This window comes from Vulpes lagopus, chromosome 7, assembly GCF_018345385.1.
Source record: "Vulpes lagopus strain Blue_001 chromosome 7, ASM1834538v1, whole genome shotgun sequence".
In the NCBI taxonomy this organism is placed as follows: domain Eukaryota; kingdom Metazoa; phylum Chordata; class Mammalia; order Carnivora; family Canidae; genus Vulpes; species Vulpes lagopus.
In genome coordinates, this window is record NC_054830.1 from 54,307,697 (window position 1) to 54,449,757 (window position 142,061).

The following is a 142,061-nucleotide window of genomic DNA, read 5'->3' on the forward strand; positions in this document are numbered from 1 at the left end:
TGTGAATGCCTAGGCATGCTCACAGGCCAATCAAAAGCATGCAAAACCAGGCGTCACCCAACCTACTCAAGCCTTGGCTCCCCGGGGGCTGTGAAATGTGGGGGTAGCTCCTCAAGGGTGAGACCCCTGCCCCCACCAGTGTCTGCAGTAGAAAGAGGGCAGAGAAGAGCCTCGATAAACCCTACTGTGTTTGTACCCTTGGGTCAGGTTGAGTTCAGCTTGTCTCCTTTGTTATGGGATCACAGGGACAGCAGAGAGGTGGCCAGTGCTGTCCCACCTCTTTATTTTTCCTCCTGAGACCTTGGATGGAACGAGGCAAGTGGACTGGGACTGATCAGCACCCTCGTCCCTACCAGGTACCAGGATGTACCAGCTCCCGGGCCAGAACAGGGGGCACCACTTCTCTCCACCAGTCAGCCAGCTCCACGTTTAGGGTTTTCCCTTTCTAACGCCACTCCCGGTCCCAGTCCATACAGGCCGTTGGATGGCAAGTGAGAGAAACCCCAACCTAAGCCTGCTTACACAGACAGGGGGTTTGCAGAGTCACATAACCCCAAAACCCCAGCATAAGTCTAGTCTTCTCTCTCCTGGTTTCCTGAATCTTTTTTGCTTGAATCAGTTTGTAGCGAGGTGAGGTCACAGAGTAAATATCACCTCTGCAGCATTATCCATCTCTCTGTGCGTGTGTGTGTGTGTGTGTGTGTGTATTAATCAGGCCTTTCAAAACAAAACAAAACACACATGTACACAAAGATACCGAGACGGGATTAAACATGCCAAGACTTTGTTAGGGAAAATGTCTGGGAAAGAAAACGGGAAGAGGTCTAGGCAAGAGCCCGAGGGAAGGAGAGCGGGAGGGCACGCTGAGTGGAAGAAGCATCCCTGCTGCCACCGGTCTAAGGAGCTCAGCAGGACTGTTGGAAGTCCTCTGTCCCCTGTCGCCAGCCATCATGGGAGTACTGTGTCTGCCAAGAAGGAGCCTGCCTCAGTATCCCTGTCAAGCCCATCCCTAGCTGGGAGCGTCCCATGGGAAGCATGTGCTCTCATAACATGGCGACCTGGTGATTGGGGCTCGTCTGATGGTTTGGCCCAAGCCTTCATCCTCAGGGATCTTTGGTAGCTTGATACTTGACACCTTGATCGTCATGCCTGTCACAGTCTGGGGTTGCCGCCTGTGGCTGTGTGCAGGCACAGTGCCACAAGAACTCCTGAGGTTGTCAGGCTTCCTCACATACTCCTCCCTGTCCCACTGTGTCAGAGCAGCCCTGCCCCCTCTGCTGACCAGGGTCAATGACCCCCTCAATATGGGGGCTCTGCTCCTTACCTACTAGTCCTAGGCAGGCGGAGACCAAAGAGCCTAGGCAGCGGCTGCCATGCACAGGTCAATGGGACCTTTGCTATAGCCCCTGGGAGAAGTGTGCCTCCTCCCCTGAGGAGTCCAGCGTTGCAAGGACAGGAAGACAAAGTCACTCAGTGGCCACTGGAGGGATAGCAAGGCCACTTCTGCTGCCACCCCTGGGATCCAAAGGCCTTTACCAGAACCCTCGTCTCTAGGCATTCATTCTTTTCTTTCCAGGCCTCTGGCCAGATGGCCCATCAATGGCCACTACCCACGTGGTCCCACCTCAAGCCACTTCTCCACAAAGTGGATGATGGGGTCACTGCCCATAATACCACCCACCGGGAAGATGTTCCCTCCCCACTGTCTTGCAAGGTCACTTCTGGATGTGGCTGTTATGCGGTGCCATCCATTTCTAACATGCACCTATACTGGCCTGACCACTCATTAACCAAGCTTTGGCATCTTCTTCCTCTTCCAGATGGTGTGGAGAAACCTCCACCTGGCAAAAGGGCATAGGCTTGGTACAACAGCTCTGGGTGCCATGGGAATGTCTACCACCTGCTCATGAAGCCCACTCATGCCTCTGGCCCTGCTTAGGCTTGATCCTGGACATGTTTCCATCTTAGGATAGACTGTGATGGGCTCACCCGACTTTATGACTTGTTGGGTCTGACAGACGCAGCTTGTAGCAGGTGGTTCCAGACGCACAACCACCTGGTGCCCGTGGTCAAGTGTGTGGTCTCCACTAGGGCCCGGTAACATGCCACACGCTGTTTCTCAAATGGTGGATGGCATGGCCTTGCTCTAGAATCCCAGGGACCTGTACTGTGAATACCCCCTCCTCGGGGTTTGCCATGAGCTCCCCTTCAGGTGTGCGTCTGACTCAAGGCTGCTCGCCGCTACCCGGACCTGCTGCCGATCCCTTTCCGGCTCCAGCCCCACTCAAAGCTGGCAGCTTCTGTGGCAGCTCAGAATCAGCCATCATTTGTGTCCAGGGCACTAAGTAGGTCCTGTCCCCTGAGTTCATTGCCTAGGTGTTAAACCCTGTGTCCCTAAAAAGTGCCCCCAAGTCGGTGAAGTCACATTGATCCAGCCTTTCATTCTGGCTCTGCTGGTCCAGCACCCTCAGAATCCATCTCAGGGGAGCTCCCTTGGCTCTCGTCAACACTTGCCAGATCGCTTCCGCAGCTCTTGGATGTAAGTGTCTTTCCTTCTTTATCAAGCCCAGAACACCTCTTGCCAGGATACACCAGGATTCAAGCCCAGTTACAGGACTGGCAGCCAGGAGAGGGGGTGTGGGCAGTTCCCGCAGGGGTGCCTGGAGCCTTGCAGGGTAATGGCAAGCTTCCTCTGCATCTCCGGACGGTCAAACGCCCAGACATCCCTACATTTTCATGGTGTTAGCTTTCTCACCCCAGGGCCCTTAACTTCCCATGACTGATTCTGGCTGAGCAGCAAATGTCCCTGGAGCTCCGTGACGCCCACAATTGGGCAGGTCTTTGCTGCAGCTCAGGTGTGTCCGCCCTTCCCCTGCAGGAGACAGGTGCCTCTGTGCGCTGCCGCTGAAGGGCCTGCCTCAGCCTCAGCTACTACCTGTTACCAGCCCGATTTCTCCTTGTTCCTCTGCAAGCTGGCACAATTTAGCAGTAACCATGGAATTCTGTTGCCTTGCTCTCTCGTATTTTTCAAATGCGTGCATCACTGCACCTGCCGTAGCATCCCGTCCATTGGGACAACCTGCCCCTGGTGAAGTCGTTAGCAGCTGTGTTGCTCCCTTGTGCCAGGGAACGAGGGCGCCCCAACCACCAACCAGCTCCAATACAAACCCTGGACCCCAAAGGCTCAGGAGCGCCTCCCCGCTGGGAGATCCTCTGTGGGGATTCTCACAGGTCAAGCCTGGAAGGAGGCAACACCATCCGGGACTCCATAGCAAGAGTATAAGCGGAAACTCCACATTTGCACCCTCCTGGGTTCTGCCCTACGTGTCTCTCTTCCCTTGGCTGATTGTCATTCTTGGCTGTAGAGTCTCTCTTATTGTAATAAAACTGTAAAAATAAGTAAGACACTTTCTCCAGTTCTGCGAGTCATTCTAGAGCATTACTGAGCCTGAGGGGGGTCAGGGGAACTCTGAGTTTGCAGCCAGCTGATCTGAAGTGTGCCTGCAGTGTAGACTGCCACAGCGGCCAAATGGAACTTGAGTGCAAGACAGAAAGGGAGTTTGTAGCTAAGGGTAAAGAAATGAATGGGTTATGCAGTGAGAGAAACCCAATATTCTACTTGTCCAGCATTACATTAATATCTCGCGAGAGGCCCGGAGGAAGAAATGATATGGTGTCTTAGCTGGATGATACCAGATGGGTCAAGATAGGCCCTCCCCAGGTTGGATGGAAGCTGCAAACCCACTCAGGTGGGCTGCCCTGGGACACATTCAGTCATACGACAGACAATGGGCTGGATGAGGTGCTAATGATGGCGTGGGACCTAGTCTTAATCTCCAGGTGACGCCCACCTGCTGTGACATGCTGTAGCACGCACCGCATAGCTGGCAGGTTCCACTGCTGACACCAATGGCCCAGTAAGTGGCCGCTCAGGATACGGTATTTCCCAGATACTGCGGGGAGACAGCCAGCCCAAGAAAGCACCAGAGCTGGCTAACCTCCGGCACGTTTCTATGCCAAATGGTTCTGCACACGGTTATTGTAAGCTGCTCACAGCAGATCAGGAGCTGCAGCAAGTAATGCTAAACCTAGATGCTCAACTATGATCCTTCCACTGTCAGAAAGCCGAGGCCAGGGGCCGGGGGCCAGAATTCACCGTCCCTAAAAGCAGAGCTGCTGCCTCTGCCCTCAGCTCCTGGGAGGTGAGCTCTAGGGCCCCAGAATGTCCTGATAGGACTGGCTCTGCCTGGGGACGTGGAGCACTGGGCGGTCTAATAACGTGACTGGTGGCGGGGCGTTGGGACATGGCGCATCAACTCTGACCTCCGGGAGGGACTGGACAAGCAGAGGTCAGCCGTGCTGGCGGTTATGACCAAGCTCTACTATAAGTGCTGGATACCAAAGGATTCCCGGCTGGCCACACTCTGTGTCAACTGTCACCCACCAGGCCAGGAAAGGGACACGTTCTGGGGACACTAACCCCTCCTAAATTCTGCCCTATGCACCATTCCCCTTGGATGGTTTTAGTTTGTATGTCTTTGTCATCACAAAACGGTCATCCTAAACGTGGTGCTCCCTGAAGGGTTCAGGTGAACTAACCTGAGGGTAGTCGCGGGGACCCCCAACTTTGTGTCCGGTGTCCGAAGTGAGGGTGGTCTTGTGGGGACTGTTCCCTCAAACTGTGGCATGTCAAACTCCTTGTAGACATGGAACTGAAGAATCACCGAACCTGAGACCCTCAGATGCCAGAGGGAACACTGGTTTTCCAAGAGCCTCCATGTGAGCCAGGCACCCAGCTGGATGCTGTGTGTGTGTCGCTCATCCTAGTGGTATAGCAGCCCCGTGATGGAAAAATTGTGGGTACCCCCATCCACTGACAAGGTGAATGAAACCCAGGAAGGTGATGTCCCTCACTCGAGGTCCCACAGGGAGCAGCCCTCGAGTGGGAGGAAGGACCTGTGTGACTGTGTAGGGCCAGGGCCAGCTGCCACCAGCCAGGTACCACCCCGTCCCCTGCTGGGGTCCCTAACCTGCCTTGAATGGAAGCCCAGTCCCCACTGGCCCCTGCTGAGTAAGTGCCCATGCCTGACACAGTAGCTCTGGTTTTCCTGACAACCAGAGAAACAGGAGGGACAGAGATAGTCAAGCCAGCAAGAAGGAAATCCTGGCTCCAGTTATACGTCCTTGGGAACGGAGCCAGTGAGGGGCAGGCAGGGAGGGGAGAAGAGGCTGCGAGGCAGTGAGGCCTCCACGGCAGGCTTACAGCCGCAAGCTCCGAGGCTGGCTCCTTCCTGCTGTTAGAGTTTTAAATAGGGGCACCCAGGTGGCTCAGCAGTTGAGCATCTGCCTTCAGCCCAGGATGTGATCCTGGGGTCCCAGGGTCGAGTCCTACATCCGGCTCCCCGCATGGAGCCTGCTTCTCCCTCTGCCTGTGTCTCTGCCTCTCTCTCTGTATCTCTCATGAATAAATAAAATCTATTTTTAAAGGAAGTTTTAAATAATTGCCACATCTTAAATTGGGAAGTTTCACATCAGAACATCGTCTGGGAGTTTGTCTTGAAAAATGAGAACATCCTTCCACACAGGCACGGGCTCCCAGCAACCCACTGTCCCCAGCGGGCCTGCTGCTCCCCATTTCCGACCACCATACACAGTACACCACACGCCCCAGCTGGTGGCATATGCATCCTATGTGCACACACACGCAGAGACACGCAGACATGCGCGCACTGCTGTGTCGGGACTGGGTCCTCTCTCCCTCCCAGGTGTGGAGCGCTGTGAGACTGTTCTAGTTTGGCTTTGAAATGGGAGGTGCCACCCACCACGCTGAGGTCAAAACCCCCTGGAGTCACACCCTGCCTGCATCTGAAACCCACCGGCTTAGAGAAAGAGCCAAGAGGAGTGGCCTACGTGCATGGGTGGGGACTCAGATTGGGTCCAAGACACCCGTGTGACCAGGGGCCCGTCCCTTCCCTTCTCAGCCCTCCACCGCCAACCCCAGCCTCAAAACCCCGGAAACCCGCCCTGGAGAAGACAAGATAAATTCTCTTATTCTCTGGGTTCCTATCTGATCCTCTATCTGACCCAATGCTTTCAGGCCCCTTGTGCCAGGACCAGTATTGGAGTCTCTGGACGACTTCCAGAGGCTCAAGCCAGTGGAGGTCCCCATTTGGGGAAGGAAGAGGAGGAAAAGCAGTAGTAGTAAAATCGAAAATTATACTGCGATGGATCCTTTCGCCCCCAAGGGAAAACCCCAGGTTCAGGGCTGATTCCTTCAACAAGATTAACAAACAGAGGCATTGGTCAGGCCGGGGGACCCTGCCAGGACCCTGCCCACGGCACGCAGATAACCATCACCAAACACAAACACTTTACAAAGTAAGAGGTTTTTTTTCTTTTTTTCTTTTTCTTTTTTTTTTTTTTTTACTTTATAATCCTTTGGTACTATTTGAATATATTTTTTTGCGATGTGTGCATACTACTTTTATAATTAAACAAAAACACTTAAAATGATTTTTTTTAAAGTAAAGAACTAATAATCACAGTGGAATATGAAATGTTGAGTATCAGCCTTGGGGACAGGTCACTTGGTTAAGTCCAAACACCCCAGCGCCGTAGCTGTGTTTCAGTCTTCGGCCTTCTGACTCCACCCACCGAGCACCTGCCTTGGTGACCTTGAGCTGCCCTCAAAGTTTTGCCCAGTTCCCTCCCGCAGGGCAGGGCACAGGAGAGGCCCAGGAATCCAGGAGGAATCGAGTCAGCAAAATTAAGTTAATTTACAGAGTTAGAGTAAAAGCTACCACCATAACCCGGCCCCACGCACACATGCAGTGTTCAACAACCTCAGAAAGGTGTGCACTGGCAGGTGGTGCAGAGGCTGGTGTGGGGACACAGCGGGAGGATCGGGGTTCCATGGCCCCCGCGGGGTGCTGGGCAGGCGGCTGCCTCACAGGGCGAAGGTCGTAAAGAAGATGTGCATCTTGGCCAGGAAGGTGGTGACGGAGCCCTGTCGCCAGAGCTTCATCTCCACGTCCAGGGCGAAGTCCCGGGGCTCGCGCACCAACCGTTGCAGGTAGACGACGCCCGTGTAGGCATTGAGTGGACGCGTGCCGAAGTAGCCCTCCTCGTTGCCCTTGGTGATGGCCAGGGAGATGGTGTCGCCTGCGAAGACGGGCACCGGGCTGATGCGGAAGATGTGCGCGGGCACCAGGAGGCCCGTCTGGAAGTTGAGCTGGTAGTAGGTGATGCGCGCTGGCGAGTTCTGGCACTCCATGAAGTCGTGGCACGTCGTGCGCTCACATTTCCTGTGGGTGCAGGGGGCAGGGCTCAGTCAGCAGGCCCAGGGGCTCCCGCCCCTGACGCCCACCCGAGCCGGGCAAGGCACAGGCCTCAGTGCAGGCTCGGGGACCACCTGGGCCTGGCTCGGTGGCCAGCTCGACCCTTCACAGCTTCTGCTGAGGCACCTTACCTCTCTGGGTCTTGGTCTCCTCATCTAAGCTGGGACAATAGCCCGTGGTCTCGCTGCTTGCACGGGGCAAGTGAATAAACATGCGGGGCTGCGCACGGGGCCTGGCATGGCATCCACGCGTGCCTCCCCGCCTCCTTCCTTCCTCCCTTCGTTCTCACCCACCTTCCTCCAGTTTGTTTTTACTTGCACACTTTCTGTTGGCACAGATGCCCCGGGCATGATGTTTTGATTGTTTTAATCATTTTCCAAATTCCTTTTCTTCTGTGAATGACCCTCCTTGGCAGCCATCTCCTCTTCTGACTCAGGACGGCCCGCCCATTCCCAGGAGAAGCCTCTCCGACCACCAGGGCCATTGGCCCACCTGGAGCTCCAAGTCACTCACTCCTTAGGGGCCTCGCGACCCCATGCTACATGACAATGACGATGACTACGAGGACAGAAGCTCCAGCAAACCCCACAGGGGGCCTCAGGGCTTGATTTCTGAGCATAGTACCAATCTGTCCCTTCCTGGCTCTGGGAGCCACTGCCACCCCTCCAGCATTAAATCACTCTCTATGGGGCACCTGGGCGGCTCAGATGGTTAAGCGTCTGCCTTCAGCTCAGGTCATGATCCCAGGGTCCTGGGATGGAGCCACATTGGGCTCCCTGCTCAGCAGGAAGTCTGCTCCTCCCTCTACCTCTGCCCCTCGCCCAGCTTGTGCTTTCTCTCACTGTCTTTCTCAAATAACTAAATAAAATCTTTTAAAAAATAAATAAATAAATAAACCAATCACTCTACAAGCTCATTGCTTCCAAAATGGATGCTGCTCAGGCACGAGGGCTCAGCAGCTCTAGGGGGTCCTCTGAGCAGGGCTCCCCATGTGGTGTACCACAGCACACAGCCACAATGACAACCTTGTCACCAGCAACAGGTGGCACTGATGCAGCACTATGGCCATGCCATGCACCGTGCCAAACCCATGGCACCCCTGTACCCATCTCATGCTCGCACCCACCTCAGGCTGGCACTGCTCTTGCCCCATGTTCCAGGGGGGGGCAGCTAAGACCCAGAGAATGGAGATGATCTGGAAAGTCACCCAGACACACTCCCCTAAATGTCACGCATGCACACAGATGTTAGCGTGTATGTGATGGTGAAAAATGGCCAGGTGCCACGGGGCAGTGGTTGATGAGGGACACATCCACACTAGGAAATATGGTTGGTGGGAGGCTGCACACACAGACATGGAAGACAGCTGTGAGGTAGAGCAGCAAGGGGGCCCAGCCGAGCTCATGTGACAGCACAGTCACAGGCACTTTGTGCCACTCATGTCACTGGGTGACAGGGTCCCACAGCCCCACTCAGGGGGATTTTATGTGAGCTGTCTTCGCTCTGGTCTCTATACTCTGAGCTTTTTGCAAGGTGCTTGTGTGGGGGCCAGACCACACCTAGCAGTCAGGACCTGTGAAGAGCAGGAGCGGTGGAGGATGGGGCCACCTCTCCCCTAGGCAGCATGGGTGGGGTACAGGGGTCTTGGGGCCCAAGGCCAGGTAGGGGCACTCACGTTTCAGAGACCCGGACATAGTTTGGAGGACACTCAAAGCGCAGGCAGCGGAAGCCGCCCCGGATGTTATGGCAGGTCTCAGCCTCGGAGCAGTTGTGGGTGCCCAGCGCACACTCGTCTAGGTCTGGGGAGAGAAGAGGAGGGTGAGGACAGAGCACCCCCCTCCCCAGCTGGGGGCATTGGTCTAGCCCAGCCCAGCCCACATTGTCTCAGGGCAGCTTGTCCTGGCTGCAAGCACACCGTACAGCCGCACACCACACACCCCCACCTTGTCCCCACCACACCCAGCGGCTGAGCACCTTGCTTTACAACAAACTATCTGTGTCCCCTGAGGGCTTTCCATGCTCCCAGAATAAAAACCCAGCTTTCTCATGGGCACCATAGGGCCCCTCTGGCCTTCTCTGAGCCTCTCCTTCCACGTGGGCTGCAGCCCTACTGGACATCTCTGGGCTGCTCCAACACCCTGACCCCACCCCAGCTCAGGGGCTTTGCACATGCTGTTTCTGCCCCTGGAACACATCTTCACATGCCTGGCTCCTTCCCATCTTTTAGGTCTCAGCTCAGGGTCACCTCTGCAGGACGCCCTCCCTGACTGCCCCATAGTAGTCCCCCTCCCATTTTATTCTCCTTCTACTGCCTGTCCTGCTCTGAAACACACGCTACTTCACATGCTTGTTCTGTGTCCCCCCCGCCCAGGAGCTCCAGAATGGCATGGGTGTGTGTCTTCCTTGGTCCCACGTGTCCCCAGCACCTAGGAGAGCATCTGGCACGAAGCAGGTGCTCCACACATATTGCTAGATGGAAGTGTCAGACCCATCACTTGTAAATACAGACTCTAAGATGCCCCCCACAAACCGCACAGACATGCTCATGCTTCCTGTGCACACTCACACCAACACACACCCATCTGCTCAAGCACACTCACAATGATACACAGGATCACAGACGCAAACATACAAGGGGGACCCTCTCAGGATGCTCACACACACAAAGAGACATAGATAAATATCTGACCAAAGCTCAGAGAAGCAAACGTGTGCATGTGTGTGTGTGTGTGTGTGCACAGGCAACCTGTAAGACAAGTAAGATCAGATAAATGGGTTCCAAAGACCTGTTCTGTGAAGATCAGCTGCTCAGCTCAGAGATGATGGAGTCCAGAGGCCCCAGGGGGCTGTCGCTGGGGCAAGGGGGGCAGAGGGCCTGCAGGACCTTCCCTGGAAGGCTCCTGGTTTCTTTCTCCAGTCCTCCTCACTGATCCAGTTTAGGGGTTCTCCTCACTCAGTCCTCATGCCAGGCCTGTAAGGTTAGGGTCACGGGCCTCCCCAGACACAGGAGGAAATGAGGCTCAGAGAGGGGTAGGGACTCGCTCAAGGTCACACAGCAGTAAGCAGGCAGCTGGGGCTGGAAGCCAGGGATCCAATCATGATGCCACACAGACTCCTCACGATAGCAGCATGACAGTAATGACAGGACAGTTATAACAGCAGCCAACTGCATTCTATGTCTACACCTGGTGTCCATCCCATCCTCAGGGCTCTCTGCACTCATTAACTCATTTGTCCTCACAACCCCCCGAGGCAGGAACATCCTCACATGCTGACTCCTGGCCGGCCGTTGGCCACCACCCTCTGTGGCGACAGGCCAGCTGACATTCATTCACCTCTTCAAGCCTCCCTCCCTTTCCTCCTCTGCAAACTGGGTCATGATCCCAATTTCCCAGGGTGGCGCAAAGGCGAGTGGGAGAAAGTAGGGCAGGAGCCGGAGGGGCCAGGATGGGCGGTGGTTGTCCTGATGGCTCATTAACTGAATCCACATGAAGGGAGGGCCTCCTGCTCTTCCCCCCACCCCCACGGCCCCAGCTTCCCTCTGGCTGCCCACAGTGGGGAGCAGGAAGTCCTGCCTCTGCAGGGGTGCGCAAGGGTGCAGCACGGGAAGGGGGAAGGAGCTGCTTCTTGCTGTCTGTGGGCCCAGTGCTGATGGGGGAGATGCCCAGAAGTGGGAGGGAGGAGCGCCGGGGTTAGCACCCCTGTAGCCTGGCCTCACCAGGCTCGCAGGAAGCCATTACAGGCCTTCCTTATGACCTTGGGGTCCTTGCCCTGCAGGGCAGCCAGACCCCTCATGTCTGCGTGGCCCTCAACCCTGGAGCCTCTCTTGGAGAGGTCAGGCTGGAGGGAGGATGGGACAAGGCCATATGCTCAGGAGTGTCATTGCAGCCTCACCGTAGCTGAGCACCAGCCACGACTCAGAGGGGCTGGAGTGGGGAACAAAGTCAGTGCTAATACTAACAGCACTGCTAAAAGCTAGCCCATAGTGGGGGGGACTGCTGATAAGGGCTTTACGTGCATCCCAAACCAAACAAACGCTGGATTCACGCTTATTTTCAGCATGATCGTAACCAACATTATATTGTATCCATACACACATGTGTCTATATTGGCATAACCAGAGACTGGGAAAAAAACGCATCCAGGTATTAGCAGGACTTGCTGTTCAGTTTAGTCGAGTGGCTGAATGTTTAATAAGCACCTACTATGTGCTGGGCGCTGCCTCGCAGGTTGGTGCACGGGGGTCCTGGCCCTTCCTTCACAGAGTGTGTATTCTAGGAGACACTGCCCAGTCTTAATTCCCTCACATTTTTCTGTCTTGTTTTTTTTTTTTTTCACCATTGAGAGGGTCAGGATTTACTAGGAGATATTAACCAGCACATTCAGTTCTCCCACGGCTGGCCTCCCATCTTTCCGTTGGAGCCGTGAGACCTCAGGGGTTGGCCTGGGTCAGAACAGAATCAGGGAGCACAAGAGAGTCACCACTTAGCTCTGAAGGGCCATGGGCATGGCCCCCACTGACTCAGGAAGTGGACACGACCAGGCAAAACCATCATCATGCACTCTGCCCTTGTTCACCCAGTGGCAGTACAGAGACCTTTCCAGCAAAAAAGTGTGGAGGGGAAGCAAAGGTATCACATGGGCACTGGGGCCTCCCTCACGCCTGACCTCCTGGTGGGTCTGCAGCAGGGACTGCAAATAGGGGGACCTGTGCCTCAACGGGGGTGGGGGCAGGGTGTTGTCAGGGGGCAGAAGGGTAGCCAGCCCTGGGAGGACAACGCAGTGGCCAGGGATGGGGGTGAGTGTGAGCAGCTGCAGAGTCCCGGAACTAGAGATGGGTGCCGGGGGTCAGATGTGCCAATGGCCAGTGCAGGCCAGGTGTGCATCTAGGCCCCGGAAGCCCTTTCTGGCAGCAGTAGAGGCATTCCCACCTGGTGGGGCACCCAGAGACCCCAGCAGACATGGGCCAGAGAGGAGGAGTCAGGGAGAGACTACCCTGGACTCGAATAGGTTTTCAACCTGAAGCATCTGCAAGAGCAAAGTCATTGCAGTGTCTCACTGGACATCAGAGAAGGGACCACACCTGTTCTGCTATTAAAACAGAGCCTTGTTGTCTAAGATGAAATCCTAGTCCAGGAACATAAAGCCATGTGTCCCGCACAGCACAGTTTATGGCGAGTGAAATGCTCACCTTTAATGGAGCCCAATACTTCTTGTTTTTTAAACTAAAAAGCAGCCAGCTTTGCTGCCAGGGAAGCCTGGGTCAGCTTCTGTGAGCCTACCAGGCCTCCAAAGCCGTGATTTACCCACGCTCACTTGGAGTCTTTCCATTTATTTTTTTCTTTACGCCTACCTATGGTAGGGAGTCCTTTTGCTCTGGACTAAGTATGCACATATGGACTGGAACAATCTGTGTAGGCGTGGTGCACACTGATCTAGTCCACGTTCACTGTGCCCACCTGATCCTGTATTTTGCTTTTCATTACTTAAAACAAAAACAAACCCCAAAATAGCCAGCTGAGATCTACCAAAATGATTTCAGGACCCATTTACAGGTAGGAACGCCCAGGCTGAACAACACTGATCTAACACTACCCTGCCCAGCACCAGCTCTGAACCTCTGGGCCTACAGGAGCACCAGGGCCTGCCTTGGACTAAAGCTGAAACCCAGGGGACTCTGGGCTCTCAGCCCCACCAACCTGGGAATAGCCAGCCATGCAGGCCAGGAGGAGGGTAGGTGAGCTGGGCTGTGAAGCCCTCAGGGGTCACTTCTTGGCGGGGGGAGGAGGTAAAGGGGGAAGGGATGCTCCTGTGTCCCCCCCAAGTGGATTCCAGGCCTCTCCACTTTGCCCAGGCAGCTTGCCAGGCCTAGAATTTGGTGGCCTCAGTAAGTCCCAATGAAACTGAACTTCAGCATTGTGACTCCCAAACTTAGAAGGAACATCAGATGTCACAGAACCTGGCCCCTATCCAGGGAAGTAGCTGCAAACTGCAAAAACAGGTGACTGCCCAGCCCTGCCCAGCTCTGCACAGCTCTGGCTGGGACAATGTCTTTCTGCATGCAAGGTTAGCAGATGCAGATGCTTGAGGGCAGACATGGGGACCCCAGAGTTGCTCTTTGGGTTCCCCACTGGACAAGTCACTTGTCTTTTAGGACCTCCCCTCAGAATCCCTGTGTCTCTCCCAGGAGAGGGCCTACAGCTGAGCCTAAGCCTAAAAGATTAGCCTAAGCTGAGTCCAACTGCAGAAAGACTGTCTCCCCCCTCAATCCCACATAGACCTTGGTAATATGGCCACCAGTGGCACTGGCCATTCCGTGTTGATGTACTAAGTGTCAGAGCTCCAATCACACAGCAAGCTGTATAAGGTTTTCTGTGCCTACTTAGAGCTTGCCTGAGACTCTGGTAGGGCAGGGACCCCTTACTTACCCTTGCAGGACCTCCCATTGGCCGTCATGGTGTAACCCCGCTCCGGGCATGCACACTGGTAGCTCCCTGGCACGTTGACACAGCGGAAGGTACAGAGGATGCCAGCGCCCTGAGCACACTCGTCAATGTCTGTCGGAGAGAGTTTCAGTCCCTCGTGAACCCCTTGCACCTGCAGAGCCCAGACACTGACCATCATCCTGGCTCCACCACAGCTCTGGGCTCTAGGGGCCCATTTTACCAATGAGAACATGCTCAGAGAGGGGAAGAGAGTTGCTAAAGGCCACACAGCAAAACAGGACTCCCATTCCAGTTCTCACTCCTTGGGGTTGCTCCATAATTACTACTATCAGTGCAGGGCCAATAAGGTACCAGACATGGGTGTAGACAAGGTGTGTAACCTCGTCCTTCATCCTGGTGAGGCCAGGACCATCATCTCCACTTTATAGAGGACCCAGAGGTCACGTAGCCAGGGAGATGGCAGGGCTGGGAATCCAGCTCTAATGTGATGCTGAAGCCTGTGTGTGTCCTGTGTGTCCCCAGCCCAGCAGGAAGTCTCTGGGGGCCTAGCACATGGGGAAAGGGTGCCTCTCAGGAAGGGGGCCCCTGGGCAGAGAAGAGGTACCTGTGCAGGTGTGCCCGTCCTCGGCCAGCTGGTAGCCTTGGCGACAGTAGCACTGGTAGGAGCCATAGATGTTGGTGCACTCTTGGCTGCAGCGCTGGGTCTCACATTCGTTCACATCTGCGGGGAAACTGGCCTGTGGTCACGCAGAGTCCTCCAGGCCCAGTGGTGAGGGCCGAGGTCCCCGCTTGTCTAGAGCCTTACCTTGGGAAACCATTAGTTCAGCCTCTCTTAAAGATCAGTGGGGAATTAGAGGCCTGGGAAAAGGCAAGGAGCCCAGCTGGGGCAGGGGAAGGGGCAGGGCTGGCACTTTCTGGTGGGGTTTCGGCCCACCGCCTGGAGGAGGGAGCCACAGATCAGGCTCCGGTCTCCCCAATGGGGGGCTAGGAGCTGCCTTACTGAGAGTCCATATGATCTGGTAGAGATGGCTCTGGGAGGCACCATCTAGGGGCTAACAAGGACCCTCTTGAGGGCTGGGGCCTCCCCTGCCCCTGCTTCACAGGCCTGGCACTGCATGGGGCCGGGGGAGGGGTAAGAGCTGCATGCATGGGCATGTGGGCCAAACGTGTGGGAGAGAACGAGTGAAAGGTCAGCTCATGGCTCAGGTGGAACATCCACTGGACTCTGGGCTCTTTGAGGGCAGGGACTTGGCTTTCACTCATCTAACCAAGAAGTGCCCAGCTGTTATGGTATGCCGGGCCTGTGCTCAATTTGGGGACTTAGCCCTCAACAAGACAGACAGAATTTCCACCTCCTGAAGCTGATGTACCTGTGTGCTGGGAAACAAGGAGGAGGGGTTAATTACATGGTTCAAATAACCATATGTCAGAAGGTGCAAGTGCTGTTGGGGAAGGAGCAGAACAAGGGCAAAGGTCCTGTGGTGAGAGTGCGCCTGGTGCCTGGGGGCGGGGGTGGGGGGTGCAGCAAGGAGGCCAGTGTGGTCAGAGCAGAGTGGGCCTGGCCAGAGGAGCAGGGGAAGTCAGTCACGCAGGGCCTGGTGGGCCGCCATCTGGCCCACGTCCAGATCCTCAGAATCTCCCAACACACACGGCATTCACACGAAACAAGCCATTATGTCCTCTACGAGGCTCTGAGCTTCTGGGGCCCTGGGGCCATACTGGTTCCATCTCTGGGTCTCTGACATCTAGCCACAGGTGGGAAAGGAGAAGCCTCCTGAAGCAGGGAGGTGGCAGTGAAGGCAGTAGAGCCTGGGATGCAAGGGCCCTGCCCACAGCCTGATGCACCCAGCCTGGCCTGGAGGAGGGGCTCCCAGGGGATCAGAACACAGACGAGCAAGTGAACGTAACGTGGTCTGTTCCGGGAGGCCACCAAACGCCCTCTGATGCAGCTGGACCCGGTCACACTGCCCTGCCCCTGGGCTGGTACTGTCCCCCGGAGGGCCGGCTCAGGGGTCTTAGAGGACTCCCCTCCCCAGGAGGGATGTAAGGAGAGTGCCTCCAGGCTGGGCAGGGCTAGAGACCCACATCCCCTTCCCTCACCTACCCCCTGACCTGTAGGCAGGGTCCAGCCCTTTCACAGGTTTGGTTTAACTCACAGTGTGTTTTTCTAAGAGTTTAAATCTATGGTAACATGCAAACCCAGCAGATTTTACAGATATCTAAGTTTCTAGGACCTGGAAGACCAAGAACATTGGGTCACCCTAGACTGGCAGCACCGGGCACGAAGCTAGGGGCTGGGCAAGGCTCTGGACTTTACATGGTGCGTCGGTCTGTGCGGGGTCAGAAGTCGGGGTGCGCAGTACCTTCACAGTGCTTGCCATCCGCAGCCAGGAGGAAGCCTGAGGCACAGGAGCAGCGGTAGGAGCCCAGTGTGTTTTCACACGTGTGCTGGCACAGTCGGCCTGGTGAGGTCCAGCACTCGTTCACGTCTGTGGGTGGGCGGCAGGCAGAGGGTGGGTGGCCCGCATGGAGGGCACAAGTGGCCTGAGAGCCAGCTCCCCCACCCCACCCCGGGGAGAAGAGGGGGCTGGGCGAGGACAGGGACACAGAAACCCAGAAGGAACAGCAGGGAGGAGCCTGGACAGGGAACGGGAGAAGCCAAGACACCAGAGGCAGAGGGGAATGGTGGCCAGAGTGTCAGAAGGAGGCCAGAGGCAGAGACAGATGCTTGGGCAGACACGGCAAGAGGAAAGAAAGAAGGGTGATGGGATGGTGGCCGAGAGAAGCAAGGGGAGAGCAGAGCAAAGAGGCACGGCTAGACGGGACACTGGCGGGCAGTCAGGCTGAACGCCGGCAGGGCAAGCGGAGGACAGGGCCAGCAGGAAAGAGGAGGAGGCCTGAGGGCTGGCCGGGGACAGGTGGACCCCAAGAGGAGTCCCGGCCACCAGCGCCCACCTACCAATACAGGCCCGGCCGAAGGCGTCCCTCTGGAAGCCAGCTTTGCAGTCACAGCGGTAGGAGCCAGGGAGGTTGTGGCACACCTGCCCCTCGCCACACTGGTGCACACCCGTCTCACACTCGTTCACGTCTGCCAGGGGAGGCGAGCAGGGCACCCTGAGGCCTAGGCTCTCCCTCCGCAAGGGCCTCCCACAGGCAGAGGAACCCGTGAAGCCCAAGGCTGGATAAAAGGCAGGCAAGGAGGTGGCTGGCCTCACCCACACACTTGGTCCCGTCCTGGTTGGCGTGATAGCCGCGCCCACAGAGCAGGGGGTTCCTCTGGCACGTGTAGGAGCCCACAGTGTTGATGCAGCTGAAGCCTGACCGACACGGCTCGGACAGCGACGTGCACTCGTTGACGTCTGCAGAAGCAATGTAGGTGAAGGGGAGCCCGGCACGGTCCCTCCCCAGCTCCTGGCTTTGGAGCTCCACACCAGGGGGGTGGGTGGTGGGTGGGGGTGGCCGGTTTGGGCATCCAGACCAGCCTTGGGCAGGCCCGCATGATCAGGCTGTCCCACTCCTGTGTTCTATGGCCCCAGCACCATCTCCTCCAAGAACCTAAGCACCTGCCAAGCTCTTCCTACAATTCTCACAGCTGCTCTGATGAAGTGGCTGAAGGCAGTGGCTCCTCTAGAACTTAGAGCGAGTTCTAGGTTAATTACTGTAAATCATGCCCCTGCTCTGGCTCCTCCCACCAATCTGTCAAGCTCATCCTCCATCTCTCCCTCACACTTTGCCACAGCCTCACTGGCCCCCTCATCATCCCATAATGCCCCAGCCCACCCCAGGGCCTTGGCACATGCTGTCGCCCTTTCTCCCGCACACCCTGCCCTCTGATATGTTCATGGCTGGCTCCCTCTCTTCCTCAGGTCCCTGCCCCAATGTCACCTCCTCAGGGAGGCCCCAACCATTCCAGGTAGATGAGTGCCCCCCACTTAAGACTTTATCCCCTACTTGTTTATTATTTATCAAAGTACATTTGAATAACTGCTACTTCTATAAATGTATTTTCTTAGTCCCCCCTCCTCCAAAATGTGTCATTAAAGTACTATAACTGGGGTCCCTGGGTGGCTCAGTGGTTGAGCGTCTGCCTTTGGCTCACGTCGTGACCCCGGGGTCCTGGGATCGAATCCTGCATCAGGTTCCCCAAGGGGAGCCTGCTTCTCCCTCTGCCTATGTCTCTGCCTCTCTCTCTCTCTCTCTCTCTCTCTCTCTCTCTCTGTCGCTCAAGGATAAATAAATAAAATCTAAGTAAAATAAAATAAATAAAATAAAAAAATAAAATAAAATAAATAATAAAATAAAATAAAATAAAAATAATAAAATAAAATAAAATAAAATAAAATAAATAAAATAAAATAAAATAAAATAAAAAAGTGCTATGACTCCCTGACCTCTGGAACCATGCATACAGTAGGTGCTCTGAAAAGCTGTCAATAAATGAATCACAGAGGAACTGCTGGCAGTCAGGCAGGCCCCTCCTCACATTTCCCTGACCCTGGCCGGGTATCCCGGGGCCGATCGAGGGCCCTTCTTGTGCCCGCAGCCCTGAGGTGTCCCTGTGACACTGCCAAGATCACACAGTGAGGAGCTGTTAAAGGGGACGCCCTGGAAACAGCTCCAGCTCCCAGAATGGCTAGAGGGACCCCCAGAGAGTCTTGCGAAGGGCTTCAGGTAAAGCCATTGCCCCTCTCATCCCAAAGCATCTCCCCTGCCAGACGGAGACGCCCGTCCCACAAGTGCCCTCCTGCGGGAAGGGTGTGTGCCAACACCTACACTCTGACATACCTTGTTTCTGCCCATGCCCAGCGGCTGGCCTTGCACACCTGCCTGCCTTCCCACGTCTCCTGCGTCTTTCACCCCCGCCCCCACCCCACACAAGGTTGAGTGCAGCCTTGATCACGCCTGCTTTGGTCACTGTCAGTCCCGCAGGGGCTCTGGCTCCCTGCCCCTGGGCCAGACGCGCCCGGCAGCCCCGGGGAAGCTGGGGCCTCAGGCCAGCAGCTCCGCTGGAGTGAAGAGAGGTGGGGAGAGTGTGAGATCTCAGATCCACGCAAGGACAATTAGGCCACCACCTGTGACCTCTTAGGCCATGAACAAGGCACAAAATCAACCCCACATGTCTCACTAACGTTCTTTGCAAAGAGAAATGTTAGTATTATGTGTGGTAGGGTCACATTTTGTGGACTGTGTGTTCCAGCTGTGTCCGTGTGTCACAGGTCAAGGTATAAACACATTCCTTACTGCTAGCTAGGTTAAAAAACTCTGATACACATTCACACACACAGCCTGATCCCACAGACGGGTAAACTGAGGCCACAAGAGGAGGAGCTCAGCCGAGGTCAGGTGGCTCAGGATAGCAAGAGTTTTGGTTCACCAGTGCCTCCGGGGGCCAGGCACTGATGTGTCCATTCACAAGTAGGGATGCTAAGGCTGGGCCAGGGCAAGACCACCAAGCCAGGCCCCATCGAGTCCTCCCCGAGCCCCCACCCCAGGCCAGCGGCCACAGCCCCTCGGACCCCGCTCACCCACGCAGTTGCCCTCGGGGTCTTGCAGGAAGCCCTCCATGCAGCGCTGCCGTGCCTGGCAGTAGAAGGAGCCCTTGGTGTTCTGGCACGTGAAGCCCACCTGGCAGTTGTGCGTGCCCAGCTCACACTCGTCCACATCTGCCACACAGAGGTGGGGTGTCAGGGGCCACTGGGCAGGCCCCTGCCCACACGGCCCCACCATGACCCTGAGGGCTGGGTAGGTCTTCTCCAACACGGGAGGCCGGCAGAGCAACGTCACTGTGGTGACTGTGTCAGTAGCAGCAATGCCATCACCACAGCGCCTGAGTTCCTCCGTGGTACCAGGCACCGTCCCAAGTTCTCAGACATGGATTTATGGACCTAATGCTTCCAACAGCCCCAGGAAGCAGGTGCTAGGACACTGAGGCACAAACACAGCCAATGGCTCAGGGGGCACTGGGTTGGGACCAGTACCCAGGTGGCCTGCTTCAGGGTCTGTGCTCCCAGGGCAGGTAGGACCGAGGATGCATGCCCAAATCCCCAAGGGCATGTGTCCAGGCTTCTCGGGAGGTGTGCTGAGGCTGGAGCTGCTGGGCCTTGATGGCACTGCTGTCCGCCAGCAGCTGTGTGGCACTGAGCAAGTCACGGAGGGCCCCTGACCTCTGTGTCTACAAAGTACTCGCATCACACCTTCCCTCAGGCTTCCTGCAGCAGGCACACCAGGTCTTTCTTACCAATGGGGAAAGAGACAGGATGCAGAAAGGTGACACTCAGCATTAGCGGCATGGCGGAGATCACTCAGTTGTGCTGACTGTCGGACCAAGGCCTGTGTGTCCGTTTGCCTGCAGTCCTCCCACCTGGCCTTCTTCCCTCTGTCCACCCCGTCTGTTTGCCAAGGCTTCCACCATTTTTCCAGGGCAGCCCAGTGTCCAGGGGACCCTGTGCTGGGTTCTAAGCAGCCAAACTGGGACCAGTATGGCCTCTGTCCAGAGACCACCTGATGCCTGAGATGGAAGCCCATCTGCAGCTGCTCTGGTCTAAGAAGGAGGCAGGCAGCACCCCGAGATGACAGCGGCAGGGGTCGTGGGACACGTCCAGGGCACAGGTGGCCCTCCCCTCCCCGGGTGTCAGGGTTCTCAGATGGGGGCTGGCCCCGGATCTGTGTGCACACACGTGTGTGCTGAGGGGACTGGGTTCACCTCTCCTCTGCCCCCAGCTCAGGGCCCAGTGTGGAGCTTGCTAATCCACCTCCCTGAGCTCATGCCCAGCCTCCTGGCCAATTCTCATCCCTGGTTTCCGAAGTTTACCACAATCCAGCACCCCAGATCTTACCTCTTGGGTGACATTCTTTTGGACATTTTTAGTAAAAAAACTCCAAAATGCTCACCTTCACACGTGAAAGACTCCAACTCTCCTCCTTAATGGGCCTGCCACCTTGGGCCCTCCTTCCACACTCCCAGCCTGCTTGTACCCGAAACTCTCTGTTCTTTGACCACGCCAAGATCTCTGCTCTCCTGAAAGGCCTCACACTTGCTGTTCCCTCTGCCTGGAGACCCCTTCCCCAGAGCTTCCCATCATGCGGGTCCGGATGACATCACCTCCACGGAGAGCCTCTCTGGAGGCCCCGCTTCAAGTCCAGTCACAGCCCAGCCACCCCTGCCCTCCGTTTGCTTGTGTGGCCCCCCGTCTCCCTCATCAGGAGGTCGGGGACAAGGACACTGCACCCCAGCCCATATTCTGCCATCCAGAACCCTGCCAGGAACATTAAAGCAGCTCAGGAAGTATCTGTTGAAATGGTTTGATGAAAATTCTCCCTCTTCTTAGGAGGCTAGAATTTTCCAGTGATCCTTCTATGGGGCTCCACCCCAGTGTACAATGGGAACTGAGGTAAGGCGAGGGAGTAACTTGGCACCCAGATGCCAGCAAAGGTAGCAAAGCCAAAAGCACACTAAGTCCCAACAGCCTCAGACACCCCACTCTGCCCCAAACACCGTCATCTGTGGGATTCCCACAGGCAAGAAACCCAAGTGCTTGGAGCTTGCCGGAGGCAGAAAGCTCTGGTCAGGCCAGGGGCAGGTCAAGGGGCGGGGTACAGATGGGACTGGCTAGGTCAGGGTGGGATAGGAGGCGGGGTGAGGGTGGGGCAGAAGGCAGGGACAGGCTAGGTCAGGGTGGGATAGGAGGTGGGGTCAGGGGGGGGCGGGGGGCGGGGGGGGGGGGCAGGGCAAGAGGCCTGGCACATCAGGGGCGGGACCTCCAGCTTCCCACCTCACCTGTGCACTCGCCATCCTTGAGGGCATAGCCAGGCTCACAGGTGAGGGCCTGGTAGCAGCGGAAGGAACCCACTGTGTTGACGCAGTGCTCGCCCCGGCTGCACGAGTGCAGGTCCGTCACACACTCGTTGATGTCTGCAGGGAAAGCGGGGCATCAGGGGCTGCAGGGTGGTGCCAGGACCTGGGCCTGGCACAGCCATCCTTGCCTTCAGGGTCTCAAGGTGCTCACCACCCAGAGAGCCACACGTGGTTGATGTCCACCTGTCTATGCATCCATTCATTCAACAAAGATTTATCGAGCGTCTGCTGTGCCAACAAGCATTGTTCTTGGCACTGGAATACATCCAGCGGTGAACAAGACAGACAGATCCCTGCCGGAGGCCCGACAGAAAAATAAACATAAAGTTGGGAGGGTGGTGGTCATGAGTGCTGTGGGAAAAAACAGAGCAGTGTGAAGGGAATGAGGAATACAGAGGCGCAGCAGGGAGGTCAGGGAGGGATCCTCAGACAGGAGGACATTTGAGCAAGCATTTGAGGGGGTGACAGGATGAGTCAAGCAGATACTCCCGGCATAGGACACAACGATACTAGGACTCTGAGGACTGAGCCTGCCCGGCAGACTCAAGAACTGCCCGGGAGGGGGTGTGGCTGCAGGGGAGAGAAGAGAAGAGAGTGTGGATGCAGAGGGAGGGGGGAGCCATAGACGGTTCCAGCAGAGGACAGAAATGGTCTAACTCATTTGTGACAGGGTTCCCTGGCTGAGTGTGAATACCCTAGCGGTGAGCATGGAGGCTATTAGGACAGGAGATGTATGACAGGGCTCGGACCACCCCCCATGGAGGCGAGGAGAAGCAGTCCAGCTCTGGAAATGTGAAGGTGGAACCCACAGGATCCAGTGATGGATGAGCCAGACGTGAGCGGTAAAGAGGAACCAAGAGGTGTGCAGAGCTTCCTGGCTGAGCAGTCGAACAGGCAGGGCGCCAGCACCTGGGATGGGAGTGAGGCTGGCAGGAAAGGCTGGGAACCCTGTGGACACACCGAGTGTGTGTCAAGAGGCAGCCAGGCACGCGTGTGAGTTCACGGGGGTGGGGGGAGCATGCTAACTGGGGAGTGGTCAGCGGCGGAGGTCCCCTAGGGGATAAGCGACAGACAGAAGAGGCCAAGAGCTGACTGAGATGAGCAACTGGGAAGGGGAGAGGCCTGCAAAGGTGAGAGAAGTGGGGGGCAGGAGAACCGGAGAGTTCACCAGTACCCGCCCCGGCCCTGGTGCTAAGGATGACCAGCCCAGTGCCGGCCGCCGCCACGCTCCACCTGGCGGGAGGCACCGCAATCCTCCACCGGTGCAGTCAGCCCTTAGACACACGGTAACTAGCACCTGTTCTGTGCCAGGCCCAGCTGGCCACGCGGGGTGTCGGCCATAGCGCCCGCCCTCAGGGAGCTGCCCGCCTGGAACAGGGACGGGACAGCGAAGGTGGAGATGTGGGGGAGAAAAGCTGAGTCTCTGCGCCCCGCACTATCAGAGTCGCTTCTCAGGGGCAGGGACATGTAGCTACGTCTAGGAGGATGACGGAGACCAGGTGCAGGGGAGCACATGGCTGGGGAAAGAGGCCCCCCAAATCACAGGTGACCGAACGGCACACAGGGCAGCCTGACCCTGACTTGGTGGGGGAGTGGGGCAGTGGAAAGGGAGAGTTTCAGGCCAGCAGGTTCCTAGGAAGGCTTGGCTGTGCAAGACAAAGATTCACAGGATGGTGTGACAGGGAGAGGCATACCCACGACCCCAGAGAGGCCACAGCTCCACAACCCCAATAGCCTGGGAGGAGTCACTGGAATAAATAACAGCAGCGGACACTACCTGAGGGTCACCAGGGGTCAGCGGTGTATGATGCTATTTCACAAATGAAGTGATATAACTGCACAGGCAGCAGCCAGAGGGGAACGCAGAGCACGCAGCCCAGAGCTGTGCCCTTTCCACGCTGCTGCAGGATGGGCTGCAGAACCCGGAGCTACTTCCTTCCCATCATCTAGCAGAACACCCCACTTGGAACACTTTTCCCATGGCCTATATGGTCCCCAAGGGGCAGGACACAAAAGACAAATAGCAGAAGTCACACATCCGTTAGAAGTCTTCAGGACTTGGCTCCACCCTATCCCACTTTGGCTTACATACCTCTAATGACAGGGAGCTCACTACCTATGCAGGCTGCCTCAGTGTGACACATTTGTTGAATTGTAACAGTGACATCAAATACTGGGGAATTCTAACTCCATCTCCGCAATGACAAAGACAAGTGTTACTCCTGTGTCATTTCACAGATGGGGAAACAGGCTGAGAGGCTAACTTACTCATCTAAAGTCTTGCAACTAGAAAGTTGCAGAGCTAGGATTTGAACCCAGGCAGTCTGGCTGCAGGGGGGCACACTCTTCATGCAGGTGCGAGTCCCCCAACTCACCAGCCGGGGTTCATAACTATGTCTGGAGCTAACAGATGAACTGCAGAAGACATGGGTACTCATCTGTGCATGAAGAAGTGGGGTGGAGAACAAGCGCTAACAGATGATAAAATGAGCATGTCAGTGGAGCAGGAGGGAGGAGAGGAGACACTGGTGCGTCTGTACAGAAAGAACAAGGAGGGAGACATGAAAGAACGAGAATGTGAGCTCATAAATTTTGCTGAATGAAATACACCATTGCTCTTTGAATCCCAGAACCTGTTTTCTGTCTGCCTGGTGACCCCTTTCAGTGTGAGGGCTTCCATCCGGGAGCCTGCACACCCGGGCATGGCGAGGGCGTCCCGGGAGGGGTGCTCGCAGGCCCAGGCAGGATCTGCCTTCCCAGACGTACACATACAGACACGACCCAGACAGGAAGAGCTGCCCAGCCACTGACAAGCACGTTCAGGAGGGCGCATGTTGTGCCGACAGCTGGAGGCCAGGGGCAAACATGTCTGCAGCCGCCCCTCAGCCCAGCACCGTGGGCTCGTCTGCCCAGCGGCAGCGGAGGGTGAGGAAGAGAACATGTCCAGACTGGACATGGTCCCCAAGCACACAGAAGACAGACGGGGCTCTGATCACGTGCCCTGGATACACTCTGCGCTGTTCCTCCCTCCACACTTTTGTTCGAGCAGTTCCTTCCACCCTGCATGCCCTTCCCGATTTCCAAGTCCCATCCGTCCTTGGAGACCAATGCAAATGCCACCTTCTACGGGGAGTGTGTCCAGATGCCCCAGGCTGGAATGACGCCTCCCTCTGCTTGTGTCTCTGCTGGAGCATTTCCAACAGTCTGCCCTGAGTCCCTGCTACTTTGGGTCTATCTCTCTGTTGAGGACCATCCCGTTTCCTCCATGAAAACATCAGACCGCTGAGCCATGGGAGAGCATCAAGTGTGCCCTCCTCACTGCCCGGGGGGCACACCTAAAGCCCCAGCCCCCAGGCCACTATGCACCAGGAGGCAGGAGGGAAGGGCTGGTACCAAGCACCGGCCCCATCCATGCTCAGGCCAGGAGCTGGGCCCCACTGACCCCAACGTTAGAGGCGAGGAGCAGGCTCAGGGATGGAGCGCCACTGTTCAGGGTCACACAGCAAATGAACACCGAGTCGGGGTGCAATGCTGGGTCAGCCTGACCCCAGCTCCATCCATTCACCTCTGGAGGGGATTCCAGATGCACCTAAGGATAATCTCAACAGCTGACATCACATGCTTACTGTGCCCCAGGCCCTGTGCTATCCCATATACAGGTCACATCATCTCCAAAGGAGGATCAACACCTCCTTTTTTACAGATAATGAAACTGAGGTGTGGAGAAGGGGAGGCCTTTGTCCAAGGCCACAGGGTTACTAGGGGGTCCTGCTTCAAACCCAGGCCTCCCTGTCTCCAGACCCCATGGACTCTATCTGCTGCCTGCACACATGACCTCCTCACTTCAGCGACCCAGCCAAGTCATACATCAATTAGTTTTCTGACTCTCAGGCACATACGTCCCTGGGGAAAGCAGCCTCCCGGTGGTATCGGTGAAGAAGCGGAACAGGACACCAGGACATGTAGGGCATGACACAGAGCAGGAGTGGGTGCTGGCGGTGCTGAGAGCTCATATGCAAAGGGCAGGCCCTTTAGCATGTGGCCACAGTGTGGTGGCTTGGCGTGGAGCAGAGCAGAGAGCCGTGACGGTGGCGGCAGGCAGGGGCTCTCGCTTACCCACGCACTTCCGGTGCCTGTTGAGAATAAAGCCCTTGGCACAGAGCACCGTGTGGCTGACACAGTAGAAGGATCCCAAGGTGTTCACACAGAACTGTCGCAGGCTACAATCATGAGTGCCCATGAGGCACTCGTCTTGGTCTAGTGACAGCCGCAGGAGGAAAAACAGAAGTGCCATTAGAAGGGCATGGCCTGTCCTGGAGCATTCAGGGACAGAGAGGGAAACTGAGACCCAGAGAAGGGCAGGGACCTGCCCGGGGCCTCCTAGGGCACCAGCCATACCTCTGGGCTTCAGGCCCAAGTTGGAGTTTATACAGTCCAAAGATGTCAGAGCCAGAACCCCAGGAAGGACAGGTGTGAGGTGAGTCTCAGAGAGGACAGGCAGCCTGGCCAGGGTCACACAGCAGGGTGGGATCAGGGGCCATCTCCCACCCAGCTCTGGAGGCATTCCCACCTCCCCGGGCAGCCAAGGGAGCCACGCAACAGCAGGGATTTGAAATTTAAGTGTGTAGGGGACCAGGCTGGCAACATCCACAGGAAAAGCAGTCATTGGGGCACTGTGGGGCCTGTGGTCTGTCTAGGCGGGGACCAGGACTGTGAACCCCTTGTGGGCAGAAGTTCGAAGAAAAATCTGAAATCTGGTCATTTTTTAAAAAGTTATTGAGTTTTCATGGTTGTGTAACTTCTTCAATTATTTAACAGGGTAGAGTCCAGCAGGATTTCCCTGCAGGGCAGGCTGACCTCTTAGAACACTATCTGCAACGTCTGGTCTGGACCCCACAGCCATTACTGCCAGGGGTCCTGCAGAGGCCTGGAGAGACATGGACACCCTGACGGGGACCAAAGGATGCCCGACCAGGAGAGATGCATTCCTCACATTTTCAGGGCCTTGATGGAAGCGAAGGGAAATCCAGAGGGCACCTGAGATCTGCTCCCCCCACCTGGGAGAAAGGTGGGCCAGTCACCGCCATGCTGTGTACTCTGGGTCAGTCTCCCGCCCTCTCTGGGCATGTGGATGGTTTTTGTGCACATCACAACACAGTCCCAGCCAAGGGGCTGGATGTGGGTTTCAGTTTCTGATAGGGATGTGCATATTTTCTCAGATAGACTTAACTGTTTTACCCCTGGACACCCACTGAGGTCGTATCTCAACTTGAACCTGAACTAAAGCATTTCCTAGACCATCTCCATGCTCCATGCTTGTCCTGCCTCCAGACATGAGAAGGTATAGTCTTGAGGTCTCTTGGGTTGTTCTCAAGGTGTCATTCGCTTGGGAAGCACCCCAGCAGGTGCCAGATCCAATGCCCACACTTCATAGTGGCAGGCCGTGCTACACTGAAGGCCCACCAGGACAAGACCTGGTCCTAGCAGGACTGCAGATATGAAAGGGACATGCTTTTGGTCCCTCTATGACCCTGAATTACCAACATCTACTGTCCCTTCTGTGGTTTCAGTAATAGAACCAAGCACGTGCCATCCAACTGGGGCACCTACTACCCAGCCTTGCTCCCCATCAGAGAAAAGTGGGGGGGATGAACGTCACTCCTGGGTCCTGCCTTACAACAACAGGGCGTGCACCTCTCTCTTTCTCTTCTGTACGTGGCTCGAACAAGGACAAGGTGGCCACAAACCAATTTCAGCCACACAGACAGGGCTAGCCAAGTCCAGGGACTTGTCAGAAACACAAATTCTCGGGCCCTACCCCAGCCCTACTGGGTCAAGATCTCTGAGGATTCTGTGGAATTCTCAGGATCCATGCTGTCACCAGGCCTCCAGGTGACTCTGTGGGACACTGAAGTTTGAGAAGCTCTGCTCTCGAGAATGGTAGAAAAACAAGATAGAAGTGGCCTGAAAAGCCCTGGCCAGCCTGTGTGCACACCTGGATGGCATGTGCACACCTGTACATGGTAACATGAGAGGAAAGAGCTGTTTCAGCTCCTCTATTTGATGCTCTGTGTCACAGCAGCCAAAAACACTCCCTTACTAACTCAGTTCAGTTTCACACTCAGAACACATCCACCTCATTCTATTTGCCCCGTCTCTGCTCTGGGCTCCCCAGCACAGGCCAGCTCAGGTTTGCACAGGTATGAGAGCGGCCCCTGTGGTACTCACCTTCACAGGACACACCATCCGCCATGATGGCATAGCCAGGAAAGCAGGAGCACATAGCTGTGTCCCCAATGACACTGCACACCTGCTTGCAGGGCCCATTGTCTGGGGGAAAAAAACCACACAGAGATCAGAGACCAGCAGGCTTGTCAGCCCTGCTCCAGCCTGTAGGCAGAAGGCCTGGGAGCAAAGGAACCCGGCCACAGGTCCTTTCCACAAGGACCCTTGGTAAATCGGCTGGTGTCAGGGGCAATGCTCAGGGCCTCCCATCACCATCACCACTCGGACACCAAACCCCTCCCTGGAGTGACAGTGCTGATGGAGAGGAGGGGACAGAGAAGACAGAGCAGGGGGGAGAGAAAGGATGCAGAGACAGAAGGACCAAGAAAGAGGACTTTCCACGCACTACTGCGCGCAGGCTCCAAGACAGTTTCTCAAGCAAGGATTCTATTCGCTCAGTGTTATAGGAACTGAGATGAAAAGCTGCTAACTGACTTGCTTGAGATCACACCCTAGCTCCCCTCACCTACAACCTCACCTCCTCAGCTACATTCTCAATTCCTGACCTCAGACAGGTGAGACCAACCAAATCCCCGAAGCAGAAGGAGGCCATCTTGCACATGCCCAGCACTGAGGAGCCCCCACCAGGCAGTCCAGAGCCACCCCAGGGCCCAGGTTACCTTTGCAGGTGTTGGGTTGTGGCACTGGTAGCATGATGGTGTTGGAGGCCACCTGGGAGGACTCTGGTTTCAATGCAGACTCCTCTGCAGCCTCTGGCTGTGGGGGGTCACTTTCTGTCATGGACAGAGTAGATAGAAGGGGGACAGCTCATGCCTTCAGCCTGGCTTCAGGCTCTTCCTACACCCTGGGCACCATGTCTTGTTTAATTCCCTCCTACCCATTTCACACGAGAGGAAATTGAGGCTCAGAAAGCAACATACCCCAGGCAAGATCTCTCTTGCAGCTACTGAAGCGGAGGAGGAGTGGAAGGAGAGGAGTGAGTTTCTAGACTAAAAATGTATTTATCCCTGGACAGCTGGCAGGCAGAGAGCCTCCCAGACCAGGGAACGAGGCAGCTTCCTAGGTTGCCTATTGAAGGTTGACCACCTCGGGCCTACTGCTGGGGATACAGACTGACTTGGGTCGATGGGGGCCTCTGTAGCCTGGGTCCTGGCCCTGCACTGGGCTCTAGGGTGGGATGCTGAGGCTGCCCACACACATGGGAGCTTCAGATGGAGCAAATGGTTTCAACCTGTCTGCCTGGCCTTACAAATCCCACTGTTAGGGGCCTCCAGTTCTTACAAGCTCCAGAGTGTTGGGTAACAGGAGGGGAAGCAGACCATTGTGTCCATCACAGGAACACCATGCTCCACGGGCAAGATCAGCCCCTGCCCAGCCATCTGGGCCCTTACCTGGGCGGCAGGTACGGCCATCGTCCTGCAGTGAGAAGCCAGGAAAGCAGGCACAGTGGTAGGAACCCACGGTGTTGATGCAGAGATGCTGGCACAGCTCCCCTGGGAGGAGCAGGCACTCATCCTGATCATCCCCAGGCAGGCTGTTGGGCAGCTCAGTCTCTGTGCCCAGGGATAGGGCCTCCCGGTTCGCCAACTCTGTCTCTGAAACTAGAGTGGGGTTCAGTGCTCATGATGGGACACGGGTTGGCCCCAGCAGGTGGCTGACACTATAGGCCTCCAGGAAATCAGTGAAGGTCCTCATGAGAACCTTCTGTGTGCCCACCTAAGAGCACAGATGGACAAAGGTAGATGGATGGATGGATGGATGGATGGATGGTTAGATGGGTGATAGGTGATGAATGGAGGGATAAGGGAATGAATGATGGATGGATGGATGGATGGATGGATGAATGGATGGACAGATGGATGCATGGAGTGGGGAGGGAGGGATGGATCACAGATGATGAATGAAGGGATGAATGAATGGTGGATGAATGGACAGATGATGGATGGATGAATGGATGGATAGATGAATGGATGGATTGATGAATGGATGATAAATGATGAATGAGGTAGATGAATAATGGATGGATAGATGGATAGATGGATGGATAGATACAGATGGATGGATGGAGGGAGGAAGGGAGATAGGGATGATAGATGATGAATGAAGGGATGCTTGAATGGTGAATGGATGGATGGATGGATGGATGACAGATGATGAATGGAGGGATGGATGAATGGAAGGATAGGTAGGTGGGTAGATGGATGGATGCATGGATGAATGGACAGATGAACAAACAGACCTCAGCAATAAGAATGAACCCATGAGAGCCAGGTCCAAGTCTTTATGCCCTGCAATATGCCAGGGCCAGGCCCATAACACTCCTCAGGAAGCTTTGGCTAAAGTGTTGAACTGGATCTAGACCCCTGATCTCAGTGACATCTGGGAGGACCATCCCTAGCAACAAAAAGGACCCCAGACATGTGCTCTGTCAGATGGGGATCTGAGCTCTCACTTGGGCCTTCCACAGCCACGTTACCCTGGGCAGCACTAGGTCTCTCCAGCCTGCCGGCACTGCAGTGGGGAGCAGGTGGGAGTGGCAGAGAAGGCTTCTGGGGCTGAGGTGCCTTGGAGGCTCTTCATATATCAGTAATGGAATGGGGAAGGGGGTGCTGCAGCCTTTCATGTTCCCAGTCAGCATGGGACTTCAGCTTTGCTCACTGGCCCCAGGAGCCAGGCCCCCCAAGACACCAACTACATGAGGTCACATCTGAGAAACATGTTTCACATCAAGGGTGTTTACACTGTGCTCAGCCCAATCAGCCCTGGCCTGGTTCATGCAGACAGGGCCGTGACAGCTGGTGGTCCAGCCTGAAGACCTGGCACTGCAGGTGGGCAACAGATGGACCAGGGCTCTGCTGAGTAGGCTGCAGGCTGGGGAGCATTTCTAGGGTTCATGCTCAGCCTACCCTCCCCCCAGCATGCTCTTCATACAATGCTCCTGGCAGAAGGAAATGGAGGCTCAGAGAAGCAAAGTGATTTGCCCAAGGTCAGTCACCTGAGCAGGACTGGAATCCAGGTCAGTTTGGCCCTACCATTTATGTCTCTTGAGGCCCAGGTTACCCACCAGTTCCCCATTGGAGGAGAGGAACACACACGTTTGGCTCTGGACCCTACCGGGCCGCATCCCCACCTCTGACTCCTAGAGCCAAACCTCCTCACGGACTATACCGTGAACCAAACCCTTCTGGGTACTAACCAGACCTTCCCAGCACTGCTCAACCAGGCCCCTCCAGCCAGCTCCAACAGGTGGTACTTCCTTTGGACTGGACACAGAACTGTCTCCACACTAGCCTGGTAAGGCTGGCTGGTCCCTCTTAGCGGAGTCTCTGTGCACTCACTGGGACACCCTCACCAGGCTCCTCTTGGCCCACAGGCACAAAGGAGGCTAACGGTCATGAGTCCAGGAGACATCCCTGGCTAGGCTGACAGGAGCTGGACATGGCAGCTGGAACAGTTGCCAGAGCATATGGAGGACTGGGGAGCCCTTCCACTGAGGGCTGGAAACTTTAAGATTGCTCAGGCAGGAGCAAACACGGGCTCCAGGCTCTGCACTGGCACACATATAGCCAAAGGCTGCCCGGGGGCAGGCTCTGGGCAGGGGCACATGGGAAGAGGACCCAGGCCTGATCAGCCCTCACAGGGCTCATAGTGGTGAAGGGGAGGCCACCAAACAAACCCACCTTTTATTCAGTTATTTACTAGGGACTCTTAGGGGCCAAGCACTGAGAACACAGGGAGAATGGCAGTGCTGGCCTGAAGGGGCTGGTCAGGCAGGCAAGGCACCATTTCCGAACGCATTCTCTATCTTGGTTTATCCCTCAAGACACAGGTGACAGGGATGGAGGGCAGATGGATGAAGGAAGGTAAATGAATAAGTGGATGAGTAAAAGGCTTCCTGGTGGGTGGGTGGGTGAATACATGAGCAGATGGACAGATAAAGGATGGATGGATGGATGGATGGATGGATGGACGGATGGGTAAGCGGGCAGGTCGGTGAGTGGGTCAGTGGGTAGACACATGGATGGAAGGACGGATGTGTGAGTGGACAGATGAGGAGACGGGAATGGATGGCATAGTAGGATAAATGCATAGAGAAATGGGCCAGGAGGGTGTGCAGGGGATGATGAAGTGGATGGTTGGATAGAAGAGTGGATGGGGAAGAAGATGTGTGGATACGCAGGTGAACAAAGACATGGGAGGGAGGCAGAGTGGAGAGTGGCAGGGCAGTAGGGAGTTGGTGGTTCAGTGGGTGGAATGGATGGCACCCACATGGCTGGCTGGGATCGCCATCTCAGAAGTAATAGGCCAGAGGCCACCATTGGAGGCCATAGAAGAACTCTGTCTAGAGCAGGCTCGTGCCTTAGTCACAGGTGACAGTGGACCCAGGGTCCCCACTGAAGGCAAGAGGGCACCCAGCCTTGGAGAGAAGCCCCAAAAGCTCTCTCTGCCCCTCACTCAACCGGCCCATATGCTCTGCCCCTGGGGAGCAGCACTCACCTCTCCGAGGTGCAGCTTCGGGCTCCGGAGGCCGGCGGACCTCGGGCACAATGAGGGGGTCTTCACCTTCACAGCAGGAGAGCATGACGTGGTTGCAGGGGTAGCCCAGGTTGGGGTTAGACTCGCATGAGTGGCCCTCAGCCCGCACACGAAGTCCCAGGCCACAGCAGTCACAGCATTGCTGGAGAGACACGCGCCATCACTGCCCGTACTCTGGCCCCTCAGAGCCCGTCTGCCTTCCTGCGGCCTGTGAGCCCGTGGGATGCACTCAGGGCCCCCAGGACACAGCCCAGGGCCAGGCTCGGGAGGAGCTGGCAATTGGGAATGAATCCATTCTTGTCTCGTTTCTTCCACCCTGTGCGTGCCGTCCCAGGACAGAGGGGTCATCGGTTTCCACTTCCCATGCGTGGCTCAAAGGAGGGCTAATGCAAGGTTTTTTGCAGTGATTAATAAATGGCCACTGGGAAAAGGACTACACACTAACTCCCAGACACATCCATTAACCAGCCCCCTACCAAAATTTATTAGCAGAGCTCAATTCTACTCAGGCCACCTAACAAGACAGAATTTCCTTTGAAGTTAGAGATAGGAGTGACATCACTGGGTGATGCTTTCAGGGAGCTTTAAACTGGGGGTGAATCAACTTGGAAATATATCTCTTTTGCTCTTCTCCTTCCTCCTTTTTGGAACCAATGTGATGGCTGGAACCCTAGCAGCTATCTGGGATCATGAGGTAACTGTGAAGATGGAAGCTACAGCTAAAGATGACTGAGCAGAGAAATAGAAGCCTGGGTACCCCCTGTCCCAGACTGTCTACCTCCAAGAATAAAATATTTAATTTGTTTAAACGACTATAGTAGACTGATTGTAACAACAGCCCCAATATTTCAATGTTCCCTGTTCTACCATCTTTGTGATGTAATAGTTCAGTTCCTCCTTTCAAAAGAAAGCATCTCTTTCCCAACCTCATGCCTTGCTTTGGCCAGGAGGATGAGAGAGAAGTGCCAGTGTGCTAGTTTTGAGCTGAGACCTCAAAAGGCCTTGCACTCTTCTACCCCTTGCGTTGGAACCCAGCCACACACTGAATAACAGCCTCAGGGCTAGACTGTTGGAGGTGGAGAGACCACATGGAACAGAGAGGAGTCCGTTTTCTAGACTATCCAGTGTCAGGAGAGCCATCAGCTTGTGGGAAACAGGTGAGCAAACCCTGCCAGAGCAGCCGAGGTCAGCAAACCCACCCTGACTCATGGGTTAAACGAGTCATAAGCCAGCAGGCTTTGAGCTGGTGCGTCACAGAGCAACAGCTCACAGACACTCCAGACCTGCACTTCCCAATGCTGGGCACTGCCACTTAGTCAAGACCCACTATGCACTTAACACATAGGGAGTTTCCATTATCTCTGATTCTCACAAGCACCCCATACGATGTGTATTATCATCCCCTTTTTATACAGATGGAGAAGATGAGGCTCAGAAAAGAGGGCTGGTCCAGGGTCAAACAGACAGACACGCAAGTGGAATGCTAAACCTGCTTGTCCCCAAAGTCCTTTTCCCAATATCAGTGTTCACGAGAAACAGATCCTGACATGACAAAAACTCAAGTCCAAATCTCCCAAATGGCACCCTCCTCCAGAGGTCCGTGTCCCAGGCACCCAGGCTTGAGACACTGGTTCTTCATCTACCCGCCCCCCAGCCTACTCCAAACATCTCCTTTCGTGGTTTCTCCTGAAACTGTTGGACTGTCTTCGTGTGCTCTGGTTCCCTGCTGCTGACAGCCAGCTGTCCATCCGCGAGGTCTGTTTTCCCTTCCTCCTGATTTTCAGCAGGTGTGTGACCTCTCCAGAATAAAGACAGCATTCCCCAGCCTCCCTGGAAGCTGGGTATGGCCACCGGACTAGGTTCTAGCCAGCATAGCAGAAGTGGAAATACTGTCTGTCCTCAAGAGAGAGGCTCTTCTTCGCCCCCCATTCACAGCAACATTATTCACACCGGGCAAGACCCAGAAGCAGCCCAAGTGCCATAAACGAAATGTGTTACAGCTATACGATGGATCGGTATTGAGCCTTGAAAAGGGAAGGCCGTCTAACACATGCTACAACATGGATGACCTGAGGATAGGATGCTAAGTGAAATAAACTGGATACAAAATAAAAACAAAAACAAACTAAAAAAAAAACCCCAACACCACCAAAAACCAGAAACAGAAAGCCCCGTGAGGGCAGGACTTTTCACATGTTATTCATTCCTGCCTCCTTAGTACATAAAGCAGCCCAGGACACGCTGGTGTTCAACAAACATTTCCTGAATTAACGGGTCACTATAATAGCTGATGGTGTTTCTATGCAGATGAAGAACCCCCCAAACCAGGCAAGAGTGTCACTCCCCACAGAGGAGTCCCACAAGGAGTCTAACCACACCCCCTCCCCATCCCCTCAGCCCTCGAGGACCTCACCCCCAGGCTACAGATGCCACATCAGGCTTGCCTTGTACAAGGAGACGCCACAGGTGTCATTGTCCTCAGCCCCACAGGCCTCGCCCTCCTTGGCCCCCATGACGCCAGCCATGCAGCTCTTCTCCTTCAAGTAGGACACACAGCAGTGCTTCTGGGCTGTCCTGCAACAGAGGTGTGCCTCAGCCTCACCCGAGTGCCTGGGACTCCTCCAGGAGGGATAACCTGTCCCATTTCACAGAAGAGGAAACTGAGACTCAGAGAAGGAAGCCCCTGCTGGAGGTCTGCTGCAAGCCAGGCTTGTGCTGCTGATAGGGGCATCGGCAAACCCAGCACATCTCCCGCCAAAGAATGTGGGTTCTGTTTCTGAGTTAAACCAGGAACCCTCAGGTCTGGGGCCCTCTGGACTCCACACCGTCCATCCCTGACCAGTGTGGGAGGGGGTCAGCATTCTGAGGCCCCCAGAGGGCTGAGACAGACAGGGAGACTCAAACCCAGGATGCACAGGGCGGCTCAGCCTGCAGGAGAGCAGCCTCCAGGCTCCCTGGCCATGCCACCCAGTATCTGTAGGGCTGCCCTGGGCAGAAGTAGCTGATGAGCCAGCACACAAAGAGGGGCGTCACAGGGAGGTGGAGTTCAGCCTCACTTGAGAAAGGGCATGTCTCAGTGGGAGCTCTTCAGTGTTGGAACTGCCTATCTATGAAGTAGTGAGTTTCCCATCATAAGAGGGATCCAAGCACCCCTCAGGGCCACCAAGCTCAAAACTCCTGATCAATGTATGCTCCAACTCCTAAGTAGCCCCCAAATTGGTGATATGATAAAAGGGAAGGGAAAGGGAGAAGTTTAGAATTTAAATGTCTCTAAGGGAAGCATGCTGCACTAGACATTAGGAACCATGGGTTCTAATTCTGGCCATGCTCCCAGGGAGCTGTGTGGCTTTGTGAACCATATCACCTCTCTGAACCTTATCCTCCTTATCTAGAAAAATAAGGAGGTTGGAAAAGAAGGCATTCCTGGGAAAAAGGAGAGATTTGTAAATGGCTGACCAAGACATCTTCAGGGGCCTGGCACAGAAGGGGCAAGGGTACAAACCACACCTTTGCTGAGAACATGAAAAGTCAGAGAATCAATCAACAGAGACAGCCGAGGACAGTTAGGGGCCAGCCTTTTGGAGACCCCAGGGCAGCAGAGTGGGGAAAGAAAGAGGGCTGAAGGCTCCTAGTTCAAAGTTAAAGAGGAAAATCTGATGTGAGCTGAGCACTGCCAAGCAGCAACCACAATATACAGTGGGCGAAGCACCTAATTGTTCGCAGGTGACCACGTCCCTTAACACTTGTTCCAAATTGTGCACTCTTTTAAGTATGCTCCTCTGTCCAGCTACAGATGTGCATGGCCACTTCATTCCTACAGCCAGTCCTGGGCTTTCCACAGCGGGGGAAAGCCTGGCCAGAGGGCTCACAGCAGCCATCACCAAGTGCCCACGGGCACCTGGAGGCAGGCAGGTGAAGCATGTTCTCACCTTGCACTGTCGGGGCCCATGGGCTAAAGCAAGCAGGGATCTGGAAAAAGGCAAAGGGACAGCTCTGCTTGTTCCAGGGTGCTCACCCTACCTGCAGGCGTCACCCTCAGCACCGCTCTCAGGGATTTCCAGGCACTCGTCATTGTCGATGGCCCACTGCTGTCCGGCTGCACAGCACGTCTCAATCAGATCCTTCGTGGAGACTGTGGGTGGCAACACAGACAGAGTCACCACCCTTAGAGGAGGCACTTTGTTCCCAGATTTCCAGAGTCGGCAAATGTAGCGGATGCTGCTGGTGCTGTCCAGACCCCCATTACCGGAAAGGTGACTCACTCACCCCCACTGCTATGCAGGGTGGCAGCTAGCTGTTCACTTCGGAGAGTTGCCAATGAGGTTAAATCTACCCCATGGGGGAGGAGGCTGGGAGAAGAATGGCCAATCAATGACTGGTGGGGGTGGGAAGCAAAGAAAAGCGCTCCCTCAAAGGGGACAGTGTGTGGGGCCACTCACGCTCCAGAGTTCCCTGTGGGATTGGGACATTGGCAAGCTCCTTCCCTGCCCCCTCCCCGGGCAGGTTCTCCAAATGAACCACCACAGGCACAAAACCTGGCTCTGCTGCTTTTTTTTTTTTAAGATTTTATTTATTTATTTTTGAGATAAAGCACATGCACGTGGGAGTACATGAGTGGGGGGGAGGGACAGTGGAAGAGGGAGAAGCAGACTCCCCACTGAGCAGGGAGCCCAATGCGGGGGCTTGATCCCAGGACCCCAGAATCATGACCTGAACCAAACAAAGGCAGATATTTAACTGACTGAGCCACCCAGGCCCCCCTCAGGCTCTGCTTATAAGGAACCTGACCTAAGACACCAAGACAGGACAAGGCATAAGCAACAGCAGGGAGAGAAGTTTAAAACTCATCTAGGAGGGGCACCTGGGTGGCTCAGTGGGTTGAGCATCTGACTCTTGATTTCAGCTCAGGTCATGATCTCAGGGTCATGAAATCGAGCTCAGCAGAAAGTCTACTTGAGATTCTCTCTTTTCATCTCCTTTTGCCCCCCACTCCTACGACATTCACTAGTACTCTCTCTCTCTTTAAAAAAAAAATACAGAAAAAAACTTCACCTAGGAAAGTTAGTGGAGAAAATATTTGTGGCTGGGAGAGCAGGAAAAGGCAGGGTAGTGGAACGTCTTAAAACTGAAAGGCACAGACCACAGCTTTAAAAAAACAGATGGATTTGCCCACCTTGAAATTAAAATTCTCTGTATAACAAAGAACCCCATGGACATATAGAAGATTGCTGACAGGTTAGGAAACATTTCTGGAATGCCTAAAACTGGCAAAGAACTGCCATTGAGAAAACATAATGATCTCCTGAAAATTAACATAAAAAAACAAACCCAAAGTAAAATACCTGTTTAGGAAAAATCAGAAAGATTTTTCTGATACAGAAAATCATGCCAGGCACATGGCATGATACATGCCAGGCACAGGTGGGAACCCTCATGCCCTGGGGATGGAAGTGGTCACTGGACAGCCAGTCTGGAAGGAGATAAGGCATTGCTGACACACATTGCTGACAAATTAAGCTTACACATCATCCTGGACCCAGTGGCTTTGCTCCTAGCTGTGCATTCCAGGGAAGTCTCCACCCAGGCCCATAATGCAACCACTACAAGGATCCAATACTTTGGCATCATTTGTGGAAGTGGGTGTTCATCAATGGAGAAGTGACTGAATAGAATTTGGGATGTCCTCCATGGAGGATTCCACAACTGTCAAAAATAACAGACTAGATGTACACACAACAATGTGAAGCTGGACACATATACACACAGCAACATGGAACAGCACAAAAAACACTGGGGTGGAGGGAAAGAAACCACGTGAGATCGGTTAAACAAATTAAAAACACTGTGCACAAAATTACAACACACATTTTGCACATAAGTGAAAAACACACACATGCAAATTAAACAGAAGAGAGCAGTTGCCTCTGGTGGGGCAGAGGTTGGCAATGGGGAAAAGAAATTAAAGGGAATAAATACAGAAATAAAACAAGAGAGAGTCTTACCGAGATAATAACATGCAAGGTGCCAGAAAATGAGTATAATTAACGCAACCATTTGTTTCTGAGGTCTAAAAAAAATGACATGCAAAGATAAAGCACCTCTAGGCCAAGAGACACATAAAAAGGTGCTCAGTATTAGTAATTATCTAATTACTATCTTGGCAAAGGCAAGTCAAAATCACAATGAGACATCGCCTTACACATGTCAGAATAGCTAATATATAAAAAGAAAAACACAAGAAACAGCAAGTGTTAGTGAAGATGTGGAAAAAAGGGAACCCTCATGCATGTTGGTGGGAATGCAAACTGGGGCAGCCACTGTGGAAAACAGTATGGAGAGATTCCACAAAAAAAAACCGAAATACCCTATGATCCAGTAATTTCACTAGTATTTACCTAAAGAAAACAAGATGCTAATTTGAAAAGATACCTGCACTCCTCTGTTGATGCAGCATTATTTATAACAGCCAAGGTATGAAGGCACCATGTGTGCATCTATAAATGAATGGATAAAGAAGATGTGGCACATATATACAATGAAATATTACTTAGCCCTAAGAATAGAATGAGATCTTGCCACCTGCAACAACATGGATGGAGCTAGAGGGTATTATGCTAAGTGGAATAAGTCAGACAAAGGAAAACATACTATATGATTTTATTTAAGTGTGGAATGTAAAAAACAAGACAAAACAAAAAAAAAGAACAAAAAAAAAAAGAAAACAGACTTAAATACAGACAACAAGCTGCTGGTTGCCAGAGGGGAGGTGGTAGAGGGATAAGTGAAATAATAAAGAGGATTATGAGATACAAACTTCTGGTTATGAAATAAATGAAGATGAAAAGTACAGCGTAGGGAATATAGTCAATAATGCTGTAATAACAGTATATGGTGACTACATTTACTGTGGTGAGAACTGAACAATGGATAGTATTGTTGAATTGATATCTTGTACACCTAATATAACATTGTAACTAGTATCCCTTAATAAAAAATCTTAAAAACCAAAACAAAGGTAAAGCTCACCTGGAGTACCTACACCTATGCTGAGGAGAGAGCAAAGTATAATGGAATAACTTTGAGGCTGGGACCACATCTTAGTGCTACCATGTATAGACATTTCTTCTCTCTAAAGACTCAGTGTCCTTCTCTACTATGAGGATCTGTAGCTGTATAACTGCTGAAACCTACAAAGACCTCTAAATGTCCTTGAGCAGTTTACATGACCTAGAAGAGCTGAGGAGCAGCAAATCCACCAATGGATGTCAGCAGCCTGCAAGGTTCCAGGAAAAGAGTGACAGCTCACTAAGAATCATCAGCTTCATTTGCTGAGTGGGCATTTCAAGTTATTGAACTTTTCTAAGTTTTAAGTCCCCCTCTGTAAAAGAGGGAAAATATGTTTCAGTAACAACCTGAAGGCTGTACCAGGAGGAACAAAAACTGTTCTTAACAACAATAATCTACCAGACACAAGTAGCAAATATCACACTCAATTGAAACACTAGACACATGTCCCATGAAGTCAGAAATGTGACAAAAATGCTTGACACTGTTTAGTATTGTCCTAGAGATACTAGCAGATGTAATAAAGCAAGAAAAAAAGGCAGTAGAAATATTAGAAACAAAGAGATGATAGGCATTCTTTGTAGATGTTATGGTTTCATCTTTTTTAGAAAATCCAAAGGAATAAAAACTAACACAATATTTAAGTGAATACTAAGGTATAATAGTTATAATAATAATGATAACTATTATTCACTAATAACTATTAACTAACAATAGATACGATGATGATGATGATGATGATGATGATAACATGGCCAAAAACAAAATCAAGATATTCAGTTAAGTGGCTTTCCTATATCAGAGTAACAATTAAATAGAAAAGATAATTAAAATCTCATTCAAAACAGAAACAAACCTAGAAATAAATCCATCATAAACATGCTAAATCCACATGAAGAAAAAAATTGTCTAATAGATATAACAGTATATTTTATTAGAAATCTACCCCTTGTGTCTGGACACAAAGATTCAGTACCTTGAAGACATCTATTCTCTTCCATTTAATCTACAACTTCAAGGCAATACAAAGTCCCAACATACTTTATCATGAAACTTATCAAGCTGATTCTAAAATTCATCAAAATTGTCTGAGAATACCCAAGAAAAATTCTGAAAAGAAAAAGAGCATATTTTAAAGTCTAATAATTAAAGAGAAAAGGAGATCACCTAGGCAGCTTGTCCCTTCACTGAACAACAGAATTTAGAAACAGAACTATGTACACATGGGAACTTAGTATACGATAAAGATGGCATTCAATCTCAGTGTGAGAAGGACTGAATATATGAGGTTGGGACACCACACACAAAAATAAATTCCAAATCTAAAGGTGGTATTAGAGGAAAACCGAGGAAAATGATTTTAGGATAAAGAGAACTGTTTTCAAAAGTAAAATCCACAGAAGAATGAAATTGGACCCTTACACCATATACAAAAATCAACTCAAAGTGGATTAAAAACTTAGATGTAAGACCTGAAACTTCACAACTCCTAGAAGAAAACACAGGGGAAAAGCTCCTCAACATTAGTCTTGACAATGAGTTTTGGGGAGACACCAAAATACAAGCAACAAAAGCAAAAATCAACAAGCGGGGGATTACACCAAACTAAAAAGCCTCTGTACAGCAAAAGAAACCATCAACAAAATGAAGAGGCAACCTACAAAATGGGAGAGTATCAGCAAACCACATACTGATAAGGGATTAATATGCAAAATATATAAGGAACTCATACAATTCGACAGCAAAAAAATTTTGTTTAAAAATGGGCAAAGGAGGGATCCCTGGGTGGCGCAGCGGTTTGGCGCCTGCCTTTGGCCCAGGGCGCGATCCTGGAGACCCGGGATCGAATCCCACATCAGGCTCCCGGTGCATGGAGCCTGCTTCTCCCTCCGCCTGTGTCTCTGCCTCTCTCTCTCTCTCTCTGTGACTATCATAAATAAATAAAAATTTTAAAAAAAAATGGGCAAAGGACAAAAATAGACATTTTTCCAAGGACATATAAATGGTCAACAGGTATGTGGAAAGATGCTCAGCATCACTCATCACCAGAGAAATGCAAAGCAAAACTGCAATGAGATGTGTCCTCACATCTGCAAGGGAGGCTAATATTCAAAAGACAAGAGATAACAAGTGTTGGCGAGGTTGTGGAGAAAAGGGAACCCTGTACACTGTTGATGGAAATGTAAATTGGTGCAGCCCACTGTGGATAAAAGTATGGAAGATCCTCCAAAATTAAAAACAGAACTCCCATATGGTCCAGCAATTCCACTTCTGGGATATATATCTGAAAGAAATTAAAGCACAATCTCAAAAAGATATCTGTACCTCTAAGTTTACCGCATTATTTGCAATAGCCAAGACATGCAAACAACCTAAGCATGCACTGATGGGTGAATGGTATATCACATACACATATATACATAAATATATAATGGAATATTGTTCAGCCATAAAAAAGGAAATCCTGCCATTTTCACGAACATGGATGGAACTTGTGGGTCTTATGCTAAGCAAACTACGACAGAGAAAGAAAAATACTGTGTGATCTCACTTATATGTGGAATTAAAAAAAAAAAGCCAAATTCAAGAAACAGAGTAGTTTGGGGGTTGCCAGAGACTCTTGGGGGGGGGCGGGGTCTCCAGGGAGACGGTAGGCAAATCTACAAGCTTGCGTCCACCTAAGTTCTGGTGATCTAACACACAGGACAGCACCTACATGATACATACTGTATCATGTACTTGAAAGTTGCTAAGAGAGTAAATCTTAACATGTTCTCACCACAAACAACAAAAAATGGCAACTATGTGCCAGTGGTGGACGCATTACTGTAGTAATCACCTCACAATACACATGTAAATCAAATCACCACATTGTATACTTAAATTTTCCCAATATCATAGGTCAATTATATCTCAATAAAGCTGGGTTGGGGGGAGAAATAAAATCCACAAGTAAGGGGATCCCCAGCTGGCTCAGTGGTTTAGTGCCTGCCTTCAGCCCAGGGCCTGATCCTGGAGTCCTGGGATCGAGTCCCACATCAGGCTCCCTTCAGGGAGCCTGCTTCTCCCTCTGCCTGTGTCTCTGCCTCTCTCTCTCTCTCTCTCTCTCTCTCTCTGTGTGTGTCTCTCATGAATAAATAAATGAAATCTTTTTTAAAAAATCCACAAGTAAAAAGGAAAACCTTAATACAATAGAAATATAAAATCCCTGTATAGCAAGAGGCAGCATATCCAACCAGCCCCAGTTACTCTCATCACATCACTCATTTCTTAAGGCTCCTCATAGCATTTATCACTATGTGAAATCTTATTTATTTATGAGCCTACTTCTTCCCTTGTCTCTTTCTCTACAAAGGTACATGAGTCTTTGTGGCCACTGAAAGTGATACCACCATCCCATGCTTAATCTTTTCTCATTACATTCTGGGCAAGCGGAAGTCACACCTCATTTGAATACTTCTGGTACACCTAGGCAGCTTGTCCCTTCACTAATAGCTCAACATCTTTCTTTTCACTGGTCTCAACTCTTACTCCTTCTAAGCCTTCTCTGAGATTGCCTTTCTGAGATCAGGGGATTGTAATCGATCCCTGAGTCTTAGCCAGGGGACTTGAGGTGGGTTCTCTATTGAAATGACTATAACAGCTGAAATGAAGTGTGGGCTGGTAAAGAGCCAGGATCGAGTCCAACCACTTTCATCCTTACAGTTACAGTGAATGAGTCCTCTTATCTCCCTACGTTACAGATCAGGGAGTGAGTCAAAAGCCCCAAACCTCAGTTTCCCCCTCTTCTCTTCCCCTCTCCAGGCCTCAGCTCCCCTACGTCTGTGGGATGGGCGACTTGATCCAGCTGATCCTGAAGGCCCTGTCTGACACTCTAACCAGCACCAGCCTGAGAGGAGGTTCTGCTTCCCCATGGATTGTATGGTGCTCTCCTTCTGCCCCCTCCTTGATCAGAAGCCAGGCTTCAGTCTGTGTTTGGCAGGCTTCCCACCATTCTCCCTGGCCTTTCCCACCCTGGCTTCCCTCTGTTTCAGACAAAGGAACTCAGAGGCCGTGAACCCATGTGCTGGGAGGGCCACCCACTTGGAGCAGGAGGGGGAACTAGTCCAGGGGCCAAGCCTGGTTCTGCGTGGTACTGTCCAAGATGTGGGAGGCAGGGCCAGGCAAAGCCCAACAAGATGTGTACCCCTCGTCTCCTCGTCCAGGAGACACACCCTCCTGCCCCAGCCCAGGGCTTCAGGGTTCAGCCCAGAGGCCCTCTGCTCCCAGTCTCCTTCCTCAACCACCCCATCTGAGGTCCCCAGCTTCTGTCTTTCTCTCTGGTTCTTTTTAGGTTCCCAGGCCCCAACCATTCAGAGTTCCAGTCCTAGGGCTTCCTCCCTTCTCTGTCTCCAGCCTGGACCTGGCTGATCTCATCCAGCCCCCGTTCTTCAAGTGCCTTGTCCACCTCAACCCCTCCCACACATCTGTCTCCAGCCGTAGTTTCGTGTGCACACACTCAGCTGGCTAAGGAACCAACCCTAGGTGCTCCCTGGTGCTCCCACTGCCAGAACCTGCTCAGCAGCTGGTTGCCCCCAAACCACCTCTCCTCAGGTCTCCCCCAGGCCAGTGAAGGGCCCCTGGCAACCTCAGGACCCTCCTGCACCATCTCCTCATCCCTCACCTCCCTCCATCACTCAGGGGGTGCTTCCAAAGTGCATCTCAGTCCATTGACCTGGCCCCTCACTCTGCCACCGCCTCTTGGTCCAACACAGTCCCTGTTCTTCCGGATGTCCTCCTCCAGGCCATCCTCCAGAGGATGTCAGAATGAGTTCATAGATACAAATCAGACTGTGTCTCTCCTCGGCCTATGGGCCCCCAGTAGTCCTCCTTTCTTTACAAAGACCTGCTGAATGCCTCACCTCACCTCTTTCTTTGACTGTCTTTCTCACTCATTCTCTCCACTCCTTCAACTCCTTGGGCTCATTTCTGCCCTAGGCCCTTTGCATGTACTCTACTTTCCACCTGGAATCCTCTGCCCCTTTCCTATGCCCTGCCCTGCCCCTAAACTCTGCAGTGTTGTCCCTTTCCCTTCAGGGCTCTTACCTCCTTGGAGAGGGGCTCCCTGACTTCTATATCTAAACTAAGCTCTATGCCAACCCTTGTCACACCACCCTCCTTAGTCTTGCTCATAATGCCCTGGCCTTCCCCAGTCCCAAGTCAGCTCAGGGAACCCATGGTCCACAGACTCTAATGGAAGATCACTCTCCTAGACAATGAAGCACCCCACCCTGGTGTGGGAGTCACAGCCCAGAGTCGCATCCAGCTCTCACCTTCTGCCCTAGCCATGCATGCCTCTCCGTGCCACTCTGTCTTTGCACACGCTGGTCCATGTTGGGAATGCCCTTCCCTGCATGGTCCACCTAACCATCCCTGACCAACCAATCCACATGTAACTCCCTGCCCCTCCATCTCCTGAGCTCCCACTGGCACCCACTTCCAACCCGGGGGGAACCAATGGCCCCCTCCTCTGATTTCATTCACATTAGCATGTGGTGCATACTTTCACTGTGATGTCACTGTCAGATGACATGCTTGTCTCAACCACCAGACTGAGAGGGTCTCCGGAGCCAAGAATAGGTCTGAGTCTTCTCAGGGCTCCCAGGGCCTGGGGTGGGACGAAGTGTCCCTGGCCCTTGCTGTATACCATCTCAGGAAAGCTTACATCAACAACAAGAAGTTGGATGATTCTCTGGATTTTCCAGATGTGTAAATAGAGTTTAAGATGCACAGGCCAGAGCACAGGCTTAGGAAAATAAGGGAGAAGAACGCAAGCCAGGGCCTGTCCACCTCACTCATACCACCTCCATGCTGTGGTTTCCAGCTGGGGGTCAGAGGTGAGCACAGGCACATCTGTACGATCGCTATGAGCGCAGGCTAGGGGACACAGGCAAGTCACTCATGCTGTGAACCTCCATCTCCTTGCCTGTAAAACAGGCAAATAACCTCTCCCTGCCACACTCCACAAAGAGGGGAGTGTGTGTGAGAAGATTCAGTGACTGGCAAACAACAGGCGCTCAGTAACCAGTATCTCCCCGGTTTTGGCACACAGAAGGTGTTGGAACTACTCTCCAAATAATTAATTAAGAAACAAAGGAACAGATCAATAAATGGATGGGTAGGACAATAGCCCCTTTAGCAGAGGAAGCTGGAGGGGCTTTCAGAAATCCCTCCTCTGCCTTTTCTGCTTTCCTCTGGACTATGGCGGACTCCCCCATTTCTGGTCACTTTGCCACCTTGCCTGAGCTCTGGCCGAGAGGGTGTGCAGCGTCCCTTACCTGCTGGCTATTTGCAAGCACGGTGGACAGAAGGGAAAGGGCATCTCCTGCTGTGACAGCTGCAGCCTTGGCCCTCTTTCTGGCCTCCAGGGCTACGGGCCAGCACCACACCATCCTGGCTTCCGAACACTCTGCCAACCATCTGCCTCATAGGCTCCGGCAGGAAGCCCGCCTCAGGCATCCCTGAGCAGCAGAGGGAGAACGAACCCACTCTGGGGAACGATCACCTTTGTCTAATAAAGCAGAAGATCAGAAGATGCCCAGAGCCAATGATACAGCGACCTCCTTTTCAGGTACACACCCAGGTGCCCGTGGTCTCCACCTGGACACCCACAAACAGAAGCTCCCCCAACTGCAAACAACACTAGCACCCCACAACAAGAGAAAAGGGGAATAGCCGAGACAAGACTACACGATGAGAACAAATTTGTTACAACCACACACAACAATATGTATAAATCACAGATGGGGTCTTGTGGGGGGAAGAGGCAAGTCACAGAAGAATACTACAGACGGCCTCGTACAAGGAGTTCAAAGCCAGGAAGAAAAGCAAAACAACTGTGCAGCTCCAAAGGGGGAAGGAACACATGCTCACAGAAGTCGGGCTGGTGGGAAATGTGGAGCAGGTGGGGGTCAGGGCCTGTGGGCCACGGCTTCCATCCCCACCCATGGGTGTGTCCGACGGGTGTCCATCCGCTTTTTTTTGTTTGTTCTTTTCTTTTTTTTTTTTAAATTAATTTTTATTGGTGTTCAATTTACCAACATACAGAAAAACACCCAGTGCTCATCCCGTCAAGTGTCCACCTCAGTGCCCGTCACCCATTCCCCTCCAACACCCGCCCTCCTCCCCTTCCACCACCCCTAATTCGTTTCCCGGAGTTAGGAGTCTTTATGTTCTGTCTCCCTTCCTGATATTTCCCAACATTTCTTCTCCCTTCCTTTATATTCCCTTTCACTATTATTTATATTCCCCAAATGAATGAGAACACACACTGTTTGTCCTTCTCCGATTGACTTATTTCACTCAGCATAATACCCTCCAGTTCCATCCACGTTGAAGCAAATGGTGGGTATTTGTCATTTCTAATTGCTGAGTAATATTCCATTGTATACATAAACCACATCTTCTTTATCCATTCATCTGTCGATGGACACCGAGGCTCCTTCCACAGTTTGGCTATTGTGGACATTGCTGATAGAAACATCGGGGTGCAGGTGTCCCGACGTTTCATTGCATCTGAATCTTTGGGGTGAATCCCCAACAGTGCAATTGCTGGGTCGTAGGGCAGGTCTATTTTTAACTCTTTGAGGAACCTCCACACAGTTTTCCAGAGTGGCTGCACCAGTTCACATTCCCACCAACAGTGTAAGAGGGTTCCCTTTTCTCCGCATCCTCTCCAACATTTGTTGTTTCCTGTCTTGTTAATTTTCCCCATTCTCACTGGTGTGAGGTGGTATCTCATTGTGGTTTTGATTTGTATTTCCCTGATGGCAAGTGATGCAGAGCATTTTCTCATGTGCGTGTTGGCCATGTCCATGTCTTCCTCTGTGAGGTTTCTCTTCATGTCTTTTGCCCATTTCATGATTGGATTGTTTGTTTCTTGGGTGTTGAGTTTAATAAGTTCTTTATAGATTTTGGAAACTAGCCCTTTATCTGATATGTCGTTTGCAAATATCTTCTCCCATTCTGTAGGTTGTCTTTGAGTTTTGTTGACTGTATCCTTTGCTGTGCAAAAGCTTCTTATCTTGATGAAGTCCCAATAGTTCATTTTTGCTTTTGTTTCTTTTGCCTTTGTGGATGTATCTTGCAAGAAGTTACTGTGGCCGAGTTCAAAAAGGGTGTTGCCTGTGTTCTCTTCTATGATTTTGATGGAATATTGTCTCACATTTAGATCTCTCATCCATTTTGAGTTTATCTTTGTGTATGGTGAAAGAGAGTGGTCCAGTTTCATTCTTCTGCATGTGGATGTCCAATTTTCCCAACACCATTTATTGAAGAGACTGTCTTTCTTCCAGTGGATAGTCTTTCCTCCTTTATTGAATATTAGTTGACCATAAAGTTGAGGGTCCACTTCTGGGTTCTCTATTCTGTTCCATTGATCTATGTGTCTGTTTTTGTGCCAGTACCACACTGTCTTGATGACCACAGCTTTGTAGTACAACCTGGAATCTGGCATTGTGATGCCCCCAGCTATGGTTTTCTTTTTTAAAATTCCCCTGGCTATTCGGGGTCTTTTCTGATTCCACACAAATCTTAAAATAATTTGTTCTAACTCTCTGAAGAAAGTCCATGGTATTTTGATAGGGATTGCATTAAACATGTAAATTGCCCTGGGTAACATTGACATTTTCACAATATTAATTCTGCCAATCCATGAGCATGGAATATTTTTCCATCTCTTTGTGTCTTCCTCAATTTCTTTCAGAAGTGTTCTATAGTTTTTAGGGTATAGATCCTTCACCTCTTTGGTTAGGTTTATTCCTAGGTATCTTATGCTTTTGGGTGCAATTGTAAATGGGATTGACTCCTTAATTTCTCTTTCTTCAGTCTCATTGTTAGTGTATAGAAATGCCACTGACTTCTGGGCATTGATTTTGTATCCTGCCACGCTACCAAATTGCTGTATGAGTTCTAGCAATCTTGGGGTGGAGGCTTTTGGGTTTTCTATGTAGAGTATCATGTCATCGGTGAAGAGGGAGAGTTTGACTTCTTCTTTGCCAATTTGAATGCCTTTAATGTCTTTTTGTTGTCTGATTGCTGAGGCGAGGACTTCCAGAACTATGCTGAACAGCAGTGGTGAGAGTGGACACCCCTGTCTTGTTCCTGATCTTAGGGGAAAGGCTCCCAGTGCTTCCCCATTGAGAATGATATTTGCTGTGGGCTTTTCGTAAATGGCTTTTAAGATGTCGAGGAAAGTTCCCTCTATCCCAACACTCTGAAGTGTTTTGATCAGGAATGGATGCTGTATTTTGTCAAATGCTTTCTCCGCATCTAATGAGAGGATCATATGTCCATCCGCTTTAAACATTCCTTTGCCGCATAAGCCCCATCGGTGCTTCTCTTCACAATAACATTACCGCAAAACGTACTGTGATTAGGAAATTCTAAGACTCTGACTGAAGACTACGAGTATTTTACATCGTGACCCAAAGAGTGACTTATGCCAGACACAAATGGACAAATATTACATGACTCTCCTTATCTAGGGTACCTAGAATAGGTACCTTATCTAGGGTACCAGAGGTTGGGGGGGTCAGTGTTGGACAGGCACAAGATTTCAGTTTAGGAAGACGGAAAAGTTCTAGAAGATGGATGATGTACCATGTGAATGTACTACGTTATTGATGTGTACACCCCAAACTAGTCGAAGTGGCTGATGTTATGTTATGAGCATCTTACTGCAATAAAAAGAAAACAATGCATTGCAATATAAAAAAATAATGTGACCCAGCACTTCCCCAACCAAAAATCTAACCTGCTGACAGACTCCTTCCCCCGTGGGCACAAACATGCATGCCCTGGATGCTTGCTACAGCTGAATTTGTGAGAGCAAGCTCAGAGACAACCAAAATCTCATCAAGAGGGCAGTGATTAAATAACTGCCCACTCTTATGCAGATGTTAAAAAGAATTAGGTAGATCTTCCCACACTTCTACCGTATGAAATCTGAATTACTATAAAGGATTAAGAACAGAGGCACCTGGCCGGCTCAGTCGGTAGAGCACGCGACTCTGGATCTCAGGGTTGTGAGTTCATGCCCCACACTGGGCATGGAGCCTACTTAAATAAAAAAATTTAAAAAATTAAAATAAAAAAATAAAAAAAGAATTAAGAACAAAAGGGTCAGTGGGGAAAAGTATGTACAACAAACCACCCCTTATCATTTTAGTGGGCTACACGGACATACATGATTACTTCTGGAAGGACAGTCAAGACACTGGTAACAGTGGTTGGTTGGTTCAGGGAAGGACCAGACTGTGGGAGGGAGGAAGCACCCTGACATTTCACTATGTCCCCTTTTGTATTTTTTTCTGTGTTTCTTATCTTGTGCAGGTATTGCCCATTCAAGAGACATTCTGTTATAAAAGGATTCTGAGATTCTGGAGATTGTAACCTCCTTTGATCACAGAACAATGAACAATCCGGCCCAGAGGTCACGACCCCTCTGACCACAATTCTTTAGGACTTTAATGCTGCAGAAAAACAGTGCACCTGGCAGGAGGGTGATGAGCGGGCCATCTCCGCCAGCGCTGTTTGGACAGGATGTTGACGGGGCCTCAGCAAACAGCCCAGCACCGGGGCTTTATGCTCCAGGCAGCCTGGTATTCTCAGGGGCGGAGGGAGTGGGTACCTACAGACCCTGGGAGTGCCTGGAGTCCTCCTACAGTGACTGTAAAGTAGATAAACAAGGCCTCCTGAACTTTATCTTACTATGCTAGGATCACAGACACAATGGTAACAACAGGAGCTGCTGGGCTGAGCCCACCCACCAGGGCCCACTCAATTCAGCCCCTTAGAGATGCCTTCCTCCACCACCTGGGAAGGGCGGCCCCCAGCCTCCATTGCCCTGTCCAGCATGTCCCATCACCCGACTTCCTTGTGTGGGGTGCTTACTGACTGCCCAGCCCTGCCAGAGGTGCTGGATCACTCTTGCTGACAGGCTGGAGAGCTGTCTATGGGTTCCCAGCTTGCACCACTGCATCTCCCCTCCAGCTCCAGGAAGAGGCTCCTATGCACACCCCCATTCTACAGATGGGCAGACAGCAGCCCCGAGAGGAGGCACCACTTGCCCCAGACCACATGCCCAGCCAGGGGCAGCCGCAGGATCCTGGGGCAGCTGCATGCTCCAGACAGCAGGCTCCTGAGCAGAGCATGGAAGCAGGGAGAGGAAAGGGTGAGGAAGGAGGCAGGTGGGGGAAATTAAAATTCCTCTGCAGTAGCTACTCCAAGGGAAGCAGGAGCCCCCGCTCCTCAGGCTCCTTGCCCAATCTCAACATGGGCAGAAGAGACCTACTTATACTGTCCCTTGATTACTGACAAAGTCAACAAGACAGTGGGGGAAAGATGGCCTTTCCAACACCTGGTGTTGGGTGAGCTGAAAATGCATTGGAAAAAAAGAATGAATTTTGATTCCTACTTACACTACCTAAAGAAACAAATCTAAATAGAATCAAATGTGAAAGGTGAAACAAGTTAAAATGTCTAGAACATCACATAGGAAAATAACTTCGTGACTTTGGGGTAGACAAAGATTTCTGTAAAAGAACACAAAATACATTAAAAAAAATAAAGATCAATAAACTGCATTTCATTAGAATTGGGCATCTGTCTGTGTTCCTCAGAAGACAGCATTTGCAATGTACTATCACATACCATCACTAAGAAAGTGGAAAGATGGGGCGCCTGGGTGGCTCAGTTGGTTAAGCATCTGACTCTTGCTTTCATTCAGGTCACGATCTCAGGGCAAGTGGGATCAAGTCCCACATTGGGCTCCATGCTCAGCACAGAGTCTGCTTATTTTCCCCTCCTTCTACCTATGCCCCTGCTCCTTCCCCCACTTCCAAGTGCCCTCTCTCCAAAATAAATAAACAAAAAAATTTTTTTTAAAAAAGAGAAAGTGGAAAGAAAAATCATGCAATAAAACAAGGTAATATGTGATCCAACAAAAGACACACAATCAGAATACATAAAGAACTCCTACAAATCAGTTAGACAAAGAAAGCCAATTTTAAAATGAGCAAATGACAACAAAATGGCCCAACAGTAATACGAAAACATGCACAACATCATAAGTTATGAGAAACTGCAAATTCAAGCCAGAACAAGATGCAACTACACATCCACCAGGTCGGCTAAAATGAAAAGGAATGAAGACGTCCAGTGTTGGCAAAGATATGAAGTGACTGGAGCTCTCTCACTGCTAGTGAGGATGCAAACTGGTAATAAACTTTGGAAAAATGGCCGAGTCAGCTAGTCCACTCCTAGGTATATATCCACCATGAATGCCTACATCATCCAAAAGACCTCAACAAGAACGTTCACGGCAACTGTATTTATCACAGCCAAAAACTGAAAACAGCCCAAATGTCCACCTACACTAGAATAGATAAATAAATCACTCCACAGTGGAATAAAGAGCAATCTTTTTAAATGAACTACTGCAACAACATGGGTGCATCTCAAAACACATTACCTTGAGCTAAAGAAGTTAAATGCAAAATATCATATGGTTTCCATTATACAAAATAAATTCAAGGATAGGCAAGATGGTGATAAAAGTCAGCATCATAGTTTCCATGGGGGAGAGTGTAGAAATGGCTGAAAGGGGCACCAGGAAAACTCTGGAATGCTTGAAGTGTTTTATATCTTGATCTGGGTGGAGCTGCCTAGGTGTATTCCTATGTGAAAATCCACTGAGCTGTTCTATTAAGATCCATGTGCTTCACATAAATCACACTTTATAAAGAGTACAATAAATAAAAATATAAGGTAAAAAGCTGTCAAAGGAGTGCTGGTATATTAATCAAGATTTAAAAATACTCAAGGGTATCTACGGCATACTTTAGTACAAACTTATAGAAAGAAACTCAGAAGATAATAGCAGCTACATATAAACCAAATAATGTCTAATCGGCCTTGATTAGATAGGACTTTACAAAACGAGCTCTGCAATGTTCTTTGGGGACAAGAGGAGAAATAAGAATATGGTCTGAGAATCAGATGGCTTGAGGGAATTAGTAAATGTGTTGAGTGTAGAATCATGGTGTAAAGTAACATGAGAGAATGTCTAGTTTTTTTTACAGTCCCATCACATAGTGTCAAGACTGAAATGTTTCCATCACACATTCACACATGTGTGGTGCGCACACACACTCCATCTCAAATGAGAAACAGCAAGACCTGAACAACTATCCGGCCAAGACTTCTTCCCTGGGCCTCCTCCCCTGACAGCAGCCCCACCGAGCATCCACCTCAGCTGCCTGGTGTGGGCTGGGTTCTCAGGAGAATCCTGGGAATCAGGGTGTTGCGGCTGGTGGAGCCACAGATATGAAGGGGGCTCTTTGGTGGGTTTTGTCGACGTGGAGGGACTATGAGGTCCCAGGGCATGTGGCTGCAGCATGGTCTTTGGAAAGCTTTGGGAGGTGGGAGTTGGGAGGTGGGAGGTGAATAGTAGGACGATCCGTGCAGTAGGAGGGCCCTCCACAGCTTTCCAGGGAGCAGGTCGATAGGGTGTGTGTCTCTCATCTGCATTTTAACCGGCCATTTCTGCTTAGAATTTTCCATTTGGATGAGAAGTCGATTTCATGCAGAAAGAGAGGAGTAGTGGGCAGCCCGGTGGCTCAGCGGTTTAGCGCCACCTTCGGCCCAGGGCGTGATCCTGGAATCCCAGGATGGAGTCCCACATCGGGCTCCCTGCATGTGGCCTGCTTCTCCCTCTGCCTGTGTCTCTGCCTTTCTCTGTGTGTGTCTCTAATGAATAAATAAATAAAATCTTTAAAAAAAAAAAAAAGAGAGAGAGAGAGAGAGGAGTAGTTTGCACAAAACTGGCTGCCCTGATCAAGAACACTGCAAAAACTCTTAATAAGCTCAATTCTGTTCAAAGGGAGTATGTGGAACTGGCATTATTTTCAGAGGAAACCACGCTAGAAAGAGCCGCTAGACACAGAGACCCTGGAGGCAAACCCTGAAAAGCTGCTTGGGACCAGCCCCATCTCCAGAGAAAATAATCTTCCCAGAATAAGGGCAGGACAAAGATCCAAACACTGGGACACAAGAGTGGGCAGCTCACATTCTCAGAATGAACCAGTCACTGGAAGAGCGCTCCTGAATTAGATGATGGCAAACAGCTTTCTAAAATAGTCCGTGTAAAATAAATAAATAAATAAATAATAAAAAAATAAAAATAAAAATAAAAATAAAACAATGCGTGTGACCAAGGGCAGAGGCCCATTACAGTCCCTCACCGAGGCCTTCATCTAAAGGAGAACTGTCTCCTATGCGGAATATAAGAAAGAGTGCAAGGGGCCATTAGGGAAGCAAGGGAAACTGAGTGGGGAAGAAATCAGAGAGGGAGACAAACCAGGAGAGACTCTTAACTCTAGGAAACAAACTGAGGGTTGCTGGAGGGGAGGTGGGGGGTATGGGGTAACTGGGTGATGGACATTAAGGAGGGCACGTGATGTGATGAGCACTGGGTGTTGGAGGCAACAACAAGGATGAATTACTGAAAACTACATCCGGAACTAATGATGTACTATACATTGGCAAACTGAACTTAAATTACAAAAATAAAATAAAAGGAGAGCCTGCCCACCCAGCTGCTGCCCCAGCTGCCAAGTGGGGCAAGCTTGATAAAGAATAAACAGAAAGCCAGTCATCCTCTGGTCAGGTCTCTACCTCTGGCCCAGACCTCTGCCCGGCACTCCAGACTTGCATTCCCACTGTCAAGGCTGTGTCTCTACCTGAGTGTCAGCAACTGGCCCCAACACCTCCAGAAAGAGACTTGGGAGTAGCTGTTGCCCACAGACTTGGGATCACCCATCTGGGGAAGTGTATCTCCCCCAAGCCAAGCCTGGGAGGTGTGGCACCCTGGAGAGATCCTGATCTCTCCCCAGCCACATCCCTATGGCCATCACCCATTGCACCTGCTGCCTGTCCCCATCTGTCCCAGATCTGCCTGCCACCCTGTTCCTCTACTGACACGTACCCCGGGCAGGCATAGCCACCTCTACTGAAGACCACAGCTCCTTCAGAACCTCAGCTCTTGCCAGGTTCCCCTTCAGACCTGAGAGTGACAGCTTCCACGGCTGCCAGCCCAGGCGCTGTACCATGGCCCGCTGGTCCCCAACCCCACCCTCACCTGTACATGTGGCCTCTTCATGAAACTCTCTTCAGTTGCCCATCACATGTGCCACTTCTGTTTCCCGTACTCTGACTCCACTGGGCAGAAGGTCTGCAGGGAAAGCATGCTGGGCTGGGAGTCAGGACTCTGGGGCCCACCCTCTGAGCTCACGGAGTCTTTGACCAGCCCCTCACCCACCTCTGGGCCTCTGTGTCCTAGCTGCATCATTAGGGGTGGGAAGGGGTGGGGAAGTTGGTGCTCTGTGAGACTAAACCATAGCAGCAACCTGGTACTCACTGCATACTTTACCAGTGCTTTAATATAATCTGAATGAATTGCCAACATTTACAAATTGGGAGCTTTCATATAAAATTCCAGATTCCTGGCTTCTTTTGGAAAACCCAAAGTTATAGGCCACACTGGCCTCCCCTGCCCCAGGGTAACAATTGGAGCTGGGGAGCAGCTGCCCCTCCATTCCAGGCGTCTTCCTGGTCCCATGGTCCCCATAGCCTTCGTGGGTCCCCATTGGCCAGCAGCTCTCATCCTCCAGCTGCCCCACCTCAGGCATCTGGCTTTGCCTCCCCATCCTGTGTGTTCCAAAGTTCTGCTCATTACAGCAGGTACATCTACCCCAGGCTGGGGGGGGGGTAGTCTCCTTTCTGGTTCCCCTTGGCGCCCTGGTTCAGAGCACATGACCTGTAAGCATGTCGTGAGTGAACGGGGCAGATGAGAGGGTGGGGGCTGCAGGTGAAACAAGACAGCTTCTCTCACCCTCCCCCGCCCAACCTCTGCCCTCTCTCAGGGGCTGGGAGCCCTCTGTGCCCAGGCAGGCAGCTCCATGCAGCCAGACTGTGCTCTTGAGCCTCCTCCACCCTCCCCCACATGGATCCCAGAGAATCCCAGAATTCCAAACTCTGTGCTAGGGAGGGTTCCTGAGACTGAGGGTACATGCAGAGCTTGGGGTCTGCTGACCTCCCCCTGGATGTTACGTGTGCCTTGTGATTCTATGACATGGGGCAGTCCCAGAGCCCTGGTCTGCTGGCAGTGGGAACTATATACCACTGCCAGGCAACTGGGCAAACCATGGAGGCAGTCAGGGCAAAGGGCTAGAATCAGTGGTTGGCAAAAGTCTGCTTGCTTCATCTCCCTCAGTGGCCCTGGACAATTCACTTAACTCCCCTATGTCTCAGTTACCCTACCTCTAGTGACAGGGGTGTCACAAGGCTTAACACACTGATGCACATCCAGTGACCAGCACAGCACCTGGCATGTAATGAACGCTTCCCTATGCAGGCCAGCCCTGTGACGGTAAAGGCGGAGACCACTTACAGAGCAGGGAGTGTGTTCCCTCCCCATTTCTAGGATGTCAGCCTCACAGTCAGGCCATGACCCTGAAGACAAGACGTCAGGCCCAGGCATTTGCTGACTCAGCTGGCAGGTGCTGGAACAGAAGTATAGAGCGGGGAGGGAACAGCCAGGGAGGGACACTGCACTGCACATCTGCAGGCAGCCAGAGTGACAGCACAGGGGAGGGGAGCAGAAAATAAATACCCCCCACCCAACCCCACTAGGCCTGGCCCCTCTGCTTTCTCACCAGCGGGGAAAACTCCTGGCCACCAGAAAAGATGCACATCTGTTCACTTAGGCAAAGACACAAGTCCATAGCCCAGGCCCTAGAGTGCAGTGGCCCTCTGACACAGGAAAGACAGGAACTCAGTCCCAAGCAGCTGCTCTGTGCGGGCTGACATTCCTTCTCCTAATCCTCTCAACAATCCTGGGGTGGTAAGATCACTCTCCCATCTTACAGATGCAGAAACTAAGGCTCAGCTGGAGGGCACACAGCCACAGTGGCAGGGGCAGGATTCATACCCAAGGATTCACCCTCTGAGGACCAAGCTGGCTCATCCCCAGGGCAACTGGCCCCAAGCCCATTTTCCCAGCATGGAGACCCTAGAGTGAACAAGGAGGGCCCAGGAGAACTCCAGCCCACACAATGTTGACCTCAGTCTACAGGACCATCCCCCTCAAGGCCACAGATGCTGTAGGACAAAGGACGCAGAGGCCACACGAACTCCTGGCTGGGCTTGGAAGAGCTGCTGGAAGGCAGATGATGCTGACACTGCCCTCAGGGGAGCCCTGAGCACAGACCTCTCAGCTCCAGTTCACTGAGGCACCCAGGATTCTGGAAGGTTCAGAGTACAGGAGGCCAAAGGACCTGGTTAAGCCTCAGGACAGCCACATCTGCTGTCGCAGGCTCAGTGTATGAAGGGGAAGGAGCCCAGAGCGCAAGGGCTGCTGCCCTCCCGACAGAGACCCCAGGGCTGGAATCAGTACCCAGGACACCAGCTGTGAGTAGAGCCCTGCTAGGAGACAGACCCCAGCACCTGGTGCCCAACATCAGCCTTCTTCCAACTGAGAACACAGCTATAGGAGGGAGCGTCTGAAAGCCCATTTTACAGATAAGAAAACTGAGGCCCAGGCAATAACATGATCTGCCTAAGGTTACATAGCTAGCGAGGGGAAAAGCCTGTTCAAGCCTGGGAAGCTCCATACCAAGTCTACCAAAGGAGGCAAGCAGGAAATCCAGACATGCCTTGAGCTCAGCCGACCTGGGTCAGACCTGGCCTCACCACTTATTTGCTGCTGGACCATGAGCCAAACAAACGTTTCCCTCCTGGGAAGGGGAGAAGGGACTCACTGTGAAGTCGTTTGGGGACCAACTGAAATGAGGTCCATGGAGCAGCCAGCCTATAGCTCATCAGTGCACGGACAGCCCCAATTCTCCTCCCCTCCTCTACACGCACCCTTCACAATGGGACTCCACAGCAGTTCCCAGCAAGAGAAGCCTTTGAACTTGGGCCAGCCCCTAACTGGCCGGCAACAGAATGTGGCAATAGATATGGTTCTACTAGTTCTGAACCTAGGCCCAGGCACTCTGTGTTCTTCTTCTCGTTTTTCATCTGGAGCCCCGTTTCTGAGGCAAGAATGAGCCAGGGATAACCAGCTTGAAGGGGAAGAGGACACAGAGTAGAGATAAGCCATCCTGGCAGAGGCCGTCCCACACCTGCCGGCCCCAGCAGAGCTGCCAGCCGACCACAGACGCTGACGAGCATGAGCCCAGCTACCATCTGCCGCTCCCGGCCCAGGGCTGTGGAGCCCAGCTATCCCGACAGCAATAATGGATGGGATGGGAGCAAAATGAATGTCTACTTTGTGGTTACTTGCTGCTCACGTTACTATGGCAATAGATCATTCATATCATGACCAAGGCGTGTCTGCAGCAGAAGAACTGGCACGGGTTTGGCGAGAGCGCCAGAAAAGCCAGGTGGTAGCCCCACGTAGCTTTGGTGGGAGTGTGGTCAGACTTGCTGAGGACTCCTTGGCCAAGGTGGGTGGGGGAGAGCAAAACTCATGTGTTAACTAAAACCACCCCAGGATACCACCTCCCTCCTCCCGGGCTGGCCTGTGGAGACCATTCTATAGCACCTTGCTTCATTTTCCCCTTAGTGCCTAGCACCATATACCATAAATTTTACATATTCATGTGATTAATTATGTGCCCCCTCAAGCCCACTAGAGTGGAAGCTCCATGAGAGATGGGAATTCCACCCATTTTAATTATGGTGCTGTGTCCCCAGCCCCTGGAGCAACACCATAGGTACTCAATAAATATCTGCCGAATAAATAACAGGGAAAATGCATTCTCATATATCACAGGTGTGAGCAAAATCTGGCACACCTTTCAAAGGAGGACAAATTAACATCTACTGAGGTGACAGATACGCATCCTCTGTCTTCTAACGCTGAGCACACAGGAGCCAGTACCTCCCAAAAGAAAGGTGTGCCAGTGATCAACAGAAGGCTGGTTCAAGCAGGTGCACAGAAATACACTTCCTAATGGTCCCAGACTTGACACAACCCCAACACCTCTTGACAGGAGAATGAACAACCAAACTGGAGTCCATCCATATGACGGAGAACCTCTCAGCAACCAAAGGGACCAACGACAACACATGTAACCTCAGAAATGCTGCGCTGAGCAATAAAAGCCAGATATGAAAGAGAACAGACTCTGGTTCTGTTTAGAGAAGTCAGAGAGCAGAGAACTAACATCTGCTGTGAGAAGTCAGGGCAGTGGTTCCCCCAGGACAGGCAGGCACTCAGGGGCGCCCTGGCTTGTCTTGTGATGTTTCATGATCTGAGCCCCTGTCACATGGGTGTGTTCATTTGTGAAAACGTATTATTGAGCTGTATGCTTCTGTTAGGTTATTGATTATACTTTAATAAGTTCACAAACTATATAAATATAAATAAAAATATAAATATAAATATATATACATATATAAAGAAATGCACATGTACATGGATACAGTGCTCCACACCAGGGCACAGCAAAAGATATTCACTAGACCACTGCTTTTTAATTGTAGAAAGCTAGAAAGAATCTAAACATCCATCAGTAGGGACTGGAAAGTAAAGCTGAAACAAGTGTACAGTGGCACGCTGGCTGGTCAGGGAACTCTCCGCATACAAACAAGGAAAAATCCCAAGACACGCTGTCAAAGGAAAAAAGCACAGGACAGAACAGTGTCATAATATGCTCATATTTGTGGACTGACTAGTGGTTCTCAAGCAGGGTCCTAGGTCCTAGAGGGTCTCTGAGGCTTTTCCAGGCATCCATGAGATCAGTGTTATTTTCCTAACAACACTGCAACATCAGTTGCCTTCTTCATGCTTTTTCTCCCATGAGTATATGGCAGAGTCTTCCAGAGACAACATGACATTGGGATGGTGTCATCACTTTAATGGCTAATGGGACATGTGCTTATGTGTTCTGTGTTTTCTAGAATTTTCTAAAGTTAAGTTGATGAAAAGATGATTACCATCAGGAGTCATCAGAAAAAATGCAAATCGAAACCTCAATCAGATATCACTTCCCGCCCACGAGGATGGCTATACTCAAAAGGACACGACAGTAAGGGGCATCCGGGTGGCTCAGTCTGTTAAGTGCCTGACTCTGGATTTCACGGCCCAGGTTGTGATCTCAGGGTTATGAGATCCAAGCCCCAAGACAGGTTCCTTGCTGGGCATAGAGGCTTCTTACAATTCTGTCTCCCCACCCCCGAACGCCCCCAAAAAGAGAAAAGAAAGACAGTAACAAGTGTTGACGAGGATGTGGAAAGTCAGAACCCTCGTGCCCCGCTGGTGGGAATGCAAAATGGTATGGCTGCTGGGGCAAACAGCAGGTAGCTCAAATGCCAACTGAACGTACAGTCACCATATGACCGAGCAGTCCTCGCACTGGGTTTACGACCAGGAGAGACAGACACATCTGCCTAGACCGGAGTACATACGGAGTATCAGTCACATCCAGAAGGTGGAAACAATTCCGTCGATGGATGCATGGATAGAAAACACAGGACATCCATGGAATGTTATTCAGCCATAAAAAGGAACAAAGTACTGACGCATGTCGCAACATGGATGAACCCTGAAAGCATTATGCTAAGTGACAGAAGCCAGTCCCCGAATACCACATATTGGATGACTCCACATCCAGGAATGTCCAGACTATGCAAATCCACGGAGACAGCAAGTAGCTGTAGCTTGGTTGCTGGGGGCAGGGGGCTGGGAGGAGGAAATGGCAAGTGGCTGCTACTGGGTGTGGGGTTTCTTCTGGGAGTGATGAAAATGTTCTAAAACTGGAGTCCAGTGATCTCTGCACAACTCTGATAAAAACTACTGAACTATACACTTTAAGGGGAGACTTGATACTGCGTGAATGTATCTCAATAAAGCTGTTCTGAAAGATAGAGGACAGTTTTAAAAATAAAATACAGAAACCCACCACAGGCCTAGCCCTGCCCCTGCCCCATTTCCTTCCAGAGCTCTGTGCTCTGGGGCAGACACCAGGAGGGCCCAGCCAAAGCCATGCAGACCCACTTGTGCCTCCAGGTCCCCCATGGGAGCCATGAGCCCATCCCTCCACTAGGAGCCTGCAGCCCCTGTCCAGCTCTCTTGTGACCTCCAGAAAAGCCCCCTCCCCTCTCAGGATCCCAGTTTCTCATCCATAAAAGAGAATGACCACACAGGCCATAAGGTGAAACTCTATGCCCTGACAGGTACCCCCGGTACAGGACCTGACCCAGCTGCCAACTGGAGCCAGGCTGGTGATGAAACCAAGAACAGCTTGCCCAGCAAACTGCAGAGCACCCACCCAGTCTGAAGGGTGGGGAGCCTTCTCTCAGCAACCCCAATGGCCAGCCTGTGACACAGGGGCCTGGTGTGCCCGCAACTGCCAATGTTCTGGGAAAGCTGGAGAACTGAGATATATGTGAAATCTTCTGATTTCAAATTATTCACAACAAAATTCTACTGCTTATAAAGATGCTTTGCAGAAAGAAGCTAACAGTGGACTGAGGAGAGGAGCGTGCACCACATTAACAGGACAGTGGGCAGAGGTGCAGGCAACGCTGGCCTGTGTTCTTGCTCCACGCAGGCCTGGCTCCTGACATGTTCGTCCTCCCAACAGCCTCAGGCACTTGTAACCATGCCATTTTGTCAACAAAGAGACTGGGCTCAGAGGGGTGACGTCCCAGGCCCCAGATCATACAGTGAGTGAGTGGTGGGCTTCAGACCAGGCCTAACTGTGGATGTGGGGAGCCCAGGCCCCCGGGTTGCCTGTCCTATTGCTCTCAGCAGGCCCCATACAGCCCTAAGCATAGTCAGATACCCCATTTCAAGGCCCCGTGGTTTGGGGTGAGGAGAGGAAGGGCTGGCTGAGCCCTCCTATTGGCTCTCCTGGCCGGGGCTCTGCTGCAGAGCAGGGCCGCAGCCTCCACGGGGCAACTCCATCCCCTGCCTGCTCTGGGGGCCTGGAGCTCTAACAGGAGGTGATTGTGTTGCACGGGATATGAGCTCAGGTGTCCGAGGTTGCAGCCTGCTTCCCTCAGGCCCCACACAAATCTCCCACAGGCCAAGACTAGAGAAGAGAAGGCAGGGTCTGCAAGGATCCTCCAGGGACAGGAGAGTCTGGGCAGGTCCCTCTCTCCTGTGCCCCTGGAGTCACAGCCTGGTGGTTATGGGCGAGGCTGGGGGGTGCTGGGCAGGGGAGAGGGGGTGCTGGAAACCCACAGACATTGGGAAGGCCCATTGCCAGTCCTGTGTTCTCGTCCTAGCACCCAGAGGGAGCACTGCACTACCCAAATAAGATCATACCACCTCCTGCCTTGCACCTTCAATGGCTCTCCACTGCTTTTGGACAGACTCAAATATTCACCTTGAGGATCAATACCATCATGGTCCCTACCCCTCCCCAGGTTCATACCACTCACATAGCCTCCTTTCAATCTCATGTACTCCCTCCGACTACAGAGCCTTTGCATGTGCTGTGTCCTCTGCCTGGAGCACCCTCCTCTCTCTGCTTGCCACCTATCACTCAGTCAACAAGCCCTAGTGCTCAAACATTACTTCCCCCAGGAAGCCTTCCCTGATCCCCAGAAGAAGTCAGATCCCCCAAGCCAGGCTTAGAGAGCACATCCACCTCTGTCCTCACCCCTAGTCATGGCTCAGAACGTCACACTCATGTGACTACTGGGCTATCTCTCCCTCTAAACCGTGAGCTCCCCAAGGGCAGGGACTGTGCGGGGTTTTGTTCTACACTGTATGTTCAGCATCTGTCACGGCCCGTGCCCACACCAGGCACGCAGAGACGACAGAGATGAAGACATGAAGAAACACGTGGGAAATCTGGATCTACCTCCACTCCCTGTGCATATGTTCTCCGACAAGGGGCCCGATTCCTCTGCTGTCAACGAGGGATGGGGGTGGCAGTGAGGATTAAAGGGGTTAATTATCACAGCGCCTATAACGGTGCTGGTGCAAGTCACAAGAACTACAAAGCATCTGCAATGGACAGAGTTATTTGGGTTTTAAAGTTTCTCTGTTAACCAGAATGTCAAAGCATCCAAAGACCCCTGCCCTGCAGAAGCTGGTTACTTGAGGGTCCCGAGGAAGGGGCCCCTTTCCTGCCAAGAGGTCTAGGGGCCCACTGTTTTGCTGGAGACCTTCCCAGGAGGGAGAAACTTGGACTTCCTGAGGACCACCTGCCCCAGGGCGCCCTCCCCTGGGACCCAGAAGGGCAGCGGGAAGAAGTCCCTGGCTCCCGCCCTCCGTCCGCCACCCCAGCAGTAGGCGGGGAGGGCCCTCTCACAAAGTCCCCTGAGTGACAACAGACATCGGACCTCCTCTCCCCGGCCCAGGGAGCCGGGCATGTGGCTTCCATTAGGCCACATCTGGACATGCTCAGAGGCAGCCAGGATCCCTGGCACAGCTCCGGCTCAAAGACAGGACCCCCACCCCAGCCAGGCCTGGGGCAATGGCTGGAAACCTCCTTCTCCAGGCCCCAGGGCTGCCATGGCAACATGGCGAGGGTCATTTCCGGCTCCATGGCCCGCCTCTCAGCTAGCTCCCCTGGCGGGCAGGGCAAAGCTACCTCCCCGGCTACTCCCCACTAAGAGCCCCTCGGTCACTAGGGATGCCCAGCCCTCCCCCCACAAGGTCCCCACTTCCTGGAGGATGCTCCATCGGGCCCCTGACCCCCACCCATCAGGCTTTCCACCACCCACCCTTCCTGAGCTGCACGTCCTCAGTTATGGCCATGAATAAATCTCTGTGTGTGCTTGTCCACTGAACACCCTCAGGAGGGGAGAGGCTGGCTGTGCTGCCCCATTCACAGGCGCAGCCCCAAGCACAGACAGGGGCCCACAAACATCTCTTGAAGAAGCAAACAGGTAAAGGGGCAGCCGAGGTGGCTCAGCGGTTGAGCTCTGCCTTTGGCCCAGGACGTGATCCTGGGGACCCAGGATCGAGTCCCCCACTGGGCTCCCTGCATGGGGCCTGCTTCTCCCTCTGCCTGTGTCTCTGCCTCTCTCTGTGTGTCTTTCATGAATAAATAAATAACATCTTTTAAAAAAAGAAGAAGAAGAAGTAAACAGGTAGAATGAAGAGTGGAGGGTGACAACCAGTAGCTAACATTTTTAATTACTCAGCAAGAGCTAAGCTCCGCGCCAAGCACTGGACATGAATCAGCTCATTTAATCAAGATGCCCCCACAAGGCAGGGACTCACCTGCAGCTTACTAATGGAGAAAAGGAGGCACAGAACTGTAAGCCACTTGCCCAAGCTGAGCAGTAGTGGAGCAGAGCATGGGAGCCGGCGGGTGACAGCTGGACACGTGGTATGGAGAGGAGGAAAGGTGGGTGGGGGTGGTCAATGGCAGGCTAGCCCTTGTTGATCTGGCCAGGGCCAAGCTCCCCTGGCTCGCAACTTCCCACACCTTCCTTTCCTTGCACACCAAAAAAACACAGCTGCCTGTCCATGCCCTGTTAATTAGCTCTGGGCTTTGCATGTGCTAGGCCCTCCACCAGGACAGCCTTCAAATGGGGTGGGGGACAACAAATCAGGGGGCCTCTGGCCCAAGCAGCCCTCATCAAAAGCCACACCTCAAAATCCATTTGAGAAAGCACAGGGCAGAGGAAAAAATAACTAGGGCTCCTGAGAACAAAGTCAGTCTCCAAGATTCCAAAGGCCCAGAACCACAGAGAGGCCTCTGGAGCTAGAGGCGGGGGTGAGGGGTGGGGGCTGTGTCTATTTTGAAACCCTGGGAGGTTGCAACCCAAACTCGCTGCATGCACCATGCTCCAGAGCCAGGCCCGCAAGCTCTCCCCGGGCACACATGTACTTCATTACAGCCCCCAGCTCACCCCACGCATGCTCCCCACATCCTGCAGGCTCAGGGCTGGGTAAAGAGGAGCCCCCTAGTTCCAGCCCACCAACTCCCACTCTGCAACCTGGAGCTATTAGCCACACCTCTCTGACCTTGACACGCTCAGTTTTAAAGAAGGAGCCCACCTCCCCAGCTTGCAGAAAGGATCAAATCACAGAAATGGGGCCTGACACCTAGGAGGTGCTAAGCAAGGGCGAGCTCCATGCCCTACTCACCATAATTGGGCTGGAAGGAGAGCCATCTTGGCTGGCAGTCGTGGGGGGCTGATCCTCCCACTAGGTCAGGAGGAGCCTGCAATTTCACCCCCTCACTGCGTAGGTACAGGCTTTATGCAGAGTCTATGCCCAGCAAGGGCTATAGTACTTGACAGTCGGGAAAACGGGGTCCCAGCCAGGTAAAAGATCTGCCCAAGGCCACACAGCTGTGGGCAGAAGGGTGGGCTGCAGAAATTCCAGAGCCCCCTCATGCCCCCTCCTCCAGGAAGCCTTCCCAGATACCACCCAGGCATCCCACCCTCACTGCCCCAGGCCTGTGGACATGGGCCGTAGTGGTCCATTTCTGCCTCCCCAGGACCCACCAGGGCCTGGTCACAGTTAATGCCTAATGAAGGTTTATAGAGAAGGTTTACATACGAGATTGAACAAGACATAGATTCTCAGCTATAAGGAGGGATCTCTAGACGAGCAGACAACTGCCTAAGGTACCCTAAGAGGTGAGGCAGGGAACCGGGGAGTGGGAGTGGTGACAGGATCAGACAAGGCATAAAGATTCAGGGAAGGCTTCCTGGAGGAGGGCAGGGAACAGTGTGAGCAAATGGGTGGAAGAGAGGGGATATGTCAGTATAAGGTGTTTATGGGATGGCAGGGAAGCTAGGATGAGAAAGGATGGTAGAGGGGATGGCCAGAAAGCCCCCAGCGATTCGCTCATTTATTTACTCCATTATTTACAGAGAGCCAACTGTGTTGCCAGGCCCTGCTGGAGGCCGTTAGGCATAAGCAGAGAAGATGACGGGTATGGTCCCTCCACTCATGGCACTAACATTCCAGTGGGGGTAACAATGTTAAACAACTTAACTAAGTGCTATAACGTCAGGTATTGCTAGGAAAAATTAAGCAGGGTAAGAGGACGGTGGAATGCTCTTTTAACTAGATGATCAGAGAAGGCCTCCCTGGGTAGGTAAGCTCGAAAAGAGAGCTTAATTAAAGGAAGGAATGAGTCACATGGACACCTGGGAGAGCATTTCAAGAGCAAGTGGCAAGTGCAAAGGCCCTAGGGCTGGAAGGTACCTGAAAGGGGCTAGGAGGCCAGTGCTAACCAGAGTGGGTAAGGGAGAAGCTCAGTAAGAGCTGAGTGTTTATGCTCCACCCCCAATGTCATATGTCAAAAGCCTAACTGGGGGGTGGGGGGCCTGGGTGGGTCAATTGGTTAAGCATTGGCCTTCATCTTGGGTCATGATCCCAGGGTCCTGGGTTCAAGCCCCACGTCCAGTTCTCTGCTCAGTGGGGAATCTGCTTCTCCCTCTCCTCCTGCCCTCCCTTCTCTCGTGTTCTCTCTCTCTCTCTCTCAAATAAATAAATAAAATCTTTAAAAACAACAAAACCCTAACAGGGATGGTATGTGGAGACGAACCTTTGGGGATGTAATTAGGCCATGGGGGTGGAGCCCTCATGATGGGATCAGTGCCCTTCTAAGAAAAGAGGCAAGAAAACCAGCTCCTTCTTGGGATCTCTGGGTGGCTCAGTGGTTGAGCATCCGCCTTCAGCCCAGGGCGTGATCCTGGAGTCCCGGGATTGAGTCCCATGTCGGGCTCCCTGCATGGAGCCTGCTTCTCCCTCTGCCTGTGTCTTTGCCTCTCTCTCTCTCTCTCTCTGTGTGTCTATCATGAATAAATAAAATCTTTAAGATAAGAAAAACCTGCTCCTTCTCTATGTGTCTCAGATGAGCTGCACCTTCACCTGCCACTCAAGGAGCAGAGGGCCCTCACCAGACACCACGTCTGCCGGCACCCTCATCTTGGACTTCTCAGCTTCCAGAACCATGAGAAATGCCTGCTGTCTAAGTCCATGGCATTGTTGTGACATCAGCCAGAACAGAGTAGGACAAGGGTGACGGAGAGTGGTCTGGGAGGTCATGGGGCTGACTGAGGCAGAGCCCGCAGCCCTGAAGAGAGCCTTGGCCTCTACTTCGAGTAGGTGGGAGCCACGGCAGGGTGCTGAACAGAGCAGGGACGGGAATGACGTGTGTGTTGACAGGACCCCTGGCCGCAAGGGGCGGCAGCCCTGCTACTGGGCTCTCACGAGGAGCCTCCACGGGAGACCACATCTCTTCTGCTGTCCTCTCAGAGACCAAGAACACAGCCATGCCCAGGTGCTACTGTCAGACAGGATGGGAGTAAGCAGCTGCACCACATGTGCAAGACTCCCTGCTTCCTGCCAGGGCACCTGCAGATCCCACTGGGCCCAGCCTGCACCTGAGCTGAGCCCTCCTGCGGGAACTCCAGCCCTGATCAAGTGCATCTACCAGGCCCCCAGGTAGCCCCGCACCTTCACCAACAGGGACCTCACCCCTCCCCGCCCACTCCACCCCTAGGAGTGCAGCCAGGGAGAAAGCACCATCTCAGAGCCTCCGGGCCTGGAGTGTGGGGGCCGGGCTGACTGTCCCCAGTCTGGCTCCATAGACCCAGCTCCCCCTGCCCCAGGCAACAGTGCAGAGACCTGGGGGGCACTGATGGGGGCCCCCCTGAGGCTGCCCTTCCCTGGGCTGAGCGTCCCTGGAGAAACCAGAATAGGCTCTTACCTTCAGGGTCACCTCTGGGGACAGAATGAACAGAGTTAGGGTCTGTGTCCTCCGCTGGCTGAACACGGGGCAGAACCGGTGGCTGCTTGGGCACTTCTTGGGTGGGTGGGATCCAGGGTGCCTCCTCGGGAGATGTGGTCAGGACAGTGTGGGTGCTGGGCTTCGTCGTGCCCCCGGGAGAGTGCGGTGTGGCCTGTGATGGGGGGACGCCGGCCGTGCTGGACTCCGGGATGGGCCCGGCTCCCTCCTGCCCTGCACTGCGAAGGGTGGCCTGGGCGTCTGGGATTAAGTTCTCTTCAGGCCCCACCCCCGCCGCTGCCGTGCCCTCTTGGGCAGGGAGATGAGGCCCAGCTGGGTCCATAGTGGGCAGTCCATCCAGTCTCCGGGGGCCACCTGCAGCGGGCTGCTCCCTGACGGCCAGCTCTTCTGCCCCGGCCTGCCCCTCGCCCTGGCTGTCCTCTGTCACTCTCCTGGCTTTGGTTTGCACGGGGGCCGGAGGACCCAGGGCAGCAGCCGCCGTGGGCCTGGGGAGGATGGCCGGCCAGGGGGTGTCCTGGATGGCGGAGGACGGCTGACCACCGCCTCCCAGCGCGGCCGGGCCCCCTGCGCCTGCCTGGAGCTCGCCCGCCAGGGCCGCCGCAGCCTCCGCCTCAGCCACCTCCTGGTCATAGCTGTAGGGATCTTCGTAGTGTCGCTCGGGGTCACCCTCCTCAGCATCTGAGAAGTTCCCGGCAGTGGCGGAGGGCGCAGCCTCGGCATCTCCGCGGCAACCGGGTAGCCGGTAGCAGATGAGCTCACCGCCGGCGTCAGGACAGTGGCAGGCCCGGCAGGGTGGCAGGTGCGCGGTGTGGCCAGCAGCGTACTTGCGCCCAGCGTGGACACAGCCCACCTGGCCGCACTGCGGGCAGCTGTCGGCCACCACCACTGCCTCAATGCAGTTGGGAGGCAGCTCCGGGCACAGCATGAACTGGCAGCTGATCTTGCCGCCGCCAGGGGGGCAGGAGCACTCGGTGCTGCCGAAGTCCACAAAGTAGGACTGGCCGGCGGGCACGCGGCCACGCACAAAGCCGCCCTGCAGGCAGTCGTAGTACTGGTAGCCCTCGCAGGCACAGCCCTGCTGCACGCACGTGGCGCAGCAGGCGCCCGGCTCCAGCGCCTCCTCGATGCAGTTCTCCAGCGGTGGGCACTCCACACCTGTGCAGTCCTGCCTGGGGGCGGCCCCGCCGGAGCTCGGGCCCAGGGCCAGGGCCAGGGTCAAGGCCAGCCAGGCTCCCGCAGGCGCCCAGAGCAATGCCATGGTCCCGTGGCCAGTCTGGGTGCTACCTGGAGACGGACGAACTGCCTCTTCTCCTGCAAGGGCCTGGGGGAACCGGAAAGAACACCTGTCAGCACTGCACGGCGGGATGGGGGTGGGGCCGCAGGTGCACACACGCCAGTACCTGCACGCGGCAGGACGGAGCCCTGGCCAGCTTCACCTGCATGCGTGCACCCCTGTAATACTGCACACGCACACGCTTCCGGGCACGTCTGCTCAGATGCACAGACAGGGGCATCCACAGAGTCGCCAGCTCGGGGCCACTGACACCCCCCAACCCTTGCCTGCCTTCTGACGCATGCCCTCTGAGTAGGAGCCTCCTGCCCACAGCCTCCTCCATGGGCCAGGACACACTGGTGGACACACACACACACACACACACACACACGACCATCCAAGTAACATCTGTCCCCGTCAAAGTCCAACTTGATAGCCGGCCATCCACTGAGAGGCCTGGCTGCCAGCCAGAGGATATGGTCCGGTGGATGCTGCGCAGGAACAAGCCCCGTCCCAGGCACAGCCAGCCAAGCCTCCCACCAGAGCCCTCAGACCGCCGGGCCCAGGAATAGCCCCCAGCAGAGCCCCTGCCCTTGGACAACAAGTTTAGCCACAGGGGAGGCTCCTGCCAATGTCCTCAGCTGCCTCAGCAAATGCTACTGCCCTTCCCAGAGTTATTCTAGATACCTTCTGTCCTTAACACCCCCTGTCAGTCCTGTCCACTCCCCCCAGGAACAGCTCTCCACCTTCTGGCCCCCACCCCAGCCCCAGCCTCACCTCCCATCTGCCCTGGGATATGCCCTCCATGCCCTCTGCAACCCCACTCAGCAGACCCCTAGTGACCTGAGAGCAGCTGACCCCAACACACCGCCACTGTGGCCCCGAGCCCCGTGGAGCCTTCCCTGCAGCAGGGAAAAGTCTGTGATCCCAGTGGTACCACCCTGAGCCTGCCCTCACTCCCAGACAGGGCTCCTTCTCCACCTACCGCAGCGAGGCTGAGCTATTGTTTGCTTGCAGTCACTTTGCTAAAACTGTCTGACTTCCTGGGGGCGGGGGGGGGGGGAATAAAAGTGACATCTCTAATATTTTAAGTGTTTGTCATTTTGAACCTGTAACTATAAAAATTTCAAACCTTTACACATTCAAACGAAAAAGAATATGATAATGGCTTCTTAAAAGTTTCTGACAAGAGGAGAGAGGGAACAGAGCGCAGAGCCACCACTGTTTCTAGAGGAAGCGGCCTCATGCTGCTGTCCCTCCCCCCCTTCCCCGGGAGGGTAAAGGCCTGAGTCCAGGGGACAATGACAGCAACTCCTCCGACTCTTCTGCACCCAGTTCAGCGGGACCTGGAGGTTTGCCTCTGCCAGCCAGTCACTCAGCACCGACTGAACAGGCCCTAAGTGCTGGGCACCTCTAGAACTGGGGGTTCTCAGCAAAGGAATCAGCTCTGTGGCCATTGTGCCAGCAGAGAGGCTCTGATGTGGGGAGGCAGGTAATAGACCCACTGAATGCCCGGCAGTAATAAGCACAATGGAGAAATAAATGACAGAAAGCAAGGAAGTGGAGCAGGAAATGACTGGGACTGTGGGAAAGCCTATTTTAGCCAGGGTGGTCAAGCAAGGCTTCTCTAAGGAAGTGCCATTTCATCTGAGACCTGAGTGAATCACAGGAGACAGCCATGTGAATATCTGAAGGTTAAGGCATATCTGCATGTCAGCCTACCCAACAGCAAGTGCAAAGGGCCTGAGGCAGGACCAGCAGAGGGCCACCATCGCTGAGCACATGAGCAAGGATGAGTGAGGTAACAACAGTCAGATCAAGCAGGGCTTCTGGCTCCAGCAGGGGCTGCTGGGAGCTGTGGAGTCTGGGACCACCAGACAAGACTCTCTACTCACAGGGATTCACCCAGCTGCTATGTTGAGAACAAGGGAGCTAAGCAGGGGCAGGGAGACCAGGGAGAGGGCATGAGATGGCCAGGGTGGCAAAGGATGGGAGGCAGGAGAGGATGAGGGGAAGGGGAGTTATTTCAAAGGCAGAACTGACAGGATTTGCTGACGGGCTGGATGGGGTGTGACAGGAGAGGAGTCTGGGAGGAGCCACCGAGGTTTGGCCCAAGGACCTGGGAGGATGGAGCTCTGGCTTCCCGAGGCAGGGAAGGCTGCTGAAGGAGGGCCTGCAGGGGGACGTGCAGCCCAGCTGGGGCCAAGCCAAGTCTGAGAAGCCCAAGGAAAGTCCGGATGAATCTGGTAAAGCCAGGAAGGGACATCCCCTTCCCCCAGCCGAGAAGCCACCTCAGGAAGGGGGGCTCTATAAGCACAAAGAGGAATCAGGAACTGGCGGTAGGTTTCTGAAAAAGAAAACTCAAATTTCTAACTCCTCTTGAAAACCACCGAGCCCTAGCCACTTTGAGATGTCACACAGGGTAGGGGTTCCTGTCCCCACAAAGCCTGTGTGGCCTCATCACTGACTGACACATGTTGGGTATGCTTGAATTCAGGGTCCCCCCCAGGCTCACCACAAAACTGGGGACCTCATGCTCATTCCCACTACGGTCTCCAGCTAGAAGAATGGAAGCATGGGGCTTGTGGCATGCTGCTCAGAGCCTCCTGCGCTGTCTGAAGGTTGTGTGACCCTCTGCGAGACAGCTAGGACCCACGGAGATGTGTTCAGAGGAGGTGGCCCAATGGGGAGGGGCCTGGACCCCTTAAGGTGCCTCAACTAGAGAAGAGAAGCCTCAGAGAGCCCTGGTACATCTCCACAAGCTGCTCTGGGAAGGTCAGGACCTTCAGGTGTGTATGAAGGGTGGGGGGCATGGGGGTGGATCCCAGTTCCGCATGGGAAAAGCTTTCTCCAGGTCAAGCATTAGACCAGGCTGCTAGGGGGAAGGGGTGAGCTCCCTGTCCTTGGAGATAAGCAAGCAGGGCTGGAGACACACAGGTGAAACGCAGGAGGGCACAATCTCTACAGCACTGGTTCTCAGATACAAACACATCCCTCCCGGAGACTCCAGCTGCTGTTTCCCACGGCCCCCACAGCAAGTGGCCCCCTTAATGTCTGGCTTCTGCAGACAACCCCCCTTTCCAATCTAAAAAGAGGAGCCACAAGGGGAGGGGCAGAGCAAGGGAGCTTGACCTCCCTGCAGGAGGAGAGCCCCAGCAGCCAGACCGTGGTCACAAACAAAGGGCCTCCAGCCAGGCTGCCCAATGCCTGCAGACTGGGCCATGCACTCCCAAAGTGGGAACTCCTCAGGGACAGGGGAAATGCAAGGTCAAACCCGCACAGGTCCTGCCCTATACCCACCACCCTGGCAGACCTAGCTAATGGATGCATATTCAGAATAACAAGACTGTGACTATTACAAGGCCAGCTGGCCTAAGTGACCAGTGGGACGGACACCCTGGAGAGGCCTGGATATGCAGTTAGGTCCACAAGTATGTCCGGTGAGCTCTCCAAAGAAATCTGCAGCAGGTCCACATGCCCACGGTAGACACCCGGTATTCGTCGGCTGGTAGGTGGGGGACACACAGCAGGGCGCAGACCACTGTGCTGTTACCTGCCCCTAGAGTCACTCCCCTCCCTCCTTCACCCTGCCTCCACCTGGGAGGCTGAGCTCTCCAGCCCATGTCCAGGAGGCTCCTGCACCCCTCCATGGCAGCCACTGACAGCCCAGAGGGTGGGCAAGAGAGGCTGGGGTACCTATTCCCCATCTCCCTCCCTGCCTTCCCTCAGGGCAGGGGTCTGGTGGTGGCTGCCCGCTGCTCTGCCCAAGGCCACAACTCCAATTGGGTGACCCTGCTGGGTTCGGAGAGCTGCCTTTTCCCCTGCCCCTGCAGGCCCAGGGCACTAAGGACTCCCCACCCACTAGAGTTCCCCCAACCCTGCCCACACCTCTGTTCTAGGTCTCTCCATTAACCACTCTTCTGGGAAACCCTGGAAGCCCCCCCCGCACACACTCCATTTCCTGCTGGGACCCTGACAGACACATCCCTGTAAGGACCCCACCGAACGCTATGTCGGTGATTTGCTGTGCAGAGAGCAACAAGGTCGGACCTTAAAAATAGAGCACCAAGTGGAACAGGTAAGAAACAGAACAAGCTAGCCCAAGGCAATTCGTGTAGAGTAAAAATACACACATCCAAGGTAAAATACACCAGTTGCAAAACACAGGCAAACAGATATGCACTGAGCAGAACTGGATGTAGCCATAGTGGGAAAATAGAATGGTGTGGGGAGCAAAGATAATGGGAATAAACCGACCAATAAAATAAAAGCAGGACCCTGCAGAGACCAAGATAATGGTGTGTTATTAGTTGAGAACTGTAATTAACTCAACTATTAGCGCCTGAGGTCTAGCTAGAAAACCAAAAAGAATCCCACGTCCTAAGTGGGCCCCTCTACAAGCAGGAACCCCACCAGCCTCGGGGAGGGTTCAGGTAGGGGGGCCCTGCACCCAGCTCCACGCTGGGGCATGGCCACATGACCACACCTAGCCAACCCACAAAGCTCATCCCCCCCTTCACTGCAATTGGCTGAGGGATGGGCCTGGGGACACGGGTAACCAGTGAGACTCAGAACTTCAACTGCCCCCATAGAGGAGTGGCAGTGGGGATACTGAGGTGCCTGGATGAGGCCGGGTGGCTTTTATCCGGGTCTCTGAGAGCACATAGCCACCAGGGAAGACGTGTGACCACCCTGCTGGTGAGACCACATGAGCCCAACATCCATGCCTCCTGCACATGGCACTGGGTATATGGGTCCATTCTGGAGGCCCCCATCAGCCCAGATGCCAGGTGAACACCACAGACATCCCCAGCTGATGCCAAAAGAAGGAGCCAAGGCCTGCCTAAATGTCTGAGCAAGTTATATGAATGCTGTTGCTCTCAGCTGCCAAGGATCAGGGTAGTTGGTCATGAGGCAACAGGTAACCAGAACCACTGGGATCTAAGCAATTAAACACAGATGATCTGGAGATGGGAGATTCCGCAGGACAAATGTCCCCTGCCCCTTCAGCACACGAGAAGAGCAGGCAAAGGTCAAGGCTGCTCTAGATCCAAACAGGACTGAGACAGAACAGCCCAATTCGTGTGGGAATCCTGATCAGCCCTGGGTGTGAACTAACCAGATGAGAAAGCCATCTCGGCTAACCGTGGGGTTCCAAGGACGGACTGGGGACCAGCCGATCTTTCTGTGAGGTGTGACGGCTGCCAAAGCTGGTATGCTTTCAAAATTAATACTTTCTCCTTCTTTACTAATCTTTTCTTGAGCCATCATGCCTATAATATGCCAGTGTGGAGAGCAGTCAAAAGCAAAATGGCCAAATGTTCACAACTGCAAAATCTAGGTGATGGGTGTCTGGTGTCCCTTCTGGTCGTCTCAGTTTCAGTCTGCCACTCTCCACAATGAAGGGCTACGGTCAGTGTATAGGTGGGGCTGAAGGCCAGGAAGCCACCGACACTCACATGTGGGAGTGCACCCAGCTTGGTGGGGTAGGTCTTTGACTCCCAGAGCTGGAGGTCCCAGAGAGGGCTCCAGGCAGGACCAGCGGTGGGTGGAGATCATGGTCCAGGCTGCCACAGCTTTGGTCTCTGTGGATTAGACACCTGCTGGGCGGGGAGAGGGGGCAGCAAGGACTCTGCTGTAGCCCAGGGTCAGGTTCTCATGAGTAGGGGTGGGTGCATACTTAGAAAGGGTCTCTTCCCAGGGAGCATCCCCTGAGACAGGTGGCTGAGCACAGCGTGGAGACACGCCTACTCTCCCTCTGTCCCCCACCCCAGGGCATGGAGGGAGGGAGGTCTCTGGCATAGCAGAGTCAGAGGTGCCTTGGGGTGCTGCTCGACCCTCATCCACCCTCCCTCACTCTGGCTGCAAGCTCCCCTCTCTGCTACCCTCACGACTGCTGCCCCAAAACTCAAACACAAATCTCTGCAGTAAGCTGGCACCACCTCGCACAGCTCCCATCTACAGCAGGCCCAGATGAGAACTCTCTGGGCTGCCAAGGCCATGCTGGCGCCCCCCTCCCCCATGGCCCTGGGAGATACTGATTCATCGCGGTGCTGTTATCGAAAGTGGGGTCTGGTCTCACATAGCGTCAAATCACAAGATAAGGAAATGCTTCCCTTCCCTGGGCCTCTGATCCTTCTGATCCTGACATGAAGAGGCTTGCCAAAGCCAGCAAATAAAAACACAAGACATGCAGTTATCGGGGAGCTTCAGATAAGCAATGCGCAAATGTTTAGCTTAAGTATGTCCTGTATAATACGGGGGGGAGGGGTGCTTATTCATTGCTTATCTGAGATCCCAATTTAACTGGGCATCCTGCATTTTCACCTGACAACCCCAGACAAGAAGAAAAGCTCAGGTTGGTGCTGGCATGGCTTCAACACTTTCTAAATATTTGCAGGGGATCTCTCTTTTAAACAAGAGACAGCTATATCAAAACACTGGGACTTCCAAGCAGCGGGGGATGACAGAAGAGAAATAAACATACAGGACACTTGCAGACACACTAGTTACAACCATGTGAGTCATCAGGACCACCTGGCCCTGCCCCTCTCAGATGCCTGCCCCAAACAGCTCCCTGCTGCCCCCCAAGTCCAGCCAGAGGGTGGTCACAAGCCAGCCTCACGGTCCACATTTGAAAATAGTTGCAAATATTATAACATTTCAATGTCATTAATTTATAATTAATTTAGTGTTGTAACATTTAAAATCTGAATACTTTGCACCGAAGTTATACGTCCCCCCACCCAACTTCTCCAGGAAAACTAGAAGGTAGGACCTGCTGGCAGGGCTTCTCTGGTCCATGGCAAGTCCACACTCACTCTCCATTGGCATCAGTGGGTTCCCAGTTCACTATCCCCCTGGACTCCTAGGGCCTTGGGCTTCTCTTATCTATACCCAAAGGAGGGAGGCCCAGAGGAGTTCCTGCTCCGTCCTGCCTAGGGTCACCTCCTGAATATCCTGGTCTCCTGGGGTTGGACCCACCTCTTCTCTAAGTGGCAGACAGGGGGATTTTGCCCCCTTTGCAAGGTACCTGCTACTACCCAGGTGGCCCTAGTAGGCCACAGTATGTCAATCCTATCAAATTCCAACCACATCCCACAGTCATACAACATACACAGTGCAGGAGGGAATGCAGGAGCTACATGCTGTCTTAGACCCCAGAGGAGGAATCTGGCATGGGTTCTCATACACATGACTTATTGGGCGACAACTCCTGGAAGAAGGGAAAGGGGCACAGGAGACAAAACTGGGCAAAGATGTGGTGTTGGTTAGAGTCTGGCACTAGTCTGATTCCTGGGGAGCACTGCAGTGTGACTGGCACCCCAGGGCTTGTCCCACTCACAGATCTGAGTCAGTCACTGGCGAAGGACACAGTGGGGTGAAGAGGGAAGGATCACTTCCCAGGCACGTAGTGGGAGGTAATACCTGCTGGCCATGGGTAAGCACCTGCAGAAGGATACAGGTGGGACCCATTAGCAGCTGACACCTGGAGCACAGGGGATGAGTGCACCTCCAGGTGAGGGGGACCAGGTGGCTACAGTGTCTCTCACACATGTGCACATCCCCCACACACAGGGCAGGAGCAGATAAAACAGTGTAGTCCTAGTGTCCCCAATGTCCCCACTAAGTGTCCCACTTAGTGTCCTAAGTGTCCCCAAATATATCTTTAACTTATTTTTTAATATTTTATTTATTTGAGAGAGAGTGCACAAGCCAGGGGGAAGAGGCAGAGGGAGAAGCAGACTCCCTGCTGAGCAGGGAGCCCAATGCAGGGCTCAATCCCAGGACCCCAGGACCATGACCTGAGCTGAAGGCAGATGTCTAACCCACTGAGTCACCCAGCCGCCCTATCTACCTTTAATTTATAATTTAGTCTGAGATCACCCCAGGCTCAGAAAGTAAGAAAGTATATACTAAAAATAGTATTTGCATACCAATGCTCATTGCAGCATTATTCACGATAGCCAAAAGGCAGAGGCAACCCAAGGGTCCATCAACAGATGAGTATTTAAATAAAACATGGTCTATACCTAGAATGTAATATTATTCAGCCTTAAGAAGGAAGGAGGTTCTGACACTGGCTACAACACGGACGAACACTGCAGACATTAAGTGAAATAAGGCAGGCACCATAGGACCAATACTGTAGATCCCACCTTTATGAGGTCCCTGGAGTCATCAAGTTCATCGAGACAGAACGTAGGATGGTGGGGGCCAAGGGCTGGGGTTGGGGTGATGGGGAGTTAGTGTTTCATGGGGACAGAGTTTCCATTTGAGAAGATGAAAATGTCCCAGAGATGGACGGTGGGGGTGGTGGCACAACAGTGTGAATGGACTTGATGCCACCGAACTACAATGCTTAAAAATGGCTAAGATGATCCACTTTCTGATTTTTTTTAAGATTTTATTTATTTATTAGAGAGAGAGAGAGAGAAAGGCAGAGACACAGGCAGAGGGAGAAGCAGGCTCTATGCAGGGAGACTGACGTGGGACTTGATCCCGGGTCTCCAGGATCATGCCCTGGGCTGAAGGCAGCGCTAAACTGCTGAGGCATCGGGGGTGCCCAGTCCACTTTCTGTTATGTGTATTTTGCTACAATAAAAAGTAGAAACACATGCACTGTGGAGCCAAAAGTGAATAATGAAAGAGCTCAGAGAGGAGAGGAAAGAAGGAAGCACACCGAAGGCCCCACAGGAAACCAGGGCTGCTCCAGACACCTCCCCCTGCTAGTAAGCTTCCTGGCAGCCAAAGACAGAAGGGAAATTAGAGGATGACCCAGTGCTCCTTGTCGGATCAGAGGAAGTCATCTAGTTCATCGGGAAAAATAAACTTGTACTTGGCACAGAATGTCAGCAGGGGTTTTAGCTGTTGGTTAGGTTCATACTCAACTATCACTTCCTCAGTGCCAAACACTGAACTCAGGGTTAGCACACTCTACAGGTAGGGTAACTCAGGCCTAGGGAGGGTAAATGATCTGCCCACAGTCATATCACCAGTAAAAGGTGACATGGGGATTTGAAACCAGGTCTGTCTTGCTAAGAGAATACAGCCAGAGTCCTTTACCTTGTAGATATTCATCACACAGCTGCTACCCGCCACCTCCTATTACAGGGACTGGGATGTGACAGTGAGCAAAACCAACAAAGCTCCCACCCAAATGGGGCCAACATTAGTGGAGGGAAGAGACAAGGAACAAATGAATAAGAAGATACTATAGGCATCATGAGTGGTCACAGCAGGGGCGCCTGGGTAGCACAGTTGGTTAAGCATCCAACTTTTGGTTTCAGCTCAGGATGAGATCTTGGGGCCCTGGGATCAAGTTCCACGTCAGGCTTCATGGTCAGTGAGAGTCTGCTTGAGATTCTCTCTTCCTTCTCCCTCTGCCCCTCCCACCTGTGCATGTGTGCTCTCTCTCTCTCTCTCTCTCTCTCTCTCTCCCTCCCTCAGATAAATAAATCTTAAAAAAAAAAAAAAGTGGTCAGGACAGCAACCACATGCAAGAGGTGAGACATTTCAGCTGAGACTTGCCTGGCAAAAATGTGGAGGCTATGCAAAGATCTGGGGATTGACATCTCAGGCAGCAGTAAGAGCATGTGCAAAGGCCCCGGGGGTAGGAACCAGCTTGACACATTGTGGCTGGTATGCAGGGAACAAAGAAGAGAGCAGGATGTGGTGAGGTGAGCAGCAAGAGGAGAAAAGATGGAGGAAGGGGTATGAAAATCAAGGAAAGAGAGAAGCTCCAAAGAGGAGTCCCATCAGTTCCCCATGGGCAGTGCCCCTAGAGAACAAGAGAAAGCATCCAAAACATTTAGCAGATACCGTTCCAACAGTGGGGCGGGGGCCCACACCAGGTCCAGCACACTAGGAATTCAAGAAACAACTACAGGGGTGCCTGGGTGGCTCAGTCAGTTAAGCATCCAATTCTTGATTTCTTGATTTCGGTCCAGGTCACAATCACAGGGTCCTGGGATCAGGCCTTGCGTTGCCTGCTTGAGACTCTCTCTCTTCCTCTGTCTGCTCCTCCCCCGCCATGAGCTAGCTCTCTCTCTCTCTCTCTCTCTCTCTCTCTCTCTTTCTCTCTTTCTCTAAAAAGAAAAAGAAAGGGAAAAAGAAGGAACTATAGACATCCTTTCAAGGAGTCCAAGGAAGTTTTCATAAAGTCCGAAAACTGAAACATCACATGGGGAATACAAACATAGGAGACAAAACTAAAAAGCTAAGCTGGACTGTCCACCCCAGAAATCTGGTGATGGGCACCTGGTGGGCAGAGGGAGACAGGGAGGGACCATGGGAACTCCTGGGTGTGGGGGCTGTCCTCCTGATGCACCCAGGTAGTGGTCACTTGAGGGTATGCTGACTTTCATGTACTTTTTTTATATGTATGCTTTTATACAATAAAAGAGATTTTTTTTAAAGAACAGAAGAAAAAAAAAGAGCCAATTTTAGTAGTCCAAGGAAAGAAAACAAGAACCAGAGAGGGTGTTGGCAGAAGAAATGAGAAGGACAGGAAGGATGTGAACAATAGTCACAAATCACCGAAAGTAAGTAATCATGTTTGGCTTCCGTCTTTAAAGTCTTATTTTCCTTCATTTCCTCGTGGGGAAAAGTCTTCATAATCGCTGGCATCGTTTGCAAGGAGACAAGGCTGGCCGTGAGGAGACAGGTTACAGGGCCAGGGGCGTGTTGGAGAGGTGGGGTGTGGGTCCTCGTGCTGGGGGGGGCGCAGGGCTGAAGGCATAGGTGGGTGGCGTGAGACCTCTGAGGAGAGGGGAGGGGCTGGGGGACACAAGGTCTCTCAGCCAACCCCTGGTGCAAAGTACTGACGAACATCAGGACCCCAGGTGGGACACAGAGAGGGGCTGAGAGCCTTGTGTCCTCAAAGGCTCACTGGCCCCTGGGGATCGCCAAAGGGGTGAGCTCATGAAAACACTGGAAAATCATCCTTCAAGTAGAGCAGCCAGGGTATATTCCCCTCCCTGCTCTCTCCTCCCTAAAAAGAAAGGAAAAAAAAAAAGAAATGAATAAAAAGCTCCTCAAAGCCTGGGTGAGAGCTGACCCTGCATACATAATCATTAATCTCATTACCAGCATAAGCAGGTGAAAAATCACAAAGATGAATGTCCATGACTTACAATCAACCTTCAAGAAAAGAAAATATTGCTTTTGGCACCAGGAGGGAGCTGCTATATTCCTTCCCCACAAGTCACAACTCTGGAAGGAAGAAACGCTCCCAGGGAGGAGCAATGAGACACGGGCCTGCCCATGGCCACGCTGAGCTCACTGCTCTCCCCACCTGGTGTCCAGCGCCCTCTACCACGCCCGGCCCCAGACAGACGGGCCACGTCATACCCCTGACCTCTCCCTCCCTCTGTGACAGATCCAGGCATCTTCCAGCCAGCCTGCCCTGGGCACACCTGCAGGAGGCTTTTTGGCTCATCTCCTCTCACCCCCACTCAAAACCCTGAATGGTTTCCCTGTCACCTCTGGGCCCTTCGAGAATCCAGGAAAAGCTATGGGCAACAACCACCCACCCACCCACACACACACCAAAAAAAGGGATAATGCAAGCAAAATCTGGTAACAGAAACCATTCCATTGTATATTTACCCGCCTTCTAAGAGCAGCCCATGGGCTTCATTCTGGGGTCCACACCACCCCACTGCCCCTCACTATCACTGTTTCCTATTCCTGTCACAACAATGCCAAATTCAGACTTGGACAGCAGGCTAATGGGAGCTCAAGAAACCCAATTGAAGTAAGGTTTTGGGCAAACGGCCTCTCTCTTTCCCAGTGTGTTAGACATGAAATGATTTCATGTCAAGAATCCCTCAAGCCATCCTGTTCTCAGGTGGAGACTGAGGCTAGAGCCAACTCAAAAACAAGAAAAGCCCAAGAGGTGGAAAAACAGAAACAGTGATAGCTGCTGAGCAACTGGATCCAGCTGCGCCTAATTGAAAAACTGAATTTTACAGTGATATGAACCCAGTGTGTTAAGCTAACCTGGACCAGGTTTTCTGTCACTTGCAACTGAGAGTCTTACAGATACATGAGCATACTCCAAAAGCTGTTGTAGATCATTTTAAGGGTCCCACGGACTCCCTGGAGCTCATTCACAGACCCCTAGTTGAAGATCCCTGGTCCAGGGACATAGTGAAAACTCCTAAGAGTGGCATTTGAAGTCCATCACCATCTAGCCCCCATCTATCTTCCCAGACCCATCTCCCTCTGCTGCCTTCCATTCACCCAACTCCTGATAAACTGGAAGACTCCAAACCCCTCATCTTTGCTCATATTGCTATCCCAAACCATGGTGTCCTCCCTTCTGAATTTCTGAAGACCCAAATCCTAGCTCCTGCTCTAAGGCTAAGCCCCAAGGGTAGGTAGATGGACAAGTGGATGGATGGATGGATGGATGGATGGATGGATGATTGATTGATGAGCAGGTAGGAGGAAGCAGATGGATGGAGGAAGAGGTGGGTCAGTGGATGGATAAGCAAACTGGTATGTAGATGGATAGCTGATGAAGAGATGGAGGGGGGAATAGACAGATGGTGAACATAGATAAATGGGTGGATGAGCAGATGGCAGATGGATGGGAAAGTGGGTCAATGGATGAATGAGTAACCCAGCATGTGGATAAATAAATGTCTGATGGATGGGCAGACGGGTGGATAGACGGGTGAGGAGATGGAGGATGAATGGGATGGTGGGTTAATGGGTGGGTGTATCAGTGTAGGAATGAATGGCTGAGAGGCAGCTCAATGACTATGCAGGCAATGGATCAGTGGACATGTGGATGCATGAATGGTAGGCAGGTACATAGGTAGGTAAGCAGCAGATGGGCAGGTAGAGCTAGGAAAGTTCTCCTGATGCTCAATCAGCACTCTTCCCAGACCCCGTGAAAAACCCTAGAATAAGCCAAAGGCTCTCCTATAGGCCAGCATCTCAGACAATTCTTGGCCATGTTGAATAGCTTGGAAGTATGGCCCTAGAGTCACAGTGGCCTACATTCTCAGCCCAGCTGAGCTGACTCCCACTGTTTAACCACAGGCCAGAGACTGGCCTTCTGAGCCTCATTTTCCCCATCTGTTAAATGAGAAGCACCATGCTCGGGTATCCCTGGGTGGCTCAGCAGTTTAGCACTGCCTTGGGCCCAGGGCATGGTCCTGGAGTCCCAGGATCCAGTCCTGTGTTGGGCTCCCTGCATGGAGCCTGCTTCTCCCTCTGCCTGTGTCTCTGCCTCTCTCTGTGTGTGTCTCTTATGAATAACTAAATAAAATCTTAAAAAAAAAAAAAAAAGAGAAGCACCATGCTCTCCTCACAAGGTGCTGTGGGATGAAATAAAGAACCATCTGCAAGAGGCTAGCCCAAGACACGGTACAGTCAGAGGTGACAATAATTTCCATCCTATTAAAAAAATGTTTCCAGGCTCTAGAAAAACAAAAGGAGGCATCTTCTCCCCATTTTGTAAGATGAGGAAAATCCTCACACCAAAAGCAGACATGGGTACTATCAGCAGAGAGAAGTACAGGCCAGTTTCACTTATGAATCTAGCTGCCAAGTCCTACATAAAATACCATGCAATGGAATCCAGCAGCACATTACAGAGATAATATGCTGTGCCCAAACAGCATTACCTCAGGAATGCAAGGGTAGTTCAATATTTTAAAATCAATGCAATTCACCCAAAGAAAAATGCTATAAGGCCATCTCACTAGATGCTGGGGGGAAAGCATCAGTAAAATTTGACATTCTGTGATTAAAAGCTCTGAGAAAAGTCAGCTCCTCCTGGTAAAGAGGATCACCTGCCAGGCTCCTATGGAAATGGATTCACCCCTCTCCTGTCCCAGAAAATAAACTGGCCTTGGGGGAATATAATGCCCCTTCCGAAGGAACAGGGAGGTGGGATTTTAGGGACCGTAGTAGGGTAAGATAAATTTTGGGGAGTTCTCCAGAGCCTCCCAAATCTTGGTGCAGCCTCTAATCCCACCTTCTAGAGTTGAGCCCGGGGTTCCTTTTGTGCTGAGAAACCCAGCAGAGACTGAGCTGCTCCAGGGAGCTCCTGGGAGTCCCCTGAGAGGGTCCTGGACCCGGCTCTCACCCTATCTCTAGGCTCTGGCAGACATTCTCTTGCTTTTTTCCTTCCTTTGATACAAGAGGTGCTTTCAAGGGAAGCCTAAAGACCAAGGGTCCCTTCCACAAGAGCTGCATATACGTGAGGTGAGAAAGCGCTCGTGTGAACTGGAGTTTGGGTGTATGAGTGAGTCTGTGCACACACTCGTGTGAAGGAGGGTGAACTCATTCATGAGGATGTGAACTGTAAGTGGAGTGGAGTGGCTGTGTGTGCAAATTTAAGTGTGTACGACTGCATGAGGAGGTATGAAAGTGCATGTGACTGTGTATGCATACGAACACACCTGTGCACACGCACGTGCTGGGCCATCCTCCCGTGGTGAGTCCCACCCCCTTCTCCACCCCCAGCCACTGCTCCCCCAGGCTCCTGACCATCCCTCTCTCCACCTGTGTCCCTCCCCCTTGGCCCAGACCACGTTGTCTCCTCAGCGCCCCCATGACCTGCCTCCTGCTCCCCACCATATCCCTGGCCCCACCTTGTTCAGAGCTCCAACAGAGCCCATCCAGTCCTGCACCACTTCTCCAGCCCCAGTGTGGACAGCCCTGCTGATGTCACCCCACTCGGGGCACGGTCAGTGCCCAGGACGGGCTCATTCTGCAATCAGCCACACTGCGGAGATCCCATCACCTGGCTAGCCAGATAGGATGGCCTTCAGGGGCCGGGACTGGCAGGGACCATCTTACACTGATGTGTCTGTCTGCTTATGTCCCCAGCTGGACTGTGATCCGAGGCAGGGACCCTGCCCTCCTGCTCAGCCCTGACCTGGGTCTGGGCCACTGCTGGCGCTCAAAGTGGGGGAGGGGGGGTGGAAGAATTAATTAGTGTGTGTGGCCCCAGCACAGGCCTGACACAGGACATGGGATGAGTTATAAATGTGAGTGTCACTCACAAACTCATCCCAGAAGGGCCTTCGAGATCGGCAGAAACTTGCATGAGGTCACCTGGCGAGTCACCGCCTACGCTGGGAGCCCCACGCTGTAACCACAAGTGCACAGGAGCCTTTTCTCACATGTCACCTTTCTAGCCTCATGACTCCACAAGGGTCGAGGGTGGAGTGGAAGGGGACAGGCAGAAAGAGAGGAGACAGGAAGGCAGACAGAGAAGCAGAGACCAGAAGCCAAGCAGACAGACAAGACAGGGACAGACCGGAGGCGGATGACAGAGACGAGCGGACAGGGCTGGCCTGCAGCAGCCCTGGGCTCCCTTGACCACAGTGGCACATGGAAGGAGGCGCCAGCCACGGAAACCCTGCTATGTCCTCGGGCTTTGCTGCACTGGTGCCCCTACTTATTTGCATGGCCCTGAAATTCAGGAATTTCTCAGGGCTGCCAGCAGGGTGGCCAGTATACAGCAAGTAGGGGGTCTGGCCCCAGCTGTGGCATAACCATCAGAAGCCCCCCAGGGCCCAGAGCAGAGACAGGCAACACGCAGGGCCAAGCTCCCCAGGCTGCTGGGTACTGCAGATGTGACCCTCCGAGAAAGCGTGTCCCATGTGCCCGTGAGCCCAGCCAAAGCAGCCTCTCCACAACACCCAGGAGCACCCGGGAGGACAACGCAGGGACCCCAGCGTCGCTCCTGGCAGACAACAGGCACTGAATACTTGTTCAACATTTTTAAAAAGGACTGTCCCAGCTACTCTTAAATCTTCCATGGCTCTTCAACTCTGCCCTTTCCTTGGTTCTCTCGGCCAGGCCCATCCTCCTTCCCCTTAGCAAACTCCTACTCATCCCTCAAGGCCCGGCTCAATATCCCCTCCTCTGAAAAACCTTCCCTTGGAGTTCAAAGATGCCTTCTTTGACCTCCCTGCAATCTGTACACGGAGTGTCTGCATCCACACAGGGTTCACAGACAAGAAAGATGCAAAACACAAGGGTGAGACCAAACCCTCCAAGAGTAACAGACTCAGCCCACGTCTTTGCCACTTGGGCTAAGTGTGGTCAGGCTAGAGGTCAAGACCCCACAGTCCCCACCCCTTCTCTCAACTCCCTATTAAACTATGAACTACCCCAGACGTTGAAGAGCCGTTGTTACACATTCTGGAACATCCTCATACTCCCTTTGGGATGGGTCCACCATATGACATAGGAACAGGGGAAGAAACAGCTACTTGGTTAGACAGAACCGGGTGATGCTCTGGAGACCTCCAACCCCTTCTCCCAGCAAGAAAACCCCAATCTCCCTCTGGGGAGCCACCCCCTCTCAGGCTACATGGACCACAGGATGGCCATCTCTCATCCACAGTGACTGTCACATGGGCCCATGCCGAAGCTTCTGAGCTTATAGGAGTGAGCCACGTGGCAGAGGCTGTCTGAGGATAATGCAACATGGAGAATGGAGACACAGTCCTGGGGTCATCTCTAGAGCCCCTGGATATAGCCAAGCCTGCAACTGTACCCTGTACTTTTTTGTTACATGACTTTTTGCTGAAATTATTCTCACCTGTGATCAAAATAATACTAACACTTGTGATGAGAAAGTAAGATGAGCAACCGCATTGTGTCTGGTGCTGACTTGACTACAAGAATGTTTGTCTCTGGAGTTAATAGTGTCGAACTCTGCAGCAGGCACCTCCTGCAGGGTTAGTCTGCTTCACACAGGGCCCATTCTCAGGGACCGGCTGGAGACAGCCCACAGAGCCATGTCACTATCACAACCCTGCCGCCGCCACTGGCCACAGCCCATTGGCCCAGGATGGACGTGTCACCCAAGCTGGGCCAATCAGAACTCTTCCCCGGGATTCTGAACTGGAACTAAAAGAGCATACAGAGCATCTCTAGTAGAAGAGACTGGAAGCCAGGAGGCCTCTAAGCTGAGGGCAGGCACATTTAAATCATTCTGAGAACATCAACCAGGCTTGTAGAGAAAAGCAGAGACAAAAAGATGGGGTGTAAGGCAGGCTTGGCGGCATCAGAGACCCTAGCTGTAGCTTTCTCGGGGGCCAGCGGGTCCAGGTCTTCCCTGATGATGCACTGGACCCTCTGCTTCTCCTGAGCAGCCTCAAGTGAAGCCCACGTGAAGGCGAAACCCCCCACCGCACGATACACAGGCCCCATCTGAAGTGAGGAGCAGGGTGCGGGGGGGGAACCATGGTGTGAGACACAGTCCAGGGCATGTCTGGGCTACCATGCCGCATGCTGAGGCCCTACCATCCCAGTGAGACCCCTGAGGTCTGGAGCCAAGGAGGGGTCATGCTCCTACCCCCTGCACAGGAAGCCACCACCATGCCTCAGGAGCATACCTGGCTCAGGCACATCCTGCCTTGGGATCACAGTGGGGCATTGCAGGGACAGGCAACTAACGTCACCATTTCCTTCCCATGGCCAGCACTCCCTTAAATGAGTCTCTCTCACTCGTCAGGGTGTAAGGTCAGCCACTCGGTTCAAGAAAACAAGTTACGGGGGGTGAGGGCAGAGGAGCACTAGGGCAAACTGTTCCTCTCGCTGGGGCATGCGGCTAATTAAGGGCCTGACCAGCCATGAGCATGAGTGTTATCAGTATCACCCATGAGGCCTATCATTAATGACCTCTGCTCACTGCACTTCATAGCTTACAGATGGAATCTAACCCACCGAGCCAGGCCCAGATTGCCCACATCATTCAAAGACTGGGCCCAGCCTCACCTCGCAAGCTACCATCAACCTCTTCCCTCAGCACTGGAGCCCTGGCCCTACGCCCCCCACCCACAACCCCTTGGCATGGACCCCAGGCCACTGGACACCTCAGAGAATGCCCCCAACCCCTGGCCTGAGAACCAGGGACTTGGGTCTCCGAGAAGCCATCCCTGCTGGAGGGGCAGCAGCCTCCCGTCACAGCCCTGCCCAGCAGGAAACATGCCAATGGGGTCCCCAGGAGATGGGAGGTGTGGGATGGCCTGCCAGAGGGGTCTGTCCAAGGGCTAGAGAGGACCATGCAGGACGAGCTCAGATCTCAGGAACAAAGCGTATGTGACAGAGGCCCATGGAGAGTAATTATCCCCCACCTAATCTCTTTCCACCAATCAGGATCACAGAGAACTCTCTGTGGACCGCTGGCGTGCCCTGCACATCTGCCTGCCACTTGCCACCCTTTCTTTGTAACAAAGAGAGGGCAGGTCCCAGGGCTCGAGGCTGAGGCAGGGAACAGAAGTACAAGGGTTCAAAGCCCTGCGTGGCTGCTGTTAATCTTTATTTTCCTGGCTATTGCTGATTTGGGGCAAGTCTGATTTTTGCCTACAGCTGTGACGAGAGGTCTCCTTTGAAATAAAATAAGCAAAACAGGGAAGGGATTTAAAAAATATATATATATACTGTGTATAATGTAAAGCCACCAGAGGTCGGAAGATACAGCAGAAAATGTGATAGTGTTGCACTGATCATCATGTATCAGGAGAGGAAGCCAATACCACTGGCTTTTTTCCCCAAAGAAAGGACACGAGGCCCCTAAGGGGCCTGCCTTCCTCAGCCCCATGATCTGAGAACAGCAGTCAGAGACTCTGAGGTGCCCATTGCTGGACAACACTTGAATTATTCTGCTCTGAGGACATGCCAGGGGAACAGATAAAGGACGCTGAGATGCCCAACCAGCACCAAACCACCAGGACAGCTAATCTCCCAGCTCCTGAGGCCCAGGGGGCTGACACAGAAACCACAGGGAAGAGCTGTGGCCCTGGTGGGGAAGGGTGCGCTTGTGCGTGCACACATGCCTGTGGGTGTTGCGGGGGCAAGGAGGGTACAGTGTGGTTGTGCCTTCAAGGGATTGACATGTGTCAAGACCACCCATACTCTGATCCTGAGCTGCCCCTGACCCCCAGAGGTCCTGCCCCAGTCAGCCTGTCCCACGCATTCCCCAGCAGGCTGCACTCTCCTGCTTAGAACCCTTCCCTGGCTCCCTGTGACTAGGCCTCCAGACTCATTGGGGGCTGGGGAGGTGTTCTGAGAGTGTTCTGAGACTCTCAGGGGTCCTGAGAGTTCTCTACCACAATGTTTTTAATGTGATGCTTTCACTGTGAGGAGTCATTGAGGAGAACAGAATTTTCTGAATCACCTAACACTCACTTGGTGATCAAAGACACAGCTGGGAATTCAAGACTGGGATGGGAGACCCAGGCTGAGGAAGGAACCCTGGGAGGCTTATCAAGAACCCAGGGCACCCGTGTGGCTCAGTGGTCGGGTGGCTCAGTGGTCGAGTGTCTGCCTTCGGCTCAGGCCGTGATCCCAGGGTCCTGGGATCGAGTCCCACATCGGGCTCCCCGCACGGAGCCTGTGTCTCCCTCTGCCTGTGTCTCTGCCTCTCTCTCTCTGTCTCTCATGAATAAATATAATCTTTAAAATAAAAAAAAAAAAAAAAACCAAACTGGTGTGTCCTGACCACAAGGCCATCTTCTCAATGATGAGGAGAACAGAGGAGGAGGACAGGAGTGTGGGGTCCTGATGCTCAAAGAACCTAGCTAGCATGTATTAGTGAAGTACCTGCCAAAAGCTGTGTTGGGGCTTTTTCCTCAAGTCTGCACACCAACCCTTCCAGGCAGGCCACTACCAGCAGGCCCATTTTACATCCTTGGAAAAGCTGAGGCTGGGACACAGGACTCGAGCTCGGGCCAGGCAAGCATGCCAGCACCCCCATGCCTTCCTGGCCTGTGTGGCTCCTCACCCTACTGGCACTCCACAGGTCAGGCCCTCTTCCCACATTTCAGGCCACTCCTGGCCATCAAACAACAGCACAGCCAAGAGGGCTGTCCCCACTTTGCAATGAGGAAATTGAAAGATTGAAGCCCTAGCAGGTCAGGGTCTCCTGAAGGCAAAAAGGCCTCCAGCGGCCAGAGGCGGCCATCCCACTCCCCAGGACATGGGTGCTCCCTGCCCCCCACATTCTGGGCCAGGCTGTCTCCCAGCCCAGGACGGGCAGGCAGCACGGCTTCCTCACCAGTGCTGTGACCCGGGTGGCCTACAATACAGCATCCCCCCTCCCCCAGAAAAGCTGGGCTCCCCACCCTCAAGGAAGGAAATAACCTTTCCCCAAACCAGTACTTTCTCTGCAACAATCTCCATATATGAGAAGACCGAGGCATTTTTGCAATGCTTCCAAATTCCAATAACTGTGAGGACAATGGTGTAAAATGACGCATGGCTTGACCTGACAGGGGCCCTGGGAAGGGACCAGACCGGGGGAGGTGAATTAGCAGTGCGTGCGTGTGTGCCAGTGGTGCCCGTGATCAAGGGGCAGCCCATCCAGAGCAGGACCTGGACGTGGACAGACCTGGCTCCCGTTCCAGTTCTTCTTCCTCACTTGCCATGAGACTGCAGGCAGGGACGCCTCTCTCTGGGCCTCAGTATCCTGACCTGTGTCACCCTCTCAGGCCTCCCACCTACCATCCTGCCCCCTCCAGTCCCACCTTCACGGCTGGACTGCCCAAGGGACCCTCTAAGCATCTGGCCATGTCCCTCCTCTTCTAAGAAATGCCCCCAAGACTGCCCATCTCCAGTTCACGGACCAGGATTTGAGGTGCTCCGTTGTTAGGGTTCAGTCTGCCAGCACAACCCTTACTTCCTGCCTCTCCTCCAACCCACCTCTCCAAGAGAAACTGGGTTTTCTCCTGTTCTGGTGTCTACCTCACTTTTTACCTTCACATCACAGTGCCTGTATCAACTTCTCCAGGAAGCCCTCCCTGACCACCGCCAGACTCAGCTAGATGCTTACCTGGCTGTCATGACCTCTGGGCTCTCCTTCAGGACAGCCCTGGCCAAAGCATGTCAGAACTGCCTGTGTGCATCTCTGGGGCCCGCAAGTTGGCACGGGAGGGACAACAGGCCATTCCCACACCAGAGGCTACTGTGAGCACCCCAAAACCATGGGCACACATCCCTGGCATGGATGTCCAGGGAGCCACTGGCCAGGAACTGTGACCCCACGAGCCTCTCCCTGGCTGTTCCCAGCAATGCTTAGCCATGGTTCCTAACCCTCCCAGAGAAAGGCCACAACTCCACTATTCCCCGTTGCCCCATAAGGCCAAGTGCTAGGCCCCAGCAGCTCATGGGTGGGGGGACTTTAAAATCTCAATCAGAGCTGGTCCCTCCCTGAATGGAATTTGTATCACACCCAGAATAAAAATGAAAGCTCTCCCATGGCCCCTGGCCATGGCTCACCCTCCAGTGGACATCCTTGCTCGCAGGGGTCCTGACTTCCAGCTCCTCCAGGTCATTTGTATGTGCTGTGATCTCTGGCTGGACATGCCTACTCCACCCGGGTGTCTGCTCCACTGACACCTCTGATGCTCTACCTAAAACATCCCCACCCAACTCCCAGTCCCAGACCAGCGTTGCCGTCTCTTCTCTGCACACACAGCCAGCACAGGACACCACAGTAAGCACCCACAGGTTTCCTGTCTGTGCTTCCCGCCAAAAAGCAGGCTCTGTGGGGGGCAGAGGATGTTGTCTTGGTCATTGTCTTATGCCCAGCACTCAGAACAGTGTCCACTACCCAGCGGATGCTCAATAAATACCTGTTGAATGAAAGAATGAGCGATCTCATTTCCTCCTTCCATTAACCCTAACAGAGCTGGGACACCCATTTTACAGACAAAGAAACTGAGGCTCAGTGGGGTAAGTTACTGGCCCGATGGGAGCACAGCCTGGGAGTGGCAGAGCTGGGAATCTGAACCCTGTAGGATGCCAAGGTGGGGACTTGGCTGCCCCGGCTGCCCCTGGCTCTGGACCTGTCACCAGTCTCCCCACCAGCCAGCAGGGCTGACTGGGGAAACGGTCCCGGAATGGGATGGTAAGTGCTACGGTGCCCACGCCAGGAAGCGCCAGCAGTCAAATCACCAGAAGGAAACACACCCACAGGAAAAGGGGGTAAGAAATGGGGAGAGAAAGAAAGGGTGGGTTTTTTTCTTTTCTTTTGTCCATTTGCCAAGACTTTGCAAAAAGTGACTTTGTTACCATCTAATTTAATCACAGTGGAAACTTTTGTGTCCCACGCCAGGAAGACGTCTGTTCAACCACCAGATCAGTAAGGCAGGGGATTTAAAAACTATCCTTAAACACTTCCACTTAAAACTCAAAAACGAACAGTCCCCCACCAACTGCCCAAATGCTTTGTAATGTAATGTTGTGAACAGGCAATACCGTCGCATGGCTCAAGCAGGAGAAAATATTTTAAAAGGCACAAAGTGGGAAATGTCATCTCAGCCTTACACCCTTGACCCCTGTCTGCCCACCCAAAGCCACCCCCAGGTGACCACAGGTAACCACTGGCCCCTGTTCCTCCTGCTTCTTCCCAGGCTTTGTTTCTTTCTGCACGCACAAGCCAACGTGAAGCTGTGTTTCTTACTCGACCCAAGAGGCGGCATAAGTTTTACAAGGCATCTGGCACCTTGTTTTCTTCTCTTAACAGATCCTGAAAGACCTTTCCACGGAGAGCAGCCTCAGTTTTTTACAGCTGCATAATATTCCATGGTGAGGCTGTGCCGGCGTCTGTCACCCTGAGTTTCAAACGTCTGCCCATAGACCTTCTTCTTCCATCTGCCTGTAGCTTCTCAAGGGTGAGGACTGTGCCCCAGCACAGCCTCCTGATCTGATCTTACTCCAGAGGGTGTCTTAAAACAGAAATCCAATCTCATTGCTCATTCCATCAAAACTTTTCAGTAGCTTTCAGACTCCCTGTGTAGCTCCTCCTTTGCAACCTCCCCTCCGTGACTCAGCCTCCTCCTTTTCCGTCCCGCACGCACACCTAGCAGGGTCCCACCTCAGGCCCTTTGCACTAGCTGTGCCTCCTGCTTGGCATTCTCCCTTGGCACTCTGGTCTCAGCTCAGAAATCCTCTCCCGCCGAGGGCCCTCCTTGCCTCCCTGGATTTGGTTACCTTGCTGATTTAAACGCCTTCATAGCATCTGAAATCAATTCAGTTCATCTCTTTACCACCTGAATCACCCCACCCCATACCACCTCACCCCTCTAACTAGAATAGAAAGTACATGGGAGCAAAGTTTCCCAGCACCCAGAGTCCTGTCACAAGCTGGAACTGCATCCCAGGCCAAGGCCTTTGGCTGGGGGAGGCCCCTCAGAGTTCAGGCAGCCTGGGAGCGGGGCTACTCAACTGCCTCCTGGACACCGCACGAGTCCATCCTTTCCTCCCCACTTCAGGACCATGAGTGCTGGAAAGCTCAAGATCACAATATCCACTCTACAGAAGGGAAGAGTGAGGCCCAGGGAAGGGAGGGACCGGCCCTCTGCACCACCTTGCACAGCCTTGTACCTTCTTCCCCAGCAGAAACGAAAACCTCCAGGAAGTACGAGGAAGCAATCAGGGCTGCTGCCCACCATCCCCAGTCACTTTGGAAGCCCTGGTCCTCATTCAGTCAGTCAACAAACATCCAGGAGGCTGCACATCACGGGGGTGGGAGGGCACTTCACCACTTATATCAGCCACATACGTGTGCTCACAAGAAAGAGCACAGGGTCATGGAAGCTGGGACTTAAAATAATGCAGCAACAGCCCCACCCTGTGCTATCCATCAAGAGGCCACCCAAGGGAATGGGAGCTGGGAGCCTGTCCTCCACCTGAGTCTCTCCCTGGTAGGCATCTTGTCCACCAATGTGGACCAGGGGCTTATGGGGAAAATGCTTACACTCAGGGCCCACAAATGCAAGGCCAACGTGAAATCTGGTGTCCAACAGGCCACGCTGTGATGCACCTGAGGTCATGCAGACTTGAGACTCAGCGGTCTTTCCCCCCCGTGGTCACAAGCTCACAGTGAATATGACTGTCAAGACTACGGCAGAAAACTGTGTTGAGCTTTCAGGCTCATGAAAAGGAACCTAGGGGGTACCTTTTAATGGCTGGCTCAGCTGGTGGAGCATGCAACGCTTAAACTCAGGGTTGTGAGTTCGAGCTTCATATTGAGTGTTGAGATTACTTAAAAATAAATTAAAATCTTTAAAAATAAAAAAGGAATCTGGAATCTGAGTGGTCATTTAGGCTGCAAGAAATCTTCTTCCCTTTAGGTCCTGAATCTAGCTCTACCCTAACCCCTGCAGAGACTGCAGCTTTGCTTCCCTGGTCATTCCACAAGCATTTATTAAGCACCTGCTGTGTGTCACGCGGGGACCTGGCTCAGGGAATTTGCCCAGGATCAATGAGACCAAGTCCCTCTTCCCATGGATTCACTGAGAGAAGGGCAAAGAGCTTGGCTTTAGGGTCAGAAAAATCGAGGTTGAAATTCTAGCTGTACCATTCCCTTGCTAGAAAACTCTTTCTGAGCCTCAGTTTCCCCATCCATCAAATAAGGTAAGAATGTGACCTTGCAGAATCATCGACAGGATCTGGGAAGAAACGTAATGGTCAAGGTCTGGCTCTTCAATCACTGCCTTCCTCTCATGGGAGATCCCAGTCCACTGTCTCCCACAGCCCAGCAGAAAGTGCCTACCATCATCGCAAAGATGCACTGTGGCCCAGGCCCCTGGCGTGCCCCTCAGTGCTCCAAAGAGATATGAGGCTCACTCAAGGCTTTCCCAGCCATGGCTGAGGGGACTAGCGTAGGCCCCTTTGGGGTGGGCAATGCAGTAAAAATAGCCCAGTTTATACAGCAGGCATGGCCAACACAGAGGCCTGTGTAGGCCAGGTAGGAGCTGAGAATGTACAAGCAAGCCTGGTGGGGACTTTGGCCACAGGATGCTCCCATCCCAACCCCCAGGGGCAGCACAGGGGGACAGGGGACCCTGAAGCTGCCAGACCTTGTGATTTTGCAGGTAAAGATGGAAATCCGGACTCTTAGGTGAAACCGGACAATTTGTAAATGCTGGCAGTTAATTAAACATTTAAAGATAATAACAACACGGTAAGAGCCAAACAAAACACACAGAGCCAGTCAAAGCCAGGGCTGGCAGGTTTGCACAGAGTAAGATCCTTTGATTTCACCCATCTCCTGCCCCCTTCCCCCTTCTCACAGCTCTGGGTGCAGGAGGGAAGGGTGGAAGCTGAGGAAGCAACAATTACAGGTCCCTCCCTCCTCCTGGTGGGAATCTTCACCCTCATTTGCATGTGAGGAAGGTGAGGCTCAGAGTCCCATCATTCAGCTGCGAATACTTGCAGGGGGGCTGGCTCTGGGAGGGGCCTAACCAGTCCCCTCATTCAAGGGGCTCTGCTGATGACCAGCACCCAGATCTTTTTTTTCTTTTTCTGGCCTCTCATAGTGACACCTGCTGGCTCATACCAGCTTTGGCTGAGTCCAAGTGCAGTCATCTCCTAACAGTAAAGAAAGCTGCTTGGGATAGCAGGGTGGGGGAAGGGGAGGGCACGCAGGGGTGATGAGGAGGAGGCTGCTGGCCCCTCCCCGTGCTCCCACAGCCTCCCAGTTCCCGCGGCAAGAGAGCCTAAGCCAAGTGAGATCCCCCCAGGCCTACTGGGGCTCCCCGCACACTCAGGCCAGCGGGGAAGGCTATGCCCACAGAGGTGGTGTCAGGGCAGCCGCCCGCGACTACCAAGCTGGTCTATGGGACTCCATGTGCAAGATTCGGTGTGTGAGGCACTGTTTGTTACTCCAGCTATGCAAGAGACACGTGTGTGACACATGTGAGATAGATATGCATGTGCGATAGACACATGTGTGGCAGGCACGCGTGTCAGAGACGCACACGGGTGTAAGTGAGACATAACCGCTTGAGTGAGAGGCGTGCCTGTCTGGGAGGCGCCCAGGGTGAGGCACGTGTGTGCAAAAGGGACGCGTGTGGGAGACGAGTGTGAGAAGCCCCAGCATGTGTACAGGACTCTGCAACGGGGGACGTGGTGGCAGGATGGTGGGTGCGCCCAGGCCGCGGGTGCAGGAACTTTTCTTGGCTTGGGGGGGGGGGCAGTGTGACGGGAGCGGGGAACTGAGGGTGTGAGCTGGACGGTGGCGGTGCTGACCGACGGGAGGAGCCCAGGGCAGCCCGACGAGGGGGGCGCGGGGAAGGCGCGGCGCGAGGCTGCGGGGGCCGCCCGGCGGGACGCAGCCAGGCGGGGGGCGGGGGGCTGCCCGCGGACCCCGAGGTCCCCCGCCCCCAGGCCCGCCTCGGTGCGCACATCCGTGCAATGGGGCCAGGGCCGGCCGGGCGCGCCCGCGGCGGGGCGGGGTGTGGGCACCTCGCGGCCCGGGGCGCGCATCGCGGGGCCGCCGCACCGTCGGGGCGTCCGGGGCCCCCGAGCCGAGCGCGGGGCCGGCGGCCCGGGAGGGGAGGGGAGGGGAGGGGAGGGGGGAGGGGCGCCCGCGCGGCGAGGGTGGGCGCGCACTCACCGCGGGCGCTCCGCTGTCCGTCCGTCCGTCCGCCCGCCCGGCCGTCGCGCGTCGAGAGCCGCGAGCCCCGCTGTGCGCGGCGCGGGGCGGGGCGGGGCGCGGAGGGCGGGGCGGGGCGGGGCGCGGAGGGCGGAGGCGGCCCCAGCCCGCCCGCGCCCCTCCCCTGCCTCCGCCTCCGGGGCGGGCTCTGCGCGGCCGGGAGGGGCCGAGCCCCGCCCCCAGGGACCGCCGCGCGCCGCGTCCGTCTGTCCGTCCGCACCCCTCGTGCCCCGCCCCGACGCTGCACTCCCTTCCACGTCCCCGCCGCCCCGGCCAGCCTGGCCCTCGTGTGCCCGCCGGGAGGACGGGCCCAGCAGCCCTGGCCGTGCTGGGGGCGGGGGGGGGCGTACAACCTGCCCGGGGCGGGCGGTGCGACGCGACCGGAGGTCAGGCCTCTCCATCCCCGGTGCGTCCTACCCTGGGAGCGCCCACACACCCGGCCCCCTGGCGCCCCGCACTGCTGCTCCAGGCCCTTGGGCAGAGGGTCCCCAGCCCCGCCTCCCCGCTTTGGGCCCATCTAGGTTCATCCTCTTCCTCAGCGCACAGGCCAGCTGCCTGTGACCCCTGTATGACCTCAGCCAAGACCCTCGAGCCTCCTGTCTCTTGAATGGGTTCACTCTGGTCCGACCTGTGATGGGGAGCCGGGGAGAACTCCGTGTCATCCCCACAGCGCAGGCCGGGTAGGGAGGGGGAACTCTGCCAAATGTAAGCTAAAACCTTAAGGACCGTGTCATCCCCGCAGTAGAGGCAGAGTGGGGCATCCCACAGTCTGACTAGGAGCCAGACTGGAAAGAGGCCCTGTGGGGAGCAGGCTGTTGGCAGGAGGCTACCTCCCTGGGCCTTCCAACTGGACAAGGGCTCAAAACCCCATCCCCAATACACACAAGTGAAACCTTTAGCCCCAGAGAAGCCCAGGTGAAAAGAGGACTGGCCCTAAATTCAGGGGCCCTGCAGGCACAGGGACCCCAAGCCCCCAGTCCTCTCCCCATCCCTGTCTTAGGGTTCTAAAGGCCATCAGGCCCTAAGAGAGTCACAATCCAGGAATTCTGTCCTTCTGTCTGTCTGTCTGTCCCTCTCTCTTTGCCATCTTCTAAATCTCTTTTTATTCTGGCAAAAGTCACAATAGCATAAAATTCACCATTTTCTCCATTCTAAAGTGTCCAATTCAGTGGCATTTAGAACATTCACAGCTTTCTCTCCTGTGCTCTCTTGGCTGTGCCATCTTTGTCTGGATGTGTCTGTGTGTCTCTCTGTCTTTCCATGTTGCTGTGAACCCACCTCCATCTGTACTTCTGGGTTCCCCATTCAGATGGCCTGGTCTCTGTCTCTCAGGGTGTCTCACCCTTTTCCCACTTTGTCTCTCCTTTCTGTGTCCCTAATTCTGTTTTGAGGCCCATCTGTCTCTCTGTATTATTCTACCTTCCTCAGTCTCTCTCTGTGTGTCTCTCGTGAATAAATAAATAAGATCTTTAAAAATAATAATAAAAAATAAAAGTACTTTGAACAGAGCTTAGCAGAGGGGAGTGCTCAGTAAATGTCTGAGGAGTGGGTGACAGATTGAATCCTTCCTTCTGTCAGCAAGGGAGGAGGCCTGGGGCATAGGAGGCACTGGACCTTGGCTCCCTTGCATCTAGGTAACTCACTGCACCCGCCCCCCAGGAGGCTTACGCCCACTCCCATCCCCCACAAGTCTCCAGCCAGGAGGAGAGGCAGTGAGCCAAGATTTGGCCTCACCTTGCAGCCTGGGGGAACCCAAGGCCTAGCCAGCTTTCACAAGATAAAGTGGAGACACTTCGCCCATCAGCTGTTATCTGAGCTGCTGAAGTGGCCAAGGCAGCTGACTCCTCGGAGTCCTGCCATGGCTGTTATCTCAGATGGAGCGCACATCACCCACCAGGAATTTGGGGTCTGGGGCCTGGCCAAGACGTGGCTAGAGGAAGTTCCAGGCCGATAAGGCACAGACAGTGCTCAGAGTGGGCAGTACAGTTATTCACATCAGTGTCAATCTCATCAGCAGCCCCCCTCCCCGGGCACCAGGGCGCCAGGGCTGGCGGGTACAGAACACACCTGTACCACCTGGCAGGCCAGGCTCTGGAGGAGACGGCTCACTGGGCTTCCTGAGTCTGTGTCCTCACTCGGTGGCCTCCAGGAGGTCACCGCACCTCTCCCAGCATCTGAAAAATGGGAATATCAATAACGATAACACCCCATTCAACAATATGAAATGGTCTAGGAGCAGTGGCTCTGGAGCCAAATGGCCTTGATTTAAAGCCACATTCCCCTGTGTGATGTGCAGCAGGTGGCTTCAGTCCCCTGGCCTCAGTGGCTGGTCTATAAAACATTTTCCTGCCTCATAGGATTGTTTTGACATTAAGATTCTTAGGGCAGAGTTTGGCACATGATATGGCCTCAATTAAATGTTTGTTGTTGTTAATTACGCACAGCCTAATTACGTGAGCCAGCAAGGTGCCCCAAATCTTCCCACTCACCTGGATGCAGACAGCACAGGGCTGTCCACTCCTTGAATGATAGGCTGGGACTCCCCGCCAGAACTTCTCCTGCTGCTGCTCCTGAGGGTGGATGTGACACCCCTTCCTCTGCAGCAGGCCCACTTACTCATCGCTTGCGCCTCCCCTGCAGCATCCTTTACAGCCACAATGACTGGGCAGTGCGAGGCAGCTGTCTGTCCCTGGCCACAGAGGAAGCTAGGAAAGTGGTTGTCTGGGCCCAGCCAGACCGCCAAAAGAGAGAATTGCACAATTAAGGAAAAGATGTTAAAAGATGATGAGGCAGTGATTTTCAGACAGAGGCTCTCCTCACCTGGAGGAGGCACTACCTGCCATCCTGCTGCCCAATGAAGACCCAGGGCAGCAGCACCCACACCCGAGCTTTAGAACATGGCAGTCCTTGGGGCGCCTGGCTGGCTCAGTTGGAGGAACGTGCAACTATTGATCTTGGGGTCATGAGTTCAAGCCCCACTTTGGGGGTAGAGATTACTTAAATTAGAAACAAAAAATAAGGGCACCTGGATGGCTCAGTCAGTGAAGCGTCTGCCTTCAGCTCAGGTCATAATCTCGGGGTTCTGGGATCAAGCCCTGCATTGGGCTTCCTGCTCATTGGAGAACCTGCTTCTCTCTCTGCCTGCCCCTCCTTGTGCTCTCATTCTCTCTCTCTCTCTCTCTCTATTTTGAAATACCAGTGTCTACATTCTACTCCAGAATGATTAAATCTGAGTCTACAGAGGGTGCAGCCAAGAATCACTATATTTTCAAACCCTAGTCAATTGTAAGGTACTACCAAGTTTGAAAACTACTGCTTCAAGGACTTCCCTCTGGCTTTCTCCTTCCAGCTGGGCCTTTCCTCAAGGACAGACCAAGGAGATGTGCTCTTCTGGAGCCCATAATGCTTCACACCAGTCCTTGAAATTCCCTACTCCAGTGGCCCGAAGCCCCAGTGTTTCTGCTGGCTCCTTCTACACATCTCTCCCCACAGGAGTGGACCAACCATACCATCAGCAGACATATTCCAGGCCCAAGGGGTGGCCTAAGGGTGGCTGCTGGCAGGTGACGTGAATGGAGTGCACAATCAGTCCTTGGAACCCAGGGCAGGCCCTCTCTGGTCTGGACTCCACCTAGTTCTCCAGTTGCATGACCCATGCACACCCCTGTCTTTACTCTTCAACCCAGCAAAAAGTCGATTGTATACCAGGAACTTCCCCGACTCCCTGCCTTTCTGTCCACAATGAAAACTACTCCATCTGGGGCACAAACTATAGCCATGCCCCACTCTTCATGTGGGAAACATAACTGTAGATGTTTTACACAGACCCCACGGCTGCCTGGCTAAGGGCACATCCCCAGCCTCCCTGGCAGCCAAGCAGGAAGTGCGAGGCCATTGACCGGGAGCAGAAGCGGTGTGGCCTCCCCTTCCCTTTCCCCTACCTGCCGGTGGCTGGCGGATACAGAGTTGGAGCAGCCACCTTGCATACCAGGAGGAAGCCGTGCTCAGGTGCAAGGCAGCCCTGAGCATCACGGAGCCACCATACCAGCCTGGATCCTCTCATGAAAGAGAAATAAGCTTTCAAAGGCATAAGCCATAGTCTTCTAGGATCTCTTGGTTATAGCAGTCGAACCTATACTCAGCTAGTAACTAGCAGTGCTCTGTGAACAAGTCGTAGACAACGTTGTATGCACCAGTCTTCCATGGGAGCTCATGGTCCAGAGCCCTCCGTGAACACCTGTGCTAACTACATCTGGCAGCTACCAGCTACCAGCCTCCTGAGCGTCCTGCACGCAACCCTCCTCTCTTGATTCTGAGTCCATGTGCTTTGTTGGGATGGAGTTGATCCTCCCTTCCTGGGGAGGGAGGGTCACTGGCCCAGGTGAGCTCCTCTAAAGTAACCCACCCAGGGAAGGAACTGAAGGGAGGGAGCCTCTCTATTTAAGGCAGGCTGTCTGCATCGGAGCCTGGGACAGAGGTGCTCTTCCTGCTGCATCACTCAGCTGTGCCTTCAAGCCTGTGGCATGGAAACCACCTCTTAGGAAAACCTGCTGAGAAGGAAACCAGCTCAGAGAGCAGGGAGAGAGGATCTGAGAGAGACAGCTTTCTGATGACATAACGTTTAAGCACCTGATTATCGCTTGGCCTGCCCAACCCACCTCTGGAGTTTTCAGCTACAAAGGCCCATACATTCCCATTGGGGTTTCAGCCAATTTAAATTGGGGTTCTGTTACTTGCACCCAAAACTCTTGGCCAGTAGAATTTGTCTCACTGAGGCAATGTTATCTACCGAGTGTGGCGCCTGCACTTCCGAGGCTTGCTTCAGATACTAGGGTTAGTTCTCCACTGAGGATCAGATTTTATGATGTCTGGACTCTCCCCAAAGGCACTTTGTCTTAAATAAAGGGGACAATGATTGGAATGAAAAATAAAGTCATATCTGTTAACTGTCCACTGTGCACCAAGCATCTGAATAGGCACCTTATATTGATTCATTCATTTAATCCTTGAAACAAGCCTAGAGATGCTGGATATCATTAGCCCCATTTTACAAAGACACAGGCTCAGCGGCATAGCCAGGGCCCCTGCCCAGAACTGTCTGGCTCCAGAGTCTGTACGCTCCTCCCCGCCCTTGCAGGGGAAGGTGTGGAGCACATTGCATGGGGCCACGGGTTCCCCTTCCTTGGGTATGTGAGCCAGGACCCAGTGACCCCTGGGCAGAGCAGTTGGAGGAGCTGAATGAAACATGCAATGGAGTGTGTGGAGAAAAGAGGTGGGAAACCCATTACAAATTTTCTTCCACTCTGGGGCTTCTCCACATTTTCCCAAGCTGTCTGCTGATTGCAGGAAAGCTGCCCAGCCTGACGCTTCCCATCTGGGAATGGTCAGCCCCTACCTCCCGAGGCCCTGCTCACTCTGCTCATTCGTGACTCACCCCCGCCCATCTCTCTGCCTGGTGTGAGGAAATCTCTGGCACTTCTGAAAAGTTCTGGTCACCCTAGACAAGACTTGGCTCAGCCTTGCTGTTCAAGCCAGCTCTCTTGGCAAAGGGCAAGGGCGAAGGGGCCAGAGCCACTGAGCTCAGAGGCTGGGATCTCCCCCATGGGCTGGAAATCTAGGCCGAGGAGGTCTCAAAGCTCCTTCGCTACTGGTGCAGCCCAGAGAGGGAAGGGATTTGTCTAAGGCCACACAGTGAAGCCCTAAGGAGTTGAAAGGGGCGCCTAGGACAGCAACAGCAGCCCAGAGATGTGAGGCCTGGTCCCATCAAGCCTCTCGCCAACTCTGAGCCTCAGTCTTCCCATTTGTGAAATGGAAGAGGCTGACTCTGATCTTAATACATACATTAGGGAAAACAGACAATAGAACATTTGACACCAGCAAATCTACCTTCGCAAGAGGGCCTCTTCCAACCACTTTTGTTCTCTACATACTTCTGTATATATACGTGAATTAGATGCATGCGTGGTCGTATGCATGTGCAAATGTACACAAATCCTAAGGAGCATTTTATTCTGCTCCATTTTAATGTGATCTGTTGTAGCCGTTTTTCTACATCAGTAGCTTATCCACACAGTCCCTGTCAGCAGGCACAGGGTATTCCACTGTCTGCTATCACTGTGCTGTATTTACCTGATCATCGTTCCTAGTTTCCTTTATCATAAACACGAATTTGAAAAACATCCCCGAATCTATATATTCGGACACTTGTCCACCTTCAAGAAGTTGAGAGGACCAAGGGCATGTACATTTTTAAATAGGGGCCCCTGGGTGGTTCAGCGGTTGAGCATCTGCCATCGGCCCAGGTCGTGATCCCGGGGTACTGGGATCGAGTCCCGCATCAGGCTCCCCGCAGGGTACCTGCTTCTCCCTCTGTCTGTGTCTTTTCCTCTCTCTATGTCTCTCATGAATAAATAAAGTCTTTTAAAAAATAAATACTTTTGATATATAACCGCTCAAGGACTCTGAGAGAGGTTTTTTGTTTTTGTTTTTGTTTTTGTTTTTGTTTCTTTTTGAGAGTTTCCTCCCAATGTCAGAGGGTTTGTTCACACACTCACCACCACCGGGGGGTCTCAGTCTTAGGGATGTTTACTTGGTCTGTTGGGTGAAGAGGGTATTCTGTTACTTGAGGTTGACCATCTTTTCAGATGGTTACTAACTGCTTGTGTCTCTTCTGAGAACTCTTGTACGTACTCTTCATTCATTTTGACTCTTGAAGCATTCATCTTAAGCTCCAGAATTTTTTTAAAGACTTTTATTTATTTATTCATTCATTCATTTATTCATTTCAGGGGAAGGGGGGGAGGAGCAGATGGGGGAGGAAAAGAGAGGAGGGAAAAATTCTCAAGCAGAGTTGTGTTGAGCCCTAACCTACAAGGGGCTCCCTCTCACCACCCTGAGGTTGCAACCAGAGCCGGAACCAAGAGTCGGCCACTCGACCGACTGAGCCACCCAGGCACCCCTTTAGCTCAACGACTTTTTTTTTTTTTAGATTTTTATTTATTTATTCATGAGAGATACAGGGAGAGAGGCAGAGACACAAGCAGAGGGAGAATCAGGCTCCCTGCAGAGAGCCTGACATGGGACTCGATCCCAGGTCTCCAGGATCACCCCCTGGACTGAAGGCAGGTGCTAAACTGCTGAGCCACCCGGGCTGCCCTCAACAACTCTTTTAACAATTCTTCATGTAGTAGGAGTGTTGGCCCTTTGTCTTTTGAGTACGTGCAGCAGACACCCCTGTTTTAACTTTGGTGCTGTGTTTTCTTCCATATGGAACTTGTGAAATATGATGTAGCAAGACCTACCAGTAGTTTTCTTTGTGCTTCGAGAGGCTTCCCCATTCTAAGGTAAACGTAGTAGGCTGCCTATATTCTCTTCCAGCTCCTTTTCACAGTTGTCCATCCATCTTTGGTTCATCGCTGCCCTTGCTTCTAACCCAAGACTCCTGGCCACCCCATCCACACAGCTGGTGGCTGGCTCCTCCAGCGCACGGCCTTGTGGTGGGGCAGAGATCTCCAGTAATTCCTGGAAGCCTCCCCTTCTAGGAATGTGCAGAGGGAAAACATCTCTGCTTAAATAACAAATCTGGGCCTCTGAGGCTCCGAATAATCTCTGGTTACCTGCCAGGGCTTGCCCAACCAGTGCTCAGGTATCAGAAAGTTTAGAATAATGGTGATTAGCACTGCCAGGAAGAGTCACCACTCAGATCTCCTGCCTCAGGCAGCACAGGTGCCTGCCTGTCCTTCTGGATGTACCATTCCGTTTCTGCTGAGGCCACCATGATCTGCCCTCCACAGTGGCTTGCAGGATCATTCCAGCAAGACTCGGGCCTCCCGGCAGCAGAAAGCTGGGTGAGGGCTGCCCCTCATCCTGCCTGAAGCTTTCAGGAGCTGTGTCACATTGTGACATTCTTCATCCCCATCCTCCTTACTTTCCCATTTCTCGTAGCAAGTGGCTGAGCTATACTGGCCTGAGTTTCTCCTGCCTTCCCCTGTTTCCTCTCACTGTAATGTCCTTGCACATCTATCCTGTCTTGGCAAAATTCCTGTGGGCTTCTCGACAGACCTAAACTCATGCAATGATAAAGGTGGTAACGGAAGTCACCACCATGCTACACATTTATGAAGCTCACCTACACCCATCTCTCTTGCATTCCTTTGCATCACACTGGAGTAAAACACTGTCGGTTCCCATTTTACAGATGAGAAAGGTGAGGCTCAAAGACAGCTGAGCTTCAGTCCAAATCTAGGCTCTCTCCTTCCCGTCAGGAAGCTGGGGAGAGAGCCCCGTGGCCCCCAGAAGTACCAAGCTCTTCAGTCTGGGAATCCCAGTCCATAGCATTTCCCTGGGAGCCACAGCTTGGGAGGCTCTGTGTTTCCTCCTCCAACTCTAAGACCCACACGCCCCTCTAGGACAGAGCCCTGTCAGGGGGACAGGGCCCAGAATTCCCTTCCCCAGGTGGAAGAAGCCCAGGTCACCTCACCCCAGCTGAACCCAGAGGAAGGAGCTGGAAACTCAGCTATGGGATGGGAGGGCAGGCAACTTTAGGTGTTGACATAAAAGTCTCCAGCACACCGAGAGGTGACTCCCTTCTTCCCTTCCAGGTGTGCCCTCTGGAGCTCCAGACTTGTCTGCTTTTCCTCAGTCAGAGCCCCCCCAAGGCTGCTACTCTCCATGCTGACCTGCCCCAGCTCCTCTGCTATACTGTGGCCAACTCAGCCTGTCCCCCTCTCCTAGAGCTGAGCCAGCAGCTGAGCACAGGACCTGGGAGTGGTCTGCACAGCTCAGAGAGATGGTTCACCTTCCACGTTCCAACATTTAGACTTGACCCAAGGTAGGGGTGACTTATTAAAGTGGCAACATGCACTGACTCCAGGGTCTGTCCACTTCCCAGCTGAACATGCAGAGCTCCTGGCCTTCGTGGTAACCCCACTGGGCTCAGGAACCTGTGAGGAGGCCAGCCCATCTGTCCTGGGGATCTACACTGAGCCACCCTCTGGTCTCTTTCCAGCCCATGCAGTTCTCCCTGGAACCCACCAGGCCCCTTCTTCCTTCCATCCTCCTCACTGAGGCCCAGATAAGGCAGCTGGCAGGAGACTCACACTCTGCAGCACACCAGCCAGCTGGCTCCAACCCCAGGAAGCAGAGAAGGTCCCCGGTGAGGTGTGCCTTAATCCTCCATCTCCATCTGTCCAGCCCTGGCCTCCTGCGACACTTGGGGTATGAGCCCAGTCTTGGCTCTAAGTCCCTGATCTCTGCTCAGCCTGACCCCAACTCCCGCCGATCAGGCTCTGTCCTCTGTGTCTGTCTACCCTTTGACCCCCTACCCCCACCCCATGCAGGGATAGTGTGGTTACAAGTACATATTCTGGGGCCATGATTCCTGGGTTTGAATCCCAGCTCCGTCACTTACTAGCTGTGGGATCTGAGGACCTTCCCTCCCTGTCTCGGTGTTCCCAGCTATAAAATAACCTCCGACCACCGCGAGCTGTCGTGGGGACTAAGTCCGCTAATACATGGGAAGTGCTTCAGAAGTGGCTTACACGTGGTGAGTGCTCAGTGAGTATGGGCTAATATTATTATTCAGTCAGCAAATCTTCCCTGCACACCCACTTGGTGTCAGGCATGGGGGTCCTGCTGGAGGGCAGATAGCCCCTTGCCCTCAAGGAGTGGCACTCTTGCAGGAGACAGGAGTTCAACGTCCTTACCAACAAACAGCAAGAAGCACCCTGAGGAGGCCGTGCAGGGCAGGGTGTGTGGGGCGGTGGTCAGCTCACAGAACCTGGCCCCCAAGGGCTGGCTCCTAGTTGCACGATGCCTGGGGGAGGCTCCAGCCTCTCTCGGCCTCGTTTCCTTCTCTACAAATGGGGACATGGTGCCTAACTCATCAGGTTCCACGAGGGGTCCTGTGAATTCAGAGGTGGGCAGGACTTCTGCAGGGCCAGGCACACAGTAAGTGCTCGAGGACCACGCTCCTGGGTGGGGAGTGGAAGCTGAGGAGCCATCCAAAAGAAGGGCTGTGGGGCAGGATATGGCAGGCCGTGGGCTGCGGGATGAGTTTGGTGTGTATTCTGAGAGCAAGGGGAGCCACTGGAGGGTTGTTGTTTTTTTTTTTTTTTTAATATTTTGTTTATTCATGACAGACACAGAGAGAGGCAGAGACACAGGCAGAGGGAGAAGCAGGCTTCCTGCAGGGATCCCAATGCGGGACTCGATCCCAGGACCAGGGATCACGCCCTGAGCCAAAGGCAGATGTTCAACCACTGAGCCACCCAGGCTGCCCCCACTGGAGGGTTTTAAGGGAGCCCCCCACCCAGAGGACACGGGTGGCAGAACCTGGGTTGGAGATGATGGGGTTCAGATGGGTGTGGAGGTACAGGGAAGCAGTAGGATTGGAGAGATACCAAGGGGAGAGACTGTGCTCCCACAGGTGTCTCCCCAATGCCAAAAGGAACATTTACAGTATGTCTGTTTGCACCAGGTTCAAAAACAGCCCGGACCAAATAACAATCTGAGGTTTATAACCTTGGCAAGGCCTTGCAACTGGGGAGGGCCTGAAAAGGACGTGACGTTGGGAGCCAGAAAAGGGAGGGGCAGGGACGACCCCCCACCACAAGCTACTGGCTCAGGAGGTGCCACTGATTAGCTGGAGGAGGATGCTGGTCTGGACTCTATGCTGCAAGTCACAGTACCCTTGACTCAAACAGACTAAAGCCCAAAAACAGAGATACTGAATTCCATAAAAGAGTAGAGGGATAGACTTCAGGCATAGCTGGATCCAGGTGCTCAAATGTCTCCAGGTTTCTTTCCCCTTGTCCCACAGATCTCCCTACCTCTCCTCCATTTTCTGCCCAAAATACTCTTCTAGTGAGCCAACCTCCCAGGAACTCCAGCCTACAACTCTTTTTTCTTTTTTAAGATTTTGTTTATTTATTCATGAGACACACACAACAGAGAGGCAGAGACACAGACAGAGGGAAAGGCAGACTCCCTACAGGGAGCCCAATGCAAAACTCGATCCCAGGACCCCAGGATCACGACCTGAGCTGAAGCCAGAGACGTTCAACCACTGAGCCACCCGGCTGCCGCCAGTGTACAATTCTTTAAGTCCAGACAAAATGAAGCGCTAGTCCACTCACCTTAAAGTTCTCTCAGATTGGAAGGGCTTAAGTCAGGTGCCCAGGCCTAAGCCAGTCACTGCAGCTGAGAGGAATGGGCTGTGCTGATTGGGTCCGCCCGCGTTCCCTGCTCTCTCCTAAAAGTCTGAGGGGGTAGGATGAACTTCTACATGGAAACCCGGGGCTGCTGCCAGAAGCTGGAGAGGAATCTGTGAATGGCCCCGACAGGGTGGGTGATTTTCCAGCCTTGGACTTAGAGTTGATTTTGTCTGTATTCGATTCAGACACTGTCAGATAATAGCACATATTTTAGAAACATGTTCCCTGTAAAATCCCCAACAGTCACGAGGGGACTTCGTCAAGCTCATCAGTGTTTGGCTCTCAGCCAAGGGAGCCCCCGGGCCATCCAGCCAATGAAAACCCAGAGATTCCTGAATCACACATGTCATGGGCTCACACCAGGCTGGGTCCCCAAGGCCAGGGACTGCGCCACCGTGGAAGCAACGTGGATCCGATAGGAAAGTCGTCGCCTGCGGTTGGTGACTAATAATCAAACAAGCAGGTTACGCCCATTGCAAAAATGCTAACCAGCCTGAGAGAATGCGATAGGAGCCCAGAGTCTGATTCTGCTTCATGTGAAAACCCCGGAACCGGGGACTCTGGGAGACAGACTACCAGACCTAGACGTGCGCTCCTGCACCCCTCCCCAGCTGCAAGGCCTCCCCAGTGACGCATCCCCCGTCGTTCCTGAGTTCGGGCTGTTTTTGAGCCGCCTCCACCTCTAGGCAGTGCTGCATAGTACTCCGCGGCGAGCGCGCAGTGACCGCTGGTCTCTGGCTCTTTTGGCTGCTTCCTGGGTTTTCTTTCCTGTTACAAAGAGTGTCGCTGTAAGTCTCTCCGTACCCGTCTTCCTGTGACATTTGTTTTGTCTTCCGGGGCCAGCGGCCAGGAGGGGGAGTGCTGAGTCACTGGGTGTGCACGCCTTCAAGCTCCCCAGCTCAGGCCAGGCTGTGGCTGCGAGGCTTTGTACCAAGGCTGCCAGCGGCTGCTGAGGGCTGCACCTCCTCGAGAGCACTGTTAACGTCTGCCGGGCAGTGGGGGTGAAATGGCATCTCGGGGAGGGTTGAATGCACAGGCCCCTTGCCGCTCACAGGGATGAGCATCTTGACGTCTGCCTGTCAGCCACCCGCCTCTCCCGTTTGACGAAATCTCTGCATCTTCCTTTTGCCCCGAAAACACTGTTTTCTTCTTGGAAATACTGATTTCTAAAGCACAGTCGGGCCATGTGACTCCCCGCCTTTAAGCCCTCCTGTGACTCCCGGGGGCCTCAGAGTAAAGCTCACGCCCAGCAGCCTGGCCGGCGAGGCCCTACAGTGGTTTGGCTCCCATCTGCGTCTCCATTCTTGATAGGAGCTGTTTCCTGACACTCTCTTCTCATGTTCTCCACTTGCTTGCCCCAGCCCAGCCTCTGCACCTCCCAGCTCCTGCTAGGCTGGGGCACTGCCGGAAAACCCCTCTCCCCACAGACCCCCACATCCTTGCCTGGCAGCTTCTTTCTCAGCCTTCAAGTCTCCGCTAAAACATCATCTCCTCCCGGGAGCCCTCCTGGTTTCTCCCCACCTCCACCCAGCCCGTGGGGCCACGGCGTCTGCTCGCCGCGTGTCAAGGTCTCCACTCCTGCGCTGTAAACTGGACAGCAAGGTCCCTCACGGCCAAGACGGTGACTGTTTTGCAGGCTCCTTATTCTCGGTAGCAGGGAACGTGGCTGCAGTCCGTCAGCGATCTGAAACTCTAGAAGAGGGAGAAGGAGGGAGGGGTGGCAGGGGCAGCATGGAAGTGTTAGAGAGAAGGGGCTCCTCCAACGCAGGCCCTGGGAGGGACCCAGGGACCACTTGGATCTGGGTTAAGGTGGAGGAGGGAGTTGGCTTCCAGTCCTGGCTCTCCTGCTAACAGGCTGGGCTTCCTAGACAAGTCTCTTGTCCTCTCTGTCTCCGTTTTCCCATCTCAAAGAGGGGAGCCCCAGCCTCCTTCCCATCAGAGGTAGTGCCCCTGGATGGTCGGCCTGAGATCTGACCTACAATTTCAGGCCCAGGATGCCGGCAGACCCCAGGCCAGACAAAGGGGCCTTGTTCCCAGGCTCTTTCACAGAAACTACCCCCGCCCCAACAGCTTGGCTCCAGCTGAACAAAACCACATGCCAACACGTGGGAGGAGGAGGGGTGGGCGTCCAGGCAGCATCCCAGCGCCCCTCTCAACTCCAGGCCCTGCCCAGAGTGCCAGATGCCACAGACTCTGAAGCGAGCTCTCCTCCTGCTGCCCCCTCCCCGCCGGCTGCACTCGTCTGAATGCCCCGTAGGGCTGAGGGAGCCAAAGCGTGCTCCCCTCTCATCTCATGCAAGGCTCACGCCAGCCCCCCAGGCAGGCATCACCACTGGGCCACTTAGCACATGAGGAACTCGGGAGGCTTGGAGGCCATGATCATGAGCCCTCGGCTCTGCCAGAAGAGGCGGAGGCTGGACCACACATGGACGGCCTGACTCTGCTGCCCCGCTGCCCTGAGGTGTACCACAATGCCCTCTCCTCGGTCAGGGTGGGAGGAGGTTTGGCAGGGGGAGTCTTCCACCAAACCTCACCCTGACCTTCCTGCCGGAGCATGCAACTTCCCCCCGCAAGTCAGAGAATGGACAGGGACGGGATGTCATCCCCTGGCCCACTGGACAGCTTCAAGGTGAGGAGGAGGCCCCAACCCCACTCACCACTTCACATCTGGAAATCTGCTAAGTCTCCACCCCAGCTCCCTCGGCCCTGCCTGCCTGCCAGCCAGCAGAAGGCCTCCTGCAGCGAACTCTGACTCAAGTTCCCAGCCTGCCACCCGCAAGCTGTGCGATGTGAGGCAAGGGACTCCCCTCTCTGAGCCTCCATTTTCCCATCTTTGAAATGTGGGTGAGGCCTGGGACGGGCGGGGGCAGAGATGGCACCACACAGAGAGTGTGAAAAAGCTGAGGCCACTCGCCCACTAAAGTTCTAGAAGGAAAACAATGGAAAGATCAAGTGTGGGCAAGGAAGTGAAGCAGCTGGAATTCTTGTCCACCACTGGTGGGAGTTTCACACATCATGGTACAATCATTTTAGGAAACTATTTGGTGGGATTGACTAAAGCTGAGCGCATGCACGTACTCTGACCCAGAAATTCCACTCCTGAGTTTGACTCAAGAGGAGGGGAGCATGTGTCCTCCAGAAGTCCAGACGAGACGGTCCCTAGCAGCACTGTTCATGATTCCCTAAACTGGAAACTGCTCAGATGCCCATCAGCAGCGGGACGGATCGGCACATCGTGGTGCGTTCACAGAGCTGAGCACCGCGCAGCAACGCAAGCCATTTAGGGGCCCACACAACAGCGGGGGTACAGCTCCCTACCACAGCTCTGAGCAACAGTCAGGCACAAAGGCTACACACATATGAGTCTATTTTTTAGGAAGTTCTAAAATGGGCAAAACTAATCGCCCACTGTTAGAAGTCAGGAGCAGGTATCCTCAGGGTGGTCGTGACTGGAAGGGCACAGAGGTGATCTTCAGGTTGGGTTCTGCTTCTTGATCTGAGAGCCTGCTTCATGACTAAGATTTGTGAGAATCCAGCATGCACACACTTACGATCGAGGCATGAGGAGCTAATAAAAGGGCTGCGTGGTAAGCTGTGATGTCCCCACCCCCACCCCCACCCTGGTCTGGTTTTGTTTTTATTAAGGCTCTACGGGATGGCTAGAGAGTGGTCGGTCCAGCGGCAGACGCGTCCTGTAAGGCCATGTGGGAGGTCACTGAAGCCTCCCTGGTCATCCTGCACACACAGATGGCCTCTGTTGGCAAGAGCACACCCGGCCTGCAGGGCAGCCCCGAATGCCATGCAGTTAATGCCTCCAGGAGCAGCCTCAACCAATAAGGAGCAGGATTGGTGGGCAAACACCCCAGCTTCCTCGGCCCATTCTGGGCAACTCTGAGGTGTGCACTGTGTTGTCCCTACAGGGTCCCCAGTTGGCTTGAGCCCCAGTGGCTTCCAATGGTGACTCTTTCATGAGCATACCCGTTGTTGCCTCACCTTGTCACTGTGCTTTCTGGAATCATCTCCCAAATAAACCACTCGCACTCAAATCCTTGCCCCAGGTCATCTTTTGTATCCCTAAATGTCAGGATAAGAAGGAATGATGTAGGGATTGTCCCTGTCTAGGAATCCAGAGGAGGGAAGCCAGTCCCAGATCTGACGAGGACACCCCATGTGGCCATGGGCAAGTCACCCGCTTATCTGAGCCTGCCAGTAGCACTGGGTGCTGAGACTTTTGTTTTAGCAGGAACTAGTGATCAGGACCCAGAACTGGGAACAGAGAAGACCCCAAAGCCCACATTTTAAAGAAAGCCAGTGGGGGGATAGGCTCAGCCTGTAGCTCCAGCCACCACCCTGGAAGCTCCAGCTCCAGTTCCAGCTTGTGCCCCACTCCATCCGTTACTATATGTGGACCACGAGGAGGAGGGGGTGGACTGTTGCTCACGGGGCAGGAGCTAAGCATACCTTCCCCCCAGAAAACAAAGTAGAGCCCCCTCAAAGGCAAATCACCAAGGGATTGGGTAGATCTGCAACAAGGGGAGATGGGCACCTCACTCTTAGTTTGGAGTCATCTCTTGCAGTGGGCTAGGAGCCCTGGGTCCTGGGCCTGTGTGTGCAGGGGAGAAGAGAGTGGGGGAGATGGGGTGGGGCAGGGCGCAGCCACAGGTACTGCTGTCAGGGCCCACAGGGCATCACCACGGTAGGGGGCCAGGTGTGGACTGCCTTGCCAGTTGCTTGCCCTGCAGAGATGCCTGGCTATGGGGGGCTAGGACACCATAGCAGTAAGGGACGCTGCCGGGGGCAGGAAATGAGCAGGTGGGAAGAAATCCAGCTGTGGCCAGGGGCTCCTTGCAGAGGGGGCTTCCCCTAAGAAGGCTCCCCCTATGCTTTAGGAAGAATCACACATGCCCAGGAACATGCTGGTGGGGATGGAGGCCCCACTAAGGACACCGCAGGCCTTGATGGTCTGTCACTGCAGCCCCAGAGACAGCAGAGATAGACTGAGGCCCTCCTGCTGGCAACATCTCCACCTCCCCCTACTGGATTGCAAAAGAGGGCGGGGAGAGCAGAGAAGACGGGCCACACCCTCCCCACCCTGACTAGGCCACAGGACACATCCAAATCTGGAGGGAACAGATGGGGAGGGGAGGAGATTTTAAGGCCACAGTGGCCTAAACCTGACTTTTCCTGTCTGAGCACTCCAGGTTCTGCCCCCAAACCCTGTCCCCACCCACCACCCTGGGCCCCTGCCCTCTCTGCAGATGAGGGGGCATGCGGGAATGTCTCTACCCACTCAGTACCCTCCTTTGCCAGGGGCCACCAACCTCACACATCATGAACCGCCCACCTGCAGAGCCCTCCAGGCTGCACAGGTGGGCTCGTGCCCCACCCAGACCCTCGTCTTGGGGCCCCATCCAACTTCGATGGCTGAGCTGGTGAGCATGGCCAGGGTGGGGATGTGCTGAGAAATAGATTTCGCCCAAACATGAGAAAGGTAAGGCACAGGCCAGCCTCATCCAGAGACACAGAGGCAAACATTTTAAACACATATAAATAAACCAAATCTAGCCATCTTTAAAAAAGATAAAGCATGGCATGCAAGTATGATTTATCCAGCAGCATGAGGCTGGCTTAACTCTGAAAGAGCAAGTCATTTCGTTCATCACATAAGTAAGTGAAAGGAAAAAAATCATATGATCGTCTCAACAGATATAGGGAAAAAAATGTGTTTTGTAAACTCAACATCTCAAAAACTAGGAGTGGAAAGGAGCTTCCTTGATCTGATAAAATTATAGATAGATAGATAGATAGATAGATAGATATAAAATATCTATATATATGTAGATAAAATTATATATATACACACACAAAAATTTGTATATATAATATAGAAATTCAATTCCTACAGAAAATCTAAGGTAAAGCCAGATGAGACCAAGCTGAATGTGCCAGTCTCATTTCCGTATCAATTTGCTCCTCCAGCCAACCAGCGTCCCTCAGCACCTCCCATGCCAGGCCCACGGCTATGTGCAGAGGTCACAGGATGGCATCAGGTCTCTGCCCTGGGCCTGGAACTAAATGTGCTCATTGGCTGTAGAGGCCTGATCTTGTTGCAAGGGTAAATGCTGTGGAGGTTTGGAAACAGGCAGGAATGGCTCCAGTGACACCATCCCAGCCTCCCTGGCCTGCCCTTCTCTCCCCCACATGAATATCATTGCCACTTCTTTTTAAAGATTGCAGTAAACAATGTTACATATATGTTACATATAACATAGAATTTACTATCTTTTTTTTTAAGACTTTATTTATTTATTTATTCATGAGAAACACAGAGAGAAGAAAGGCACAGACACAGGCAGAGGGAGAAGCAGGCTCCCTGTGGGGAGCCCGATGCGGTACTTGATCTCGGGACCCTGGGATCACGACCTGAGCCAAAGGCAGATGCTCAACCACTGAGCCACCCAGGCGTCCCTAGAATTTACCATCTTAACCATTTTTAAGTATGCAATACAGTGCCAGTAAGTACATTCACAACCATCCCCACCACCCATCTCCAGGATTTTCCATGTTCCCACACTGAAGGTCTGTCCCCATGAAACACTAACTCCCCATTCCCTCCTCCCTCGGCCCCTCAAAACTACCAGCTTACTTTCTCTCTATAAATTTGAGAACCCTAGGGACCTCATATAAATGGGATCATTCAGTATTTGTCCTTTTGTGATTGATTTTGTGTACTGAGCATAATGTCCTCCAGGTTTATCCATATTATAGCCTGTGCCATAATTTCCTTTTTTTTAATGGCAGAAGAATATTCCATCGTATTTCGAGGCCACAGTTTGTTTCTCCAATCATTTGTCAATGGACACTTGAGTTGCTTCCTCCTCTTGGCTGTGCTGAATAATGCCACGATGAATATGAGTGTATGAATACCCGATGAGATCCGGCTTCAGTTTATCTGGGGTATATACATTTTTGCAACTTTCTGCACAAAGAAATACTGCCTCAATCCCTAGTACTCCGGGTCCCCCACCATCCAGCTCAGACACTGGGACGGAAGGAGAGATAGTGCAGGAAAACTCAGGTTCGTGTTTGAGAAGAGGAAGGATGCAGGGAGGGCAGAGAGGGAGAAGGGAGGCACTCGTTGGCACTACCTAGCTAATCTTCACAACTCAGATCTGGGCCACAAATACATTTTTTGCTGTCTGAGAAGATATTTTTAAAAGCAGGATATTTCACCATCTTTATTTCTGGCTTTTCTTGAAAAGTCGGAGGGTCTGGTCTGGCCTGTGTTCCCATAGTTGGAGCCGAGCAGCAGCCCTTTAGCCAGGGCCTGTGCTCTCAGGGTCTGCATGGTTCTCCAAAGCCCCTCCCTCCCTGGCACCCCTAAACACCTGGTGAGGGGGCAAGCCCTTAGCTGGGGAGCTGTCTTCCCATTTTACAACTGAGGAAAGCAAGGCAGGGGTTAAGTGGCTGAGCTGGGACTTGAACCTGGGTTGCATAACAGATAGTGAAAACCTAACCATGTAAGTGGTGGCTAGGTGCTCGGAGAGAAATGCAGTGACTCACCTGCACACCCTATCCCATCCCACTTGGCTCTCAGGTCCCCACTACTGTCTACCCAACCCCCACAACTAGTCCTTTACCAGTAGGATGAGGTGGCCCCATTCCTGCTCTACTACCTCTCCCCTCGTTCCTCTGGAACCCTGTGCCCGCCCTCACTCTGTCTTGCCCCTGGCCAGCACCAGACATCGGCCATGAGAAGGTTGTTCTGCTGGGACACCTGGGTGGCTCAACGATTGAGCATCTGCCTTTGGCTCAGGGCGTGATCCTGGGGTCCTGGGCTCAAGTCCCACATCAGGCTCCCTGCATGGAGCCTGCTTCTCCCTCTGCCTGTATCTCTGCCTCTCTCTCTCTCTCTCTGTGTCTCTCATGAATAAATAAATAAAATCTTTAAGAAGGAGGAGGAGGAGGAGGAGGAGGAGGAGGAGGAGGAGGGGGAGGAAGCTCTTCTGGAAACATACACCTGTCCACAGAACTTCCCTGCCTAGAGATCTGCCTCAGCCTCAGTGCCCTGAGGACGGAAGTCTGACTGTACCAGGCTGGCCTTCAAGGCCCACGTGAGCTGTCCCATCTCTCCCCTATCTCCTGCCTCATCTCTCATACATCTGTCCCTTTGGCTAGACAGTGCAGATGGGGCATGCCACACCATTCATCCCTCTTGCCTCTTGTTTCCTCTGCTTTGATGCCCTTCCCTCATCTTTTGCCCTGGTAAACTCCTACTCACCCCTCAGAAACCAGCCCAGGCATTGGTCCCCTGCTCCTGTGTGTCCTCTCTTACAGCTCTGATCTCCATGTTTTCTTATTGACCCTCTCCTTGAGATCACACTTGAGTCATGTCTGAACCCCCACAACAGGCTAGGGCCTGGCACAAAATGGGGCAACATGTATAAATCAGTGGCTAGAGGGGTGGATGGAGGGAGAGATGGAAGATGGAGGAGAGGATAGAGAAGGGATGGGTGGAAAGATAGAGGGATGAAAGGTGGTTGGATGGAGGGAGGAATAGGCATGGGGAAGGGGATAGAATAAGGGAGAGATGGCTGGAGGGAAGGAAGGATGGAGGGATGGGTGGGGAGAGGGTGGGATGGGATGGCTCTCCATCTTCCACTCTTAGTGAGACCCTCAGGGAGCAGATGGCATCTTTATTTGCCCTGTAGATCCTCCATGGAGCCCAGCCCAGGGGTGAGTGTGCAGCAGGAATTCAGTAAATTGACTATGAGCCCAAAAGAAATGTGTTGGAAGTGGTGCTGAGAGTGAGGAATGGGGGCCAGTGGGTGGGGTGGGTGGGAATCAGTCAGGAATGGCAACAGTGACCAGTCCCAGGCAGGGGCAGGGGTGGAGGGCTGGAGAGGTGAGACATTGGAGAGCTGTGACAGAGACAGAACTGGCTGAGCTGAGTGACTGGGGGAATCCAGGAGGATAAGAGAGGGGCACGGGGTGTAGAGCTACACAGAGGGCAACGTGAGCCCAGGATGGACGTGTGGGGTATAACTGTCCATCGAGCTCTGTCCAGGAGCAGCATTGGAGCTCAGGGGAGAGCTCTGGACCAGAATCAGGTTTGGGGTTTCTAGTAGAGGGAGGAGGGTAAGGGGAACACGTGCGATTGAGAGAACTTCGAGATCTTGGCAGGAAAAGTAAGAGGATGGAGGCAGAGCCTTGGGGGCGGGAGGGTGAGGCCATCCTAGAAGAAACCAGAGGGAAAGGGTTGAAGAAGAACAGGGTGGGAAGCCCCCAGAGGAGCCCAGTTCGCAGAGGGGGGCAGAGAGCATGCCGAAGAGGGGGGTGCCTTCAGTCAGGGTTTGCTTCCTGCCCTTAGGCCCCTCTTCCGTCCTGTCCTGTGGTAGGGCATTCCACCAAGGAGCAGCAACCAAGGGTCCTATTAATGGAGACACCCTGTACAGAAAGTAGCAGTAGTTTCCGGTAAATTTCTCCCAGTCACCCCTGTGCCCGGCCTGTCTGGGCACCCTCTGGAACCTGGCCATCCACAGCCTCCGTTTGGGACCTCTGACCTGCTCCCACTTCAGCTGTGCCTTCAGCACACCCCTCCCCAGCCCAGCCTCGCCTCCTCCTCTGACCCGGGCTTTAGAGCCACCTTCCGCAGGGCTTAGCTTCTCAGAACCAATTCAGCTCCTGTGGTTGCTTTGACTCAGTGGCTGGCCTAGCGTGTCGGACACTCAGGCAGGACCAGTGGTCAAAAGCCCCGTTCTCTACATGGCAAACTTATTGCCAGTGGGAATCACAAATGGAAATATTTTATGTATGAACAAAAATGGGCACTTACCAAGCAAAAGTATTTCACACAGAGCTGCCTATTTCTTTTCGCTGTATTAAATTTTAAGCCTACATGAAAACTCCATGTGGTCACATGGTAAGAAGTGAGTTAGGTCAAGTCCTGCTCCTTCCATCTTTCTAATCACCATGAGATTATCGATTATTTCAAATCCACCCCCTAACACAAGAGTAGGTAGTGCCATGGGCAGTTAGAGACACTAACTGCATTTTAAATTGCCTGAATGCTTCCAAAGCATCACAAGCTCTCCCTCCAAACATATGCTCATAGTTGAGTCCCCTTGTGTCTGGATGACCGTGTAGCGGGAGTTTGTACATCAGCAAAACATGCTAATTTGAAGCATGCATCTGTATTATTAAAACTTAACAGTATTTACTGCAATTGTTTACAACAGGGAGGAGTATTTTTATCATTGATTCTTTTTTTAGAATTTCCAGAGCCTGGTCCTAATAAAAAGCAGACTGTCTTTTGGTGGGGTGTATTAGTGATTTAAATCATGCACAGCTGATCCACCCCTGCTGGCTGTCCCAGGAGAAACTGGTCCCATCTCCTGCCCGTGGTCCATCATGGCCCTGGCATGTCATCAGCTGTGAGGGAGGGTTGCTCTTGCTGCCCCAGGTCTAGCGCTCTGACCACCGAGGCAGGCCCGTGGCCGGAGACTTTGTCTTTTTTCTTGGCCCACCTGGTAGTCACCAGATCGACTGGGTCCTCACCCTGCCTGTGTCCTCTCCACGGCACCCACCTTCCCCTGATCTGAGCGGCAGGGCTAGCCCAAGGGGCGTCTCTGAGGGTGAGAACATTTCTGGCTCCGCCCTATTGCCCCAGAAGGATGGTCCTCAGGGTCCCTTTCCCACTCCCCCAAGCTGGATGGGCATGAACACACCACCACTGAGCTGTGATCCAGCAACCCAGCCCCCCTTCCAGCAGGAATTCCCTGCTCCGCGGCATGCAGCCTGGATCAACCCGCGCTGCTCTGCCAGAGGGATGACCCTCATCCCACGTGCAGGCCCGGTGCCCTGAAATCCCCCTCTCACAAACAGCCTTTGTTCTGCTTGCCCGTTGACCCCAGCCCCGTCACGGCCTTCCCCGCAGCCCGCAGCCCAGGAGAAGGGAGGTTTCCTGCCCTGCGTCTACCGCCAAGCAGGCCCTGTGCTGGCTTGCTCTTGTCCTGCAGCTGGGGAAGATGCTCGAAAGGCCAAGCGTGGGTTTTGGTGTCACGCCCAAAGGGGTTTGCTCCCGATGGCCACACATGAACTGTACAAATCTGGGCAAGTCCCTGCACTGCCCTGAGCCCCACTTCTTGGATCTAGACATGTTCTACCTCCCAGAACAGATCTGAGAGCAAATGGGAGGCCACGTCCCCCTCCTTTCTAGCTGTGACGCCAGCACCCCGACCCTGGTTCAGGCCCCAGGCCCCGGTACTCAGAGCCTTCTGACTGAGCTCTCTCCCTATACAGCTCCCCCAGTGTCACTGCGTCCTCAACCACACAGAACCAGCGCTCTCCCTCAATCTTGGAATTCTCACCCAGTATAACGCTTGTTGGTATCTTATACCAGTGGTCCTCAAACACTTTGCTTTCAGGATCTTTTAATAGGTTTGCCAAGTTTGGTACATAAATAAAAATACAGAATGCCCAGTTCAGTTTGAATTTCAGATAAATCACAAATAATCTTTTCAGTATTAAGTATGTCCCAAATATCAGATAGGACATACTTACGTTTTATCTAGCAACCCTATCCTTTACACTCTTAAATGTCATTTAAGAATTCAAAGAATTCTCATTTATGTGAGTTCTAAATATCAATATTCACTATATTAGAAACTAAAATGGAAAAATTGTTAAAATGTTGATCTATTTTTTAAAACAACACATTTTTTTGTGAAAAATAGCTACTTTTTCAAAATGAAGAAGCAAATGAGAAGAGAAGCATTATTTCACAGTTTTGCAAAGCTCTTTAATGGGCATGTAGGAATGCTTGGAGGGCAGGGGCCTCCCAGAGGAGGGACACAGCTCTGTCCCCTCTTGGGCAGTAGGCCACTCAGCTGTTCCTGCCGCAGGCCTTGGAATCTAATAAGAGGTCCCAGGAACTGCCTGGAAAGAGCCAGAGTTGCGAAACCAGAGGCCCAGAACGACAGAGGACTCTCCACATCCCTGCAAAGCTCAAGCTACAGCCTGGGCAGGGGCAGGTGTCTGCAGGGCTCAGGGAAATCTGCAAGGAGGGAGGGAGGCTGGAGAGCACAGGGTGAGGACACTGGTGAGAGGGATACAGCCTCAGCCTGAGCCCGCAAATACCTGGGGCAGCAGGTGGCTCCAGGCCATTCCACAGTGAGCTCCGTGGCCTCCCCTCTGGGGACGCTCCACGCTCACTTCCCTCTAGTCTCGTCACCACACGTTTCTATGAACAGTCTAACCCTGCTGTTACGGGACCGCAGGTCAGGACCTCCAGCATGCTGGGGCAAGAGGGTCCAGAGGGAAAGGTCACCCATCCCCCAGCACAAGGCTTGAAGTCACTGGTGAGGGAGGAAGGGACTTGGCTCCAGCCTCCCTGTGCTGAGGAGGCTGCCAGCCTCGGGAAAGGAAGCACCAGCTCTGAGGATGGCCCAGAGCTGCTGTGTCTAGTGATAGGAGGACCCTTGGGTGCTGGAAGCCCATGCTTGTACCCCCCTGTGTCTGCCCAGGGGGCACCTTCTTCTGACATGCACAAAGGCAGGCTGAGATGTAGCCCTGGGGTCTGCTGGGTCTTGCCAGACCGCCCAGAGAGGGACTCTGGCCCCAGGCCCGGACGCCCGGTCCCAGCAGCCCCTGGCTCTGCTGTCTGACTGACAACCCCTGCTGGACACCCTCTCCTCGCTGTCAGCAGGTGCCACCTGCCTCCTCCCACCCAGCATTCCACAGGTCCAGCCACCACAGGGAGCTCCCAGAGTGAGGTTTGTTCCAAGCATCCTTTGGGAAAATATTTGCTCACCACCTGCAGGCTTCCCCAGGCTCCCATTTCCAGCTCTCGGTGGGGAGCACCACTGTTTGCGCTGGACCCTGGCTGCCAGCCCCTGGCGCCAGACTCTGCAGGCAGGGCCCACTCTCCGTCCTGTGACCAGAAGACCTTGGCAGAGCCCTGGCCAAGCCTCCACCCTGCCCTCTCTCCTTCCCATCATCTGGCCCATGGTCCTGGGATGGACTCAAGTTCCCATGGACAGAGAATCTGTCCCTGGGCTGGCATCATCTGAGACAGGCAGCTAAGGCCCAGCCTAGAGGTTGCCAGGGACTTGGGAACCAGTGCCAGAGCAAACATCACCCAGGCCTGCTTCCTCAGGCCCCCTAGATTGAGAAGGAAAGGTGGAGGAGTGCAGAGGCATGGTATACCGACTGCATATTGGGCCTTTGATATACACGGTGGACCAGTTTCATAGGTTGGCGGCATTACTCTCTTACATGTAGAAGAGGAAACTGGAAATCAGAAAGGGAAAGGGCCTTGCCCAAGGTCACACAGCCAAGAAGTGGTATAGGCAGGATTTGAATCCAGGACCCAGCTCAAATGCCCCTCAAGGCAACCTTTCCCTATGTGGGGTCTGGGCCTGACCTGACCAGGGACGGAGGGGACAGCAGCCTCCTTTCCATCAGCAGGTAGGGTTAGAAGTTGATGGCCTAGAGCCCTGGATTCACAATGACCAGTGGGCCTGAGTATCCACACAGTAGCCACCTCCTGGGTGGGTCTTGTTCAGCAGGCCCTGTAACTGGGCTCCTGTCTCAATTTCCCTTGCTGCCAAGAAGGCCGGGCCCTGCTGCTCCTTCTGGTTCCAGCAGACAGTAATGGGGCCCCACCTGAACTAGGGTCTGCCTCCCCACGATCTGCCTGGCGGGGAGAAGCTCCCCTCCCCTTCCCAAGGGCCCTTGCAGCTCACTCTGCAGCTCTGTCCCATCCTGGGGAACACAGTCTCCTCAGCCCAGATCCCCTCTGAGTCAGGGCAGGGGGGTGGTGGAGGAGGTGGGAATGGGAAGGCTGGGGTTGTGGGGTTGTGGTCAGGGAGATACACACCCCACTCATAAAATGGCAATGTCTATTTCGGCCTCCCAAATGCCATCAGGGATATGAAGTCCTCAGCGACTCCTGGTACCCAGCGGGCACTAACCAAGTGTTGTCCCCTGGCCCTGCACCCTTTGACACCATGCCTCCTGTCCTCTTTCTCCAAGGTCTCCAAGGGCAGTCAGAGAACAACAGCTCCATCCCCTGGTTTTCAGGTGGAGGCGAAGGATGGGAGGACCTTGAAGCAGCAGCAGAGCCTCCCGCTGGTCACTTAGCATGACCTCCATTAGCAGGGGCCTTGCAGGCCAAGGAGCCAGGGGAGCCAAGGGGCGGGTGGGGCTGGGGCCGATGACTGCTCTGTCTCCAAACAACAGCGAGGGACGGCAGCCAGACGAGTCAGGACAGTTTGTTCCCAGAGCTGGGCCCGAGGGAACCTGGCTGACCACACCTCAGCTCTGCTGGACCTGACATCTGCTCAGCAGCTAGCCCCGTCCCTCTCAGGCCTCCGTTTCCAATCCCGGGCAAAGGGGGGCCGGCCATGGAAACATCCTGGGCCCATAGGTCTACTGTTTCTGTGTCTGATGGAGCTGGTAAGTCCTCCCAGAGGTCAGGTGACCCCTTCCCTGTGGGGGGTGGGGAGGATGGCAGAAGGGGGTCCAGTGACCAGACAGGAGACTGAATTCACGTATCTTCACAATCTCCAGTACACACACAGGCACCCGAGGCTTGGAGACGGGAAAAGACAGACCTGCGTCATTGCAGCTGAGCACAAGACTGGAAGCCTGGCAGGAATGACTTAGAATCATAATCAGTGTGGTAACTCATTTCTGGAGACTGCACTACGTGCCAGGAGTCGTTGTGAGCTTTGCAGGAGCCCACTTACTCCTTCCTCACTGCTCGGCTGAGAAGTACTGATACTATCTCCATTTTATGGATGAAGAAACTGAGACCAGGGAGGCTAAGTCATTCATCCAAGGTCAAAGGAAAGTGGGCCCCGACCACTTTTACCCCAGAGCTATCCCATGGATGGAGAGGGTGAATTTGGTTCCTCCTGTGCCCACTGGTGTCTCACCCCAAGCCCCCGAGCCTGGCTGTCAAGCAGCTCCCTGGAAGCTCCAGGCAGAAAAACAGGCAGCTGGCCAGGGCTGTTGGAGAGGCCTGGGAGCTGTCTTTTCTGTGTCCTGCCGATGCCAAGCAATGCTCACCAGGAGACCTGGGAAGGGTCTGGAGGGGAATAGGGACAGGGAACACTCGCTCAGGAGAGGGACGGGTCCCCCATGGATTCAGAGGGGACACTGGAGCCCTTCGCTCTATTAAGTGGGATGGGGACATGGGTTTCTAGCCTGGCCTGGCAAAAACTGTCCCTGTCCTGTTCCCCCACAGCCACAAGCCAATTTCCCTCACAAGTAGAACAAGATAGAGTACCTGTGGGGCACCTACTGAGTGTCAACAGGCCCTGGGAGAGCAGACCCCATCCCTGCCCCCACGCCATCTGGCAGGGGGAGCAGATAATGGGATGAGCCAAGAAAGCTGCCTAGTGTCAGTTGCTGTGCACTGAGCATCTGCTACATGCCGGTGGCTCCCACGCCCACCTGACACCCCCCCAACCACCCCTCAGGTGGGTGTCCGCATTCCCATTTTTGATAAGTGGCCACTGAGGCCCCACTTGTGGGGCGATAAGTGGCCACTGAGGCCCCACAAGTGGGGAGAGCACTTGTCTAGCGCCATCCAGCTAGAAAAGGCAGTGCCAGGACCCCATCCCAGATCGTCTTGCACCAGAGCCCACAGCCTCCCATAAACCTTTCTTGGAAACTCCTGGCATCAGAGCTGTGGGAGAGAGCCACCCCACACGGGGCAGCGTGGGCTCAGGGCCCTGGCATCAGGAATAGCAGGGGGCCCGGCCCCCACTGGACACCAGCCTGTCTTTTACAATGATACATTATTTATTTAGCCTAAGCCACACACATGTGAACTCTCTAGATAATTTTGGTCTGTCCTTTTGAGCAACGACACAGTTATAATTTCACCATTTAAGAGGAAATGCAGTCTACACAATGTCTGCTCTGTGTCCCTAACAAAAATTACTATCCCAAACCATTTGCAGGCTGCAGTGCCGTAGAGCAAGAATCTAGGTGCTTGTCGAGATAGGAAGCTCACCTGCACCGCATGAATGGCCTCCAACAGGTATGTTTTTGGTGGTTCTCTGCCTGCTTTATTTTTTTTTAATTAATTAATTTATTTATGATAGTCACACGCAGAGAGAGAGAAAGAGAGAGAGAGGCAGAGACACAGGCAGAGGGAGAAGCAAGCTCCATGCACCGGGAGCCCGACGTGGGATTCGATCCCGGGTCTCCAGGATCGCGCCCTGGGCCAAAGGCAGCCGCTAAACCGCTGCACCACCCAGGGTTCCCTCTCTGCCTGCTTTAATGGTTGTTCTGTGTCCTCTCTTGTTATTGGACTGTTATTTCTAAAAGCACTTAGGGTCTGCCCCGAAAAGTGGAAAGCAAGCTCGATGCCTCTTGTTGGTGACTGGAGCGTCAACGATTCTGTTGTGAGTGCAGTTTAACAGCAGAGGGAATTTATCAAGAGCATAAACCCTACCAAGTGCTGCTCAAGTTCAGGAAGCTCTGGGGACTTGAGGACTGAAATTGGGGTCTTGATACAGCATGGCTTTCAGCCTGTATGGTAAATTTGTGCCAAATAGAGAAAGGCTCCACTTCCTCAAGACACTTTACTGCCATCTGCTGGAAAATTGTCTTGATAAATACACAAATATATTATGGTAATTATGTAAACAGCACTCTTTAGAATTGTGTAGCGCACAACTTGTACAGCTGTTCACAGTAGCTCTGTCTTGATGTCACCAGAATTCTCTTTCTCCATCATATTTTGCCTTTTTCTGCCTCCATTTTACTCATTCATACCTTAGATGGGCTTTATCTTTGTGGTCGAAACATGACTGCTCTATAACTCAAGAAACAAGGTCCCTTCCCCACTCATTACAAAAATAAAAAAGTCTAGATAAGGACTCTGGTCCAGTTTGAGTAACATCACATCACTAAATCACCTCTGTGATTATGGAAAGGGGATGTGTGTCAGTCAGAGTGGGCAAGGTTATGCTACATAACAAGTGACCCCAAGCCTCAGTAGCTTAAATAACAAAGGTTTATTTCTCATTCGCACTGAATGTCCACCCCCATTTGGGGGCTCTACTCACTTTGGGCTTTCAGGAACTCAGGCTAAGAGATGCTATGGCTCAAAACATGCTTCCACCATCACCATGACAAAGGGTCATGAAAATCACCCACTGGCTCAGAAAGCTTCTGCCCTGGAGATGCAAATGCCCCTGAGCTCACAGTTCATAAAGCAGGTTCATGGGCATATCCAATTTCAGAGGGTGGAGAAATACACCCCTGCCCTGCCTGGAAGGTGGGACTGGATGAGGATGATCTGAACTCTCATCACATCCTACCTTCAGGGTAGGGGACTGGGATTGTTACAGCCTGGGATTGAGGAGTGAGAGCTCTTCAAGGGAGGGAGGAGGGAGCCAGCCGTCCCAAACAAATGCCCAAGGTAGCAGCCAGTAGTCAGCCAGCCCAGGATGAGAGGGCCCCATGTGTCAGCACGGAGCAGCCACGCCCAGCCTCTGGACACTGCAGCCAGCAGGAGCCCCAAGGGACCCAGAGGGACCAGAAGGCCGGGGAAGAAGTGCGCCCACACTCCAGCTCGGGGAGAAGTCCATGAATGGCCCTGCCTGGATTCCTCAGGGCTGTTGTAGATGCAGAGCTCTATTTGGTTCACCTCCTGCTTCTTGGGGTGGCCTAAGTGGGTGAACAGGTGCCAGGTGGAAAAGGAAAGATTATCAAATCCCTTAGAGTTACAGACCCCATTTTAGAGGCTAGAAGCACTTGCATCAGTCAAGAAACGTTCTCAAATTCATGAAGTGAATTGGAAAACCTGCATCTACCAAGCGCCTACTGCATGCCAGGTTTGTTCTGTGTTCACTTCTCCAGAGTTCCTGTCTCTGTGATGTAGATGAGAAAGCACAGACATCAGGGCACATCGCAAAGCCAGGCAGGCTTCCTAAAGGCCTCTCGGCCCTCCCCATGGTACCCTCAGGATTCGGAGGGGGTTTTCTGGGTGGGGGGAGCTGAGGGGAAGGAGCAGTGGGCATTTAAAAGGATGATGGGTCTGACACACGATCAAGGAACTCTGAGAACCAAATGGGCGGCTGCGGGCTGCATTTAAGGCACATTCCTGAGCTCCAAAAGGAGAAATAAAAGTGTTCCCTTGTCTGTGAGTTGAAGAGACAGCAATATTGTGGTGTAACTAGGACCAGATGGGCTCCAGGAATTTCCAAAGACCTTTTAGCATATTAGACAAAATAGCCTCCCAGCCACACACCATAACTTTGTCTGGCCGCCTGGGTATCGGTTACCGAGACGACCAGCAGGCTGCGCACACTGGCTCCGGGGTCCCAGAAGGGAGTGGGCCTCTGGCCCAGCAGGAACCCCTCCCCCCTTGCATGTGACACCTTCCCCAGAGCTCCAAGGCCAAGGCACGCTTGAGTCAGGAAAGGGGTGAGCAGACCCAGAGACGGTCCCTGATGCAAACCCTCCACTACCCCACCTTCCAGAAGGGGGAGGTCACGCCCCACAGGGCACCCAGAGATGGAGCATATGCAGTGGCTGGGCGCCAAGCTCTGGGGTGAGCCGGGGAGCATATCCCAGCTGGGAGACAGACCCTCCCCGCACCCCCTTTCCTCATCGGCAAACACAGTTGTGTGAGGATGAGGTGGTGTAGCACAGGCTGCCGGGGGCTTGAACCGTGCCGTGAACCCGGAAGCGCTGCCTTGTCTTGGCTGCCATGATGATCGTCTTTGGAAGGCTCTGGCTATGAGACCGTCCCACCTCATTCCCATTGGAATAGTATTGTTAGCTAATATTAATTGAGCACTTGCCTACGCCAGCACATCTTACGACGGAAAAGACTCAGGCTCAGGGCAGTGATTTCATCTCGCTGAAGGCTGCACAGCCAGGGAGAGGCCCCACTAGGAAGCTAATCCCAGCCCTAGCCACTGCGTTACACTGCCTCCCAGGGGCCCAGCTCCGGCAGGGAGCAAGGCCCCTGCATCTCCAGCTCTCCGGTCTCCTGTCTATGCAACAAGGGTTTGGACGGTGAGTCAGGAGGGGCCCTCTCGAGACAGAACATAAAGACTCCTAACTCGGGGAAACAAACTAGGGGTGGTGGAAGGGGAGGAGGGCGGGTGTTGGAGGGGAATGGGTGACGGGCACTGAGGTGGACACTTGACGGGATGAGCACTGGGTGTTTTTCTGTATGTTGGTAAATTGAACACCAATAAAAATTAATTAAAAAAAAAAAAAGGAGGGGCCCTCTCATATTCACTCTTTGGATCCTAATTCTGTCCTCGAATGACCCCGAAGACTATATGCCAACCCCACTTCCATGGTCTCACAGTCGTTAGAGAAGGACAAATGAGCCTCAGAGAAGAGGTGGGGTGCCCTTCGGGCCAGTAGCAGAGCTGGGTTTGAGCCCAAGCTAACCAATTCCACAGCCTGCGTCCTTTCTCCAGAGACCCCTCAGCCAGATGTGGCTTTAGACAAGCGCTGTGTGGCCCACTGAGCCTTGGTTTCCTAGACTGCAAATTGGGCTCGAGGGCCCTGCCCAGGGAAGCCGCGGAGAGGATGGGCAGAGAGGGAATGGAGGAGACACGGAGATCGTGTGGCTCGTGGAGGGAGGGCTCCTGCAGGGCCTCTTCCTGAAACCACGTTCTGTATGCTCTCAACGTGGCCCCTCTGTTCCTCCCTCCTTCCACCCCCTATAAGAAGACTGAAGGGAAGAGGCCAGGAGGCTGGGCTCTGGTTCATTCACTCACCAGGGATGTCAGGGTTCTTAGGAGCCCTGCGTGGGCCTCACGCTTCCTATAGACGGAGTGGTGGTGGCTGGCAGCGCTGGGCCAGCCTGCTCCCTGTACCCTGGCATGCCCTGTGCAGCTGCAGTGGCCCAAGGCGGGCCTCCGTGTGCCATCTGCGCAACCAACAGGTGGAACAGGTCGCCCCAGGGACCTCAGCTCTGGCTATGGCGCGTGCCAAGTCCTAAAGCACTTCTCCTCCGCTGGCTCGGTTTTATTTTTAAGAATTCACTTTGCACTTGAGAAATTCAAGCTGCAGAAAGCCCAGTGTGCATCTTCCAGCTGAAGAGCGTCTCAAGGGCAGGCTGTGGAGGCTGTTCATCTTTCCAGGCCCCAGCTCGACCAGACAGCCACTTACCCACTCATGCCTGGCCCCGCTGCCACCATCCAAGGACCAAGGCTGCCTTTCCTCCCAGGCTCCCTGTCTCATCTGGGCACTGGGGTGCCAACATCGGTCTCTCCAGGATTGCTGGTAAGGGTGTGAGCCAGGGAGGGGCTGAGAGGTCCAGCTGGGCTGCAGGACACCATGCTTCCCAAGATATTCTCATCCCAGACCTTGGCCCACAAGGCCTGGTTTTGGAAAAAGGGCCCTGGTGTGGGGGCTCAGATGGACTTGGGTCTGTTCCCAGCTTTTCCATTGCGTGTGCGACCTTCACTTGTCTGAGTCTCCGCCTCCTCACTTCGAAAATGGTGATCATGGTGGCCAGTAACCCGTACTGAGTGCTTCCTCTGAAAATTTCGAGAGGAAAACCTCACTCTGATGGAGGCCAGAAGGGGGAGCACTCACATCACACCTCCGGACCGCAAGTCCAGGAGGACGGGTCACTTAGACCCCAAGAGAAGAATCAACAGGAAAGAATCCCGGGTTACAGCTCCCAATAGGAAAAGATGCACACTGCATCCCCTACAAGGAGCCGGCTACCCTGGCAGCCCAGCCAGTGCAAAACCATCAGCACCCTCGACGCCTGCTTTTCTCCTTCCAAACCACCCCTCCCAACTTCCTCCCTTTCTCGATAAAATAACGTTCCTCTCCCTTGTTAAGGACTAGCCTATGGTTTTTGCCATAACTCCATTTGTCCCAAGATGAAATTTTCTGCCTTTCCCAAATAAATCCCACCCCCCCACCCACCTTTTTGCTGGTGAAATAACAGACTTCTTTTTAAGATCAACAGCTTCACATTGGACCAGCTTTAAGCACCCTACAACCTTACTCAATCTTCTTGACCATCCTATGTGATAGGTACCATCCACCCCCATTTTACAGGTACAGAAGCTGAGGCACAGAGAGGCTGAGTCCCCCAGCTGGTGAGGATAGGAGAGGAAACTCAAAGCCAGGCTGGTGAGGGATGGGAGCCCACACATTAACGGCTGTACCCTGCAGCCCCAAAGCCCATCACAGGACAGTATCACTCCCAGGGTAGGGCACAGAGCTGTCCCACGTTGGCCCTGGGCCCAGAGCAGGGTGTCCCCCGCCAGTGTTGGCTGAGCTAAATGAAACCAGCTCAAGAGTGGGCTGCCCTGGAGGAGATCCTGGCCCTAAACCCCAAGCATTTGGCTGAGAAGCCAGGGAGGGCCTTAAAAGTCTCCTTCAGATCTGCCTGGGAGTCCCGCTAGGCTGGGAAGGGCCCTGTGCCAGCACCCACCTTTGTTTATGCCCAAGGCAGCCGCTGGTACATTCATTTCTGCCTCTGCCCCCCACGAGGGCTCCATTAGCCTAGCCTTGGGCATCCCCACAGGTGGCTTAGTTACACCCCTGCGCTGCTGTTTCCAATACCCGTCTGAGTGCCCCCCAGACAGCCCAACTGGAGAACAGAGCTGTAACTCAGGGAGATGAAACCCCTTTCCCCCAGGCCTCAGCTGGCCCACCAGCCAGGCATGGCACTAGGGTCTACGGGGAGGAGCTAGCCTCTGAGGCTCTGAGCTGCCGCCTGTGTCGACCCCACACACACCTGCTCCAGCTCCATAGGCTCAGGACCGTGACTCACCAGGATGGCTGAGGAGGAGGCTCAGAGAGGCTGAGACACTTGCCCAAGGCCCCGTATTCAGATCCAGGTAGAGCAGAGCTCCCACATGGTGGGTGTGGGCTCTAAGGTCGGCCCACTCCCCTGTGTACCAGGCTGGCAAGAGCTGCTCTGCCTCCCAAGTCAGATGTTCACACTCCAGATCTCCAGGAGGCTCGGGATGGGGTCTTTTGCAGAAATCTCACACCTGCCAGGTACCAGGGCTGCTCATGGTGGGCTCCCACTGGACAGTGCTTTCCCAAGCTTGCCTGCCCCCCTCCAGTTCTCTCTGTAGCACATGTCTGACCCCAGACTTCCGCTCGCCTGTCCTCACACTCACCCTGGGCCACAGAACCACCCAGTCAGCAAGGCTGCTGGGCCAGACCCTCAGCACTTCACAAAGTCGGCATGTTCCTCTGGGTTTCTATAACTTGGGCTATCATTTGCAAATAGCAAACCACACAGATCCTAAGAGATCCTGAACGCTTTGCTTCAACTGTCCTTGATTCTTAACCTGACCTACAGGAGAATCGTGATTGTCATGACTAACATTTACTGGGTGCCAAGAAAATGGCCTAAGTGCATTCCATGCATTACGGTATTTATTTCTGGAACCACCTTTAAATGAGCACCTTCAGAGGTCTCATCCTACAGATGAGGAAATGGCTTATAAGTTCTGGAGCTGAGGCCTTGGTTCAAATCCTGTTCCTCTACTCACTAGCTGGGGGCCTCAAGCAACTAACCAACCCCTCTTTAAGCCTCATATCTACATCTGTAAAACAGAGATAAATATAGTTCTTACTTCAAAGTTCTGTGATGTCTGATAGGTATTCCGTGCAGAGAGCCTGGAACAGGGCCTGGCCCTTGTCAGCCTTCATCATCCTCCTTATACCCAGCACAGGGCTCAACTGGACCCCTGCCCCCACCACCACCCCGGTATCTTCACCAGATCACACCAGATGTCCTTGTCCCTGGCACTAACACTTGGGGGCCACCCTGCTTCCCATCCAGGCTGTGCCACCAACACTGGGGATGCCCTGGTCACTCTGCAGGCTGAGGACAGGCTCGTTTCGCCACCTGCCTTGGACCCCTTTGCCCCAGCCCAGCCCTGTGTCCCATCCCCATGCTCCAACCACAGCCCAGGGCTGGGAGACTGCCCCCACACCTCACCTGCTGCCCTGCCAGGGCCCCCCAGCTGCCTCCCCTCTCCACACATTCCCAGGTCCCACCTCCTTTCTTCACCCCCTGCCAGATTTGAGGCATCTGAGAACACGTAGTTTGGCATCTGGCAGAGCTAGGCTCAAGCCTGGTTCTAGCACATGTGCGGCCTGGGGCAAATTCCTTGCTGAGTTTCAAATGCCTCATCTGTAAAATGGGAACAATGACCTACTTCACTGGACTCTGAGAATGGGATAAAATACTAGCATTTATGGGGCAGCTGTTGATGTCCAGCCTCTGCTATGTGAATCTGAAACCCTTCTTTCCTCTAATCCTTAGGAGGTAAGAATGTTTCATCTCAAGAACACACAGCAGCCAGTCCAATCAAGAAGAGCCTTTATGGTTCTCTACAAACAGCAGCTCAACAGTGATGAAGCGAGCCCACTGCCTGCCCCCACATGTCGCAGGCCCCAGGTGGACGTGAGGGGATGTTAGGTACCTTCAGTCAGGTCAGGCGGGGCGGGGGGCGGGGGGCGGAGTCCAAGTGCGTGGTTAGTGCCTCGAGGTCTAGTCCAGGAGGTCAGTCTTTTTGATAGTTCATGATTTTGAAACCCTTCCTCCTGTCCCCCAGGGGCGGGAGCACCAAGGGAGTACATGGGAGGATGTGAGATTACCCCCAGATGGTAGTGAACATGAGCCCCATGGTGGGGTTGCTCGGGGACAGGGATATGCCTCAGCTGGCTCGCTTTCCCTCCTCACACCCCCCACCCATGATCGCTAAGAACACACTCAGGTAAAGGGGTGGATGCGTGGATGCTCACCCCACCCAGCTTCCTGGGTGGCCCTGAGTGTTCTCTTCAGATTAGAGCTGAGGACGAGGTCAGGGCCCCCTTGGGAACTCAGACACAAGCATAGTCAGGACCTGGGAACTTTGGGTGAGGACAGTGGAGGCTGTAGCCACACCCTGTTCCACCCCACCCCCCACCCCCCAAGCCCCTGCCCCAGGTCTTACCCATACAACCTATAGGCCAGGATGGCGAGCTCTGAACTACCTCCAGGAACGCCAGCCCGGCTACCATACTTGGGGCCTCAGGTCCCACAGGACTCAGCTTGGCCACCTGTCCCCATCTCCAGGGTCCCCTTCTGGGCTTCACCTTCCTCTGCCCCTCCCCACCAGGGTCAGCAGCCCCCTCAAGCCTCCAGTGCTGAGGCCCCTCACTGAGCCAAGCGTTCTTCCCCCAAAACCTGTTACTCTCCCCAAACAGGCAAGACCATGGCTGGAACATGGATTTGGGGCTCCTCGGGCCCTCTCCTGCTCTTATCACCACCGAGGAGCCCTGGGAAAGCAGGTCCAGCCCTTGCTTCACTGAAGGGGAATACCAGATGGGAAAACCCACTCGCATGCCGTTCTGGGCCACCTGTCACGTCCAGGACCAGGGCTCTTGCCTGTCGGCTGGGAGTCCAGAGCCCACCACCCCCAGGAGGCCAAGCTGTGGCACCTGGCCCCCAGGCCCACCCACACGGATGCCCATGGCTGCCTGTGCCCTCCCTGAGGTGAGGAAGACAGGGTGAAGCAGATCCTGTGAGTTGGGCCCCCAAAGCCTCACCTCCCATTCTCCGACCTTGGGAAACTGCCCACCTTTCTGCAGGGCCTGGTTGGACCCCGCAACCCCACGTGAGTCGGCTGGGACTCGGGCCCTGCCTTCAGCCCCCAGCCACTGAGGGGCCCAGAGACCCCTGACACCCAATGGGGGAGCGGGGGGGCTGCCCCCAAGGCCAGCCCAGTGAGGGACCGGCCCCTGCCCCTCGGCACCTCCTGGCAGCCACCACCACCACCCCCGTGGTTAGAAAAGGAGAAGCACTGAGGGGCGGGCAGGGCTGAGGCAGGCGGGGAGCCACGGAAGAGCAGGAGGGCAGCACGGTCAGGGCACCTCGGGTGGCAGCAGGGGCGTGTCTGAGTTCTGCGCCGAGAGGCTGGGGGACTCAGACCCGATGAGCCCGACGCTGTACAGATTAAGGATGGAGTCGGCAATGATGCGGGCCGTGCGCTTCTGGTAGCCGCCCGAGGTCACCATGAGGATGGGCACCTGACGGCCCCGGACCACCCGAAACACCAGTTCGTCCCGCTTCACGATGCCCTGCAGAGGGAGGGTGGGGGTCAGCTCAGGCGGGCCCGGGTCCCCATGGCTTCGGGAAGCCCTCCCCACCCGGGCCCTCCCTGGCGTCAGGAGAAGCACCAGTGCTGCCCGCCTTCCTGCTGCCACCCGAGGGGAGACCCCGCACCCCCCCCCGGGGTCGGGGCGCACCTGTGGGCTGATGGACAGCCCCCCAAGGCGGTCACCCTCGAGAATGTCGGTACCCGCGTTGTACACCACGACGTCGGGCAGGTGCTCTTGGAGGGCCTTTTGCAGGTTCCGCTCCACTTTATCCAGGTACTCATCATCCTCCGTACCCCACTCCAGCTCCACCTTCCGCCTGATGGCCTCTGTGGGGGAGACAGGGACAGCCCTCATGTGCAAAGAAAGCAAACAGGCTCAGGAGGGTCAGGGTTGCCTGGGACCTCAGGCAGGATTGGAAAGGGTCTGACTCCAGCACTGCTCTGCCTCATGCCAGCCAAAATGAAGCCAAAGAGCGCTAAGAACTGCCAAGGGGGCCCAAAGGAGGGAAGGGGCTGCAGATAAAACACTTTGCCCTGAGGATTTAGGGCCCTTGTGGGTGATAATCTGATTTCATCGCCTCCTGGAGCCTCTGCCCAGAAATGCGGCCACCCTGCTGTGCCCAACAGGCCCAAATCTCCAACACCTTGGAAAGACTCAGTTCAGAAATCGTGCCCCTGGGCCACATCTGGGGCGGAGTTACCCTCAACAGATGCACCGCACAAATGTCCCCTATTTATTTGCAAAGCGGGCAGGTTGCTGTGTTTTCCAGGCCCATCTAGGAGTCTCTGCATTTTGATTGATCAGTTTCACCCACTCCATTTATTTTAACAATTTTTATATTTGACCTGGTTTATGCCATCTTATTTTATATTCTATTTATCAAATTTTTCCTGCTGTTTCTTTTTTGGTCATTCCCTGTTTTCTACCAGACAAATGCCTAATATAATATTGGAAAGGTTTATGGGGTCTTTTTTTTTTTTTTTTTTAATTTTTATTTACTTTTGATAGTCACAGAGAGAGAGAGGCAGAGACACAGGCAGAGGGAGAAGCAGGCTCCATGCACCGGGAGCCCGATGTGGGATTCGATCCTGGGTCTCCAGGATCGCGCCCTGGGCCAAAGGCAGGCGCCAAACCGCTGCGCCACCCAGGGATCCCAAGTTTATGGGGTCTTGAATGGGGCAAGCGACTTAATTCTCAGTCTGCATGTCTGAAAAATGGAAACAATCCCTGCCTTTTAGGGATGCTGAGAATAAATGAAGTGCCTTCTGCAGAGCCCAGAACATAGGGAACACCCCAGAGAGAGTGCTCCATCCAAGCAGGAGTACATTTAACACTGAAGGACAGGGGGCAGCTTACGCTTGGCAAAGCGGTCCCCAGGGTAGATGTGCCGGTTGTAGACATCCATGATGTACACACGCTTGTCACCCATGAAGTCCCGTTCATGTCCATTGCCCTGTGGGGAGGACATGAAAGCTGCTTGCAGGCAGGTGTCCTCGACAAGGAAGGGACACCCCCCCCCACACACACCCCCCCCCCGGAAATGGCCCATGTGCCTGGGCAGCTCAGCTGGCCCTTGGAGGCAGGGGGTCTCTTGGCTGTTAAGTGGCAGAGCTGGAATTCAACCTCAAATCCCAGCCCCGTGGTCTTCTAGTGTGACCTGGAGCAAGCCCCAGCCCTCTGAGTTTTTCTCCATGGGATGAGAAAGGAATTCTAGCCCTGCCACACTCTCTATAGTCTGCGGTAGGATCAGCTAGGGTCGGGGACGTGAAAGGTAAACTGGAAAGGATTGTGCAGGTGTGACTAGGTTCTGAAGCTCAGCGTCACGGGCTCCACAGTGGGGCACCCGCCAGCACAAGGGCACAATAGCAGGGGTGAGGGAGGCGTCTCCAAGTGCCCATTTAATGTCCTGTCCTGTCTGGCCAGAGGAGCCAACCCTCAATTTGGAGTCCTGAGAAGGAAGCCCTGCCCTCTGCTGCTTCACCCTCAGGCCATGAGTTCTTGGGTAGTAGCCTCAGGCCCAAGCAACCCTAAAGACAGGTGTGTAAGCATTTGTCTGAGGGCCAGGGCCACAGTGGTCCTCAGCTCTCCACAGGGGGTAGCACCTCAAACTGACTAGGAAGCCCTGGGAAGCCACAGCAGGCTTTAGAGAGCATGGCATCAGCAGACCCAGCTTCAGGAAGAGCCTTCGGCCTGGTGTGTTGGGTGGTCAGAAGGGAGGAAGGACCCTTAGGTTTGACAGAAGCAAGGAGAAGCCAGCGTGCTGGGTGGCCTGAGTGGGGCAAAGGGACAGACGGACCCTCTGCTTCCAGCCTGAGGCTCAGAAGATGGGCAGCGAGGAGAAAGGCAGATCAGGGTGGGGGTGGCAGAGACTCGGCCTGGGGCTTGGCAATGTTCCCAGGGGGAAGGGAGCCCCACGATGAGCAGTTATGTGACAGCTGACTGTCATGGGGGCCCGAGGAGGCAGGGCCAGGAGACTGCAGCCCCACAGGGTACTCACCTGATGGGCATCAAGATCAACGATGGTGGCTCTGGAGATGCCCTCCACTCGCTCGAACAAAAACTGCCAGGGGAAGAGAGGGGGGCAGTGAGAACCCACACAGCCAGAGGACACAGCCCCGGGTATTCCTAGTTGGTGAGGGGCCAGGCGAGAGGCCGCACATACTTGTGGACAATCAGGCCACCAGGCAAAGACCTCACATGCCCAGGAGGACTGTGTGGCTTGAGAGAAGCATGTGTGAGGGGTCAGGGAAGGCTCCCTGGAGGAGGCAGCATGTGCTGTGATCTAGAGGGCTGGAGGTCAGGAGCAGGGCAGTCAGGCTAGCCCTCAGGGACAGCCCAGGATTCCTCAGGAAATATATAGGGGTTGGAAGGGGGAAACCTTCCCTCAAGGCTGGGCCTGGAACTTCATCCTGCGTTCCCTGCCTTATCCTGCAAGGCCAAGTTCTCATGCCACCTTCTCCAGGAAGTCTTCCTTCCCCTTCCCCACCCTCTTGGAAGGTCTCCCGTGTATCCCTCTCTCTAAATGGCCAGGGTCTGCTGACCTGTCCCCCCGCCCCTATTAGTCTGTGTGCCCTGTGAGAACAGAGACCACACCAGGCCATTCCTGACGCCAGAACCAGGCCAGGCACAGGGTGGTTAAGGGGAGCTCTGCAACCCCACAGAGGTGTAAGCAGGGACAGTGTGAGCCCTGTCCCTCACTTCTCTGGGCCTGGGTCTCCTCATCTGCACAGGTGAGGCATAAATGAGGTGCACCATGGCCAGTGCAGGCTGGGGCAGGGCTGAGCCTGCCGGAACCAGCCATTGCAATCCCCATCATTATTTCTACCTGCTCCTCACTCTGGGGGAGCAGTGTGCTCCCTATATTGTTGACAAATAGGCTGCTGTCTCCTGTCCCTGCCATTGTTGGAGGCTGTGCGATCTCCCTGCAGAACAGGCCATGCAGATGAGCAAGTGACTGCCTGGGCAACCTGCAGGCTTCCTCCCCTCCGGGGACTCAGTTCCCTTCTCTGTCATGTGGAGGAGAACACCAAACTGGGGGTGGCAGGGGGACCCCCGGGAGGGCTCCTGGAGACGAGTCCCCACGTGCTCTCGGGCGCACCTTGATGGCCAGTGTGATGTCCGCATAGGCGCAGAAGCCCCCGCCCCGGTCACTGGAGCAGTGGTGGAAGCCTCCACCTGCAGGAGGGCAGACACGGTGTGGTCAGGGCCAGGCACTCCCCTGCCCCTACATCCTGCCCGTATCCCAGTCCTGCTCAGCCAGGCTCCGGGAACTCCAGGTTGGCAAAATGAACTGAGAACCCTGAGTCATGAAGACAGCTTTGTCATCAAGGCTATCCCTGCCCAGAGCATGAAACCTCTCAGGGTGGTCCTGACAAGTCACCACCCCACCACTACCCGTCACAACCCCCAGGGGCCCAAGGCAAAAGTTGTTCCTTGCCTCTGTAGGGCCAGGCCACCTCTATGTGACTTCCCATGCCTGGAAGGGGTGGTGGAGCTATGGGGGCCCGTTTACCCTGGGATCACCCACATTCTGCAGATGGTAGAAAGTGATGGCCAGGAGGGGCACCTTCTGTTGGTCATGGGCACTCATGGCAATGGGGAGGCCCTGGACACAGGGATCCGGCCCCTGCTTCTCCCCCACCCTGAGAGCCCATTGCCCTGCAACCCCTAAAAAAGAACTCGAGTTTCAGGGGCCTCTGAAACTGAGCCCAACAACTGTCCCACCCAGCAGTTCAAATCCAGGACCCATGGCTACAAAGGACTCGCCTCTTTTCACACCAACAGGTTGTCAACAGATCTTAATAATGAGATAACAGCCAACTGTGAACTCCCAGACTGGGCACAGAACTTACAGAAACCTCCCTACAGCTCCAAGTGGGGGCCCTAGTACCATCATCTCCATTTTACAGATGAAGAAACTGAGGCACACAGAAACTCAGCACCTCGCCTGGGATCACACAGCTCACTAATGGCAGAGCCAAGATTCAAACCCAGGCTGGATCTGGGCCTGGGCTCTTAACTGTCAGGTCACAACACCTTCCACGGGAGAAGGGCTTCCCTGGGTCTTCGTGAGGACCCTGCTGTAGACGTGCAGAGTGTGCCTCTTTCATTCATCTGTTCAGCAGTCTATCATAACATCACAGTTATGCCAGACCTAAGGCTGGGTACCTGGTGATGCCAACCTGGAAAAGCCCCAGCCCCTGGCCTTGCAGAGCTCACAGCAAAGTAGGGGTCCTCTGCTCCAGACTCTGAGCAAGCCACCAGGCTGTTCCCCATAGCTGTGTCCTCATCAGTACAGTGGGACCAACAACAATGATGCCCAGCTCAGATGAGAGGCCAGACAGCAAAGAGGTGTGCTAACTGTGAAGTGCTGCACCTCAGTGAGGGACAGATAAGGGACAAGGAAGATGTATGTCGCCATCCCATGAGCCAGGCTTGCAGGGGAGTCTGGGGAACCGCAGACTATCAGCCTTCAGGTCCCCGAGGAGGACATGGTATTGACCCAGGCCTGTCTGCCCATCATGTGACTAAACCCCTGCAGGTGGTCCTGGGCCCCAGGAGGCTGATGGGAGTTTTTCAGAAAAGACTGAAATGCTGCAGGTTTGAGCCCCATTCAGGTCTGCCCAGGCGATGATGCAGGCTTTTGCAGAGGAATGAGCTCCTTGTCACTGGAAGTATGCAAAGGCAGAGCTGGGGAACTCCTTTAGAGAAGGATTCCACACCAGATGGAGGCACTGGTTGATCCCTCCCAGACACCAGATGGCTGCATACTGTCCCCCATCCCACTTAATAAGGAGGTTCGGGGTGGCTCTGGAGGCACCAGAGCCTTGCCTCACAGAGCAGCTGTGTGGCCCTCCCAGCCCCCAGGACCCAGCAGGCCAGGCTGGCCAGGGCACTCACCCACATTGATGGCCCAGCCTCGCTCCATGGCCAGCTTCCCTGCCTTTGGAGACAAGCACAGGGTGAGAGGCACAGGCAACTATTTCCCTCACTCACTCATTCACGGATTCGCTCCTTCATTCCATAGACACTAGGTCCAGTCAGTGGGACGTAGGGCTGACATATAAGGTAGGGTTCAGGCGGTACCCACCCTCCAGCAAGCTCGGACTCAGGCTTGGAAGTAAGTACGGGTCGGCTGGCATATGAGATGTGCAGTACATCAGCTCCTTTGCAATTATGCAAAGAAACTGGAAGAAATCAAAGTGGTTATGATCACATGTGAGCTGACAATGATCTTAACAGGGCCTTCAAAGGGAAAATAGACTTTTTTTTTCCCATGGAAATACGGCAGCCTGAATACCAAAATCCTTTAAGAAATCATCATTTGGGGGTGGGCAGTAATACCTCAAGAAATAAACAAAAAGGTACAAATTTGCAAAGCTAGAAAGAAAACTATCAGGATCAACAGGTCTTGATCCAGCCCTGGATTAGATCATCCTACATTTAAAGCTGAAATATTGGGATGCCTGGGTGGCTCAGTGGTTGAGCGTCTGCCTTTGGCCCAGGGCATGATCCCGGGGTCCAGGGATCGAGTCCCACATTGGGCTCCCCATAGGGAACTTGCTTCTCCCTCTGCCTGTGTCTCTGCCTCTCTCTCTGTGTTTTACAGACAACTACATAGGGGATGTGAAACCTCATTTTGCTGCAAGTGCTCTTTACTGCCATACCCATGATGCCAGGTGAGCAGAGCATGACCCATCACTGAAGTCATGGGGGTTTGCTTTTCCACCTTGAGTTGAGTATATTGGTGCCAGTTTGATTATATACTCTCTGGGGCATAGGAACATGTCTTTATATACCAGCAAATACGGTAACTCCAATAGGAGCCCCCCCCCCCCCCCCCAGGAACAAGGAATTCAGTGTCCCCAAGGCAGCAGAGCACGTGGGAGAGGCTTTGGGAGAAAAAGTCATTGTTGCTGTCTGGGGGACTATTTAGGATTTTATGCAATTACCAAGAGGGAGGAGCATATTCCAGATGGAGAGCTGGGGGGGGGGGGCGGGGAAGCCCAGAGGTGTGGGGGTCCCAAGCCCAGCAGGTCCTTCTGCCAGCCTCCCCACCTACCATGATGGTTCCTCCTGTTTGGGTCCGAAGGGGTTTCAGCACCTTCCTCTGCACAAGGAAGTTCGGGAGGAAGATGACAGGGGGGATCTCTGTGATGGTCGCAACAGCGAAGGACCACTGCGGAGGGAGAGACGCAGGCCATTGGCCTCCCACTGCTGGCAGAGCTCAGAGGCTGCAGCTGGGAAATCCGATTCCTTGTAGTGCCGGTTTCAAGGTGCCCTGGAACTTCCAGTCTGGCAGACTGTCAAACTGGTCAGAAATGAGAGCCCCCCACCCAGCTTTGGGCTCGGAAAAGAGCAGTTTCCCTAAAACTGTCGGTCCCTTCCTCTGTGCTCCACAGCTCTTGGCTGCCCTCCTGTGCCCACAACAAGAGCTGCAAGTCACAGGGGTTGCAGACCCAGCACTGGCCCAGCCTGCCCACTGTACAAAAGGAGGGGACACTGAGGCCCTGACCTGGGAAGATCTTTCTTTCCAAGGTCACACAGTGAGTCACTGGCAGCGTCGGCACTGGAAGCCCAGGTCTCCTGCTCTCCTGGCACAGCGTGACCTCTTCATGCACCGGGAATCAGATCTCCCTCCAAAGGGGGATCAGGCCCTCATCTCGGCTGCTGAGTCAGGGGGGTCCAGGGTACCCAAAAGGCATTTGCACCCAGATCAGGACACAGCCTTCCCTATGACCCTGCCCAGGCCCCTGGGCAAACGTCCATGCACCCAGATCCTGAACCATCTTCTGCCTGGCTGGGGATGTACCTGCATCTGTGTCATCTGCTCTCACCCCAGGCAGGACCTCAGCGGGGCCCAGGGTCCTCTGCAAACATTTACTGAGTGTCTGCTAGGCAGCAGGTGCCAAGGTGGAGACTAGTGAAGAGGCGCTTAAATGCGACAAAGCCTTCGATGGAGAGCACGGTCTGTGTCTGGGTGGGAGCAGAGAGGCATTTTGGAGGCAGTGACCTTGAAAGTGAAACAAAGTTGCCCAGATATCAGGGTCAAGGTGAAAGGAAAGACACCTGCTAGCAGACAGAAAGTAAGTCCAAGTTCCCGAGAAGTTGGGTGCGGCTGGGACAGGACCGTGCCTGTCACGTAGGGCCTGGGCTGCCAGAGACTGTTCTCAGACAGCCTCGCCAGAGCAGCAGAGAGCCATCAGACAATGCTTTCCCAAGCTGTTCTGGCCACACCAGGAGGACCATGTAGGAGAACTCCAATAGAAGCAGCCACCGCCCCCAGGGGGCAGGGGGAAGCCAGAGATGATGAGGGCCCCAGAGAGGTGAGAGGGGAACAGTTAACAGACAATACGAGAGGGATAGGCAGACAGAGGGGTCAAGGATGCAAGGTTGGAACCACAACACTCCACCCCTAAAGGGTAAGGCCCAGAAGTGTAGCTCACTGGGACAATTGAGGGCTGTTCTGGGACAGGTTAGGGCAGGGCAGAGGTAGGGCATTCAGGTGGCCAGGCAGAGAGAAGTTTCAGGAAGGAATAAGCAAGGAGAGGTGCTGGGACGCCTGGGTGGCTCAGCAGTTGAGCATCTGCCTTCGGCCCAGGGCATGATCCTGGAGTCCAGGGATCAAGTCCCACATCAGGCTCCCTGCATGGTGCCTGCTTCTCCCTCTGTGTCTCTGCCTCTCTCTGTGTCTCTTATGAACAAATAAATAAAATATTTTTAAAAAGAGAGAGAGAGGTGTTGAGGACAGGGACCACTGCTACTGGGTTCCCCCACCAGGAGAGGAGATTTAGGGCAGGAGAGGTTTGCTCAACGAGGGAAAGGAGTCAGCAGAGAGGGAGAGGGAAGGGCCAAGGATGGAGTGAGACAGACAAAGGGCACACACCTGAGAAAGTCCTGGCAGGCTTCCTAGCCAGAGAGCACCACTCATGGCTGGGACAGGACCCATGTCAACCCTGTAGGGGCCACCACAGCCACCCCAGCCAAAAGGGAAGACATTGTCAGGGTCCGGGTATGCTGGGCACCCATGCTGCCTTGAACTGCACTGACCACCTGTGTGGCCACCCCTTCCAGGCCACCAAGGCTGAGGACAGTTGAAGGCTGGGGAAGCTCGCTTGGCTACCTCACTCAAGTGAAGGAGCTGGTGAGCAGGGCCCATGGAACCTCTGCCACCTGCAGGCTGAAAAGAGGTACCCAGCCAGCCTTCCTCAAGCCCCAGCCCTCTGGTTGTACAACATGGAGGCCCCACAGGACCTGGGAGGAGGTGGGGGTGCTAGGGCTGAGAGCAGGAAGGTTGGAAAGCTCCAAGACCTGTCCATGTCTGTGTGCATTGGCATATGTGTGCGCGTGCACATATGTGATGGGGGAGAGACCCAAGGAGTGGAAGGTGGCCAGCTCTATGCGTTCAGCACACCAGTCCCACAGCCCAGCATAGGCCTGGCACATGGGAGGCATGGAGCCACCGTTGGCTATGAATTAAAACTATAAAACTAAATGAGTCACTGAGGGAACACACTAGGTCCCTGCCTCCCTCTCCGCCTCAGCAAACTAGTAGGGAATAAGGATGGAAAGGAAATGAAACCTTATCCTGCCTCCTGAGGGGTCCAAAATAGATGCAAAACCATGAAAAGGGCATTTTTTAAAGTACATTCCACAATGACTATCTAGCTCAGCTCTCCATCAGGAAAGGGTTCCATGTCAAACAAGTCTGGGAAACATGTCTTATGTTGTCCGCCTCCTGGAAATTCACAACACCCTCTGGTGTGTTAAAGGCTCTAAATTTCACAGTGAAGAATCCTGTTTAACTTCGTTTCGCCCCGTTTCCCAAACTTCCTGGCCACAAACCTCCAGCAGCCTGCTTTACTTTTTACATAACACGTACTGATCTTTGAAAAGCTATAGTCATGTGGGACCCACGGGGAACCTCGTAGGCTAGAAAATGAATTTTACATGAGCCAGGCATAAAGTCACCAGAAGCACATCTGGGATTTAGCCAAGGGGACCAGGTCCCTTGGGAGAAGGTGCACGTCTGCCAACGCATCTCCACTTCCGGCCGTGAAAGAGGGTGCTAGACGTGTCAGCCTTCTCCCGGGCCCAGCGGTGGTTTCTGCACAAGGCAGTGACGCTGCCTACTGATGATCTAGACTTGTGCTGCCCAATCCAGTGGCCATCAGCCACACATGGCTATTTGGGTTCACTTTTAAATTAATTTTAAAAATTTTAATTAGAATTTTGTGACTTTGATTAAAAAAAAAAACAACCATACTTCAATTTAAAAAAATAGAATTTTGTTTCTCGGTCTCACTAGCCATAGATCAAGTGCTCAGTAGCCAAATGTGGCTAACGGCTCCTGGACAGAGCCCTTCTAGAACATTTCCATCATGGCAGAAAGTTCTGTTGGATAGTGCTGCTCTAGAAAAACTACGAGTGGCCAGGGTGAAAAATAAATGAGGGGGTGGGGCAGGCTGGTGACCTGGCCCCTGGAGGATGGGGCCGTGTGGAGCATGACAGAGGGAGGGCAGATACTTTATCTGGGACGTGCGCGTAGCAGGTGGAGATGAAAGCGCCCAGTTCTGCCAGCAGGTCAGGCCCTTTGAGAGCCTGGCCCCAGGCAAGAGCATTGAGAGATGGGCTAGATGGAAGCGGGGCGGGGACAGGGCTCAGCAGTCCTCCTCAGAATCAGACTGGTCCAACTCAGGTCTCTGCCACTGCTGGTGAATTTGGGCACGGCCCTTTACTTCCCTCCTGACTCCACATCCATGAAATAGGAGCCCCTCCCCATCAGTCCTAAAATGAGGACTTAGACCCATCCACCAGGCCTATCCTCATCTCCCCATCTGAAGTACCCCCACTGGGCACCCCCCTCCCACCCCCACCCCCACCCTTGCCTCATCTTTCTGCACAGCACCTGTCTCTACCTGACATATGTCTCTGTTGCTATCTGTCCCTTCCAGAAGGATGTCAAGGGCCAGGAGGGTAGGCACATGCTCATTCCTACCATATAGACAAGGCCAGGAGTGACGCCTGGCACACAGTAGGTGCTTACAGTACATGCTGTCTATTCTTGCCCAGACCTCTACCTGCATACTCCTCAGAGGAGGCCACCTCACCTGTGCCCCCCAGTAGAGCCCAAAACAGTGACTGGCTGATAAGGGGCTGTGACAGCCTGGCCCTGCTCCTGAGACAGCCCAGAGCTTCTTCTGTGATCCAGCGAGGCCACACCTCTATTTCTCCCTCCTGTGTGCCCAGCTTCTCTCCACCTCCCATCCT

The 142,061-nt window shown here is 53.6% G+C and overlaps 2 protein-coding genes across 6 annotated transcripts in view; both read right to left on the reverse strand.

Moving 5' to 3' along the window:
• Positions 1-6,397: 6,397 nt before the first annotated feature.
• FBLN2 (fibulin 2) lies at positions 6,398-95,002 on the reverse strand. 3 transcript variants are annotated; one of them, XM_041762881.1, is made up of 19 exons: positions 94,924-94,981; positions 79,080-79,533; positions 67,229-68,588; positions 36,441-36,552; positions 34,865-34,994; positions 32,382-32,562; positions 29,276-29,485; positions 28,544-28,657; positions 27,867-27,968; positions 25,755-25,895; positions 21,561-21,695; positions 19,309-19,446; positions 16,999-17,142; positions 16,743-16,871; positions 16,147-16,272; positions 14,388-14,504; positions 13,766-13,894; positions 9,013-9,136; positions 6,398-7,304 (listed from the first exon to the last, which is right to left on the reverse strand). In XM_041762881.1, exons 2-19 carry the CDS (start codon positions 79,371-79,373, stop codon positions 6,947-6,949), a joined length of 4,044 nt encoding a protein of 1,347 aa, XP_041618815.1. In that variant the 5' UTR covers positions 79,374-79,533; positions 94,924-94,981; the 3' UTR covers positions 6,398-6,946. The 3 variants fall into 3 exon arrangements, with proteins under 3 accessions (XP_041618815.1, XP_041618817.1, XP_041618816.1); XM_041762883.1 differs by lacking the exon at positions 79,080-79,533 and having other exon boundaries at positions 6,399-7,304; positions 94,924-95,002; XM_041762882.1 differs by lacking the exon at positions 25,755-25,895 and having other exon boundaries at positions 6,399-7,304.
• A 34,509-nt stretch (positions 95,003-129,511) lies between these two features.
• The window catches only part of HDAC11 (histone deacetylase 11), a 23,064-nt gene continuing 10,514 nt past the window's right edge, over positions 129,512-142,061 (reverse strand). For 2 of the 3 annotated variants that reach the window (XM_041763690.1, XM_041763692.1), the window contains exons 4-10: positions 137,854-137,970; positions 136,692-136,734; positions 134,890-134,966; positions 133,789-133,851; positions 132,648-132,744; positions 131,439-131,617; positions 129,512-131,270 (exon numbers count right to left, since the gene is read on the reverse strand). In XM_041763690.1, coding sequence (XP_041619624.1) covers positions 131,055-131,270; positions 131,439-131,617; positions 132,648-132,744; positions 133,789-133,851; positions 134,890-134,966; positions 136,692-136,734; positions 137,854-137,970 — 792 coding nt within the window. In that variant the 3' untranslated portion in view covers positions 129,512-131,054. The remainder of the gene's footprint in view (positions 131,271-131,438; positions 131,618-132,647; positions 132,745-133,788; positions 133,852-134,889; positions 134,967-136,691; positions 136,735-137,853; positions 137,971-142,061) is intronic. The other variant, XM_041763693.1, reaches the window with a different exon arrangement.

What these genes read in the sequence shown, in the direction of transcription:
- FBLN2 (XM_041762881.1), bottom strand. Translation starts at nt 79,373, where the DNA reads ATGTTCGTCAGTACTTTGCACCAGGGGTTGGCTGAGAGACCTTGTGTC. An exon ending in ACAACCCAACACCTGCAAAG is followed by an intron (nt 27,969 to 28,543) that starts GTAACCTGGGCC and finishes TTTTTCCCCCAG; the next exon opens with ACAATGGGCCCTGCAAGCAG. An exon ending in CAAGGATGGCGAGTGCACAG is followed by an intron (nt 19,447 to 21,560) that starts GTGAGGTGGGAA and finishes TCTGTGTGGCAG; the next exon opens with ATGTGGACGAGTGTGAGCTG.